At 46.0% G+C, this 143871-nt stretch overlaps 3 protein-coding genes across 6 annotated transcripts; 1 reads left to right on the top strand and 2 right to left on the bottom strand.

Moving 5' to 3' along the window:
* The first annotated feature begins 18249 nt into the window (after positions 1-18249).
* HAND1 (heart and neural crest derivatives expressed 1) lies at positions 18250-19442 on the top strand. The gene is made up of 2 exons (XM_062502343.1): positions 18250-18756; positions 19341-19442. Exons 1-2 carry the CDS (start codon positions 18250-18252, stop codon positions 19440-19442), a joined length of 609 nt encoding a protein of 202 aa, XP_062358327.1.
* A 13634-nt stretch (positions 19443-33076) lies between these two features.
* SAP30L (SAP30 like) lies at positions 33077-39483 on the bottom strand. Of its 3 annotated transcripts, XM_062502099.1 has the most exons (4): positions 39114-39479; positions 37138-37260; positions 35406-35504; positions 33077-33470 (listed from the first exon to the last, which is right to left on the bottom strand). In XM_062502099.1, the coding sequence occupies exons 1-4, from the start codon at positions 39297-39299 to the stop codon at positions 33342-33344; spliced, it is 537 nt and encodes a 178-aa protein (XP_062358083.1). In that variant the 5' UTR covers positions 39300-39479; the 3' UTR covers positions 33077-33341. The 3 variants fall into 3 exon arrangements, with proteins under 3 accessions (XP_062358083.1, XP_062358084.1, XP_062358085.1); XM_062502100.1 differs by lacking the exon at positions 37138-37260 and having other exon boundaries at positions 39114-39483; XM_062502101.1 differs by lacking the exon at positions 37138-37260 and having other exon boundaries at positions 35406-35489; positions 39114-39483.
* Positions 39484-48467: 8984 nt separating this feature from the next.
* On the bottom strand, positions 48468-124577 carry GALNT10 (polypeptide N-acetylgalactosaminyltransferase 10). Of its 2 annotated transcripts, XM_062502041.1 has the most exons (16): positions 124477-124577; positions 104635-104662; positions 99222-99238; positions 92729-92738; positions 90324-90336; positions 86635-86712; positions 85589-85727; positions 82312-82478; positions 65644-65829; positions 63927-64110; positions 62915-63032; positions 54563-54670; positions 52595-52816; positions 51200-51316; positions 49347-49496; positions 48468-48635 (listed from the first exon to the last, which is right to left on the bottom strand). In XM_062502041.1, the coding sequence occupies exons 1-16, from the start codon at positions 124575-124577 to the stop codon at positions 48468-48470; spliced, it is 1806 nt and encodes a 601-aa protein (XP_062358025.1). The 2 variants fall into 2 exon arrangements, with proteins under 2 accessions (XP_062358025.1, XP_062358024.1); XM_062502040.1 differs by lacking the exons at positions 90324-90336; positions 92729-92738; positions 99222-99238; positions 104635-104662 and having other exon boundaries at positions 86635-86737; positions 124407-124577.
* Positions 124578-143871: the final 19294 nt, after the last annotated feature.

Raw genomic sequence — 143871 nt, 5'->3', positions numbered from 1 at the left:
ACAGCTGGAGCTCAGCTCTGCCTCTTGGGACAAAAGAGGCAACAGCGAGCCCCAGCACCCCAAACCTGACAGCAGGCAAGAGCCAAGGCCCTCCTTTGGAGCTGGACTCTGCTCACCCGCTGAATCAGCAAATAATTAGCAGACCCGGAGCTGAGGGATTACCATCCCTCTCCTCTCCAGCCATCCAGTCCAGTTTAACCCTTTCATCCGAGTGTCTCCAAAGCCCTGAAGCTTCGGGGTGTCCCACGGGGTGATGCTGCCATGGGGATGGCGCCTCTGGGGGGGTACCCAGGGTGTCACAGGCGGTGTCTCCCTGCCTGATCGGTGTCCCTGTGGCAGCAGCAGCCGGGGAGCTGGCGCGGGGTTGTGGCGAGCCGTCAGTCCCGTGGCTGGCGGCTCGTTTGTTCAGCTCCGGGCAGCCCGATGACAGCGCTTCCCTTTACTACCAGCTGCAAAAACCTGGCAGCTGATTTAGGAGAGCTCCCGGGGCCCAAAATGTAAACCGTTTTTCACCAGGAATGTATAAGCAAGCCATAAAATAGGGGATTTGAGTCTGGTCACATGGGACAGGCCTCCCATAAAATTGAAGCATTGATCTGTATTTTAGTGAGCAGCTTCGAAACTGCCCGGATGATTGAAGACCTGAGCTTTAACAAACTCTGTAATCTCCCACCATACATCTGAAGTGGCATGTTTGAAGTCCGAGGAGGAGTTATTTATATTATTTGTATAATACACGGTGAAAGGACATTAGCCACAGCTCGAGCACCAGAGGTGGGTACTGCTGCTGGGCAGAGGGGAGCAGCTCCACAAGGCATTGCTCTTTGTTGGGCTGCTCCACGCGTGGGCACATGGGTGTGACAGCTGAGGTGGCCTGTCACAGCAGGATCTGGCCGTGCTGCTGCCCACCATTGCCATGCTGGCTGCCCTGTGCCCTCTGCAGCTGCTGGGTTGGGATCCATGGCCCTGTCCTGCTCTCCTGATGGGCATCATGTCTTTTCTGGCATGTGTCACTACCTTCTCAATTTCTGTCACTCCCTTCTTGATGTCCACCACCTCCTTCACAACAAGTGTCACCTGTTCTTGGCATGTGTCACACACTCCACCGCATCTGTGTCACCACCACCCTGGCTTGTGTCACCCCCTTCCCAGTGAATTACATCCCCATCCTGGTATGTGTCACCTCATTTGCAGTGTGTCACGTCTTCCTGGTATGTATCACACCTTTCCCATTTCTAGCCTGTCACCCCCTTTCCAGGATGGATCACCCTGCTCCCAGTGCGTGTCCCCACTGTGGGTTCTGTCCAGGCTTCACTGTTCATGGAGTCCCCTCTTCTTGGCAAAGCCATGCAGGAAAAAAAGACCCCTTGCCACCTTTCCTTTTCATAGCCCAAACTGTATTTGCCCATCAGCAGCAAAACAATTGTCAGAGAAGTATATATTCACTATAAAATGTGTAAATTTGGAGGTAAGCAAAATTATTTGTAAGTTCTATGCAAACTCTAATCAGCTCAGGCAAAGCTGGATGCATGGAGTATGGGCTGAGAAAATCCAAGTGCCATTTAAAACCATTACTTGGTTTCCAAGGTCTAGGAGATGTTTCCTCTGTGCCCTAAGTTCACATTCTGTGATTTGAAGGGACTCAACAAAAAATAGTTAAATCTGGAAAGTGTCTCCTCCAAAATCAAACCAGTACAATGTGGATCACATAAGCACATTACAACCTTTAAATGAAGCTTCTTGGTAGTTTTCCTGCACCAAAATCTCCTTATTTCCTCACTAGGTATTTCTGGGGAGAGCTGTGAAAGCTGGGAGAGCTCTCAGTTTTGACGGCAGTTCCCAAAATGCTGAGCTCAGTGCAGTGCTGTCTGCTTCCCCACTGTGCTGGAAGAACTCCCTGAGGGTGATGCAGAGATACCCAAAAATCCAATTTTTCTCTCTCCTGTTCCTCTCTGCTGGATTATCACTAACCACAACAATTAATGATGTTATCCTCCAAGTAACCAACAGCCCCTGGAAACCCTACAAGCCCCCCATCATGAGCCACAGATGGGGAAGGAGCAGAGCTTGAGCTCAGCCCCACTGTGGGCTTTTGGGGTAGGTGGAAAACAGTGCAATATTCAGCCTCTAGAGAGTATTTTGTGGCGGCCAGGGCTGTGCTCCTGTGCCCTTGGCAGGACGATGGGAGGCTGTGATTACTAAATCCCTTGCCCACTTAAGGCAGGCTTGGTGTTCCAGCCCACGGCGAGGCATATTTGAAATGCTTCGGGCCAGATTCGCACTCCTGTGCTGTTCAAGCTTTCAAATGGGTGTCCAGGACAAAATCCTCCCCAAAATAGCTTCTGACTGTAGCACTGAACCCACACTGCCAGGGGGTCCTTGGGGTGGGCACTGCTACACCCACAGGAGCTCTGGTGTGGGAAGGACAGTGGGGACAGGGGGGACAGGGGGGATGGGAGGACAGGGGGCCAGGGAATGCTTGGTCTCATGGAGGCAGCCCTGAGCAGAAAGACCCAGGTGAGACAGCCAGGGCTGGCTGCTCCCAGGGGTTTGGCACCCTCGCAGTGGGATCCAGGCACAGAGGGGCCCAGGGGTCCACCATGACCCTCGCGGGGAGCACTTCTTCTCCCCTGAGCAATGCCCCAGGAAAGGGAGCCAGTTAACTCAGCGCCACTTAAAAGAGGGATTAAGCACACAAGCCTGATAAGGGGCTAGGAGGGTTATTCCTCACTCCTTCCTCACTCACCAGGAGGGGCTGGGACTGCTGGTAGTGGGGCTGAGCACTGGGGTGAGCAGGGTGTGTAGCCCCCTGTGCTCTCTCTTTGGATAGGTGGTAAAGCCACAATAAATTCCCAGTGTTTCACCACGTGGGGAAATTACTAGGACAGAATTTTGGCAGGGTCAGAATGCCACCTTTACAACCATGACTTTAACAAGCATGTGTGCATTTGCAAGATGCCCGTTAAGTTCACTTATCCCAGGCAAAATGCTCCAGTTACCTGCTTGGCTTTCATGGACTGGGAAAAACTGGAAAGGACCAAGCCCATTGCTTCATCCATCCCAATGAACAAAATTCCTCACAATCACTTGCTGCTTGGCCAGAGTTAAGCCTCAAACTGCATCTTGCAGGGAAATAAGACAAATCATCTCCAGGTATGAACCCTTCTGCAGGAAGGCACAGCCCGATCTTGTCCAGCCAGCCTGTCCTGCCCTCCCTGCATCCCTGCAGCTGGCTGAGGGGCAGCTTTAACACCAAAACTTCCAGAGTCCTGAAGTTCTGTTTTCTGCAGGAAAAATCAGCTTTTCTTAAAAAAAAAAAAAAAAAAAAGAAAAAAAAATTGAAAATATTTAAGTGTGATCACTTAAAAAGGGGTGTGTGTGCATGTAAATAATTTTAAGTCAGTCTCAAGAGCTTTGCTTGCTTGACTCATGATCAGGGCTTTTTTAATATATCACATCAGAAAGTACTGTAAAACATACTTTCAAAGCCTCAGAGGACTTTGGCCTCCTTGGAGTATTCAAAAGCATCAATTACATGAGCATTATGGGCAGGATAGTTTGTACGAACCCTGTTAAAAAGTCAACCTGAGACCTGTGCCTCTAAATCCCTTCACTGCCCCCAGGGCTGGAACTGATTTTTGCCCGGGCTTCGGCACTAGGAAATGTTTCAGTTTAAAAAACATTGAAAAACATTAAAACCAGGCCGTATGCACTTATTACTGAGAAAATCCCACACAGATGGACTGCATTGAACCACGAGCAATTATTTTCTGCCGTTCTCGTGGTTAATGAGATGATCAGAAGTCCCCAGCGGCCTTCCTCTGCCTGCAGTCTTGTGCATCAGCCTCCTCTTCTGCAGCCTGGGGCTGCCCAGATCTGGCACCAGCCCCTGCCAGCCTGGGGCTCCCTGCCAGCAGGCTGAGAAGGCAGGGAAGGCAGATCCTTGGTTTTCAGCAGCTGTAAAACTCAGGTTTTTTGGTCATGAACGTGTTTGGGTGTGCCTGTGCATCAGTGACCCAGGTGCTGGTAGGAGTTGGTACCCTATGGCACACCCACAGCTGCAGGGGTTTGGCACAGCACGGGTGGCCAAGACAAGAAAAAAAAAAACACGTTTCCCCCCCCCTACACTAAATCAGGTTTGGTGTTATGCTGCCGGTGGGGATGTGCTTGCAGCGATTTCTGATCACATCCCGCTTCTGCTGAGCACGGGGTGCCGGTGCCGAGCCGTGGCAGCGATGGATGGAGAGCTCTGGCCGCGGCTGTTTCCATCCCCGGTGCCTCTGCCCCGCCGGAGCCCTGCACAGCCGGGCCGTGATGCACACTCACTGCTCTGGCATGAGCAGAGCCCACGGTGGCTGAGCTCTGCACCCTTATCAGCGCCAGAGCCCTAATTACTGTCCGAACCTCTAATACCTCGGGCTTGGCCGGTACCTCGCGGCCCCAGTTCCCTGAGACAGAAGCTGTTATTGTCCAGATGAGGGGTTTGAAGTCTTGCAAACAAAAACCTACCCTCAAAGGGAATTTCTTTTGCTGACACTTTCCAAGACAAAGAAACATTTCTGCCTGGGTTTTTGCAGATGGATCTGGCTTTCTTTTTTTCTTTCTTTCTTTCTTTCTTTTCCCCCCTACCCCGCCCCTCTGGATATTTGCTGGGCTGCCTGTGTCTGTTTTCAGTAAAGGGATATGGGCAGGGGTCAGGACCACCACCCCAGTGTGGGGCAGGAGGGCAAAGCCCGCTGCCAGAGGGGCTGCAGCCTGTTTTACTGGAGTGCTGGGCTCCATCTTACTGGGACTGTGGGATCCATCCCGCAGCTCTGGGGCAGTGAGCCCTGCCACTGTGGGGATGCCATGGGCTTGGAGTGGCAAGCATGGGAGCAGGGCTAGCTGCAGGCTGTTGCCAGTCAGGACAGCCAGGAGCTGCTCAGGCTGCTTTTCACAAGGTATGGGGCTGAAAGCGCTGCTTGCCCTGGTGCCATCACACAGGCACAGCCTGGATGTGGCCCAGAGAACCACTTGCCAGCCCTCTCCCAAAATTCAGTTTATAACTGGGATCCTTTCTTCGTACCATCCACCTGCTTCCAGCAGGACGGGGCACTGCCTGCTCTGGCTGGGGATGGCTGAGCAAAACAGTGAAGGGAAATCCCGTGGCCTTCCTTCGATGTGAGTTAATCAAATTGTGCCTCGTTAGCACAGGAGGTGAGAGCGCAGAGCAAAGCTCCTGCTGCCTGTGCTGGGCTAAGGGCAGGCTCTCATGTACCAGTGGAATCAGCGATTTAAAGGAGTAATGTGATCAGATGTAGCCAGTTATTATAACAGCCTTGGTGACTTTAATGAGGTCCTGCACAGACTGGATTACCATGGTCACTCATCCATAGTTCATTAGACCCTGCGAAAGGGGATCCACAAGAAGTCATGAAATACGATCTCCTAATCTCCCCTAAGTAGGAGAAGCCCAGCTATAAAAAAATGCCTTTTAAAAATACCCGTGAAGTGAATAAATCTCCCTTGTACTAAAAGGCAATGACAGCAGACCTGTGAGAAGAGGATCTGTTCATGGGATGTGTTTTCCATGCGTGCAGTTAGAGAGACTCCACACAAGGGTGGTGTGCCTGGGTGGAGGAACAGGAAACTTTCTAATGGTTTTCTTGGGATTCCTGGGGAAAACAAATAAATAAATAATGGCTGGGAGGAGGAATAAGACAGGCAGACCTGCTGTCCCCATGGGCAGCAGTGGGCAGAGAGCCTAGAGGAGGAAGGTCTGCCCATCTTGGAGGAATGCCCAACTTCTGGTGTCCCTCTCTGTTCCAAATGCCCCTGCCCAGTCTCGTGCTGGATACATCATTTACGGGCAGTGAATGGCAGCCAGCTGGCACCAGCTCCTCTCAGGCTCTTCCCAACCCCTTTCCCAGGAAAGGTGAGCTTGGCATTACCCCAGATATCCTGCCCACCAGGACAGCTTATTGGGGTGAGGATGCTTCTCTGAATATGACACATCACCTGGTGCCATCAGAGCATGTCTGCAAGCTCCTGAGTCTGAGGATGTCACTCACCTCAGCTGGCATGGCTGGATCCTGTGGAGTGAGGTGGCCCAGGGCCATTTTGGGGTTAGAAGAACAAGGTATCCCCTAAGACCTGGAGGAATTGGGATGGAGCAGCTGGGACAGAGCTGTTTTGACAGCTGGCAGTGATTTCCACAGCTGGTTCTGTTGAGATGATCTGCGTCTAGCCCCACTCCATGGGCAATGGGAAGTGGAACATCCCTATGAAAGGAAGAGAAAGCAGAGCTCCAGAGAATATGGGATGATACCCACAATCCCTGCATTATGGTGCAGGCAGCTCTCTTAACTGGGAAACCCACATCACTCCATGGACAAAGGAGTTGGCATGCCAACAGGGATGCCAGTGTGGAGGGATGCCCACACAGGACTGCCCAAGCAGGATAAGCGAAGAGAAACCCTGAGAAGATTCCCTGTCTACTGTAAACTACCCTGGTCCTTATCAGGGAGAGCATTCAGTAAGCGATTGAGTGAAGACTTTATTAATTCTGCTGCAGCTGGGACTGCTCAGGGGCTTAACCTGAATCATGTGCTCCTCTGGCTGAGGGTCTTAATGCACTTAGAGAACATCTGGATACAGCCCGCCCCTTCCAGACCTTTCTTCTCTCCACGGGCAGTCGGGTTATCTGGAGGGGAAGGAAGCCTGAAAGCCGACTCTGTCCTCCAGGGCTGCTTTCATTCCTCAGCAAGCCCGAGGGACAACTTGGCAGAAAGGAGTGTCGTGTAAAGGAATGTCCCCTGATGGACAGTGCTTAATGGGACACCTCCACGTGCACCCCTGGACACGGGGTGCAAATCCTGAACTGTTCCCAGCAGCATCCTGGTTTGGAGAGGTGGTGGCAAGGCTGAAGGATGCCCACACTCACCCTCACAGCGTGGTGGATGCTTTCCCTGCAGACACCTCTGCGCAGGCACTGGTACCTCTGGACGCGCAGGCTCTGCAGACTCCAAACGCTGAGAAATGTTTGACAGAGCAGCATACATATTCCAAACATTGTTTGATTCATGTTTTAAAGTCTCACTTGCAAGCATACTTCCCCAGCTTGGACATCAATCACTGCAAATATGTTCTTATAAACAAAGCAACACAGACTGACTGTCTCTTCCATCCTTACCATACGCAGGTCACTGGGCAGCACCCTGGGGAGAGGCACTTCCCAGAGCATCTGAGCCCCCCTTGGAGGACACCAGCACAGGTAGCTGAGGAACAGCAATGGGAAGCCTGCTACAGTGGCACTGTACCACCCAAGGATATGTATCCCAAAGGAAGGCAGCTGAGTCCATCGCTGTGCCGGGAATGACTCGCTCCTGCTGCACAGCTGCTGCACAAGGGTGCCTGTCCTCGAGGTTACAGCTGTTCCTTCTTCCCCACATCGCACTGCACGCCCCACCCAAACACACATCTCTGCCATCAGAGGGATGAGATTTCCCCAGGGACAAGGGATGAAGTTCCTGATGGTCAGGATTAAGTATTTCCCAGCATGTGGGGTTCCTGCATGCATCTGCATGCTTACATGGATAATGAGAGCAGAAGCATAATTCCATTTTATGTTTTAACTCTGAATGTTTGCTTATCACAGCTAATATCTCAAAAGACCTCCCCTCCTCAGCATTAGGGACCTGGTGTGGGCATCGGAGTGTCACAGCTGGCTGCTCCCCATGGTCACTGCACTGTCACCACCAGAGTTTGCCTGTCCCACTGTCTGCAGGGACATGGTGAGGTGCTGGGTCATGGTTGCATCTGCTTCCTCTGCTACTGTGGATGTCCCAGGCCCCACAAGCCCCTGCCCTTGCTACCACACGGCAGGGACTCCAAAGTACATGCAGCTCTGGGGCCACCCCTGCCACCAACCAGACACCCCCAGAATGTGGACAAAAGCAGTGAGACATGATAGAGACAGTGGAAAAAAAATGTCTTCTCCAGATTCATGGGGTTTGGAGAGTTTTTAAAGCAAACTCCTTTTCTTTACAACACTCCAGCAAAGTTTAGGGTCCTGTTGGTAGGTGACTCTCGCGCTTCTCATCCCTCTGTTTAGGAAAAATAAATAGGAAAGAATCCAGAGGCGGTGCTTTCCTCCTGCTCCGTGAGACGGATCAGCGCTTGCCGCTGCAGGAAAACTGTCCCACCGTGATCTAACCCAGTGCTTTGTCCTGAAATGCTCTACCACGGCTGAATACATGACTCCTCTGGAGCAGGGTGACACATTCCAGCCCCAGACAGTGACACTGACAGATGCAATCAGCCTGCAAGGTTTAATGGGAACATGGTGCTGGTGGAGCCAGCAGCGGGAAATTTATGGGGAATTCACAAGAGGAAGAGGAAAATGAACAGCGTTTGCTGATGCACGAGGGAGGAATATCCCAACAGGGCAGCAGCTGAGCCATGGCATATGGGCATTTACTGGGGGCAATTTGGTGGCAGGGTCCTGGCTGTGGGAAGAGAACAGCAGCATGGTGGGACCAGGGAGGGGTCCTGACCCTCAGCCATAAAAAGATTGATTGGGAGGAAGCTCTGTGGCCATCTCCTGCACGGGAAATGATGAGCCCTGTGTCCCACCAGAACTCCTAAATTAAGTATTCTTAATTCTGCTGCCAAGCATATCCAGAGATGCTTTTTCAGAGCAGCAATGCTCTTTCTGCCAGGTTTTGGGCAGGCTCCAACTCTCCCAGGTCACCGGGGCTCATCCAGCCCAGGGCTGAGCACCAAACTGCTGGTGGGAACCTGCTCACTGCTTAAGCTCCCTATTTCAGCTAAAGCACTAAGGCCAGGGAGATTTTGGACATGTACATCCCAGGTTTTCTTCCTCCACTCTTGCCCTACACCCCTGTAGGTCGTATCAGTCTCCATCTCTCCTGACTCAGCCCAGCACCATCTGCGATGGCCTGAGATAGCAGCAAGTGGCTCAGCCACAGGGCTCCAGAGGCAATTAGAGAGGAGACAGCTCCTGCCTGCACCCAGCTCCTTCCCACACCTCAGGGCAGGGCTCGAAGCCTCTGGAACCTGCTGGGATGCTCGGGGGGCTGCATGCTTTGGGACACTTCCCCACAGAGGGGTGAGGAGGTCCCACCACAGCTCCCACAGCCGGTGCAGTCTGACAAGGCTGCGAGGAGGGAAGGAGAGGGGAAAAAAATGTCTCACTGCCATAAGGAGATTTACTGGGCTTGTTATCAGCACAGGAAGAGCCAGAGCTTAGGGGCAAATGGGAGATGCTTTGCCTATTGCGGTATTTTTTCCTACTGTGCTGTGAGCCGGCTCATGCGGCACAAGCAGGCAGCACACTCAGCTCCACTGCTCCCTTTCCAGCAAGCTCCATGGGAGCCCTGTCACCTCCAGCTCTCTGCTTGCAAAGGCAGGGGCTGCTCAGAGCCCAGAGCACCCTTGTTCTTTAAAAGAGCTCTTTGTGTTTAGGTGCTGGTGTCTCTAAGTCCAGCAGAGCCCTTGGGGTGGCCGAATGCTGCAGCCCAGCTCACCTGGCTGGTGGCTGCTCTCCTCATCCACCACATTTGGGTCGCAGCAGCTGCTTTTAACCTGGAATGGGGTTTGTAACCACAGCCAGGACCAAGAGATGTGTGGTTATGGGGCTTTTGTGGGGTTTCCCTGTTCTGCTGCCTTCTTGCACTTCACACCATTGTCACCACACCACTCCTGGGTTGGATCCAGGGGCTTATTTCCATGAGATCTCAAGGCAGTGGAAGGTGGGGAATGAGTTTTTTTTTTTTTTTTTCCTGGTGAGAAGGAGAGTTATGCTTTTTGCTTATTTGAAGCCACTGTAAATACCTGGGGGAGCACATGTGTGCTGGGAAGCCAGTGCATTTTAGGGGGCACATTCAGGTATATGTGGGAGAGGGGGAAAAACAACTTCCTTATCCCATAGACAGCAGAATAGCATCCATGGAATTAAAACAAGGTCTGAGCAAGAGAAATGCACCCAGAAAGGTCTTTATCTGGCAGAATCAGAGCTCAGCAGCAGGCGGGAGGCTCACAGGAGACCCAGCCCATCTAGAGTTTCGGCTCTGGTTAATGACACAGCAAATCGAGCCTGTCATCTTTAGACATGATGTTTCTTGTCCTTTTGGCCCAAGAAAACAACCACCACCCTTGAAAACTGCAGTTTCACAGTGGTGTAGCCCTTTCTCCCCCCATCTCTTCCAGAGAAGAGGTGGGAGCAGCAACACTTGGGGTGGGAGGATGCAGAGCTGGGGGGGTGTCACCACCCCCCACCCCACAATTTCAGCATCACACCGAGCAGATGAGGCTGGGCCAGAGAGCCACAGTGAAGTGGAGTGCCCATCCAGAGGATTCCAGTCCCCCCTACAAACTGGCAGTTTCAGGCAAATTCGTGAGGAACATCTTCTCCCTAACTCCATGGGTGTTGGACTCCTGGCAGGTCTTCACCAGGCTGGGCTTACTGCACAGGAGGGGCAGCTGCATGGCAAAATTCACTGTAAAGACTCTGGGATAGAAATATTTGTGCCTAAATCACAGACTGATGCCACTAGCAGAAAAATCAGCACTGTATATATATATACACACACACACACAAAATATCTATTTATATATATTTACAACTACAATCATAATTATATTTGTATTTACATTTTTAATATATTAAAATATAGATTTATATATGCAAGCATATTCTTATATATATATTGAAATACTGCATCCGGATTGCTGTTGTCTTAGAAATTACTGTGAGGTTTTTTTGTGCTCCAGGTATAACGTGGAGTATGTTAAAAAAAACTTTAAGAAGGGCTTTAACGCCTTGTTGGGAAATGTTTTTTTTTTTTGTCCCAGGGTGAGTGTTCTCAGCTCCTGCATGTGATGGGCCCTTCAGAGAGGCCACAAGAGCTCTGGGACAAGAACAGAGCAGGGCTGAACCTGGTACAAAATCCCTCCCTGCCAGAACTCACCCCTGCAAGCCTTCACCCTGCTGGAAAATGCACTGTGCTGAAGTCAGGGATACTCCAGCAGCTGGGATAATCAGTGGTGAAGTGCTGGTGGTGGCCAGCACCCACCAGCTTTATTCATGTCCCACAAAACATCCCTGGAGCCGCTGCACTGCCAGCACGGCGGATTTCACAACATTTCCCCAGGAGTGTTTGGGTTTACGGTGTAAAACAAACCACTTTTGTCCAAACAAGATGCTTCTTGCAGAAATGGCTATTTTGGGTTGGGTGTTTTTTATTTTAATGGCCTTTCAAAGAGCAGAACTGGTTTGCACGAAGCCGCTCCAAATGTTTCCAAGCAAAGTTTAAGAGAAAACTGGAGTTTCGCTTAAGCGTGTTTTAATGGGGAAGGCTTGTTTTTCCTTCATGCTCCCTGCTCTTCTTGGAAAACCAGGAGCCAAGAGAAGAAAGGTCTTCAGCTCACAGCAAATGATTTTGTTTCAGCTTTTAGAACTAGGGAGGGGTCAGTATTTTTATGGGAGCAATTTATTTCCTTCCAATAAGCTCCATTTCAGACACTTTTTTCTCCAGAGCATGTTAGGAGGAGTCACATATTTACTGTGTATATTGATATACAATAAAAGCGTTATTCTTTGGAGATCTGGATTCCCTTTTTACAGCATGTCCTCATCCTGTGACTCCCTGGATGCAAGGAGGTACGATATCCATGGTGACAACATGGACCATACTGACAAAAGGACACTCAGTGTCTCTGTGCCTTTTTGCCCCAAAATCCCCCCACTTCTCCCCATGCCTGTGAAGGCAGCAGCACAGCCATGCTGGGTGCTGGATCCCAGTTTGGGATGGGGAATAATGAGCTCTGGGAAGGCTTCTGCCACCTCCCATTTATAAAATGGGTGGGGGGGGGGAAGGGTGGGAAAAAGTACTAGAATTATTTAAGACCCCCAAGTCCCAAATAATTTTCTGTTGCAAAAAAAGTATTAACAGATGCTTGTTAATTCTTAAAACCATCTCAATCTGCAAAAAAACCCAACCTTGGAAAATCCATCTTGAGAATCTTGCTGTAATGGCTGGCCCGGCAGCTGCACAGACATCCTGGGATGCAGTGGGGGAACCAAGGGAAAATCAGTCCCTCTGCTCCCATGGAAGTGAGCAGTAACTCCTGCACCTGAGCAGAGAGAAAACCTGGAATTCTGAGAGAGCTGGGTATAACCAGGATAATAAGACACCACTAATTGTCCTCATCCTCCTAACCTGGCACAGTTGGGAAGGCATAGCCAGACCTGCACAAGGCATTGTGTGATGAGAACTGGAATTGCCCTGAAAATCTTAGAGACAAAATGAATTAAAAACCCCATGTGGACCCGCACAGAGAGGAATGTGGGAAGTAGGGATATCAGGACATGGTCCCACCACAGGGAAAGATGAACAGGATGCTATTCCCTGGCTCTGGTTGCTCTGCAATGCCAGCACATCACACTGAGCCTGTGACAAAGCATAGGCCTGTGAAAAGCATCCCAAATTTTTGATGGTCAGAACCACTGTCAGCAGCCTTTTCCCACCACAAAGTTGTTTACCTGCAATGTCACATAGACATGGTGCAGAGCAGGAGCTCACCCAGCGAGCCAGGTCAGTCCATGTGCCAGCCACAGGAGCCATGGGGCAGGAGGGAAGCCCCCTTTGAAGGAATGTGGGATGGTGGTGTAAGCGAGGCCCGGGGAGATCCCTCATGCACACATGGCATCGTGGTACCTGGGGCTGGAAGGTCCCTGAGCTCCTGGAGCTGGAAGGAGTGGGAAGAGAAGTTCCCACAGTGGCACCACCAGGATTAACAGAGAGCAGGGAGAGAGGGAGAAGGAAACATCTCATGTCATGACCCACCTCCCTTTCCCCACCAGCACACAGGAGATGACCCAAACCTGCACTAACGTCTGACCAAAGGAAAGGTTGGAAGCAGCAAGTCCAGCTCTGCCCATCCAGACCCAGCAGTTTGTCTCCAGCTATGCCCCAATCCAGATGCTTTTGACGAAGACGCCAGGAGCTGCCTTAATAAGTGCTTATGCAATCCTTCTCAGCAGAGGAAATGTCTTTCCCAATCCCCAGCCATTAGCAGTTGGCTGATGCCCTGGAGCAGGACATTTTAGAGCCCTTGTAAATTTGCTTCAGGAGTGGAAAGTGGTTCGAGGAGGGAATGGCACTGTTTTTTGTCAGGGCCCTCTTGTTCCTGAGTGGGAGCTTTTCTCCACTACTCCCCACGAGAGGAGAGTTGCCACCACGAGCCAGCAGCCAAACCCTGCCCTGAGCCAGGTGATCAAGAATGGGAAAATGACAGTGGCAGCTTTTACCCCAGGGCCAGCAGCCAGATTCAAGCTTTTGGGGATTAGTGTTTGTCTCAGCAAGCAATCTGAGTGGGGAAAGAAGAGGTTTTAGGGTAGTAGCATCACTCCTGATTCAGTGCAAAACTTCTTTCAAGAAGAGACGTCAACCAGGGAGCAACTGGGCCCACTCTCCATGCATGTGGCTAACCTGGGTTTCCAGTCAGAGCTCACGGACTGGGATTTTTTTGTCATTTCCAATTACGTGTCTATGACAGGTAATGTAATATAAATAGAAATTCCCCTTTTGGCAGGTGGACCCTTCTTCCACTGATTTCTGTTTAAAACTGCTCTGTTTAAAGTGAGACTCAGGGCACCCATGCCAGCCTAGAGCAATGATTTTGGAGCTGGTTCCAGCAGCGAGGCTGCTGTTACCTTCCCTTTACGTATTGTTTGCATCCAAACCTAATTGCAAATTGACATGAGCTGTCTTTGGGGAGCTGCTGCTCCATCAGCACAATGGGCCATTGTTGAAATGGCCACAGCAATTTTCCAGGTTAATTTATGACTGCCACACCCCATTAGCAGCAATAAATGTGGAGCCCGGTTTTGCCGAAATTGTGAGTTACGATTTTTCAAATAAATACATTTTCCTATAAACCAGCTCTCTGTTTAGTTTGAATGTTCCTCACAGACACATCCATCTACATAAAATACACAGGAGAGGAAGCTGAGCTGTGACTTTGCTCTGATGACATAAAAACTTTTGTAAACACAATGTCACATACAGTACTAGCAAAGAGAGGGCCCAAAAAATAAACAGCGAGTGCCTGGCCCATCCCTTCAGGAGGACATGGAAAATTTAATACTTTTTCCGTAAAGCTTTGCTTTCATTTTGATTTATCCACACAAGACAGTGGCTGTTTGGCCATAAATAGATGGTATTTCTTGAGGGGCAATGGCTGCAGTCATCCTGTGTGTCGCCATAGGGTCGGCACGGGAGGGGTGTGGACAGAGAAGATGCTGTGAGTTGCTGCTGGGAACAGGAACATCCAGGCATAGCCCTGTGTTCACCCCCAATCCCTCCTGCTCCTTCCATGGGGCTTTGGCAGACTGAACCCCACTGGGAGTAGCTCCTGTGGTGCTGATGCAGGATCAATCAGCCCAGGGATGCAGTCTGGGGGACTCGGGCAGTGTGGGGGCACAGGAGAGCACGGGCACCAGCAGGCGTGAGCTCTGCTGCATCCCAGCACCCCTCATCCCTCTGAAACCCATCCTGGCACAGCAGGACACGTGTGGCAAACCCTGCTAGGGAGGAGGGATATCCTGAGTGGGCTTTTGCAGCCCAGTCTTGGCTGTGACCCCAGAGCTGAGTCCATTGCTGATCAAACTGACTTGATTCCATTCACTTCTGCAGGTTCTCTCTCTCCTCATATTGTCAGGAGGAAAATGATCCCCCAGAGCAGCTCTCTGCAGCTCTCCTTGAAGCAGGCTCTGCTCATGCCTCAGTTTCCCAAGGGTTTTTGCCACCGTCCCCCGAGGCCTCTGAGAGCAGAACTGTTAGGAAGGTGCTGAGTGATTATTATTGCATTATTTCAGGCAAGTGCTATAAATACCCAGGGGCACCTTTAGACACAACCCAGCTGCCCAGGGGAGCTGGCTCAGCCCTGCTCTGCGCCTGCAGTGGCTGAGGAAGGGATTGAAGGCTGTGGCTGAGTGAGGAGGTACCCTGGCCATAACGTGATGGGGGACACGGTGTGGGGCTGTGGGGTGACAGGGCTGGGACCCTCCTGGCTGCACCCTGGGGCTTCAGTGGAGCTAGGGGTGGGGGGGATGTGGGTGCAGCAGGGTGCCGGGATGCTGCAGGGAGATGCTAACAAGGAAGACAAGGGGAATATTTTACGGGGCTGCAATGTAAACAGAGCTGGAGCAGAGCCCCTTTTTATGGAGTCCCTGTCCTGCCAGGGCATCTGCCAAGGCCCTGATTTACGCTCCTATTTAGATAAGGGAGCCGAGGGGGGGAGCAGAGCTGGCGTCAAAGTCACAGGACACCCGGGGCTGCGGCTCGCTGGGCGCTGATAAGGAGGTGGCTGAGGGGCCAGGGCCAAAACCTCAACCCCCGTCCTAGAAGTGGGGATGGATACAGAGCTTGGTGGCTCCTGCAGGGTTTGGGGTGCTGGGGTTGCCAGGGACCTGAGATAACCTCACTCCCAACATCCAGCACTGGTCCCCTCACCATCACCTGGGCATGAGGGCAGGAAATCTTTCTCTGGGAAGGATTTGAAGGAAAACAGGTGGAGAGAAAGGTGGTTCCTCCTGCCATGCCAGCCATAAATTGCCTAATCCAACCTGTTCGGCATTTTCTCTCCCACGTGAGTGGGGAGATGTGAAATTAAAGAAACTCACCAAAAGTTTGAGAAGTGCTAAATTTGGACGCCATGACAAAGGCAGTCTGGTTTGATTTAGAAGGTGTCGGTATGAAAAGGGCTCTGGTTTTATTATTTTATTAAAACACAGAAGATTAGAATGATTTTCCAAAGGAAAATCAACCCTCTGGTCCCACTATTTGCTCAGCTGAGCACTTCCAAACTCTGCGGGGTCCAGGGACCTCCATCAGGGGTTGGATTAAGCAAGATAATGCCTGGACTTACCTGGCTTGGCAGCTGGAGGTGACTCTGGTGCACAGCTCAAGGTGACAGCTCCCAGCTGGATGTGGTTGTAAGTGGCCTGTGCAATGCAGGGCTATGTGGATGAAAGGGGCATTTTTGGGGTTGGGTGGCACAGACTCTAACCTGGCAGTTTCCAGGACTGGGGGGGAAGCTCAGCGAGGAGCCTGGATGGTTTGTGAGAGGAGCAGGGCTCCACAGGTGATGCTCTGCCAGCACGGGAGGGTGAGGCTTGAAGTGGGACCCCTGAAGTTCTCCCAGGTGGGCACTGGCTCCCATCAGCTCTGTACCGGGCTCGGGGATCCCACCCAGCCAAGGCTGTTTTGAAGGAAATCGGGGACACGACGCCCTACCCAACCCAAGGTCTGGCTCTAACAGGAGAGTAATCACTAGCAAATGTTTGCAGGGCGCTTGTTTAAAGGGGGTGGGGGAGCAGGGTCTTTGCAGCAGCTGAGAACAAAGCAGGGGGGAACAAAGCTGGGCAGATCCGGCACGGCCGCTCCCCCCCAGCCGCCGGAGCCCGGCAGAACCGGAGACCTGCCCCGGCCCCCCCAGCCTCCTGCCTTTGCAACTCGCCTTGTAACAACTAACGATGGAAAATCCGAGGCATTTAAGTGGCTCCCGAATCCGCCCGGGAACCGTGATTGAGAGAAGTCAAATAAAATTTGTCATCTTTAAAATGCAGGAGGACGTTAATGGTGTGTTAGCCCGGATGATTAATACAAGCGCCTGCAAACAACCCTCCAACGTTTCCACCCTCCGCTGCAAGATGAATCGCTGGAAAGCGCCGTTAATCGCTAACATACCTCGGGCCCAAAGCCCCTTCCTGCCCCGCCGTGCTGTGATCACCGTGCACTGCCGTGCCCAGCCTGTCCTCACTGGCAGTCACTGCAGCAAGAGCAGGGCTCAGTCCCGGTATCACCCAGCAAGGCTCTGGGAGACATCCTCCTGGGGATCTGTCTCCCACGGGTGCAGAGGCGAGCAGGATGTGCTTCAGGGCCCCACCCTGGGTTTGGGTTTGGGGCTGTGGTGCTGTACAAGATCCTAACCCCAGCGGGTTCCCCCAGCCCTTTCGTGGCCAGGCTGGGACGGGGAAACGTAGAAAACCTTCCTATTGTAAATATGTTTCTGTGCATGGACGGTATCATTTTTATGTATTTGTGTATCTATGCAGTGTCTGTGCGCAGGTGAGCAGTATACACGCATGTGCTTATAAGCCATGTGTGTGATAGGTGTGTGTGTGTGCCACACGTCTGTGTGTCATATAATGACATCGTGCACGTGGCACATCCGTGCTGCTGGTGTCGGTAACATATATGGGAGCACGCGTGTGACATGTTTGTGGAGTGTGTACAGCACGGACTTGTGTGGTGCATGCAGCACCTTCGTGGTGCATGTGGGCGACGTGTGCGGTGCATGGGTGAGAGCAGCAGTGCATGGTGTAGCCAACACAAGTGCAGCGTGGATTTGTGCAGCGTGCAGTGCACGTCCCTGTGCAGCCGTGCAACTCACGGAGCAGGCGTGGGCCAGGAGCCCCATGTGCGGAGAGGAACCCCACACGCCATCCCTGCCATCCCCAACCGCAGGGTGCCCAGCCCGCCTCACTCCTTCGGCCCCTTTTCGCCCCATCCCCCGGCTCCGAGCGCGGCCCCGAGCGTCCCGCACTGCCCGCCCGGCCCCGCCGCGCTCCGCTCCCTCGGACCCGAGCCTGTCCCGCGTGGAGATTCGGCGCTTGGGAAGCAGAGAGTCCCCGGGTCACACGGCCCGGCTGTCGGGGGTTCGGACAGCCGCGGCCCCCCCTCCCCGCAGCCGGTTCTCTTCCCCCGGCCGGGCGCGGCGGCTCTCGGGGGTCTCGGACACCCCCGCCCCGGCAGAGGGATTCGAAGCACTCCGGGACGGGGCTGGGGTGCCCCTCGGTCCTTCCTCACCCCCTCCTCCCTGAAAGCGAGGGCAAGCGGCGGAGGTGTGAGCCCAAACCCCCGAGCCTGGAGCGCGGCGCACGCCCCCTCTGCCGCTTCGCTCCCCCCGGGGCCTCCGCGCATCCTCCCCTGCCCATTGCCTCCACGGCGGGGGGGCCGCGGCCCTATATAAAGGCAGGGTCGGGAGGCTCCAGAAGGGGTTAAAAAAACCCCAAACAACAAACCCAAACCCCAAACTCCGACCGCCCCACCCCAAACTCCACAGCCGCCTCCGCCACCGGAGCCGCGCTCCCCGCAGCCCGCCGCGCCCGCCCGGCGGGGAGCGCCGCCCGGCCGGCCATGGAGCGCTGCTGAGCGGCCCCCGGGGCCAGCGGAGCGGATCATGAACCTGGTGGGGGGCTACCAGCATCACCACCACCACCACCATCACCACCACATGCTGCACGACCCTTTCCTCTTCGGGCCGGCGGCGCGGTGCCACCAGGAGCGCGCCTACTTCCCCGGCTGGGTGCTCAACCCGGCCGAGGCGACCCCCGAGCTCGCCGGGCAGAGCCCGAACTACGGCCCCGCCGAGTACGGCCCGGCCGGCCCGGGGCGGCTGGAGGCTTTCAGCGGCCGCCTGGGACGGAGAAAAGGTGTCGGGGGACCCAAGAAGGAACGGCGGAGGACGGAGAGCATCAACAGCGCCTTCGCCGAGCTCCGCGAGTGCATCCCCAACGTGCCCGCCGACACCAAGCTCTCCAAGATCAAGACCCTGCGCCTGGCTACCAGCTACATCGCCTACCTGATGGAGGTGCTGGCCAAGGACAGCCAGCCCGGGGACACCGAGGGCTTCAAAGCCGAACTCAAGAAGGCGGACGGCAGGGAGAACAAGAGGAAAAGGGAGACGGTAAGAGGCGGACCGAGACCCGCGTCCCTGCTCACCGTGGGCCGGGACCGGGCGGGAAAAACCCCGGGGCAGGGGGGGAATCCTCTAAACTCTGCCGGCCTCGCTGAAGCCTTTTTTCCCCCCAGCGTAATAATAATAATAACAGTAACAACAACAACAACAATAATAATAATAATAATAGTAACAACAAATCTGTGGAGGGAAACTCGTCGAAAAATAGCCCGCCCGACGGGTCGGGTGGGCTTCCGAGCACTTTCCGCCAGGGACAAGCCCTCGGGTCCGGGACTGGCCGCGGCGGAGCCTGCCCCGCTCTGTCCTTCCCCTCTCCCTGGAGCTCTCCCAGGGCGAGCGGGCGCAGGAGCGATTCGGAGCAAGGTCGGCCGCTTCTCCCCGTGCTGCAGGGGGCGGATGGCAGGGTGGGGACCCCTAAAGCCCCTCTTTGTCCTCGGGCTGGCAAAGCCGCTCGGAGCCGCGGGGCCCGGCTGCAGCCCTGCGGCAGCGCAAGGGGCGGACGGGCAGCCCGGGACTCCGCTCCGTTCCTGACCGCTCCTTTCTACCTCCTCTCCCCATCTCCTCTCCCGCAGCAACCCGAGGTCTATTCGCAGCCTCTGGGTCACGGCGAAAAGAAGCTGAAGGGCCGGACGGGTTGGCCCCAGCAGGTCTGGGCTCTGGAACTGAACCCCTGAGAGCTGCCCCGCCGCCCCGACGGCGCTCCCCGCCCGCCCCTCCATGTGCAATGTCGGAGAGAGCCCAGCCCGGCCCCGGAGCCCATCCAGGCGCAGGATAAGGGGAGCTGGCCCGGCTGCCCCCCGCCCGGACGGATGCTCCGCGGGAGAGAGGCGAGAGCGCTTTGCGGGCTCGGGTCCTGCCCGCCTCGTGGGCAGCGGGGACCGGCCGGGCCCTTTCCCCCCGTCCTCTTCCCGCATTTGCAATAATCGTTGCTCCTTCCCGCTGCCAGCAGCGATCGGCTGCCCCTGCCCCGCCGGGCCGGACTGGAACGGTTCGATTCGTTTGCTATTGTAAATACGAGCCCCCGATCCCTTCTCCCCGTCCGCTGCCTGACCGACGTGTGGCTGCGGTGAAACTACCTAGAGGTGCATTTGGGAACACTCCTGTGCCGGGTTTTCTACCTCAGATCTGCATGACCACTTCCCGAGGGACCGAGCGCGCCACACCACGTATTTAAAACTGAATAGCTAAAAAAAAAAAAAAATAAAATAAAATTTAAACTTTATGCAAACGGCCTCGGGTCCGAGCCCTCTGCTTTCTCCCGCTCAGGAATCGCGCTGCTCTGGCCGGGTGCCCCGCGCTGCCCCACAGGGATGCTGCGGGATTAAAGACACCCCTGAAGTCAGTACTCTGCTGAGGGGCCGATCCATGTGCGGGAACTCCTCCCTGGGGAGCTCGGGATCCTTTGAGACTTGTTTATGCCGTCCTTGCTCACCGTAGGAGCTGGTGGAGCTCTGCAAACGTGAACCCGCAACCTCCTCCAGGGCACGAACTCTGCCCCTGCCCTACAACCCCTTTCCTCCCTCCCCAGGAGACCTGCTAGAGGGACTGGACTCGTATTTGGCTTGGGGAAGGATGGCAGGATCAGGCCTTTACAGCGTCTGGATGACACCGTAGAGGTGTGGAGCCCCAGGTTTTATTGCTGCCACGCAGAGAGCCAGGGCTCGGCTCCCCTGTGCTGCCGGGGCAGCCCGCCCGGCTCTGGCACCGGTAGCACTTTCTCGCAGGGATCCCCCTTTAGGAGCTGCCTCGGCCGCATTTCGAAGGAGCAGCGTCCCAACACGATGGATGCCACCGGCCTCAGACACAGCAGCGCTCACGCAGCCCAAATTCTGTCACCACTCAGGCATAAATCCTTAATAATCCTTAATAATCAAAGCCAGATCCTCATTCCTGTACACTGTGCACGAACGTTGCTCTTACCAAAGAGTTCCAAGATGTGCGTGCATGGGCTCAGAGCCTGACCCTGCCTTCCCAGCCTGGGCACGCTGCCGCTCCCAGAGACACCGGGATAAACTCTGACACTCAGGCGGCTGCTTAGGGCAAAGAAAAACAGCACGGGGAAATGTGTACATTATTCTAGGGCTAATCTGAGGGCTCGCCTTAGGGACGCTTACATTTTTTGTTTTAAACCAAGCTTTTGATTGCGAGTACAGGTATAGAAATAATGATGCAACATCTGTAAAATACTGACACATTGATCAATCTGTGCTTGTGCAACCGCACACACCAAGAATACCCCAGCTCACCCGTGGGGAAGCAGCTTGGGTTTCATAACCACTTTGTGCATGTGTACAAATACAGGAAAAACACACAAACATTGGGGGTACAGCCAGAGTAATTAACTCTCGACGAAGAAGAATCTGACTGCGTGAATCAGCCTTCCCTCTCTCCGGAGCCGCTGCACGGCTTCCCTGCCCCTGATCTATTTTCTGATCCCTTTGAGCGAGGCTGAGATGAAAATTGACTGCCAGAGAAGAGCAATGCCCGCCCGCAGTGGTACTTTTTTTTTTGGTTTGAGCTGTAAGAGGTGTAGCGTGATGCTACTTCCATCAGTGGAGTAGGGCACTCCCAAACCCGAACAAACAGAAAAAAGGGGGAAAAAAAAGTACAGAAAGTCAGCCCCAAAAATCGTATTTTGTGTCTAAATCTCACAGTCTCCTAAAGGCTGGGTTTTTATGGGAAAGTTCCCAAGCTGTCACTAACACTACAATCCAGCACCCCACAAATGTGCCAGCCGGATCCGTGTATCCGTATAGCACCAACCGGGGCTGAAGGGGTTAAACGGGGACTCGGGGCTTGGTGTGCTGTGAGGAAAAGGTGGCTCTGCAGGGAGTCATGTCCTCGGTGCCGGCACACCAGGCTCTTCTGGTACATCGTTCGCAGCCTCCACACCTTCCACTCCATCAAAAATCTCCGCTGGTTTTTTGCATTAAGTGTTTCCAGTTTTGCTCCTGGGAAGGGGCACACTGCACAGCCAGGGCGGTGTTTTGCCTGCATCCGCAGGATCTTTTCCTTTTCTTACCACAGGTTTCTGGTGGTGGTACCTGCTGGCTGCAAACTTCTGGGGAAGGTGCCCCCGTGTCAGACTCCCCTGTTCCTCGGGATTTTGCAAGTGAAAGCGCTCTCCGTTTCCACGGCTGGAGAGGATTTCCCTGTCCAGCGAGGGTTTTTCTGCGAGGTGGTGGCTCAGCATTTGCAAGGAGAGAGGGTGAAAGAAAAAGCACTGAATATTTCCTGTAGCCTCGGGCTTCCCCGCTCCCCAAAACATTTTGGAAGGGCTACACTTGCGAACAGCGAGCTCCGTCCCCATCTCGGCACCGCTCAGGCGCTTTCGCCACTCCGGGGCCGGGAAGGGGACTCGAGCTTCCAGCTCCGCGCCTGTTCCAGCCTAGGATGGGGTCACCCCTTCACCCCCAAAGGGAGAGGAGCTTCAGGGGATGGGAGCACAGGGACAGCCTCCCTTCCTCCACGGCGTCCCGGCAGCCTCCGGCAGGCAGCGGCAGAGCTCCCGGTGCCGCCGGCACCAGAACTCACCGCAGAAACGGTTCGGCCACCAGCTTCGAGGTTTTGGCTATCGAAGCGCGTAGCTGATCAGTCAGGGGAGATGGCCCTGCACATACCTTCGGCTCGACCCTGCCGTGAACTTGATGCCGGTGGGAAGCAGCTGGCTCGGGGCACGCAGGCGGGGGCCGGCAGTTGCCCGGGCAGAGGAACACGCACGCAGGGAGCGCTTGGCCCCGGGGCAGCATCTTACATGCCAGGTTCCCTGCCGCTGGAATCCAGCCACGAGGGGACCCTGCTGCCAGCCCCGCTTGGCCCCTGGCTCCCTGTCTGGCCACGGGGGCAATGCTGTGGGCAAAGAGGCTGTCGGGCGCTTCCCACCCCTCGCTCTGCAGCCCTGGTTTGGCGTGCAAAGGAATAGCTCCTTTTTTGACTTTTTGACTTTTTCTTCCCCCTCCTTTCCTGCCAAGCCAGACCCTGCTTCTTGTTGTTGTAGGTATTTATGGGCCTGTTTATCTGATCTCGGGGGAGCCTATTCTTATCTCAGAAGCAGCAAGGGAAGGGTTACACTGGACAGCTCGGTAGACAGGATGGAGCCAAATAAAATACCAATCTGACAAAAAAGAAAAAAAAAAAGGGGGGGGTGGGAAGAAACACCCAGACCCAGCAGACCCAGCCACCCGATCACCCATGAGTACTGTCCAGGCTGCAGGCTGGATTTGCCAGCTCCCAAAACAGCTGCTGGGTTCAGGCAGACAGCACAACACTGGGCAAGAAATGCCCAGGGACAGAGCAGAGCAGAGGGCAGTGTAATGACACTTTAAGATGGGAAGAAAAATACATTTTAAAAGTTTCAGGTCGGTTGTTATGGCAGCTCAGCTGTGATGCTGCTGTCCCGTGTTCCTCGGGTGAACATGGAAATGTCCCGGCTTGGAATGAGAGGCACGGCTGGTCCCCAGCCCTGGCAGGGACTCACTCGAGGTCGTCCCGAAGGTCACGGCCAGGGCCAGGGCTGCTGCCTCTCGTCACGGGGCCCCTCTGGGCTGGCCCAGCCGGTGACACAGGGCTGGGGGAGGCAGGGCAGTCCCCAGCCCGGACACCACAGCGGCAGGGAGCCTCTCCTCTGCTTGGCCTCTGCGGAGCCCAACGGTGCAAGAAGGGATGGGATGGGAGGGGAGGGGAAGGGAAGGGGAAGGGAAGGGAAGGGAAGGGAAGGGAAGGGGAAGGGGAAGCCCCTCCCGCCTTGGCAAACGGAGGACCAAGGGCAGCCTTATGCCAGGGGTACCCCCAGTCCTTGCCCCCTCCCCACCCCACGCCCCCCTAATTACCGCTCTTAAGGAAGCGCCTGGTAGTTGTGGCCATTTAAGGTAGCCCCAGCCCCTCTGAGTAAGGGTAATTGGGCCATAATTTGTTTTCGGTGTCAAGATGGCGTCAAAGATAAGACAAAAATCTCCAGGTTTAGGGGCTAAAGAGACAGGAGAAATCCTGACCCGGGGCCGACCTCGGAGGAATGGCCACAAGCCCCAGTGAGTCACATGGCAGGTGAAAGATTTACTGCCAGGAGAACTTTTTGATCCTCTCCCAACACTTGGAGCCTCTCAGGCCAGTTGCTGGCTCCGAAGTCAGACTGTCTCCTGGGAGCACTGCTCAGGTGGGAAGGTTTTCTGCCCAACCGAAGCCCCGCCCAGCTGCAAAGTTCATGACATTCAATAGTTCTTCCCCAAATCTCCATGCTCCTGGAGTCACGTGATTCCAGATCCATCTAAAGAGATGATTCATTTCTAATCCACAGCTGTAGAATTGATGTCCAAGCATGGCAAGACTCTGCAGCCGCAAGGTAGAGGAACACCGACTTCTTTACTTTCTCACTTTTATTTTATTTTCTAAACCAAATCCAGACTCTCTGGGTTTTCATCCATCTGTCAGTTCCTGCTTGGGTCTGCTTGCACTGAGCTCTGCCCAGGGTAAATTTTTCCATGCAGCTGCCTTTGTTGGGAAAATACCAAGAGCCCTGCACCTTGGGCCAACCTTCCCAAGACCATCCTTTAAACAATGGACAAACTCATCAGCCATCCCCTGTCCCTACCTCTCTAAAGCCAACCTGGATTGCTCCTTTACTCCATGAAGGCCCTTTCTCCAGTGCACAGGATTGGGAGACCTACAGCTTTCTGCAGAATTACCTGTTCTTGTCCTGCTCAGTGGTGGAACAATCCCCACAGCAAGCACCTTCTCTGGCAGTGCTGACACTTTGCTGCCAATTTCCCAGAGATCTCCCAGAACACCTCAGCACCTCAGGTGAGGGCGGGTGGTGTGGGGTGGCACAGCAGCCCACTTGTGTCTCACGCAGCAGCTAGATTTAAGGCCAAGGATTGGAAGGACTGGCAGAGGACCAGTGCTGTACTGCTCAGGGCAGGGGGTGGAATCATCCAGACACTTTGTTCAGCAGCACTTGGGGCCACAGCCCTGTGATGCTGGACGAGCTCTGTCCCTCCTGGTTACTCCAAAGCTGAAGTGCAATAACAAATCTGGAGATGCTGCAGCTCCAGGAGCCTGCTGATCAGAGGGGCCAAGGAGCCAGATGGAGATGCTGGAACACGAGTGGGAGGCACAGGCTGGGAGGAGGGTGTGCACTGGTGAGAGGGGAGTGAGGCAGTTACCTAAGAGCAGAGGGATTGCAAAGCTATAGCACTCACTTGGAGCCTCGCTGAGCCCTTGTGACAGATGCCCAAGGCAGGGAAGGCCCTTCTTGCTTTTTCCTTTTCCCCTGCTTCTTCTTTGGTGTGAGGAATTCAGGTCCTGACCACTCTGAAAGACTTTACAGTAATCAGAGAAGTAGGGGAATTTATGGCATCAGCAGCAGCTGAAAGCTGAGGGATTGAGAGGAAAAGCATTTTGTTCCCCCCTCAAACTGCAGCTACCTTGACAAAATTCTCATGGCCTGTGACTGACCTGCAGGAGCAGCTGAGATGAAAGCAGGGGCCAGAGCAGGCTGGTTTAGCTGCCATGGCTAGGAGCTCCTTCTCAAACTGAGATGTGGAAAGGAGTTACGAGTTTGAGTTAGTGCACAAAGCTTGCAAGAACCCTGAAACTCCCTCCTCTGCTCACCTGGGCTTCCTCCCAGGCTATGGCTGCTGGGCTGGGTGCAGGAGCTGCTAAGAACCCAGACATCAAATGAGGTGCAGAGAAGCTGGATGCAACAGGCTTTGCCCACACAGGTGTCAAGGCCAGGAAGAGACACAGGGCTTATGGGGTGCCCATCACTGTGCTCTCTGGCAGCCTGTACCTGTGGTAGGAGAAGCAGCAGAGCCACCTCACTTACCTGACAGTTCCCTCTTCCCCACAGCACAAAACTCCTGCTGAAGGTGCTGGGTTGATCATGGAGTACTTCCTGACACACATAGAGGGAGCAGAGCTTGGAGAAAGTTCAAAAGGCAATTAAATAAAAGCACACTGGGGGGTTTTCAGGTGCCTAGGGAAGAAGCCAGCTCTGCCTGCAAGGATAAGAGATGTGAAATGGACTCCGGCTCCTGGCAAAGTGAGACTGAGTGCTGGTGGAGTGTGTGGTTATTCCTTATTGGATAGAGGAGAAATTAAAAAAAAAAAACCCAACAAAAAAAGCGGGGGGGGGGGGGGGGGGGGGGAGGGGGGAGAAGGAAGGCAAGCAAGCCTTGAGCCTCTCTCTCTCCTCCACACCACATCTCTTAAGACACAAAACCATTAAATCCACATTCACATTTTTCCCTGGTCCTCTGTGCTGCCCTTTCTGCTGGGGTGCAGGAAGCAATGCCTGGTTTCCATCAAGGCTGCAAGGAGGCCACAGGACGGCTCACACAGAGGATCGGACGTGTTCAATTTCAATGTCCGACCAGGAAAAAAAACCCTCAAAACCCAAACAAACCGTTTTTATGATCTCCACGTCCCAGCAGAGCATAATCCTGCTTCCGGTCTCTGACAGGCACAGCCAGCCCCTGCCAAGGAAGCATCTCCGGGATAGGGACTCGGCCCCGGTGCCCCCGGGCAGCTCGGAGGGGCAGCGATCCCCCCCCTCTGGGTTCCTGAGCTAACACTGCCCTCGCACGGCAGCCGGAGTGCAGAGAGGGACACGCAGTTCTCGGCCCATAAAATCCATCTGCCGCTTCCTTTGTCAGTGTGAACATGTTAAAAAGACTGAGCAGATTCTGCCTTGGTTTTGAGCTTGAAATCTTCTGTGGGTTTCCTGGCAGAGAGCAAACAGGAGGTTAAGTAGCATTGTTAATTACTCTATACAAATAACAGATTAAGCGTCAGTTTATTTCTATCCCAAATTTCCATTATACCCTCTTGCATTAAAGTCAGCACCCGCACAACAGGTTGCTGCTTACAGCTCCTCCTTTAGCCCTGCTGCCTCTCCTCACTGCGCTGGCAGAAGAGCCCTCACTCATCGATTTGAGAGTGCAAATCAGTTTTCCCCTTCCACTGGAGTATGCTGCCCTTGCCCTCACCTAAAGACTCTCCCCCGAGTCCTCCCAAAAACCCTTGACAGCACACAGGTTTTGTGACATGATCCACCCTTGCTCCTTTTTCCATGGTGCCCACCTATGTCACCTCTGGTCTTGCCTTCTCCAACTGCGGGCTCCCTGAGGCAAGGACAACCTCCTGTAGCTCAGCAGCATATTCCACATTTTTCCTGGTTCATTAAGGCCTCCAGACACATCCACAAAGGCAGGCACTAGGAACTCTGGGATCTGTTTTGGGTGTAAAGCTTTTGACATTTGATCATCCTCCTCTGTGAGAACCCAAGTGTGTGAAAAGCTACACTGCAACCTCTTTCCTGGCTAAAAATCAAGGCTAAAAGCACAACTCAAACAGTGCCAGCAGAGCTTTTAAAAACACCATGACAGAGTTCAGATGAACAAGTACTCAAGTCACAGTTTTCTTTACTTGCTTCCTCAGTGCAGCCAAAAAGTGAGGCACCTTTGCCTGTAAGGTCAGGAGTATCAAAAAAAAAATGAAACAAAGCATTTAATGGGAAAGGATCCTGAATGTTGGGATGGTCCGTATCATTACTGCTCTGGAGCAGTGCCCATCGTGTCAGCTGGGCATGCAGGTTTGATTCTGGACAACAGAAGCTATAAATCATGCATGAAATGAAGCCAAGGATGTGCCTGAGAAAGGAGTAGAAACACAGGGTTGAACTAGACATAAAGAAGATTCATTAGGAAACATGAATCAAATGAGAAGCTGCACTTGACAGACTCTTCATGATACAGGAGGGGAGGAATTCCCATCATAGAAAAGCCCAACATTCCCCAAAATATAAGGGCATGTGGCTCTTCAACAATCTCCACCTTTCTTGCAAGTTGTCTTTTTGTTGCATTCAAAAGACTCCATGAATCGCACCAGTGTAGCCCACATGGGTTTGTCAGAAAATATCCCATCACCTGAGATGTCTACTGCAAGCTTGGCATTCCCACTGAGCAGTGCCATTCTCTGCTCCATGTCTGCAGTGTCTTCAGCCCTGGGGAGGTGGGTGGGAAAAGGCAGTGAATCTGAGAAGCCTGGCACAAAACATCCACACAAAGCAGAACACCCTTGGCACTGGAACCATCACTGTTGAGGGCAGAAAGGCAAACAAGGGAATTTGGGCCTGGTTGCTAGATAGATCATTTATTAAAGTGAAATTCAGAATTTTATCTTTGTCAGACAGTACAGAGTTAAAGTCTCATACACAGTGGAAGCAGGACATTTCCTACACCTCAGAGAAATGAGTTCTACAGTTTTTGCTATAAGTTACTAAGTTGCTTTAACAATACACAGCTATATTACACAGTTAAAAATACAAGGTGTCCAAAACATTTGGCATAAGATCAGCACAACACATGGAGGCCAGAAACAGAAGAGGGAACACAGTTTTCTCTCCCAGTAAGCCTGCCAAAAGACTCCAAACCATTCTGCAAGTTACCTGCTGCCCACCTCCCCTGCAGTAGCTGTGGAGCAGAGGTGTGGGTCGGACAGGAGTAAACTCAGCCCTGGTAAGGCTCAGGTGAGCCAGAGGCTCCTGGAGCCTGCTGATGTACAGGATGGCCCACAGAGCTGCTTGCAAGGGAAGTTCAGGCTTAAGGCAGGAGCCTCCCCCTCTCCCCACACTTTGTTCAAGCATTTAGTTCATCCCAAACAGATGTGTTCACAAGCAAGTCAAAAACATGAGACCAGGGTTAGCTGTGAAAAGTGCAAGGAGTATCTTACATCCCAACAGTTCATTTGCACTTTGAAAGTGGAAAATGAGAACTCCCTAACTTGATAAGCTAGAGATTGTTAAATGGCATCAGTGACACAAGGAGTGAGGCATCAATAACATTCCTTCACCTTTGGGACTCTTCAGTCCTTACCCTGGGCAGCACAAGGACTCCTTTGGCAAGGGAGGCCACCTTGTACTACCCACGTTTCTAAGCTGTAGAGACAAAGTGACTCTAGTGCTCCAGGGAAGTCCAGCGATCTGCCAACTCAAACAAACAGTCCCTCAGCAGACCCCTCCTCTCCCCTCCAACTGCATTTCTGCTGAAAATCTCCCATTGGTATTTACATTTGGCTCAACCAAAAGATGTAAAGTGCACAGCTCACCCTCCTCCCCCTCTCATAAAACATCCATCACAAGAGCTGACGCAGAACAAATCTCCCTCCACACTGCTGCTGCTGTGGAAGAGTGTTTTGTTCAGTCTCCCTGTGGACCATGTCCTGCTTCATCCTCCCTGTGCCATCATGACCTGCATGAAAACTCCCATTTACTGTAGATCATTCTGGCTCTTGTGTTCAAAGCCTCTCTGAACCCACCTTGCACTTTAGACTCACTGGAAACGCCAGGCTTGACATGTTCTGGTCAATCCTTGCACCCTGGGGTATCTAGTGGTTCACAGCCACATTTCTAAGGAAAACTGGGACACCAGAATACCAGAGAGAAGAGGTACAGAGCTCTGCTTTTCTCAGGCTGAGCCTCTGAAGCGCCTGGCAAAAGAAACACTACTTTTTAATGCAATCATTCACTTCAGGTTGATATACAGTAATTTTTCAGATTAGGAAATGTTGAAAACTGCATTCTAACAGAGCCTCCTTGGATGTGTTTGCACTTTTCAGCCATCAGGTTGCTACTGACTCTAGTCTTTGCATGCTTCCAACTCCCCTGAGTTGAGCTCAAGCCAATAACTACCAGCAATGATTTCTTCTTCCCTTGAAATGAGCAGAGGGTCAGCATACAGGATGAAATTAACCCCAGAAGAGATGTTTCTGCATTATTTGGATTGCATACTAATGGCTTTGGATCTATTCAGAACTCTAATTAAGTTAATGGAACTCTGCAATGAGAATTGAGCTAGGCTATGGAATTGCATTAGGCTATATAATGGCTGGAGACCTTCAGAGACAAGTCCTCTGCCCCAGGGTGAATGTCACCTATGCAGACTTGTAAGAAATAAGCTTCCACTATTATAAACAGAAGATGACATCTGGTCATCCTCCATGCCCCCAAGGCTTGTGCTCCATGGTTCAAAGCTAGACAGAATTTAAGGCCCATCTGTGAAAAGCAAAATGCAAAAAAAATACCTTATCATACCAGCCAAAGCGATTTGGGTCTTACACCTTTCCAACAAGTCCCATCTAAAAGTGCTGAGAAAATGTCCCACCTCATGGCTTCACAAGTGTGAGGTTCAAACACATTTAATTTGACGTTTAAAATAAAAAGTTGGAAAGTCTTTTTTTCTTCTTTTACTTGGCATGCAGCATAAGGAATCGAACACACAGCACGGTATCGTACACAAGGACAATTGCATTGTTGCGTTTTCTGGTTATTAGACACTAAATGCTTTTCAAGAATCACAGGCACCCTGAACATGGATATTGCTACTGAATTGACGTGTGGTTTCAGTTCATAGCATGGGAGCCAGCAAGTGGCTGACCCTTCCATCAAGACCATCAGCTTTCTGTTGCTCAAGGTGTTTTGCTCTAGCTAAGTTGAGAACAAGGTAATAAGGCATTTGCAAGGGGTTTATAAGGCCATGGGGTCTGACAGCCAAAGATTCTTCTGTTTCTTTGGTGTCTTGCCTCCAAGCTTTCCACCTTATAAACAACTGCTAATGGCTGGTAAACATTTCTTCATCATCACACTTCACTAAGAATTTGTTTTCAAAAAAGTAAAATTGCTTTAGAAGTGAAACCAACAAGGATCACATTTAACATCAATTGACTATTTCAGGAAAAAAAAAAAAAGTTTCCTGGATACCACCTCGGCGCAAAAGCATTCCAGTGAATACACCTGAACAGATGGAACCTGCCACCGTATTTCCTTGAAAAGAATCATTTTGATGCTGGCTACTAAAACACCCCAACAGATTTATTTACTCTTCAAAATAAAACAAAATAAAATACAACCACAAAAAAAAGTAAATCCCAAGCAAACTACATTTTTACAGTTTTGGTCTAGAATCACAGAATCATAGAATCAATTAGGTTGGAAAAGACCTCTAAGATCATCGAGTCCAACCTACGACCAAACACCACCGTGTCCATTAGACCATGGCACCAAGTGCCAGTCTTTCCTTGAACACCTCCAGGGACAGTGACTCCACCACCTCCCTGGGCACCCCATTCCCATATTTAATCACCCTTTCTGTGAAGAAATTCCTCCAAATGTCCAACCTAAACCTTCCTGGTGCAGCTTGAGGCAGTTTCCCCTTGTCCTCTCACTGGTTACCTGGGAGAAGAGGCCAACTCCCACCTGACTCCACCCTCCTGTCAGGGAGTTGCAGAGAATGAGAAGGTGCCCCCTGAACCTCCTCCAGGCTGAGCAACCCCAGCTCCCTCAGCCATTCCTCAGAGGACCTTTGCTCCAGATCCTTCACCAGCTTTGTTTCCCTTCTCTGGACCTGCTCCAGCACCTCAATGTCCTTCCTGAATTGAGGGGACCAGAATTGAACACAGCACTCGAGGCATGGCCTCACCAGTGTCCAGTACAGGGGAAGAATCACTATGAGGATAACCCTCTCAACTCAGAAACTCATTTTCCCTTGGTAACATCCTCTGAATACAGGAGCACTTTGAAGGTTAACATGCAGTCAGAGAATGTACCCTTCCAACCATCTGTCCTGAATGAGAGAAGCCAGATCACGTTGACTGATGTGGGAACTACTCCACCCTTTCAATTAGGAAAGGACCAGCACAAATAGGAAATTTTTAAACATTCATGAAATACTGACACAAGACATTCTCTCCTCATTCCTTGAACCTTTCTCTTGTATGATGTTCTAAAAATCCATACGGAATTGAACAAGGAAATGCTGAAACAATCACACTCCCCAGATGTCACAAATGGGGCACGTACCATAACAGAGTATTTCTGCCTATGACACAGGACTTAAGACATGTTGAAATCTGTTGAACATGTTTTTGGAGTATTAGCAAACAATTCAGAGTGATGTGTACAACTTGCTTTAAATTGTGACTTGAATTTTAAAGAGACCCTGGGAGAGCTTCAACAAGAGCTTCACTAAGTGAACCCATCATGCCTTACAAAATGCAATGCTGTACTAAGCTGGGACCATGACCAGTGTGTTTAGCTCTTAAACAAAGCTTCATCCAGTTTTGAAATAATAAAACCTGCCACTTACAAAATGCTAGCCAAGGTTTTCTACTGTTCATTTCGTTGCTTAAGGCTTGTTAAGAATATCCTCTCTACGTGGAGTCTTGGCATCTTGTACCAGAATGGAGAGACTGGTCAGGACAGCAAAGAAACAGAGCGGTGCTTTAAATCATGAGATCCCCTGAAGAGAATTTGAGGTCACTGGAGAACAGTCAGTCATGACCAAGACTTTTTAAAAGCTCCTTTTGCCAAAATAATCACTGTATTATCTGTAAGGACACCTCGGCTTTAAATAAAATCAGGGTGATCTCCTCCTACACTGCCCTGTTAGGGAGCACCAGTGTGCCACCCTCACTCACACAGCTCTCATGAAAGCACATGTAATGTTCATGGAAAGGCAAATGCTTTGATGCTTCCTGCCCATTGCAAAGGAGATGAAATGTATCATGAAATGCTCCAGTCAGATCACTGCCCTGGTTATGGTGCCTCACCCATAAATCTGCTTTATACTAAACAGAGCCCCTGAATGCACACAGCAGTTTTGTGACACCTGCTAAAGCTTCAGCATAAAATGCACATCACTTGTGACCGATACTGACCTGACACAGAAATAAAGAGACTGATGTCTCAAGCCATCATTTCACCTATCATCACTGAAATATGCATAAATCAATTAAATAAGCACTTCTACCAACATGATCAGACACAGCAAATAGGTTGTTTTTGCCTTAATACCACATTCAGAGAAATGCAGAACTTTTAAAAGCTTACAGAAAATTTAATTAGTGAGTTCTCAAAAGAAATTAGAAAAGAGACTGCAGAGAGCTGGCTGGCATCTGTGTCGGATGGGGTTGGGAGGAAAAAAATGGAAAAAAAACCCATCAATTTCAGACTGGTCAGGTAGCGTTCACTGCAGTAGATCTGGTGAGCTGGAGCATTTGTAGAAGTTTGGGACTTGAAGCACTGACTCAAGGCAAGACAGAGCATGTGTAGGTGAGCAGCAAGCTTCAGACAAACTTCTGACCCATGCACCTCGATAATGAATTTTATCTCTGCTGCTCTTCCAGTCCTGTACTAAGACAAACTGCATGGTGGTTTGTGATGCAGCCTGAATTCAATGAAAAAAAAACCATCTGGCATTTGAATTGCACTGAGATGTAGATTTCCAGAAATGGTTTAAAACACCAAGTTGACAAACTCCACAGTTCTACAGATTTATTTGGTTTCCCCATTATCCTCATTTCTTTATTCCAATATGACTTTGAAATGAGGGGAAGAAGTCTTCGGAAACATGCTGGGAACATGTTTTCAAATACTCCTCATAAGAATGTCTATATTTTTTTCTGTCATCCAGACACTGCATTTAAAAAAAATTTACAATATACTTTAGCGGTTTTTATAAACCTAAAACGCACAATACCACACATTCCTTCAAGGTCTCTCTTATTCCAAGCCTCATTAATCTTCAGTCGAGTTGCTTGCTGCCTTCTGATTTCTGGTCCAGCCTGCTCTTGTTGTTCTTCACCATGTAGATGAAATATGCAAGTGTCTCCTTCTCATTCACTGGAATATTCCTGAAATGACGACTGACAGTCTAGAAGGACAACAGGTAAAGAGACAGAAGTACTAGAATTAAAAACTAGAAATAATCAGAACAGAGTTTCTCTTCACTTTCCAAAAACGATTTAATGACCGCTGAGCACATTAGCCTTTGAGTGAAACATGCACCAATTCCAACTGTCAGTCCTCATTTACCTCCCTCTCTCTTTACAGCTGGAATGTGTGTATGAACATAGCAGAGCCTTGCTATGTCAGCAGGATTTGCAGCCAACCTACAAGAGGAATTTGGAAGCCAGAATGTCCTCCTGCCAAAGCAGCACAGCTTCTCCTCAGCGACATTTTGTGCTGAGATTATTTGGTGAGCAAGTTTTCCCTGAACCTCCGTGTTTTAAAGGAAAGTGTCAGAAACACTGCAGCACTTTCTTGTGTGCAAACCAGGTGCAGCAAAGTTTTATCCAGAGTGATTTCCTCTGAATTCTTAAGTTTTCACTGAAAGGAACATCAGGGAATTTGCAATGGGAGGATTAAGGTCTGGTTAGGGCTACCCCTCTCTGACAGCAGTACAAGCTCTGAAACATTGGCTGCTTTTTCCTCAAAGGGAATGTAGAAAGCATGTTGGAGCTGGACAAGATCTGCTTCTCATAGAAGAAACTCTTCTTTTAGTACCCAACACAGATCTAGAACTGTATTCTGATGCAGGCTGAGCAATAAGTCACTCCAAGGAGATTTATGAAACTTGAGTTTCCCTCATGGTGGGATAGCATGAGGAGTGTAAGAGCCTCAGGCAGCAGTGATTCAAGCATGGGAGCTGGATGAGGATCCAGTGGAGACTCAAAGCTGCTCAGGCTTCATAGGAAATCTGGGAAGTATGTGACAGCTTTAAGTTAAGCTCCCTTTATTTTCCACCTGCACAGTAACTGATCTTTTCTTTCCTCTTGGGTACATTCATGGTAAATTCCTTAAGCAGGCAGTCCTTCATGGCAGGAGGCAGCTGACAGACATGAACTGGTTAGTTAAAATTTGACAAATCAGGACTACTAATGAAGTACAACCCCATCCTACTACATTCAACTTACTCCTACGTGCCCTACATTGCACATTCTCTATATTCTATATATTCACTCCCTGGTTGACTTTGAAAGAGAGACAGTGTCTTGCTGACTTTTTTGGTCTGTCAGGTTTTTGTTCTTTAAAGCAAAAGCAAACCAGACAGTTTTAGGCAGACAGTTATGAAAGCTACAACTTAGAAAATCAACCTCAGTACTAATCAGTAACTAGTACAGTTTTTTCAAGTTTAGAGAAGATTTTTCCCACAGCATGGCTTCAGATCAAGTCAGGAAAGACAGCAGAGCAGAAGCACAGCAAGCACAACTCGCCCAAATACCAGAGAGATACAGAGAGTTCTTTCTGAACAAGTAGCCCATATGGTGAGAAAGCAGCAGAGGCCCTTAAGAAAAAAAGCCTTTTATAATACAGAATCATCAGGACAAGGGAGGGGAATAAAGAATCTGAATCCATGCATAGTGATGGTGCCTTTAATAATAAGCAATTCCAACAAGTTCAAGTGCCTGTGAGGAAAGGAAAACTAAACGGAGCACTTAGGGAGATGACTTGTGGGTTAAGTCTGAGTTTCAGCTGAGCAGCCATCCCCAGGTAACACCCAAAACACCCAGGTTTCTGCTCCTGCAAGGGCTCCAACAGGTACTATGAAAAGGGTGGGAAAGGAAGCAGAGACAAGCAAGTTACTAAAACAGGCTTTCTACAGCCAGTGTCCATGCCTTCCAAGCCTGTCCCAGGTGGAAGCAAGCAGGCAGCTTTCTGCTGGCATCATTCCCTGAAACCTTTCAGAGGGCACTTGGTCTGTACCAGTGAGTCACACAGGTGTGAGTGCCCACAAAACGTGCCCTTAAACAGAGGAGATAAAAAGTTTTCTTGTAACAGAGGTAACACCACTGCTGTCATCACTTACTTCTGCAAGTTGAGCCTTGTTGAGTCCAGGCCTAGTCTGCAACTTATAATGTCTCTTGTAACGTCGCAGGGTGTTCACTTGGAGCTGGAACAAGTCAACCTGGAAGTGATGAAGACAGCATGAGCACTACCTTTAGCTTCTATGAGTAGTTATTTTATCTAAAAAGATCTAAAAATAGCAACTTCTTCTTCAACAGGACTTCTCTTTGCTTGCATTCAGAATCACACTGGCTTGTCTTACTGACAAATCTAAGTGTATTCTGTATTTGTTAACACTAAAGAACCAAAATAGCCTCAGGGAAATAGAAATTTTCATTCTGGTTCACATGCTGTCAACAGAATTGCTGGCCAATTTCTGCTCTCAATTACACCTCTGCAACCTCCAAGCAAAGGGGAACCTTTTGTTCCCATAAGGTTTAAAAAGCTCACACATGAAATAACAATTTAGCAGGCACTGAACAAACGGCTTGTGACATAAAACAGATGAAATGAAATTCAAATACTTCAATAGGAAGCACACAGTTTAAAAGCAAAAGGGGTGGTGGCAAGGTTACAGCAGGGAAGATGAAGATTGTGTGGGAAATGTAAAGTTTCAAAGACAAAAGGAATCTCTGCTGAAAACAGAGAGGGAAATGACATTAAAACTGACACAGTGCAGAGATCCCTGTTCAGCTGGGTGATGTGCATCCCTCAGGTTTCAGTCACCAAATACTCTGTGTGCTCTACAGCACCAACATTTTTAGATGCTAACTGGGTCTTCAGCAATCACCCTGGCAACTACTGCAAAGCTTGAACAGGAAAGTTTTGATAGAGAACCTTGTAGAATGGAAACATGAACAGTGATAGCAAAAGGTCAGGTTATCTTAAAAAAAAAACAAACAAAACAAACATATCAGAAAACTTGCTACTCTTCCAACACCTCCACACAGGAGCTGTGTGCACCAGCTTTGCACCAAGACTTTGTACCACAGTTTTGCTGGCAAAATGACTCTTGGTGGCTATTTTTATTTTTTTTTCTTTCAGAAATAAACGGCTTTTTGTCAATAGGGTTGGCATTTCCAGCAGAGGGCTCTGCTGACGTGGCCATGCTCTGCTTCTCTGAACATCACCTCTGCACAACTTTTGCCATGTCAACAGTACCAGAAACATCACTGAAGCAAGTGCAGCACGCAGTGGCACAGAGAAAGGATTATTCTAGAGTCCTCTATCACAGAAAACTTCCCCCAGGCCTATCTCCTGAAAATAAAAATGTGTCACCAACTATTTAAAGGTACTTTTAAACAGTGCTAAAAAATACCATATATGCAAATATCTGGAGCAGCTCAATATTCCTGGGTATCAAATACCTAACCAAAGAGAGTGAGCTCTTGGATTCTGTAGTGTATTTGCAAAATGATGCACACTATGTAACAAAGAAATATGTTGGGGCATCAGACACCAACAAAAATAACTTATTTTTAGCCTTAAAAAAATTAGTATCAAATACTCAAATTTTAACTATATGTACATTAATCTGTGCATTTACCTTATCACGCCTCTTTTAATAGAAAACTTTACATTGGCAAATGTAACATTAGGACACCACATGTTAGAAAAAACTCTTCCTGGAAAGTCAAAGTAACTCCACAGCAACTTCAATGGCCTTACAATTTAAAATATAAATATTTTCTGATATATGATCGCATTCAAGTGAAATTTCAACATGCTAAGAACTGGTAAAGCAGCTCACAAACCTCTGGAACATCTGTGTCGTGCTCAGGAGAATCACCTCCATCATCGCTCGTCTTCCTCTTCCTTTTGTTCCGAACGCTTTGAATGAAGTTCTTGTGAAAATCACAAATATACAGATGTCTCACCTGAGAACCAGAAGTGGTGAAAAAGCAATCAAAAAAGATACTGTGAAACAGCATCCAACAGCAGCTGCTCAGACACCAGTGTCAGGTGCATCCCTCAAGACTGCCGTGACCTACTGACATCAAGGAATTTCTAATCTTAAATCCCAGCCCGGATATCACGCTCTTTATTCAGAGATAACTTACCTTACAAAGACTAAAGTCAAAGAAAACAACTCAAGCTCCAGCTGAACTTGAACCTCTGCAGATAATATATTTCTTTTTTTATGGCTGCAATCATATATAAGGAAAAAAATAGGTGTTTGTCTGGAGGAAGTACATTTATTTCAGTACTTACTAGCAGTTAACTACCAAAAATTTTATTATTCTATTCCACTCTTGCAAACTTTCTGTCTTGAATAATATAGAGGATTATTAAGGTAAGTGTTTCATAACCTCGACCAAATAAAACTTGAGCTGATCACCTCAACTAAAACAAGCAAACCAAATGCAGAATAGCCTCTTTCCTATTGCTTGTTCAGCCATAGAACCTCCCTTTGAACAAATATCTCACTAGAGTTAGCAACATAAAGCACTTCAAATGATCAAACCAACGATATCTGATAAGTGATCAACCAAATGATATCTGATAAATGATCAACCAAATAATATTTGGTATCTATAAGGCAAAAGATCTTCAGATAACACAGGCACCCTACATCCGAAATCACGCCACGCAGCCTGCTTTACACTTTCCCTTTGTTCTGACTGCATTAGTCTGATTTCCCCTTTTTGTTTCTAAAGCCTGGCATCTGTCAACAAAGACTCATTTCTAAAATGCAAGAAATTACTACGCCACTAGACAAACCTGCTGAGAACTACAACTGGAAGAAATACTCTATTTTTTAAGAATATGTTTCAAACTGAGTCACTTTTCCCGTGACACGATGCATTTTGGCTGTGCAGAAGAGACCCAACCAACTGGGGGAGCTGCCAAACAGACTGACTCAAAACTTCACCTTTTTTTTTTTTTCCCGGCTTTGCTTTGTTTTTAGTGGTTTCGATCTTTGCAGATCAGGCGAGAAAAGCCTGCATAGCTGAATTCGTTAACGAAGTCACTTCTGAGAAATTCCTTCTCTGCTCTGCTCTGCTCTGCCTATTTCTCTGCTGGACAAATACCCCGCTCCTATCTCGAGCTGACAGCTGTCACTTAATGTCATTAGGCAGCAAACCGGGCTTTTCTGCGTGCGAATAAGCCCTGCTGAAGGGGCAGCACATCTCACTGCCAGCTCGGCTTTTAACCTGCTTCACTACAACACCAATTCAAGAAGTAACGTCAGTGCCGCCTGACTGAAGCAGCAACCACAGCGCTGTTTTCACCTGACAGCAGCAGCCTTTCCAACCCGAAACCGCAATGGGAACAGCACTCCTGCCTCCGAAGCACTGACACCTCGCTCCTTTGCTTCCCTACACACCACCTGCCTCCCGAACACGGCGGTTTAGTGCTTTAGCTACCCTGCGCTTCAGCAGGCGGGCAGTGCCACAGGGAAAAGCCGGCTCTGACCCGGGGAATAGCCGGGTCCACCCAGGCACGTCCTTCCCTTCCCTTCCCGAGCGCTGAAGCGCCGAGCACGGACAGCCGCGGTCGGTCCGGAGGCACCGCGGGTACCGCACACAGCCGAGCCCCGCAGCCCAGCCCAGCCCAGCCCAGCCCGCAGCGCCGGCGCGATCCCCGCCGGCCGCCCGGGAGCTCAACTCGCCGGGCGGATCCGCAGCTCCCCGGAGGCACCGCAGTGCGGTGGCGGGCTGGGGCCGGCCCGGCCGCCCCTCCGGGGGGCTCGGCGGCTCCCGGCAGCCCCGGCCGAGGCCTCACTCACACTTTTGTCGATGTCCAGCTTCAGCTTCTTCTGCGAGATGCTCTTCTGGATCCTCTTGCTGAAGGACGCGTTGCCGGCGGGGCGCACGCAGCGGTCCCCGTCGTCGATGAGGCAGCAGCTCTGGCCGTAAAAGGGGGCGGCGGGCGGCCCATCCCGGCTGTCCTCCTCGGTGCTGAACCCATTCATCGCCCACCTGCCCGCCCCTCACCCCGCGCGGGGAGCCGACAACCGGGGGACCAACCGGGGGACGAGCCGCCGTCACTACCGCGCCCTCGGGGGGACCCCGCCGCTCCCGCGGGGGCCCCCCACTACGGCAGAGGAGGGGACCCCCCCCTCCGCCGCCGCCGCTCAGCGCTGCCCGCGGGGTCGGGCCGGGCCGGGCCCCCCAAGCGCCGCCGCCCGCGGGGAGCCGGGACCGCGCAGCGCTCGCACACACAAAACCGCCTCCCCGGCCGCGGAAGTCCCGCCCCCCGGGCCGCAGGCGCGGCTTTGATTGGGTCGCGCGACTGGAGGGGCGGGGCGCCCCCCGCCGCTCCGAGCGCCGATTGGCCGGGGGAGCTGTCGGTCCGCCGCCGCCGCCCGGCCCCCGCAGCCGGAAGGTCGCCGTGAGGGGCGCGCGGAGGGAGCGGCGGCTCGGCCCCCCCCCGGCCGCCGGACCCTGAGGGGACCCGGGCGCTCCCCGCGCTGCTCGGCAGGTGCGGGGCTGGTACCGCCCGCAGGAGGCGGGAGACGTTCCGGCCCCGCCGGCCTGCGGGCTTCCCATGCTGCCGAGACGCGCACGGGACAACCGCAGGCAGCCGCGGGACCGCGGGTTCTCCAGCCGCCCGCAGCTGCACCGGCACCGCTCCTGTGACAGACCTGAACCCGCGGCTCTCACCCGGCCCTCGTACAAAACTCGGTTCGGCACAGCCACAACTCCCTGCTCTTGGGTCGTCACCGAGGTTGGAGTTCCTGACTGAAGTGTAATTTTTTATGTTATAAGAAATACAAGATTTTTTTTAAAAGATCCTAATCACAAGGCAGCGATAGTGAAAAGATGGGACGTGGAGAAATGTTTCTCAAAGCAATATGACTTTAAGCTTCGCATTTTTCATCTTCAGGAAAACCAAAACGCAAAAAGAACCCCGAAAACAACAAAAACCCCCACCCCAACAGTTCCCCCTCCTCCAAAAAAAAAGGGGAGAAAAAAAGGAGGCGGTAAAAGGGGGGGGGGGGGTGGGGGCAAGGGAAGGATAGGGAAAGAATGAAATTCCTGCTGATCTGTGAAGAAAAGATGTAACTTCTGGAAATGCTGTGACTTTTGTAATACCAGACAGCAAATGCTGTTGTCAGAGGTTCCTGAGCAGCTCTAAAAGGAAAAGGATTTAATCTTCTTGAAGAAAGGGCTTTCTGCTCAGACAGAAGAAAGAGTCTATAGACTAAAATGACTTCAAAGGCTGAAATCCTGTACGTGGAACAATGTGCGCGGGCACCGGGTGGACTGTGCTGTATCACACGAAATACCTTCGCAAGAAAGAGACTCCTTAAAGCCCTTTTTTAAAAGGTCATCAGCTCAGGCTGCTCCACACAGTAACACTGGCAACCAGTTCTGCATGCTCTGCACTAGACAACTAAGAAAAAACCAAAATTTGTATTTTTCAAGCACCTCTTACAATACCAAAAAAGCCTCAGAATAAATCTGGAGAGCAGAGACTTAATACTCCTCAACAGTTCCGCCTCTTGTCTTGGCTTTTACTGCGGGTGCCCTCGGGCAATTAGTATCTGTTTGTGCATGTGACCAGCACAGAACCACAGTGCACTCTCCTGGGGACGCGCTCCCTGGAACCGGCAGTTCTCACGGGAAGCTGCTGGAAACAAATTACTTTACCCACAGACCAAACAAGCAGTTAGCAAAGAGATTTTAAATAGTAAAACAGTACGGCTTATAAAAGCCCCAGGCCAAACTGATTGGAATCTGCCTGCCTGAAGTAACCCTCCTGGCAAAGCCATGCAGATATTCCCTTGTTTTGGGGAAAGGGAAAACACCAAGAGGCTGACGGAGATCTCACAGCTGCTGATAACAAGCTTTCTGGCTTTATCTTAACATTACCAATAAAAATCAAATGGCTGGCTGAGGAAATCTTGCAGAATGATTATCTTGACACTCAGGAAGCCAAACCCACAGACTTTAGGGACAGATGATAACAGCAAGCAAGGAGATAAAAGGGAACATGGCCCTAACTAGCAGAATTTCTTCCTGTCCCCTTGAGGAGATTGTGCAGGTGGCTCCCTGACTATATTTTGGAAAGAAAACAGGCACCGTAAGTGGGTACTGACCATCAGACTGTATTTCATCTTGGGCTGCAACCTCTCATTCTTGCAGATAAAAAGGTTTTAAGTCCTTTTGCAACGGCTCACTAGAAGGAAAAAGCTTTTGTCACTGTTTGCTAATTCAGTGCTAATTACCTCCTGCTCAGGCTAACACGATGACACCTCTTTTTCAGTCATTCAAAATAATAATAAAAAAAAATGCATGGAGGTGTTTTTATAATTGCAGTTTATTTCAGCTTATTTATCCTCATGGGAACCTCCAGATTTCACAGTCTGCTAGTCTGGAACAAACTTGCTGCAAAATAAACTGCCTCATAGAGACATTCTTTATTAGGTATCTATCACTAACCTGATCCAATAATTCTTTGTGGGAAGTGCAATGAAGTGAGAAACAATGTTTCATAAACCCATCAGTACCCAGGCAGCTTTAGTGCCTCTGAAGCAGTAATAGCCTGGCCATCCCAGGCAGCCTCTAATCAAATTAGGGGAACCTGTGCAGGCCTGTAAATCTCACCTGGAGTAGCACTACCCTCTAAACCTAAGTTCGTGGTGTAACTGTCATCTAGAACGTACTATTTTAATGGAGCCATTCAGGGGACTCAGGACAGAAATACTTCTCCCAACGGTCTGTGCTGCTTGAGATGTCCTGGGAAGAAGGTTTTTTTTAAACTTTTCATCATCAGAAATCAGACCATTTCCTTTTGCAGTACCTTGGGGAGACCAATGAAAACACTGCTCTGGCACCTTCCTCCAGACTCCCACTCTGCTCAGCACTTTCTAGAGTGGCACATATTGAACCTGCTAAAATGCTTAAACTGTCAGAGCTTTTGGCACGTACTTACCCTGGGCAATGTTCCCGTGGCCAAGAATCACAGCACAGTCTTCCCTGGGGATGAGGCCTTGCTGGTCCCCCCAGAAAGGCTCCTTTTCCCACATTTCATTGTTTGTCTCACATCCATTTCCCCCCTCACTGTTTTTCACCCAATGGAGCTGAGTAAAAAGGAGTAATTTGAGAAGGCCACTGGAGAAATGAAGTGGTGACAGTAGGAAGCACTAAGGGTCCTAGTGGGAACATGAGCAATGCTGATTTATTGTCTTGGGCTGAGCCTGCTCTCCCCTCATGGAGATCAGAACACAAACAAGGCCATGAGCTGTTAAAGCCCACCCCTGCAAACCAAGGTGTGGGGTGGATCTCCCAGCAGTCACTCCCAAGGCAAAAAGGCAGAGAAAGAGGAGTCATAGCTGAGTTTTCTCCCTTCCTCTGGTCTTCCCAGTGTGCCCTACCAAGGAAATACATCCCAGGGGTGGCCTACCTGGGCACAAGTTGTCCACTACAGCCATGGTTCCTTCAGCATTGCACCACTGGGCATGGAGTGACAGGAAACCTGTGCTGGGGAAACACCACACCAGGGCAGCTGAGCTAATTCTCACAAGAAAAATCAATCACTGGAGCAAAACACGTGAGGACAGTCATGTCTGTATACACAGTTTTCAGAAAACACATTAAAAATTTATTTTAAATATATTAAAAAAGGAAGTCCATTCAACTTTAAAAACACTAGGCATTCTATCAATGATTCCCGATTTATGAAAGCTACTACAATAAAGTGCTACAAGTCCTTTACCACCCCCAGATATTAGGCTGTTGGTCCTAATACGCACAAAATAAATACACACAGATTCAAGAGGCACCATCCAGTTTTACAGAGAAAATGCATGCAGTACAAAGTACAGACAAAATTAGACCTAATCACCAAGATCCTAGAGGATGCATTTTGAAACCAATTCCCTTCTCCACCCTAGAGGCTAAAGCTATTTGTTGCTGTTATCAGAAGGGCTAAGGTTTCAGGCTGTTAGCTTGATCAGTTTTTATCTTGTTTTGTGGTTGAAGTTCACATTTGTTTGCTCACTACCTAGGATTAAGACTTTTCTCCTTGAGTTGAACTAGTATATTTAAAACAACATAGATCCAGTGGCTTTATATTAAACTCCTGAATCACTCACAACTGCTGGAATCATTGAAGCCTTTTGGGTCATACAGAAGCATCAAGAAAGCTTAAATGCAGTCAGCTAAGGAGTGTACTCAGCTACTAGAGGCAGAGTCAAAAACAGACACAGGCTTTTTATTAGGGTTTCCATGATCTATCATTGCCTAGTTCCATACAGATTCTCAAAGCTAAAGCATGGCACGACAAAGTAGAAATCAGAGAAGGAGGTGAGCTTATTTTGGTTACACTTCAAATTTATAATGTGAATAAATCAATCTGACTGGTTAATGAGGAATATGAAATGAATTGATGAGTCTGTGTTGAATGCTGATGGCAATTTCAGATCTCATTTCCCATTCTCCACCCACTGCATCTCCACTTTAAACAGGTGAGGATTTGCAGCTTGTTTTAAAATCTGGACTCAACACTCATTAGGTCAGAAAATAAAGCACTTAGAGGTGAATTCTACACAAGCCAGGAAATTGCAGGACACAGATTTTCCTTGTCTAAGATCAAGTAACAGGCCATGGTAATGGGGGAGCAGGACCCAGTGCTCCTGACTCACAAGCCAGCTCCCCTTTGCTGTGTGTCCTGTGAAACCACCCAGTGAATCCATGAACCCCAGCAGCTGGATGTGGATATAGGATGCAAGGTGCACGTGCATCACTTGTGCTGTTTCACACATGGCTTTACCAGGGCCCTTCTTACTGCAAGCCTGACAGGCTGACTGCCAGAGGCTGGCTGTTCTCTCCAATCAATTCAAGTCCCTGTCTGTATCCTGAAAGACAATTTAGAGTAAAATCTTCTCTCTTTTCACCTGGCAGTTCCATGATTGCCCAATCTGACTATTAGGAGATGTCTTCCCTGGGTGATGTGAGCCAGCAGAGCTGCTGTCACAACCCTGCAGCAGCTGCAGAGCACTGTGCTCCTGCAATGCTGGTGGTACCTGTTTGACTCTCAGATCAGTGATCTCAGTGCAGCAAGAAGAAAAGTTGGCTGACTGGAACACTCCAGTAGTAAAGGAAAGCAAAGCCCTGTGCACAGATTGCTGTAAAAACAACCACAAGGAAAGTCAGGCTGAGAAATTGCTTTCTTGCTACTTCTGTATTAGAGATTTTAATATATTTTTGAAAAAGTTTCTCAGTGATGGAAGGCATCAACTTCTTCTGAAAGACACTTCTACAGATTTTATATGTTTTTGGGGCTATTTGTGATTTGCATACTCAAAATAAAATGCAGGATCCCTCATGCCAGTGAAATCATGAGGTAAAACATCCAGCAGCTAACCAAGACATCTTCCAGTACAGCTTCAGCTCTTACAGCATACCCAGAGGAAGCTGCCAACCTTTCCAAGTCTTCCTATTAGGAGTGACAAACCTCCCCAGAGTCACTAATGAGATCGATTTAACAGAGGGAACCCAAGAGCTTCTGAATTACTGTTGCTCACGCAAATTTTGCACTGAAAATCAGACATTTAAAAAAAACCAAAACCCACGCACAAACACTGCAGGAGTCAAGCTTTCTCTTATATCCTCATCCCCCAACCCCCTTCCCCTCTCCTCTCTTGTCCAGCAAGGCACTAGAAAATGGTTCAAGTTTAAGCATTTGCTGTACATTTAAAAAGGCACATCTTTATTTTAATGATGCTGTATTCCCCTTTCAGGAAGGCTCACATGTTCTTCTGTTGTGGTTTGAAAATTAATTTCGTAGGTATGAGAAAAGACACCTTGCACACATGAGAGCCCCAAACTTATTTACTGTCTGTAGGCCTCAGAGATTAGCACCAGTATAGATCAATAACAGCTTCAAGAGCAAATCAAAGTATTTTTATGCAACATAACACACACCCTGTTGTCTGGGATTCTGATACTTAAAAGCAGCAAAACTTACGCAGCCACAAAGAGAGGGGTGTTTCAATACTTTTGGGGGAAAGATATGAAAACGTGTATTTGGCATTAGATAATCACCAGTATTTAAATCCCCAGTCTTGACTTTCATGCAGATGTGAAGATCTGATTACGTATTCATGCTTTAGCAATTTTGCTTACAAATAACCAAAAGTAATTGGAATAATTAACCAGATTGCCTGGGCAAGGCTCAGTTAAAGATGCAGATGATGAAATACAGCTTATATTTCTTGATCAGTTGGCTACATTAAGTCTTTGCATTAGTCAACAAAGCCTCTAGGGTACTGAAAAGTATAACTGATGCAAATAATTAATAGCTCAAAACCCAGTGAGCTAGTCAGGAGTGTACAGAATTTGTGAGGCTCTTACCACTCTCAGATCCCAAACATTCAGAAAAGAGATCAGCCACACTGAGATGGACCTGCTACAACCACTGACACTAAATTTCAGGTTTCTGTGTACTGGTGGTGGGTTGTCAAACAGGAATTGCCTCAACTATTGCCTAATAGGTTGGTGCAAGCTGCTAAGAGCTGACCTTTTTTTCCAAATTAAGATCACCAGGTGGTAAAAGACCTGTTCATTGCTGCAGCTCTCTCTGAAGCAAGAATCCAGTGAGCCAAGCGAGGGCTCCCTTCACAAGGTGAGCCCAAGTACAAAGCAAGCCATGCAGTTTAGAAACAGAAGCTAATCCTCTCATTAGAAAACTAAGACACACAAAGCTGCAACCTGCAAGCAGAACAATCTACAGTCCATTTATAGAATATGCTGATTGTGTCCCAGTTATAAAAAACTAGCTCTGTTCATGGACAAACAGCTTCTTGTTCCACAGGCATTAAAACATTCATAAAGACATCTAGTCAGGCCATCTAGTGGCTCCACAGTCAGCACTACTTGGCTAATGAGAGCATTAATAACTTCAGGAAAGCAGCAGTCAGACACAAAGCGCTGGAAGGTGACTCTGTCTCCCACAGAAATGCAAAGGGATCCTAATGACAGACATACTGTAGTAACTGAGAACATAAGATGCCAACTCTGCTTGATGATGGTCTCACTTCCATCCAGTACTGCTGCAGAGCTGTCACAAGGCAAGTCTAGGGCTATTTTTGATTTCTTCACTCCCAAAATTTTAGACACCAACATTTGGGAAGCCTGGTCCCAGCAGCAATGCAGTGCCCACATTTCCTGTTCTCCAAGACTGCATGGACCAGCTAAGTTGGCAGAAAAGATCAGACATGGCCTCAGCTGTGTGGGTGAGGGAGGTGGAAATGATTCTGGGCCTCCTACTCAATACAACAGACTGGAGAGTTTGGGAGGTAGACAGCTGTGTCCTTGTTTGCTTCCAGCTGCCAGGCACAGCACTAGATGGCCTCCAACACATCTGAAACATGGGACACAACCCTGTAATTGGCAACAAAAGGGCTTCTTGCTTCTGGAGCTCTGCAGAGGGAGGCATCCTGCTTGATTTGGGACACCAGGGAAGCATCTCCTTGCCTTCACAGGAAAGACATCCCAGAGCAGAGCTTCCCTGCCCCTCTGAGGAAAGGCAATGTACTAACCACACTCATCAAGCATCCCACAGGGGTCCCATCCCCATCACTGCAGAGCTGGCTGCATGCTCCCTACTCCTGCAACACCCCTGCACGGGCAGCTAGACAAACCAAGGAGCTGGGCAATTCCTGACAAAGGAATCCTGTTTACTAATGCACACAGCATCTGTTCACCATTCACAGCGTTTACCAGAAAATGCCACCGCTCCCTTCAGTACAAGACTAAGTCAGGGGAAACAGTACATGTGTTTTTGCAACAATTTCATTTTTAAACCAGATTTAAAAAAAAAACTTGCTTCAGATAGACTTGAACCAGTGGTTCTCCACTCATTCTTTAATGTCAGTACCTTCCAGCTCCTGGGATGAGACAATCCTGGTTCACTGTCTGGCAGATCCTACAGCCAAACCAGAAGGTAACACCTTGCACTGCTCACTCACTGCACGAGGGAGAGAGTACCAGGAAAATGGGTACATCAGTCCCACATCTCTGCTAAAGCAAACGTATTTCCAGTCACAGTGAACTGTACAGAGCTGTGGGTGCTGGGAAATGAGAGATTAATAGCACGTTTCCACAAGGCTAGAACACCAGTGACCACAGGACTCAAGAAATTACAGACTGATGAACAAATGGATAAAGACCAATGGCTAATCTCAGCCCTGACTTTATTATCCTGAATTAATCTGCTCACACCAACTGTAAATTAACTTGGCCTTCAAACCTCTAAAGGAAGAATGGAAATTATCTTCATGCAGTAGATTTAACTCTGAGAAATCCTGGAGATGTCTGTGCTAAAAAGGTTGTAAGAGGCAAATTTGGAAACTGATATCCAAAGACTCCTAGCATAAAGTCTTCACCTGTAAGAACTGTGATTATTTAAAAACCGTCTGCTAATCTTTCACCTTGAAGATTCAACAGTGAGTGACAAACTGACTACAAAGTGAATGGACCAGAAACCCAGATTCCTCATGGCTAATAACAACAGCCATATTCCCAACACTTGGCTGCACTTCCACTAGAGCTCATGCCTTCATCAGAGCTATGATTTGGAAAGTAATAATATTCAACCTGTTTGAAATATATTTGGTTCAAGGCAAAAAGAAGTACTCATTCCATTTTACAATAATGGGCTTTTTTTTTTTTTTTGATTGGAGGCTTAAATCTTGTCTTCAGTATTTTACTTATATGGAGTTTGGAAGATAAAGCACCTATGTGGGAACGCTTCAGTGGGTGGTATAGCAGCTACAAAAAGTCCTGCAGGGTCTGGATAACAAAATAATTTAACACCAGATCGCAGTGGGAAATAAAACAAAAAAGGGGAAAAAAAAGCCATTTGAAACACATTCAGACTCCTCTAAAAACAGAGTTTCTGTTCAGTCTCAGCACAGAAGTGGCTCTGGCAAAGCCTTTAAAATTCCACCATCCCCAGAAGAGAAGGATGCAGCATCTTCGCAATAAAGACTGGCCTGCTAGTTAACCTTCTCCTGAGATTCTCCCTTTTACCTTCATTAAGTGTTTAAAAAAAAGTATTAAAAATTTTTTTGTAACCCTCCCCAGTAAAAACTATAATTGTAAAATATATATATATATTTTCTCTCAGTCTTTTAAAGGTCAAGGTTTCTGTTAAATTTTTCCAAGATGGTCGAGTTTGTGTGTTCAAATATCCACTGCTGTGTTGGAGATGAAGGATTGCAGCTATTCATAAAGATCTTTCGATCACTCTCACTGCAGTCCATACAGCTGCTGCTGACTGGGTGGTAGAGGGTCTTGTCCTGGAGGAGAGAGAATTGATGTGAGGTTGCTTAAGTGGAGAAGAAGAATTGTTTTAACACCAACAGAAAGAAGTCTTAAAAACCAAGGCAAGCTATTATGTCACTTGGGTATATCTGAAATTGTTCCACACTTAACTGGTTGACAAATGTCTGGGTTCATTCCCAGCCCTTCCAAAAGAACACAGCCCAATCCTCACACCTGCACTGGAACTCTCTAAAGCTTCCCAGGAGCTCTCCAGGCTGGAATTCTGCTGCATCCTTCCCAGGCATCATGCCAGCAGATTGCAAGGACTAGGACATAGCACTTAGACAAGAATTTACTTACCTGTGGCCCACAATAGCATTGCTTAGTAGGAGGATGAATAAATCCCTTATATACTTTTGGCAGGACATTCCAGTGCTCAGAACAAACTAACTCTCAGAACACCTCTGCAAACAAAACTGTGTTGCATCACCTCACCGTCAGCTGTGGCAACACTGCACAGAGTGTCCTCTGCTCAGGAGCCCTGGGGTCCTCACCTTTCTAACCAGTGGAACAGGGGAGTCACCTCTTTTTAATCAGTGGTACAATGACAACAGGCTGTCTGCACATTCTCCTGTTACAGCTACATGAAGAGAAGGAATAAAACACGAGTGGTGACATTTTCAGGAAGTAAGTGCCTCAGGCAATTTGACACCTTAGATGGAATACGCCCACACACACAGACTCACTTGTCGGTATCTCCAGAGCTGGTTCCCCTTCATTCCATGACAGTCATAGAGGGTCACAGGGCTGCTGTGGGAAATGGCATCAAAGCAAAACTTCTTGGTATGCTGAGGATCTCCTGGACGGATGTCCTCTCTCCAGCTGAAGGTGAATACCTGTCAGGACAAACAGGACCCTCATGATGGCTGGTACTGGCATGATACTTTCACTGGCAGAATGCTGTTCCCTGTGCCCACAGGGTGGGCATGGCTTCAAGGAAAGGACAGTATGTTCCGGAGGAAAATCTCCTGCCTGTGGGGAGAGGGGCTGCTGACCAGGGGACTCTGTACCAGCTGTCATCACAGAGCAGGTGAAACGAGACAGTGCTTACTGCAGCCAGCCATGCTGGTCAGCCTGGGTACTAGAGCTGTCCTGGATGTCTCTGCAATGCAGACATACATCAAGGATTAAGTGAGCAGCTGACCAATTACAGCCTTCCCAGCCAGCAGAAAAGCCAGAGAGCTCCAGCAGCTCGGAGTTAACGCTGGCAATGAACATCGGAGTCTGCACAGGCAGCCTGCAGTCACCTTGACAAATTGTCCCATGCTCCTGGAACAAGAGACCAGGAGCCACAGCTTCCCACCCTGCCCACAGAAGTGCAGGAAGGGCAAACACTTGGGCGTTGCTTCCTGATGCTCCCTTCTACTGACCCTGCAACAAACTCTCAGGTGGGACTCTACGGAGCAAAGGAAAAGTTTTAATTCCAGTAACTGAGCACAGCCTATGCCTGGCAATGCAGTGCCCTGATGTGAGGGCAGCACTAGCCCATGTGGTTCTGCAGGGCTGCCAGCCAGCACACCTCCCTTTCAGTCCCTAAGGAAAAGGCTGTTTTGGAGGCTCCTTTGGAGTCAGCTAGAGGAATAGGTCTCCTCAGAGATCTCTCATGGGGCAGTCAGAAAGGCAAGTAATAATCAGGGTGCTGCTATTTGAAGCAACGTGGCCAAAAACTTTTGCACAAAGAAACTTTTTTGTTCTTGGCTGTCTTTTAAATCCCTCTTGAGAGAGAAATTACCACAATCATTTAGGCTCAACGCTACTCAGAAGTTCAAACCGCATTCTCTTCCTAAACATAAGCCAAAACTAATTTTCAAGATCCTCCTGACACAACAGAGGCTTAGTTTGGACTGTGCCTGAGTAAATTGGTTTTGTTTCTATTTTTCACGCATCAAATTGATATGCAACAACCCTCTGTCTCCTACTACTGAAGCCATTCCCTGAAGAGTTATGCATGGCTCTGTAATAGAGGCATTGTTTTCTTGATCCTTTCTCAGCTCAGCTGCTACAGTTTAGACAAACTAATATTTTCCTCCCTTCTGTTACAATAAAGCTGTCGTTTCTGGCACCTCATATGTTGAGAGGGTGAATCTATAACCTGGCTGGCTTCCTCTCTCCAGCAATAGTTGGGTGTTTATAATGCATTTGCCTCCTGTCAGGAGGATGATAGTGAACAGTTATTGAATGCTCCTACAGGTTCATTAATATGCATGATGCTTCTCTATCACTTCTTTCAGCACAACCTTTTGAAGTTAATATTCACTTTGTTACATATTACAGCTGCCTTGTTACTGGTTTATTGTTTTGGCACACTGTTTTCTTGTCATTTCTTTTGTTCACTCAGAACTTCAAAGCAGAGGTAAAAGCTCTGCACAGCCTGCCAGGCTCCAGACCCCCCTGTGCCACAAGCACAAGCCACATCCTGTACCAAAGTACAATCAGCATATGAGCCTTGGGGACAGCTTTAAATGGCCTTCCTTCAACATTGGTCCTTGGAACCTCTGCCTCCCCAGATTCAGAGGCTGATGATCGATCAGATTGTTACCTGCACGTTGTTCCATGCTGCCTCTCCTCTGTCCTTCACACAGTTTTCCAGTCTCAGTGGGGATCCCAGGGCTCCATGCTTCGTATCCACACACAGTCCAGTTCCCACATTGCGTATCTGAAATAGTTAATTAGTCACTGAATCTCCTACTCCTACCAGGAAAGAAGGCTCAAATTGTCTCAAACTGCAATAGTGTTTGTATGAAGTTAGGTTTTAAGATTCCTCTCTTAACTGTGAGTCTGAGCTGGCCAGTAACAGCTGGAAATAAACACAGAACTCGAAATGGGACCCAGCTGTATATCCAGCACCCAGCAAAACCTACCAGTGTCTGGATTGCAGAGCCCACTGTGGGCTGGGCTGTCTGGTGGTGCCATTTGTTACAGGTCTATACCTTGTACATCCTCCCTTCAGTCTGTGACAGTGTGAATATGCTATAGCAAGTATACAATGAATGTTGCTCTTCTGGATTCCTAAGTACTTTTGATTTGTGAGTTATTCTTGTGCTATAGTAAATTCTAAAGGAATCTTTTGTTGAATTAACTTAAAACTACAGATTAAATTCTATTAAGTTTAAGTGCTGCTAAACAGTTAGGCCTAAACTGTTGGTTCAGTTCAGAGCCAAGTTTAGTGAGGGGGGTCCACTCTGAACCTTGTGACTCCATGGGAGGATCTCCCTTACTTTTTATCCTTACTCTTTTCCATCCCCAGTCATCACACAGGTATTTTTTGGTTGATTTCAACTCTAGATTGATTTATTTTAGATTTTAGTTTGCTTTTTCTCTCTTTGCTTTAACTCTCTAGAAAGTAGCACAGTGAACCTTACCAATAAACTTTGTCATGCTTTCACTCTTATATTACACCTGCTTTTGCCAACACCCTTGCCAGTGATTCTTTAACTGACCCAAAACACTCAGCCATGAGAACTGTGTGTAACAATTCACAGCCTCACTCCTGGGGTGATTCTATTCCCAGAACACAGATGACTTTCAAAAATAAAGATGGTTTTCCTGCCTTTCACATGGAAAAGCTAAGGACAAGAGTAGCTCAGCACAGTTTTAAAGCCCTTTGGAAATACAGGATTTCACTATTGCTCAGCTGCCGCCTCTCCCTAGTCCTCCCTCTGGCATATTCTGCTTTCTGCTAAAAACACAACATGCAGAACAAGCCAACTCTCTATTCTCACTGGAGCTGTGCACTAAGAGAAGCAGCTGCTTGCTCAACTGCCTGCTTTGATCAGGCCAGTGCAATGGTAGAGGAGTTTTGGGTTTTGAAACATCAAGCAGATTTTTAAACACTCGCTCACACCTTACCCACAGCAACTGAGGCACATGGGCAACCTTAAAAAACCACACCACAGCCTGTCTGCCCACTGCAGATGTCAGAGCACAAACTTGCCTCTCCCCAGGCAGCTGCTGGAGGCTCCACTGGTGGGTAGAACTTTGGCAAATCCCAGGCGACCTCGTTCATGAACCACTTGAAGCTTTTGCAGTTGAGGTTGTTGCGGAGCTCCTTCTGAGCGGCGACGTCGCCCGCAGAGAGGTGCCGGTACTCGGGCCTGCGCTGGTAAATGTATTCTGCATATTCATCCATCCACACCTCAGCCACCCTCTTCAGGTTCTGTGGGGGAGAACGAGGGGAAACCACCTGAGAGTGCTGCACAAACCATCATTAGCATTCAGAGCAGCTTGCATGTTTTTGCTCAGAAAGGATTTTCATTCACATCCACTCTTTCGCTCCAGCTTCAGGACAAAGATTATTTTTATTACTCTGTAGTTCCAAGGGACTTTTAGAAAGATATTTTCAGTTGAGGTCAAAACAGAATCCTGGCACTTGGCCATTATATCTAGCTCCTTGTGGCTAAGAAAAACAACATTAATCAAAAGTTGTTTTTTTTCCCTTTTTTTTCTGTAAGGAAACTAGTCAGAACATGATGCTGGTAAATACCACTGGACATTCAAAGGTCTCTGACAAAAAGCTGCTTTCTTAAATCCTTCTTATTGCATCTTTTATATCCATCTAGGAGTGGGATTTGCAGTACTCCCTTCTGAAAAGCTCCAGTTCACAATACTCTTTCTTAGCACTATTTTTCCATTTTCTTGGGTAAAACTCTGAGATACCTCAGGAATACAGAGTTTTCAGGCAATGACCCTTCAGAACAGAAGCAAAGGGATTTACCTCGTGGCAGCAGAACATTTCATGTATTACTGTAAAGCTTAATCCCCTGTGCACCTCCAAGACAGCAACAAACACCACCCACTCAAGACCTGCTTGTCACAGTGCCCTCGAGAGTGTTGGACCTTGGGCTGTTCTCTGGCAACATCAGGGCACGTTCTTGGTGCCTCTCCGTAATGTGCCACATGCAGTTGTAACTCCTTGCAAGAAGCTGCTCAGTCCAGCAGTGATCATTTACTACCAAAAAAGTTAGGGAGCTAAGAGTGAGCAGTGTGCTGATCCTGCCCCAAATGCAGGAACAGGTGTTTACCTCAAGGTGTCTGCTAAGATGCCAAGAAACAGCCTTTCCTACCTCTCTGCTGTCTCCTTCCAGCACTGTGGGAGTACACAAGATCCTAATAATGAATCAAAAGAAATACAGCTCCCTCCTGAAGAGAGGGCACAGACAGGAGAGTGTGCTGTCATTCTGATGTCACTGCTGGCTGAGGAATAAATCCAAGTCTGTAACTGGGGTGATGCCATTAAAGCATTGTAACACTGTGCAAGCCTTAAGATTTCAGTACAGCAGGGCACCTCTCTGAGGTTTTTAGTTTTGCAGCTTTCCTGCTCCTAGGATGTTTTTCTCCCACCAGAGGGCAATGCAATCCCTCCTCAATTTGAAAATTAGCGAGAGAAACCCGGTGCAGAATAGACGAAAGCTCTTTCTTCTTTGGGCTACACTAGATTAAGAAATAAGATGGCACGGAACATTCCATTGTGGAAAATTACAGCCTGCCCATTCAGTAGTCTGTGATGCTTGAAGTTGAGAGGTCTTTCAATCACCAAAACCAATCACCACGCTGAAGCTTGCTGCTCTCGGAGAGCACAGCCATAAAATGACTGAAGTATTATACAAATAAAGCCATATCTTGTTTTTATAGCCAGTGGCTGATCACAAAATCCCTGCCCAGCACCCAGCAGTGGCTGATGTCTGGAGCATGGCAGCTGTTCACACACACATCTGCAGCTCCTCGGGCTCTCCTCCCTTTGTGCTCCACATCCACCACTGCAAAACTGCTCAACTTGCACTGTACAAGTGCAAATTACAGATAAAAATCTCTACATTTGCCTCCCACTGTGGGGTGAGAGTAGACAACAGCATGGTCACGTTGCAGTTAAACTCCTATTGTGGGCAATGCCACTGCCACTTACTCTTGCCAGGCTGACTCCTGTGGGAACCTTGTATGGAACATATTTTCTGTAGATATGACCAACTCTAGAACAAGGGATGTCCTCCATGCGACCTCCACACATCCATACCTGTGGAACAGCAGAGAAACACATTTAATCTTGGCTTTATGGAAGAAAAAGAAAAGACTTCCAAGTAATAAAAAACTTAACCCAGATTTTTACATTAAAGCACACACTTCCCAAATCCCCTCCCCTCCCTGCCTTAGTCCCAAATCCTATAACAACCCGCTAAGAGCCATGCAGCAAGCCTTGATTTAGTACAAGTGCTCTCAAGCTTTCTATAAAGAAAAGAACAGGGAAAAAAATTCCAAGCACTGAGAAAATAGCACACACCTCGCTTTAAACTGATATATGTTATTACAGCAATAGTAACCACAATAGTTAAACTGGGCTGCCATAAAAAAACCCTGGGTGCAGGTTGTGTAACGAGGCTGTAAAAGGGAGGTCATCTCCTGAGTACAGGTGGTCATGTGTTATGCAAAAGGATCCAGGGAATTCACAAGCCTGTTCAAGTGCCAGAAATCTGAAGAAACTACTACTTTCTCCCGTGGTTATCACTGCTCTTTTATGGTTTCATTGCTGACATTCATTCATTGCTTTTGCAGCTTTACAATTAAGTGGAAATCTCCGCTGGTGAACACATAAATAGCTTTTAAAGAGCCCTCAGGAAGGCACTAGAACACACTGCTAGTTGGAGATGACTACCTTGATGCTTGGTTTATGTCTAGAGTGGGCTCAAAAACTTCCTTCCCCCTCTGGGAAGATTTCACTTTGTGCCAGCACTGCAACAACTTTCTTTTATTCTTTATTTATAGCATGGATATAGTAATTTTGTCCAAGTGGAACAAAAGGAGATGTTTTCTAAACCAGCCAATCTACCTCATTAGGTTTAAGAAATATTTCTGTGCTTCACAGAAATATCCAATCCATACTTAAAGAAAAAGTACCCTTTAGAATGCCAAACAAATGGCTTTCTGAATTCCTGAAGCGAGGCACTGCCTTTGCCCTTCCATTTGCTCCCGTATCCCATGGGAGCGCCCCAAGGGCTGTGGATTTTGGGCAGGCTGGTGCAGTGCTCTTGATCTCCCTGTTCACTGGGGCTAATTTGAGCCACCACAGTTCACTGTACAATGAGCTTAGTCAACAGCTTCACACATAGCAGGCAATTCCATTAATATTCTACAGTGACAATATTAAATACTTAGCTCGGAAGAGAAATATTTGGCCAAGGCTGCTGCATAATTATTAGCTCTGACACTAAAGTCCTCTGGAGTTTCAGCTCTGTCTGCTGGCCCTAATAATTACAGTCATTTGCTGACTGCGTATAACTTAATGGAGGTTGGTTGCTCTCAGTCAGAGAAATATTTTTCACAGGCAACTTCTAAAGTTCAAGGTACTTAATTACATGTCGTTATGGGAGAGAGACAAAAAGAAAGTTGACAAACACTCCTACAGGACTTCATTCCTTTTGTCCCTGCTGTGTCCTGAGAGGCTGGTGGAGAAGAGATGAAAAAGAAACTAGCACTCAGCTTCTATGAAGTTTCTTATGGAATTAGAAATGCTTTTTATTCTGCAGTGACTGTGCTTTTGGCTGCAGAGGGCCAGAGCGTGGTTTTGTTGCTGGGAAATTAACAGGCTGATAAAACAAGAATTTGGGCATGGTTTGTGTTTCTAGGACAGAAATGGTTTGTGCAAAGCTGTAAGAGCCCCAACAGACCTGGGAACCAGCAGCAGAAGCCCTGAGCTCAGTTGCACAGAGACACACACTCCTCAACAACCTGCACTACCTTGCACTGCACCCTGCAGCAAGAAGCCTGAGGGGTTCACAGCCAGCTCTCTTTTAGTGTGACACAAGCCTGGCTGCAAACACCAGCCTGTTTTCCTTGCTGTCCGCCCACAGGATGCCTCACCTGCCCCGTCTCTAAGGAAAGGCTTTCAGCCAGGCCACCAGGAATACACTTCTCTGGAATATGATGTCCCTGTGTAAGCTGAGCAGCAGAGCCCTGCAGTTGGTACAGGTGGAGAGGAGAGAGCTGTCCTTGTGCTGCAGAGATAGAGAGGCAGCAGGAGTGGGAAACTGGACAGAACTGATGGGCCAGGAGCTCCAAGCTGGAGAGCTTAGAGACTCCAGGCATAGAAGACATTACACGAACACATGCAATGTGATCAGAAAAGCTACTTAACTGAGTTGCTTAATAAGTAAACTTAACATCAGTTCAACTTGCTCTTCTCCTGATCATGCTTTGAAATATCTACTTCCAAACAATGCTGCAGTGGAGGCAATGGAAAGCTTCCTAATCCCTACCAGCAGAGCTCAGTGACCCTTTCAAGGTACTTTGCCACCTCTGTGCCTTTTTAACGTTGCCTCATGCTGCAAGTGACAGTGTAGCACTAGCAGTACAAATCTAATTTTAAAGGCATGCTTTCCATTCATTCGTTGCTGCTTTGATTTATTTTATTAGTGAGCTGCTTTGTGTGGTGACAGAACTCATTACAACCTCCATAAAGACAATTACCAGTCCTTATCTATACAACTGGAAGAGGGGGGAGAAGGGAAGAGCGTGATATGCATTGGTAAAACCCAGCTAACAAAAGCATTAGAAAGCCAGAACTAAAGGTCATAGAATTGCATCCAGGGGTCTGTCAAAGAGTAAATGCATGGGAAGCAAACCCAAAACAGCTGTGTGCTAGCTGAGGGAATGCTTCCACACAGTTACTGATATGTGGTTGTTTTTAAACAAGAGTACAGGCATGACACACTGGAGCATACACTGGTAAAAATACCGTGCTGGCAGACAGCTGAAACAGTGCTGCACTGTGGGGCAGCACCTCATGGCTTCCCCACAACACTGACTGTCACTTACTGCCTTCTCCTTTGGCCACAGGAGCCAGTTTCTTCTAGGTGTTTTACAGATCATGCCTCACTTGTCAGCTGACATGACAGAAAACGTCAGAGACTGAACTTGCACCTGATTTCAAACAGCCATTTATGCCGTAAGAACAAGAATTAAAGCTGGTCAGGCAGACAGTGTTTCTTACAATAATCTAATCAGATCTCATCAAGAGAGAACAGGAAATTTCTCTTCCTCCTCAGGCACAATTTTGCCAATCTTCATTTTGGGCTCGGAATCCAGCAGCTGACAGACCTGCTAGAATTAAGAGAAAACCTGGCTACACTGAGGTCAACGGGCACACTGAGCGGATTTAGCTAAGGCCACAGTCTCACCCTAATAATAAAAACTACACAAGGGAAATAAAAATAACACTGGTGATATTGCTTCCATCTTCCCAGCGGCCTGGAGAGCTGTAACTCCATATTCATAAAGCGACTCCAGAGCCTTTGATTCAGTCAGTATGCTGTGAAAGCAGCAGATAATACACCACCTATTCTCTATATGGGAATGTTATACTGATCCAAATCCCTTTCTGCAATTTCAGAAAACAATGTCAGGTAAGACAGCTGAACCTCTCCTCTCAAACACACAATACAATGCTGCAGTTGGTGTGTGAACACAAATTATCTGGATATACAAGGTTTATGGTTTCCAAAGACTGCACCATGATGAGCCAATGCTTCCCAAGAGAGGGTAAAAACACAAAGGAGGTTTAAGCCTTGAAAATAAAGCTGCTTCTGCAAGACACAACAGAAATGAAGACCATGGGATGGACCAACAGAGAGCAGCTGGTCGGCTGTGTGAGCACACACTGAAAGGTGGGAAGGACACAGAGGATAAGTCAAGGGGGTTCTCTGCATAGCAAAGTAGGTGAGAGATGAAAGCAAGGGCAGTAACTCAGGGAAATAGTAATCCTCTATATGGGGAGCATCAGCTGCTCCTACTGCTGGGACTTGATGCTCTCTGAGAGATTAAGTTAGCCTGTGAGGCACTGGGATCTGTGTGTTTGCACAGCACCTTCTCACACACCACACACCTACAGCCCCTCCTCAGAGTCTGGAGCATTTGAGAGTAATGACAGCACTTTCTAATAATCACATTTCAGGGAGTGGAGGGGAGCACTCCCCTGCTGCTGCTTGGTGGGAGGCTGCTCAGGAACCTGAACCAAGAAAAGGGTTAACAGAGGTAAAAACTTCAAATCAGTGGTGTGAAACTGATTTGTGCATCACCAGATAGGAAGGGAGGAAAGAAGCCACCCTGTATCGCAGCTGAGATCCTTAGAACTAAGCAGCATGTGCTGGCTAAAAAAACAAAAAAACCAAAACAAAACAAAACAAAAAACAACAAAAACCAACCAAACAAAAACAAACAAACAAAAAACAAACAAACAAACAAAAAAAAAACCAAAAAAAAACACAAAAAAACCCACCAAAAAAAAAAAAAAAAGGAGCAGAATGCCCAGCTTGTTCCAGTGCGGGCAAACGTGAGCTGCTGGAAAGTGGAGTGAGTATGTGCCTGGAATAAGCAGTGCAGGCTCACAATCAGCACTAACTTCAGCAACACAAGTAGAAATGCTGTCAGAAGGGATCCCTTGGCAGCTGCACCTGAACTACACACCTGCCAGGGCCCAGTGGCAAAATGGGAATCAGAAACGTGCTGCTGGCATGGGGCAAAGGAGAGACAGGCTTTAGACATGTGAACAGAAGCTTTGCAGCACTTGGATTTGTTGGAAAACATGCAACTTGTTTTATGCTGTGGAAATCAGAAGCAATCCATGTTGATGGTTTGAGATAAGGATCTGGAAAAATGCAATGACCTACAATCACCAAAACAAGTGCAATGGCTCTTTTCCTACTGCTGAAGCAAAAATTGAAGACCACAGGTACTGACCAGCTCATCTGTCTTCCTTTTAATTGTTCTTTTCAGGGACACTGTTAATTTGGCTTGTTTGCATTGAGCCCTTTGCATTTTATGAAGGCTTTACAATTACCAAATTACAAGGCAAACGTTTCTAAAAATGAAATGATTTATCACCTAGAGAGGGACATTCTGGATTCTCATTCTTTGCTCTTCAAGTACAGTGTGCAATTAAAGAACTGAGAACCACACCACTTGGATCTGAGATGCAAAGTACATCTATATTTATGCCTACACAAGGCAGAGACATCCCTTTTTACTCTTCTGTTTCCCCATAACCAAAAAAATCAGAGACTACATGTTTATGGAAGAGAGACATGAAGCAGTTTAGTGAAGATTTATGTAAGCAAAACAGAATAGAATCCACAAAAATACTGGGTAAGAGGCAACATCATCTCAAATAAAACTGAGAGTAGATAAGTGCTACACAAAGTAGCACTTGCAGAAGGGAACAGTTTAAATGCTTCACACATACTGCTCCAAATTAAATGCATTTATGTAAAAAAAAAAAAAGAAGTGGTTACGTAGGCAGCTATTAAATTGTGTTTAGAAGAGCCCATTATAACTTTGGGTAAAGAACTGAGATTTGTTCACACAATCAGGAAGATAAAAAAGACCAAGAAAAACTGTAAAAGAGGAGAGGTAAAGAAGAGACCCCAGAAAAAGCAAAGAACCCCACCTCAATGAAGCCAACTTCAGGCTTCAGAGGAACAGAGGAACCATGAGGCAGCAGAAAAGGAAAGGTGAGAAACACCACACAGAGACAGCTGTGAATGCTTATTTACCCTTTTCCCAAACTACAAGAACACACTTCAAGGTCAGCACCTGGGAACTGACCTGTAACCACCACTGTAGCTTGTGATCTGCCTGCTGTCTCTGGGGTGACCTGAGCAGGAGCACCCTGACCTGCAGCAGTGCTGGCTCAGAGAACTGAGCTGCTCTGGATACAGATAGGCCAAGAGAAGGAAGCAGTGCCTGTGTTCTGCTTGCATATGGAATGGATAAGACCAACGCCTTCATTTTTAAACTAGTAACTTCTGTTTTACGGGATTGCTAAAACCCAGAAAATGACAAACCAGCAGTCAAGGTTAGAAAGTTCACCTCAATTTTTTGTCCCTCCTACATGCAGTGTTTCCAAATGATATTTGACGTACATGTTTCATACAAAGTGCAAGGCTTCTAGAGTTTCATCCACCCTCCAGCTAAATGTTTTCTGAGGCGTTAAACATTGATGCTTTCTCTGTTGTCTTGCTTGAAAATTTCTGCTCAGAAGGAAGCAGAGCCAGCTGATAACAGAAATAGGTATGATTTCCAAAAAGAAAGGCAAGAGGCTCCTAAATAAACTTGTTTATTTCCAGTCTCTTGGCAACAGACCCCTACATTTTGAAATAAAGGCAAAACCAGCAAAGCACGGTCTACGAATGGCCAAAAAAAGAATATGCTTAAGGAAAAAAAAAAAAAAAAAAACAATCACAAAATAACTGTCCAAGAAACCCTGTACTGGGGTGAGGTTCAAGAAGGCCAGATCCAATGCAATGGATCACAGGCCAGCAGCACAGAAGAGTACTGCACCCACAACACCCATGGATAGGAACACATTCTTTGTTAAAGCTGGGCTGTAAATCTGGCATGCTTAGATTCTGAATTCCCATGAGATAATAAATAATGTGAAAGTGGGTACCCCAAGCCTAAAGCCAGAGCTTTAAATTATTTCACAGTGCACCTTTAACTACAAATTCTCAGTCTGCTTCTAAAGGTAAAAACGTAGCTCTAAGCTCACCAGGAAATGTCATAGCTTCATAAATTCTATGAACAAACCTTCTATTCTTGCAATTCCAGCAGAATTATTAAATCTATCAGCCACAGATGAATGTATCAATTTATCTTAATTTCTGAAAATACACTGAGTCTCTTTCAGTGAAAAAAATCATTTTTCTGTTGCACAATGAAAGAAGAAAGGGGGTCTTTGCAGAGATTAATTAAAGCAAATGTATCCCTCCATAAATTACCATCTCTGGACTGAAATAAAACACAGCATGTTTCAGAGGGGATAAGCAAACAGATGAATGAAGCAGTCTTATTTCCTGCAGATCAAGCAGTGTGACTGTCTGCTGTGCCACTGGAGACAAAGGGCTTGCCCAGCCACTGTCATCACTCTTGGAAACCAGCATTTTCAGAGAGGAAGAGGCTGAATGCTGCCCCTCCTGAAGAGAATGAGTGCCTTACACAATTTCATTACATGCAATACAAAGATGAAATGGCTCTAACCACAATGGCACCCCCAAAGAGGGTGCCCTCACCCCTCCCTTCCTGCCACTGTTACAGAGGACAAGGGACATCCCAAGTGACTTACGAGTTCTGGTGAGGAAATGAGGGAAGAAAAGACTGTCTCGAAATCAATGTCTTTTCTCCCACTGTTTGCTGCCCAGTAGCACACAGGGTGTGTGCATGGCAATGTGGCTTGCTGAGGATTGATATCCTCTGAACTGCACAGAGGCATGGAGATTCAGGAACCTGTTTTGTAAGAGATCAGCCATGACTTGTAAGGGGAGACAGGCAGAATTTTAGCTGCTGAAGCCAAACTGTGCACTACATCCCTGCTATCCTCTGGCCTCGTGCTAAGGTCAACTAGCTTAGATCAGTGGCATCCAGTCACCTGTAAAATTAAATATTCATCCTCTGAAAGAAACCTCAAACAGAGTTTAATGTAGACATCTTTACTCAGTTTGGCCCAGGCGATGGGAAGGATTCCCCCCACTGAAGAGAAAACTGGCCACCTGCCTTCAGGGGTTTGGGACATTCTGGTGGGTCTCCCAGACTGGATTTCAGAGTGCCATATTCCAACCTAAAACAGGTACCAGCAGTCTTGGTGGGTTACAGTGACCTGTTACTCTTTGTATGCATTTTTGGTCAGCTGGCTAAAAGCCCTCCTCTGGCCAGCTCGGTCAGTCAGTCGCAGAACTGTCCCCAGGCCAGGCAGATAATGATCCAAAGCCATTGCCAGCAACAGTGCTGACTCCAGTTGTTGAAGATTTCTTCCTGGGTAAGTAATAGCCTGAGTTCCTCACAGCCAGGGCTCAGCTGGATTGACTACAGACAAAGATCTTCTCTCTGAGAACTCCAGCTGAGGACTGAGGTCCTCCTGGAACTGGAATCCTCCTTCCCTCCAGGAGGAGAGCATTTCACCATCTTGCTGGGGTGAGCACAAAGCAGCCTCAGAGGCAGACAGCTCCACACCAGCTGACTTACCCTGGCTGGGGAGAGCACGTGCACTGGAGCTGTGACCACAGAACAGGGACACACCAGCTAATCCTGCTCCAAAACTGACCCTCACTAGTCACTGCTCACATCAGTGCTGATTCTTCTGTGCACTCACTACTCCCAGCTCCTTCACCTTTAGTCACAAGCAAAAGTAAGGACAAGACAGATCATTCACATTCTGTGCCTCAGAACAAATTCTTACTTTTCAAAACAAAAGTAATTTCCAGAGAACATGGCTCACCTTAAAGGATATTTCATACTGCTCTCCTCCCCATATCTCCAGACCTGCATCATACCCTCCCAGCTCCCAGAACCACTTTCTATCGACTGCAAACAGTCCTCCAGCCATTACAGGAGACCTTAAGGAAAAACCAGACTCCATATTACAAACACATTCAAAGACACAGATCTCTAGCTAAACATTTAAAAAAACAAAGCAAGATTTGACAAATATTCTTTGTACCACCCAGTGTTCCCAGTGCCTTGTCAGCACATCAAACAGTTCTTTTGGTGTTATCTACTGATTTCCCACTTGCAAACAAGGAGGACCAGACCAGGCTCCCTCCAGAACCTGCCAGTGCCTCTCCTCCAAGCAGGCAGGAGCTGACCATGAAATGACAGGACACGACCTTGGCCAAAGGGACCTGTATGCTCCACACACGGTGCTCTGCTTTTGTTGTAGGATTGACTCTCTGAGTTTGACCTCAGGAAGTGTTTTGTTGGTTTTTCTTTTAATTTTTTTTTTAAACGCTGCAGAGTATGAAGGACAGCAGAAGTGTCTCAATGTTGGCAAGTGCAGCAACAGCAGAGCACAACTTGATCACAGATTTACTTCTGCAGTGCACTGTAATAATAAAAATTGCTGTAATTATTCTGCTAGGTTTTCTTCTTCCCCCACCTGGGAATGACACATAACCCACCATTGATTTGTTTTTGGCAGAGCATTAGGGATACTAAGTTATCTTTGAAAGATCTCAGTAATAAATGACCCCATTAATTGTTACACATTAGAGTTTTCAATGAAAAGTTAACTTCTGCAGGAATTAATACGGCAAAAAAAACAGCAGTGAAAAGGAGAGTGTTCACAGCTACTATACAATGCATTTCTTTTAAACCAGCAAAGCAAAGAGCTGCCAGAAAAGCAAGTAGCTTAACACCAGCTTCTGGCTTTTGCTATGCTGAGGTGTAAACCAACCCTGCAGCCGGGTGTTATTTCATTAGCTGGCTCTTAGCACTGTGTTTCAGTAACTTACTCAAAGGGATCACTGGGATCAGGTTTCTGTAACTCAGGAGGAATGGGGATCCTCTTGTAATACATCTCCCAGTCAAATGCCCCTCGCATTGCGTCTCCAGCCTGAGTCTCATATCCAAAGTGGTCGTGATCAATAACATCAATCATTGGGCAAACGATAGTCTTGCGGTTTCGGGCAATGCGATCTGAAGATTGGAGAAACGCGTTAGAAAACCTGCATCAGCTGATTCCTTTGACTATGAAATTACCAAAAAAAGAGCATCAAAATAAGAAGTTGTCCACGAACAACTCAGCTTTCTTCCTGTTCCTTCTCTTGTGAGCAGATGCTCCAATTTCTATCAATTTACCTGCTACTTCTGTAATCCCTGAGAGAAAACCACCAGGCACCCATCACCCAGAAGCAGAATGGGAAGACACAACCACACTACCACAGAGGACTGACTGCCAGGCTAAAACCAGACCTCTTGTACTCCGTAAGCACTTCTCATTTCCACAAGTGACCCGGATGTGAACCCCTTCTGTGCAGATCCAAGTCTAGGAAATAACCCACTGCACCACCCAGCTCTAATTGCCACGCCAGAACCTGGCAGGAAGTGTTTCAGACTAATGGCATAAGTACTCTCAGCAGGCTCAAGAAATGCAAGTGTTACCTCCTCCCCGCCAACCTTTTCTTCCAACCAAATAATACAACACAGGAAAAATTCCTGCATAAACGTCTGGAATTTCTTAAATATTTTATTACTGAGACTGTCTCTTGTTGGAAGTTAGCTCTCAGAGCAGAGGCGACAGAATGATGTTTCAGCTTCTAGAACACATCTCACAGAAATCCTTTCTGTGCTTTAAAAGTCAAAGCATCCTTTTTGTGTTCTCATTTAAATGGCATTGGAGCTAATTCTGTCCTCCCTCCCCGGGGCTCATAAAGCTGCAAGTGTTTCAAACTACTGCCAGTTATAAACCGTAGTGAAAGCAACAGGATAACCAACCATCAATCCTGCAGGAAAATCAGACTCTTTCTTAAACCTCTGCTTGACTATTGTTGCCACAGCCTATTTGAGAAAGTCACACCTCGGAGAGCTCTGACAGGTCACTGGCAGCAGGGCTGTGAAGGAGTTTGGTACTGGCTGGAGGCAGACAGGTACCAGAAACAGACGGCACTGTCCCTTCAATTAGACATCCTTGAAAAGAACTGACACCTCCTCAAAGATGGAGCGCTGCCTTGGAAAAGGGTGCCCATGTTCTACAAATACACACCACCAGCTCTCATTCACAAGAAGTATTTTTCACAGCCTTGCAGACTATGAAGTTAAATATAGTTGTATAGGAGGTAAAACCCTTAAAAGCTACTCAAAAACTGTATGTAAAGATCTTTTCTGTATCATAAAGCCATTCCTCTCTGCAAGCTGTTAAATGACCATGTGATAGTTTACTCTTCTAGCAAGCTGTAAATTATTCAAGATTTCATTTAATGAGGGAACAGAGGAATATGATTTCTGCTCTTTAACTAAAAAAAAAAAAAAAGGCATGTGACAGGGTTACTGCACAGTGCAGGACTCCAGAATAGAAAAAATCTCGTACTAAACACTACAAGTTGCCAACAATTCACCTGAGTCTTGTGGTTGGCTTGTTCTCTTTTTCATGGTATTTCATCTCTCATTTACCCACTTAGAGCACGAGAGGAAAGCAGCAGGAGGGAATAATTTCACCAAGCCCCCACTCACCCAACAGAGGTGGCAGCCAGTTGACGTTGGCCTCACAGTGGGAATCCAGGAAGGTGATGACGTCCCCGATGGCCACGGAGGCCCCCAGCATGCGAGTCCTGATCAGCCCTTCCCTCTTCTTTGTCCGCAGGATCCGCACGTTTGGGAATTGGGCCATGTAGTCCTCCAGGCGTTTCTTCAAGTGCTCTGTATGAAAAGGAGACATTGGCACACTTGGAACAACCGGTTTTTTAAAAGTGCTGTTCTGTCTTTGCCAGAAGGAGATGTCTTTGGAAGTATGGCCTCAGAAGGTAACAAATGCAGTCATTGGAAAAAGAAGAAAGTAAAAATTACTTCTTTTAAAAGATCTAAAAATAACTGCCTAAGCAAGACTTTTGAAGATGTTCCAAAGCTTCAGAAACAATTAAAAACAGAGGATAAAAAGAAAGGAACAAAGAGCATAGGATGAGAAAGAAAGCAGCAGAGAAAGAGGAAAAGGAATGAAAAGACAGGTGGCAGACCCTCAGCCAGGATTCTTGGACACTTGTTGAAAACCACTGTAACTTAGAAAAGACACAGGGGAATTAATTTTCAGAAGTAAACCACGCTCAGGGCCATTTAAGTTGTGTGTGGTTTCTTCAAAACACACAACATAACAATCCACTCATGCATAAATAAAAACCAGGAAAAAGCCTAGTCAGATACCCCTCCAAGCTGTGAGGCAGGCACAGCCACAGTGTACAGGATGGCTTCCTTAAATGCTTATCAGAGGAGATTTGCAGTTAAACAGGGAAATATTTACACTACTGAACATGGACTGGAGCCACATGTGAATTAACACAGAAAGTGGCAGTCACTATGATTTAACAAGAATTCAAACAGCAGAGCTGCAGAGAAAGATCACTGAGTGATCAAAACAATGGACAGCTTGTTCCAAAGTGGAGATAAAAAGTTTGGTCTGCATAACAAGAGAGGGGAACACAGCTGTCTTTACATCAAAGAGTGAAGCAGCAAAGAAAAACCTAAAAAATAGGCTGAGCTGATGCTGGCCTCATCACTAATGGGTTGATCTTTTAGGCATCTGAAGTTTTGACAGCAAAGCCCATTCAGAGGGTGCCAGAGATTGTTCATTAATACCCCACACCACCCACTGCAGTCAGCAATGATGCAGGAAAGAAGCCTCACCAGATAAAACTTCGCATGCTACATCTAAGCAAGTAACTCTTACAATCTCACACAACAAAACTTGACTAGAGGCAATCACTGAAATGCAAATACCCTCACAGGGTTATTTGCCTTCTCTAGGGAACACATCCTCTCCACTCTGTACAGTACATCTTCCTCACCTTCCAAAGGAGGCATGAAAGGCAGGGGCTGCAAAGGCCAACAGCAGGAAAGCGTCCCTGAACAGGGCACCAAGGAGGCTGGGAATTGGAACAGCTCAGGGAAAAGAGCAAAGGAGCAAATAAACTTAACCTAGTTATGAGCTCTCCTCCTTGTGCTGACCTGGCAACTGTGAGAATGGTCACAAGCCCTGTGGTAACACACATTCTGTGCCTGCTCTTTGAAGCAGCCAGCCATCACGCCTTCCTTCAAACATCACCCAAATACACCTCCTGGCTTTTGAGGTATTCCCAGCAAGCTTTTTGCTCAGTTCAAAGCTTTGTTTAACATTCCTCAGGATTTTTTTTTCACAGATCCATTTCAGTGTTTTGCCTGACAAGTGTAATTGTCCCACAATATCTACACAGGTTTCCCTCTCAATAGAGCCCTTAGGACTTCTTGACGTCTAGTGTGCTTTTCCCTCATCCTTTTCAGGTCTCTTCTGAATAGATCCTCTCAAGCAACCAGAAATTTTGTCCACTCAATTACAGATTTTTCAAATAAGGGCCTTCCACAGAGACTAGACATATTATTAGTGCAGCTGCCTTTCTCCAGAGGCAGTGGGTAGACTTAAAACGAGAAGACCAAAAAAAAAAAAAAAAAAAAAAAAAGGAAAGAAAAGAAAAGCTACCACTGTTTAACATCAGAGCTCATCCCTTGCCATTGTTAGTTTGTCACAAAAGACTGTTTCATCGCAGAGAACAAACAATCCTCACTTCAAGCATAAATCAGCTAAGCCCAAACCAGGATGCAGACTTTGCTTAATGTACCCAAGACAAGATAAACATGAGAGTGGCTGCTGGTGCTCGTTATAATAAAGGAGGGAACCATCACACAGACAGTCTCAGTCTGATTTCCCTAACAACAGCCAGAGATTGATAATAGCAGAAGACACTTGGAAAATCAGACTACACAATACTTACATTATCCAAGCCAAACCTATAAAGCACTGGAAAATCATTAAAAAATCCAAAGCTCCAAACCACTGGAAAATATAAAGAGACTTTCCTCTTTATTTTGATTAAAATGACAAAATGAGACTGTGAAAGACCCCAGAGGTTTGTCTACCACACGTGTCCACCATTTCCATGTTAGCATCACCTGCCCTTCTGAACTGTTCTGGTTTGTGGTGCAATTTCATCTGTGGTGACACCTGGGGCAGCTGAAGTGACTCCTCCAGGGGCACAAGCACAGCATGCTCAGGCTGCTGCCAAACATGAGAATGTCCTGGGATATGGTCTCACACACACCTCAGAAGGAGAACACAGTCACTGGACTTGGCTCTATCAGTTGTGATGATGATGATGATGATGATGATGGCTGCTCTGTTACACTGACTGAGGACAGGGTGATTTGCATCTATTGATGAACAAGCAGCTAAAAATGGAGATTTCCCATTTTTATAGTGTAATGGGGAAAGGAAGGCATAGGAGCTATGGAGTTTTCTCAGACAAGGACCCTGCAAAGACACAGCAGAGAGTCTAATCCACTGACTTCTCACTGCATTCCCAAAAGCTGGGTTTGGTTCTTCAGCATATCTTTACTACATTTCCATAGCAAGAAAATACCAAAGCATTCCATGCTTGCAGTGAGAAGCCTGCTGTTTGCTGCCCTGGTGAAGTGCCTCACACATCAGGAATCATGTCCCCAAGGGCTGGAAGAACAAGGAAAAGCTGCAGGTGCTGCAGCAGCACCTGTGTGCTCACACTGCTGCATGGGACACACCTGCTGAGGGCTGTCCTGCAGCCAGAGGGATGATGCTCAGGTAAGCTGCTACTCCCCACTGCTGAAGAAAAATCCATGCTTGGTCACTGCATTTTGTAAGATTAAGGCTTGTCTATCATGAACTGCAAGTGGGCAGAGTTTATTGCATCTGCTTTGACTCACTGAAGAGTCACAGACTCCTGAGCAATATCACAGTGGACAAAACTCAGTAAAATGCAGTTTTCAAAGAGATTTCTTAGTTCCTTATCCTTGTGCTATTCCTGCCACACAGCTCGACTTCTTTGCACACAGATAGAAAACAGTTATTTCATTCTATTTCAAATATTGTCCCAATTAAGCCAAATTTTGCTTTTAAAAGAAAATTTTAAAAACCCAAACAAGTGCTGCTAACTGCTACAAAATTTAATGAAGCTTTAAAAAAATATATTATGGAATCTTGTCACACTGAGTAATTTTTATTACAAAGGCAATTTTCTTTAATGAAAGTTGTTAGGGGAACTGGATGGATTCCAATGGCTGTGCCTATGCTGGGCAAAGTAACACAGTCCAAAAATGTAAGTGAGAGTAAGATTACCTGCAGATTAAAAACTATTCTGGTAGTTTGCTAATACACTTAGCAATAAAGCCGATGTACAGTGTATACATTAACAGTACCAGTCAAGAACTGCCACTTTCTTTGAGCTGTAAATAAAACTGTGAAGATAGCAGAAAAACTTTTAGCAGGCAGCCTGCTTTACATAAGCAGCCCTAAACTTTACAAAATAAGGTATTTTTTTCCCCTAGGTAAAATTTCTGTGGTGGTCTTACTGTACTTCTTCCTACTGGCCTCATTCAAGCAGAGCTGTCCTCAGATCCCTCTAGCCTGGTGACCACTTGTAGCATGGCAAGGACTTTACAAGATTGAAATTCCTTATATCCAGTTGACTTTTCACTCCAACACTGCACTTTGCCACCTGAAGAGGCACAAAAGAAATTAAAAAACAAGCATATGCAGAAGCTGGAGGGAGACAGAAAAGTCCAAGGAGTTTTTTTTTTTTTTTAATAGCTTAGAGTCCCTGTAACTGCTCTGCAGTATTTGGCAGGGAAGGGAGTATCAGTATTTGCCATAGAAAAAAAAAAATACCCGCCATGACTTGAAACTATTAAAATGATTTATGTCCTGAGAAAGAACTATGAGTGAAACACTTCTCCTGTCTAACCAGTGCAACATTTCATGGTTCATATGATACCATCAGCTTTGGTTTCTGAATTTTACAGTGTACAGCACATCTGCAGCTCCAGTGCCTTTGCCATATGTGTACCATCAACCCAATCCAGAAAGAACAGCACTGCAGAAATTGGAAACATTCCCAAAAACCTTCCCACGTTACTCAGATGCCACTGGTAACACCGAAGGTCCCTCTGCCCTACAGGATCCTGGCACCTGCTGAGGTGCTTTGCTTTAGTTTACACTCAGAAGCTTGAAGATGTGAAGATAGGACAGCCACTGCACTCTGAAAATCCAGGGAACCTCCCTCTCCCACCAAAGGGCACAGGAGGACAAGACTGGAGGACCTGCACAATTCCATTTTAGGCAGAAAAGGACTGCTTCCCTTCTCTGCAGGTTTTTCTGGCTGCTTTCCAACAGCAGAGCCTGAAGTGCCAACATGCATCTGGCATTTGTTTACAGGTTACCCCAGCCTGCCATCCCTACCCTCCCACACGCAGACACGCTTGTTGAAGATTACAAATGAATCCATTCATTTTTACTCAGATACTTGGCCCTAATGCGCTGTTTAACAATTTAAGAACAAATTCTACTTCTTCCTGAATCCATCATAATGTGCAAGCCAGGCCTCCCTGAAATAGAAGATTCTAAATCATTGAAATTAACTTCTCTCCCTGTTTTGGTACAGATGAGTAATCCTTTGAAACAGCAAAATATGCTGTTATCCAAACAGACAGCACTTCCACTAGTTTTAATTTTCCTTCAATGTTTTCACGCTCTGATCACTGAAGTTGGTTGGGAGGATAATAAATTGATTTAACAAATTGTACTATGAGCACCAGTCTCAGTAATAGAAAACTGATTAGGCTGATCACAGCTTTCCAAGCTGAATCTTCTTACAAAGAGGAACAGGCCTGAGAAGGGAGAGAATTAATATTTGTTGCTTCACTGATTGCAGTTCTGTGGTGGACTCCAAAAGAGGAGGGGGCCCAGTTTCCACCACCCATTCTGCATCAGTGCTGGGTGTCAGCACAACTTTAAAAAGTAAAATTGAAGGGGGAAAGGTTTTCTGTGCACGGGACAATAGCTGAATGTGCACCACTCCACATGACAAGACAGCATGGTTTGGACCTCAACAAAGATTAAAAGGGTTTGCTGAAAACCTTACTGGCTTTGCTCTCTTTCTAAATGGTTTCAAGCCAAGCTTCTACTTCAGGTTCAATAAAGTCCACAGAAGTGCAAGAATGGAGCACAAGAAATAAGCCAGATTGTGAGTTAGTGGGGAAAAGACCACTGGTGTGAGCCTGTGCTGTGACAAACTCAGGTGCATAAACGTCTGCTCTCCTGCCTGTGCCATCAATTCCTCCTTCAGTTTGCAAAGGAACTTTCTCAGTGCTTCCTCCACCCTACAGCAGATATCCTGACCCTGCTCAGGTATCCTTCAGGAGATATTAGCACTGAATGCAGAGACAAAGATGTAATTTTAAAATGGGAAAATTCACGCTTACTGGCATTAATATATAAATACACCCAGACCCCAAGGAAAGTTTAGGTAGGCTGCATTCTCAAGCAGAGAAATACACACGGAGTAATCATCTTAGTGACAGCACAACCTCTCAATCTCTCAGGAAAGTTTAATTTGTAAAGGAGTCTATTCCAACTGTTGCTTTCTGAGGGAATCCAGAAAAATCCATTTACTTATCTTTCCTTCATGCCATAAGGGTTTAAACACCTTCTGTTCCTCAGGAGCCCTGCAGCCAACCTGTGGTGTATGCATCACTTCTTAATTCCTGCACACTGACCTCGTGACCAATCCACAAGATCAGTTTTTCCCCCTCCTCCAGAACTCATCTCTCCCAGGGGAAACAGTCAAGTCATTCTCATCAGCTTACTCTTCTCCCTTCCCATTTCATTAAATATGTATCAAGATTAAAGCACCCACTTAGATTTTTCCCTCCTCTGTTGACTACATCTCCTCTAAAGAGGGTATTTTGTGACTCTCAGTCATTTCCTGTTGATTGCTTTTAACCTCAGAGCTGCTGTGCTGGCACCCACACTGCAGAGCTGCAGGTTTTGGCCTAGACAGCCTTTGTAGCTGCAAAACAGGGGTGAATTCCTTGCAGTACACTTAATATTCAGCTCAAGTTTGATGTAGCCATGGTGACTGGCAAGGAAGGGCATTACTGTCCCAAATACTGCCTTCAACCCAAGGAATCTCTGCACTCATCTTAAGGCCACATCAGCAGCTTTGACTATCCAGTTGTTTAACCAAAGGAATGCCTGCGCTCTAAAAATCTTTAATTGCCTTGAACTTACACAATCAACTGCTTTCTGGGCACTGGAGAGACAAGCAGGGGTGCAAAAACATCTCAGAAGTTTGTTCCAAAGCCTCCTCTGTGCCCAGGGAGTGTGTCAGGATGCAGCCACTGCTGCCAGGGATGTTCTGCACAGCAGGTCACTATATGAACATAAAGCCTATGACCAACAGCAAGGCAAAACTTGCCATCGTTTGAAGAGATGCAGGCAGATGGAAGTGTTAAGACAGTTCTTACTGAAACATTTTGGAACATATCAAAGCTGCAAGACTAAAGCCTTAAAAGTCACTGAGTTTTGCTGGGTTAAAAAAAAAAAAAAAAAGAAGATGCCAAAACAAACCAGTCCTCAGAGAGCTGGCTTTGTACATGAATAGTGCTGATGGAGGCAAAGAACTTCTTGGCCTGAAAGTATTTGCCCTGTGCAAATCATCAGAAGAGGAAATATTCCAGAAAGAGCACAAGGATTGACAGAGAAATCTGCTCCAGACTTTTGTCTTGTTAGAGAACAGTCCTTTAGGCCCAAGATGTAACTCACTTGAAAGAGGCTTTGATTTGATAGGAATGCACCCCTTTGGATCCCACAGGCTCAAGTGAGGAAGAACAACTATGAAGCCTAAAATTAACAGCAGAGAACTACAGAGTTTTTGCTCTGGGGCTGCAGCAAAATTATAATATTGGAAAACTAACTGATAATCCTTCAGGCCTACAGTAATGCTTAAACATTAATAGCCATGAATGACAAAGCAGGAGGAGGTTTGTCCCGTAGTCTGTGTGTCAGAGAAAACAATGTACTTGGCAAATGAAAAAATTAGCAATACAGCTGCAGGGAGAACACACTCAATAGACTTGTGGTAACAAACTCTGCAATGCCAGAACTATAATTTACAAACACTTTACTCTTCTTCTAGACCTCTTCACCATCAGTTCCCAACACTCTGGTTTAATTTACTCACAAGAAATGCAGCTACCACAGGAAGTCAGTGACATCTGCTAGAAAGGTCAATAAATCTATTAAATCCTGAAGCACAAATCCAGGCCTGTTCACAGCTGTACTGATACCAAAACTAAGACATCTTGTGGGCAATAGCATTCTCAAGTGGCATGTTCATTTTATCTGGATGACAGAGGACAGGGCAGGGCTGATAGCTGAAGGTACCTGCTTCTAAATCTGGAGCTTTGGCTTCCTCCTGCTCAGCACAGTTAAACTACTGTGTTCCATCAGTGCATCCCTGTTGTGGGCAACGGGCAACAGTGGTCCTCAGGAACTGATGCTACACTGAGAATTGTGTGGCATTTCTTTACTAAGAAAATATAATTGCAATTAAAACCAGAAAGGAATGTGGTTTGGTTTATCCACTTCTATCTTTCAGTTGAAGCAGCATTTAGCTTCCAATTTTCTCGAAGTGAGGAAGTTTCCACCTTTATCAAAGTCTCTGTGTGGAACAGTTGCTTTGTTAACACCACTCCAAATGCAGGTTTAAATAGCAGAAACTATGATTACCAGTAATAGATATCATATATGGGCAGAGGGTGTTTGAATCACATTTCTAATTAACTTCTATAGAGAAGCAGCTGTAAAGCATTAAAATGCTGATTTGCACTGCAGCTGGCAGATATCTAGATTTTTGACTCCTAGCAGATGAGGACATGTACTTCAAGGTGAGGAGAATAAAATTAAAGCTGTTTTGCTGTGAAGTTCCTCTAACAGAAGCTACATGTGTAGGGTTTCTTAGTAGCAAGCAAAGCGCTGAGATTTTCTTAATAAGCTGTAATGGAAACCTGCTCCTCAATTATTTATTTTTCTTAAACTTTAGACTCTCAGACATCCTTCACTACACAATAATTAGCTGAGAAAGAGGTCACAAACTCGACCTTGTAAAGCCACCTCACCTCCTTTCTAGAAGAATCTTTCACACAGCAACTGATCTTAGAGAAGTAAATACAAGATGATGAAAAGTAAACTGGTTAGTTAATTTAAGCTGTCACAAACAAAGCTGTAGTCAACAACTACAATAGGCCCACATGCCTCTTAAAACACCAGAGGATAAACTTTTAATGCTCCCCAGCCATTGCCTAATGAACAGTGCAGGTTTTAGACATCCCTTTATGAAGGGAATCCATAAGTACAGACATAAAAGTGAAATTAAAAATGAATACTTAAGAAAGGGAAAACATAACATTGAATCTCATCCAATCTCACTCTGATCCACAGCACACTCTGTCACTGTTACCTAAAGTATCCCACACCCACAAGACACTGCCAGAAATGGAGAATAACAAATTACTCTCATAAACAAAAATGGGACATCTGCACCAGCTTTTACTTTATTCCTCCCTTTGGTGCTCACTACGGAAAAAAGAGTGTTGGTGAGTTCACAAATTCACTCCTGTGCTCGTGTCCCTGCTCTGCTGTGCCACCTGGGAGTCACGCTGCAGCTTGGGGCAGAAATTTCACATCTCTCCATCCAGAAGAACCAACCTTCTCCCACTCACCCAAAGGGAGATTTGCCTTACTGACTGTTACTTCGAAGACATTTTTTATGAGTCTAAACAGACCTGAGATGGTCTGCAAGGAATTCTAACATGGAAAAAGTCCTCTTTATTCTGTGACTTAATTTACAAAACTAATCTTTTTATCAGTTGTTTGGGACAACAGTTACCACAATTTCTACGACAGACCTTGAAAGCAACATTTACAAGGTTGTGGAAAAGCCCAGTTGGCCCAAAAGAGTTTGGCTTTTTCTTTTCTCCATACTTTATGGTAAAAAGCTTGAAGATATTGACAATTCAGCAAGAAAGGCTGTCATCACTTTGTCCTAAGCACAGTCACTCCATATTCTGAGATGTACTAACCAGATGCACTTTAATGCATTTAAGAGAAAAAAAATTACTTTTACAGTGCATGTGCCTAAAGATGAAAAGATAATCTCTCTAGCTGCATAAATCCGTTACTGTTCCATTTAAAGATCAGAAAGAATTCAAGTATTAAGCCTTTTTTTATTTCAGCTATTGAGAACATTATTTCTTTCAATTAAGGCCTGACAGATGTGGTTAATGGAACAGCTGTATTTGCTATATACCTGCTGCTGTACCAAGTGACACATTAATCACCCCTTGCCTTCTCCCTCACTACACCACTTAGTGACTTTTGCCCTCCAGACCAAATTATGCTGCTCATGGTTCAGCCAAGTTACTTCACATTTGGTTTTCCATTCAAATTATCCTGTACCTCCAGAATTACCTGTACTGCAATATAAAGAAAGGTTTAAAATGTCACAGGGATTTATCTGTCAAGGGAAAAAGCAGGATTTGGTTGTGTCTCCCCTCTGATTTGGGAAAGGATGGGCTCCAAGAGTGTGTAAAGTCCAGGGCAACTCCAGGGTGGTGTGATGGCACAATGGTGCATGAGGGGAGAGGGCAAATAATGCTGGTCAAAATCCAGGGCTGAGAAAACACTGCTTGCAGAAAATACTCCTTGGGCTCCTCTATTAAAAGGCCCTTGCTACCTTTCCAAGATGAGCAGTGGCCACACACCACACTCCAGGCTCACTGTGCCTCCCAGACGCCAAAGAGCAGCTCTGACTCCACAAAGTCCTGCTGAACACACACAGCTAAGGAAACACAGAGTGAAAGTGGGGAAGGAATAAGAAAAGTTTAAATGCCTGAACATATAAATAGAATAGACTCCTAACAAAGTTTTCACAAATTAAGATGAGGTTCAAGGTAACAGGGTAGTCTTGGAAGATGAAGCTGAAATCCAAAATCTCCACAATGACCACCCAAGGGAAAATGAGTTCCCATACACATTACTCAGAACAAAATTGCTCTCCCTGAAATCCATCACAGCCAAGGATGTATTCACACTGCTCCTGGATAGCCACTCCCTAAGCCAGACCACGTTTAGTGTAAAAGCCAAAAGGCTCACTTTGCAAATGTCACTGTCATATTGTATCAAATATATTCAAATACTTGGGCTGAAACCTGTTTTTGCCTCCCAGTGAGAGGTGCAGATTTTGCATGGTTACTCTGAAAAGGATGCTCAGTTTTCACATCTTGCCACTGTATAGACACACAACACCATAAGGCAGAGGGCCCAGCTGGGTTAACACTTCCAGAACAATCCTGATGTTTGGAGACTGCAGTATTTTCAGTGCTGCCACATCCAGCTTTATTATTGTACCAACACAGTGCTTTGCATGTAACTCATGCTTTGGAGATGAGTGATGCTGCAGTTCTCTTCTTCAACAAGGGACAACATTTGTTCTAAAACACTGTCATTTATACCAAAGTAATCTTAAAAACAAGTAAGAACAAGCTGTCACTCAGTATGCAAATAATTGAATGCTGAAACGTGAGTTTTATGTGAAATTCAAGAGCTTAGCCACAATCACTGATTTCCGTCATACTCAGCCATAAAATAAGATAAACCCTGTGTGGAATGTACCTTTTCCTCTGTGCACACAGCCAGCCTCAAGTACACTACAAGATGTTTCTTTTAAATGACATCTAGCAATTAAGTCACAGCCTCCTGCACACAGTGAGCTTCAAACGTCTTGAATAATTTTTAAATTTCCATTCCTGCAAAGGGTGAAAAGGTAAAAATCCTACCATGTCTGACATTAAGGAAAAGGCTGAAAAATCCATGGTATCAGTTTGTTCCAGAAGCACATAAATGCAAAAACAATTAGTTTGTTTTAGAGGTCTTCGTTTACAGGTGTTTCCTAGATAAGTTATAGGAGCTCTGCAGAAAAGGACCTGGGAGTCCTTGGGCACAAACTGAAGCACGGGAAATGCTGTTTAATCATAAGGCATTTTTTTTTGTTTGTTTTTTTTAACTAGGTCACTAACAGAGTGACTGAACAGCAGAACAGGTTCCCCAGGGACATTATAGAATCTCCATCCTTAGAGATTTTTAAAATTTGAGGGAATAATAAGATCTGGAGAAACCTGCTGTAGCTGAGCAGAGGTGTTGGGGGTTAGATGATCTCCAGATGTCCTTTCCAAACTCAACTATTTGTGATTCTGTACCTGTTCCAGTCCCACCTGCACCTGTAAGAGACCTCTCCTCCAAAACAAAGGAGGTTTGCCTTCTGCCTTTCACCTGGAGTATTTGATGTTCCACTGCTGTGCTGGGCTACTGAATTTGTACCAGGTGAAAAGCAAAGAATGTTCTGACGAGCATCCTGCAAAGGAATGTGCTCTGCTCCTCCAGCTCAGGGCTGATCATTTATTACTGAGACACAGAGGACAGCTTTACCTCTGTTCATGCAGACACAGACAGCTTTTACAGCAGAGGTGTGTCCACAAGCTACAGGAATTAGGCTACCAACAACTCATTTCATACAAGACAGACACTAGAGCTGAACAGCTCCATTTCTCACCACAGCAGTTCAGGCTGTGGGCCCAGGGACTGAAGCAGACCCTGAAGAACCATGAACTGCCTGCCTGTTACTTGTTGCCAGCTATCAATAACAAAATGCCATCAGAGCTGATAGAAAAACCTGCAGTGTTACCAATTGACCTGCAATTCCACTTCAGTTCTCCTCCCATTTCTATGATAGAACAGAACCACATTCCCACTCAGTGGCATGGTAATTAGATATTCAAAAAGCAAACAAATTTCAGATGACAGTCCCCAGGAGAAAACTGATATACATGGAAAAAAACATTTTAGTTTACTTAGGGCCATTCTCTTAACAACAGGCTTGTAGGGATGCAATTAGTAGCCTGCAAGCCAGCATATGAAAAGGTTTAATTTAACCTATCAGGCCTAAAGAATAGCTATAGAAATTAAAAAGTGAAGCCACAAATCCACACAGGACTGCCACAGCTAGGAGTTTTTATGATCAGGAATTCTAGAGTGGTAATTCACAAGCATTGCATTCTGATTTCTGCTCACCCAGAAGGGCAGGCATTATTTTGGACCACCCTGCATTACCTGAGGTTCATCAAACCCATAGAGGTCAGTCTGTGGCTCTCTAGCAGTTCTCTGTACCATGCAGAAGGAAGAAGCAGCCCAATGCTGGGCAGGTTAATCCTTATTCTCCAACAACAGTTTGCTGAATTGGTGTCTTCAATAGAACTTATTTTCTTCTGCACAGAAAATCCCTACAAATGTTTTGAAACTGGGGATAAAGTTCTTGCATTACTCTCAATCAAGTTTGTGGGGAAAAAAAAGCATTATAGCAGTCCCCATGCAATGCTACACTGACAGCAGAAAGTACCAATACAGAAAGTAAAAAATAGCCCTGCAATGTTCACTCTGCTGTGACCAATGGTACATGATGGGAAGCAGCTCCTTTTAAATCAACCCAGCCTACCAAGGGAATCCCCACAAAGGAAGATTTAAGTGTCAGGAAGGAGCTGCTGGAGGTGACAACGTGGTCTGCAGCTCAAGGCAAAGGGGATGGAACCACCACACTGACTGACCCCACTGACAGGCAGCCTTTCCCACAGCACTCTGGCTGACGCAGAACCCCACACAAAATTTGGGGGAAGTAAGGCTCTACCTTTTTTTAGATTTGGACCATTTGTATTACACTGCAGACATACAAAAAACCCCCAAACCATTCCAGACAGCAAGCTGTTCCAGCACATTTTGACTTTCCAAGTACAAAGCAAAGGAAACATTCAAAAAACATGACTCGTAAAGCTTTTGCTGCTCCCTGTTAAGATTTGCTGTCATCAGGACAGCATTTTTTGGATGAAAAATATTTATTGCTAAAGGTCATAGAGTTGTCTCTTCTAAAAAAAATAAGAAATAAATGCTGCTGACACTTCCAGATGATGATTCATCTGCCCGGGAGCTCCAATAACACACGGCCACAGCTGCCCCTCAGGTTTGCTCAGACCACAGCAGCCACCAACTAACCCAGAAATCTGTCTTCACTCTCCTGTCACTCTGTTAGCCAACTTCTCAGCCCTTTTCATAGACACACCAAAAATTCCTTACACTCAAGCTTAAAACCAGATGAAAAACATAAGAAAATCTGTCAGGAAAAACACTGTTTGCAGTAGCCAGGTTTCCACACTTACCATTTCTATTATTACCAAAGTCCTGTTTTCTTCACATGCAGCAAAGATGCTCCATGTTTGAGATACAGGGATGAAAGAGGCTGAGGGATCGACACCATCACCACCATTGCCAGGAACCAGTGAAACAGCAGAACAAGAGAGAAACATTCCAGCACCTCAAGGGCAGCTGGCAAATCCCAGCACATTTAACCCCAGCACACATCAGCATGCAAGAAATGCTGGCAGGAGGGAGAGAGAGAGTCTCCTTGCCAGGGAAGGCCAAGATACTTAAGGCTACTCTTTAAAGAGTTATTGAAGTTCTAGAGGTCTGTTTAGACAACCCTTGAGTGAAAGGTCAGCATGAGATACAGCAGAGCTATCCAATGTTTTATCCTGTCAGAGTAACATCTTGATAAAAAAATTAATAGTAGATTTTTATTGAGTGATTATCCTTTCCATCTTTGGCTTTTCACTGGAATTTATGGCAACTATTTACTGATCTCTTCAGAGAAGGAGATGACATTTACTGTTTGTACTATGCCCCTCTGATCTCAGACATGGCCCCTACTGACACTACATCCAAGAGTGATTCTGTAACTTTAAAAAAAAGATGCTGCTACAAATGTAGGGAACTCTTATTTCAAACAGAAGCACAGAATTTGTGAATACAGAATACTTTGCAGACAAAGCAGAGGGCCAACCACTTATTCGTGAAGAAAAATCCAGAAATTTCTTCTCATTCTTTTTGCTGCTCTCCACTTCTGTGGCACAGCTGTGATGATCATCAGCTTGGACACGGAGTTCTTATTATCTGCCCAATTTAATCATAAGAAACAGATAACCAGAGCAGTTGCCTAGCAGTCCAAATCCAAGAGTGCTCTTTCCAAACATATAAGTAGAATTTTTGCTGGAACTTCTGCTCCTTTATGTGTTTCAGTTTGATGCATTAAACTATCAATTCTCAGTTTCAGGACTGAAGTGTTTGTTGTTTAGGTTTTGGTTTTTTTTGTTTTTTTTTTTTAAAACAATGGATAAATTTCAACCAGAAATTTATAACCATCAGCCTTTCAAGATACTATGATTAGGATTTAAGAGCCCCCTAAGACTGAGGATCTATTTGAGCCCATTGAGGGATGTGGAAGCCAACCCCAATGTGGTTAAGAAAGAAAAGTGCAGATACAGAACTGACAGCACTGAAGGAAAGGTGTTTCATCCTAACCAGAAACTGTCCTAGTGTGCAGAAATCAACTGTGCTAGCAGAAAAATAGCAGTTTAAAATAAAAACCCAACCAAGAAAAATTCCCCCTCAAACAAAGAGAACCCCCACACCAGTTTTTATTAACACACTCTTTTTGTATGAGTGTTATTCTCTTCCCTTGACAATTCAGCTCACTGTCCAGCACCTGGAGTCTTATATTTATTTATAAATAGATGCTGCACACAAATGAATCCCAGCTACCTCTTGCAACCTTTGTATGCAAGATGGATGATCAAGGGAGAAGAGTTTTTGTTTTATCAGGGGCAGGTGGAACAGAGAAGAGTGAGCTAGACAAGCAGCACAGGTGCAGACTGAAGAGCAGGGGTGGAACAAGGAGGGTTCTCTTTCAGCTGGTCAGGGCACATCTAAAGAACAAGGAAAACAGATCCACAGGAAACCAGATTTCATTACTCCCACTTCTCTGAAAAGAAACACATTTGTACAATTCACTTGTTACAGCATGAGCTTGTGTAATTTGCCTGTAGACTGAGTAGCAATAAAAAGACCTTGTCAGGAGGGTGGGTTTTCCTTCTCCTCACCTTAGCCTGAAAATCCTCTAAAGAAATACTTATTTCATGTAACATTGATTTGTTCAATGCAGCAGCCTTGCTTACAAACTCATGTGAGAGGAACTTCAGATCAAGTACTACAGCTGTTGGGTAGTGCCCATTTGGAAGCCAATATGGGTCAGAACACTAAATATTGACCAACTTGTTCCCAGACTCATTTAGGAGCTTCCTATATGGAGGGTTTCTGGAGATGTATCCTTTAGGACCTGTAGAGAAAGCTCATTTGCCTCATTTGAGTAATATCAGTGGCTTGAACTCTGCAGCTCATAAAACTAGAGTGTTAGTAACTTTAAAGGAGAAAATAGTTATTAGATCTGACCATAACCCCTCAAAGTCACTGTGCTTTCTTCAACACCAGTCAGAGGACTTTCCATGGAATTTCTCCACCTATGCAAAGTCTGCATCACAGGGGCATTAATTCCTCCTTCACTTGCCTTTTCCAGCACAGCAAGGGTGCAAAACACACGGCAAAGTGTGGCTTTATCTGCATCAGGCACCATTTAAATGGCTCAGAGAAAAAGATCTCAGCGACTACGTGCACACATTGCTGCTGCAATGACAAGTGCCTGTTCCATTTGTGGTGATGTGTGGTGCCAGTGACTCCACACCTCTGCAGACAGCACTTCAACCCAATTCCAAGTGACTACTCCAGGCACTGCAGAGCAGAATATCGAGGGAAGTTCCCAGTAAGAGGGAGAAAAGTTTTGGATGCTGCACACTGACTTCTCCGGAACACAAAATTCATGAGAAAGGCAAGCCAAATCATAGGCAGTCCCAGGTGGAAACCTTTTATCAAGGATTCTTTTACATGTTCTGCATCAAGAAAGAAAGAAAAAAAAACAAAAAAAAAAAAACCAACAAAGCAGAATGTAAGGAGAGAGCTATTCCCATCTCTTGGCTTTTTTTTTTTGTTATTTCAAGAGTCAACATTTAATGTTATGGGCTACACAGGCCCTTAACACAGCTGAATATTAAAACCAGCTTCCCTGGTTTCTCACATTGCCCAGAGCACAGGACAGTCCATGTCAGCAGCAGCTAAACCAGCACACCCTGAATATGGAACATGAATTTTTCGCTTTCAAGTGTACCGGAGCAAGATCCCCCTGAGCTCTGCAGCTGGCAAGTAAAAAACCTCAGGTTATTACACACATATTTGCAAGTGCATTGATCCCTTGGGTAGGAAAGCCTGGTGGGGATGTCACATACAAACCACCCTACCTCTGTCACTGAAGTCATCCACCAGCACGATCTCTGCCACCAGCTCGGGAGGGGAGCGGTTCAGGACACTGTGCACTGTCCGCAGCAGGGAGGACCATCCTTCATTGTGGAATGGGATTATCACACTGGTGTTTGGGAGCTTCTCCAGGTACAGCTTGTTCTTGCAGCTGGACAGACAGAGCAAGTCAAAGGGTGCTGCCAGAACACACCAGACACACCAAAAACACCCAAAACACACCAGTACTTACATATTAATTACCAGCAAGCAACTTAGTTCTTTTTTTACTCCTCAAAGTGATGGAGTGTTCTTAATTTTGAAATAGAGGTAATGAACTCTTGCCTTGTAGGGCTGGTATATTTCCATAAATAAAATTCTGCAGTATGAAGTGCAGTGTTTACTTTCCTGCAGGTGTGGCCATAATTGGACTTTACACCTTGTTAAACAGGTAAACCTTAAGGCCACATAGTGACCCAATGTAGTTAAAAACTACAGTAGCTCTTCAGTAGGGGTCAAAAATCTATTCCATCCCTGGAGCCCCGTGTCCAGAACAGACCAGTGGTAGTTGTGTGAATGGAGGTGTGTGCAGGCACAATGACAGTGCCAGCAGGACAAGCTGCCCTGTGCCCAGGATCAGGGCAGGGAGGTCCCACACAGCTCCTGTCCCTTGCACAGCCCCCAGGCTGCTGTGCCCTGCCAGGCCCTCAGGAGCTGTCACTCTGTGCACAATTCCATGCACACAGGCAGTAATTCCTCCCCCTGGCCTCCGGAAGGACAGACAGGAATGAAAGCAGCTCTGGCAGTGGCAGCTTTTTCCTGGTACCTTTCCCAGGGCACAGAGAAGGATGCACCTATGTTATACAAGCTCAGTACATCTGTGCCTACAGGAAGTTACTCTGGTGCCTGTGTGAGAGGACAGTAACTTATTCTGGGTGTAATGAATTGTCCTGGGGTGCTGCCAAGAGCCTGCAGGCTGTGGCTGCAATGCACAGATGCAAGATGCAAACTGAAGCTGCAGGGACTGCTTTCATCCAGCCCTTGGCATTGCCATCCTAACCTTCTTCCAACTGCTACTAGCTACAGTTCTGTTCTAATATGAACCAAGAGCCCTTGAATTGTTCCTAACTCTTCTTAAACTGGAATTCTCATTTTCTCACTAACTTTAACAAGTGGGAAACTTTAGCTATTAAGTTTAACCATTAAGCGTGGAGAGAAATTGTTTCCCTCCAGCTACTGTATCTACAATTGCTTTACAAGACCTGCAAAATTAGTATTTAATATTAAAAACCCTAGAGGTGCTCCAAGGAAATGTTATCAGGGGAAGACATGACTGCTGAAACAAACAATGGAATATGTGCACCAGGCAGATCCAGTACATGCTGTGCCCCAGCTCCCTGAGTCCCACAATTAACAGAAAGCAGAGGTCACACACTACTTCATATATTAAAGTCCACACAAAAACCATCTCCACACATCAGTTGCTTCCTTGCCCTTCCCCACCCAGGGCAGCTGTTGGGGAGAAGCCCAGCTGTGGCCAAAGCTTAGGGCAAGGTAGATGAAGCCTTTTTCCCCAGCACACCTTCTCCTCACACTCCCTGCTGTCTGCAGGCACATCTCCAAACTCTCTATTACCTCACTGCATGTAAGAGGCACTAAAACGTAGCTCCCTTCTTCATGGAATACTCTTTATGGACTTGGGACTTTACGACTAGGTCTCAGCCTAACTTTGTTATAAACTGCCCTCATCGACCTCTCCAGTAACACAAAGCGTACAATTTCACGTGTATCTTTTTTAATGGGCACAGAGAATGCACAGCAGATCTTTCCAGTCATGAATTCCTTCACAGCACATCCCCACTATGGGTAACCCTGCTCCCTGCCCAGCTAATCCCAGCACCCATTAGGCACATGCTGTTTATCCACTCCTCGAGGCCCCCACAACTACAGTTTGCTGTGCTGGGGGAAAGAATGAGTCAAACAACAAGCAAACCACTGCAGCAGCATCATTAATCACAGCTTAAATCATTGGTGTCCCAGGCACTTCACTTATTAATTTTATCTGGAGCTGGAGTTAGAAGTTTCACATTTAAAAAAAAAAAAAAGTTTAAATAGCAGAATTAGCAATACCGAGTCAGCAATTTCAGGAAACACTGGAGTGTGTGAGGTAACACATTAAACCCTCAGATAATGAAATATTGGCACTGTCTGACGTTTAAGTTCTCAGAGCCCAAGGCAGACCCTGGAAATGGGGGCCAGGTAGAATTTAGATTAGTAAACTCACTTCATTTCCTAGAACTTGAGCATGGGCTGATCCACAAACATCTTCAGTTACCTGATTTATCTTTATGTTTAAACATTTCAGCTGCATGCCTAAAATATTTATGGAGCTACACTCACTACTTTATTTTATATGTTCATATTGAAAAAGGGTGTCAAACCAGTGTATTTGATTAGTTTGCTGTGACAGCTGAAGAGGTAATATCTCAATTGTGCAGTTAACAAATTACAAAACCTGACTTCTAGAACTTGTATGTCATGAATAAAGTAGATGTTGAATTCAGATTTAACTGTGATAAACACAGCTTTACACACACACAAAAAAATATCTTAGATTCAAACGTCTAACAATGCTTTCAGATTAAGAACCTCACAAACAGTATTTAAAAACCACTCAGCTTTGTATAAACAAGGGCTAAGTCCTAACTGATGCATTTTTGCTAGAGAACAACTTCTGGCTTGACCAAAATCCAGTTCAACACCATCCTACAGCAAAATATCCAAAACCCAATAGACTCTAAAGTAAGCATTCAAGTGGAACATGTTTCTACTTGTAAAACTTGATAAGGCAGTTTTTATGAGGAAGATAGCCACAAAAATAATCCATAAACCTGGTGAAACTCTTCATACATAGTTGAGTGAAGCTACTCTGTCTTTTTCTGCTCCTGAGCATTCCACAGCCATTCCAGCTAGTGGCCAACATAAGAACGGGAACCTCTGGGTTACATTAAAGATTTCTTCTGAGCACGGTTGCAAGTTTGTGGTAATTTTAAGCCTTTTGAAATAAAAAATGATTTTTTCCCCAGATTTGATCTCTTCTATTTCCCACTGAAATGACTACACACTATCCTTTATTAAGGAAATACGAGGACCCACCTGTGCAAGGACTGTATTTTATAAACAAAGATACAAGAGTTCATAATAAAACGAACACATTCCTGTAGAGGTGGTAATTTAGGGCTTGCAAACCTTCACTCACAGAAATGCAAACTGTATACTCACTTTGGATGCCTGATGTCTGGAAGGGAACGATTCAGAGAAATTTTATCACTCACAAAGATATTAAAGCCATTTTCCCTGTACGCCTGGTCCACTCGCTCTGTGTCAGTCATTGGGTAAGGCTTTCCCTGTTCTCCATTTCCTGTGGGTAGTCAGAAAGTAAATACAGATCATTGCTGCTAATTAGGGCTTAACAGGCCAGAAACAAATCCATATAGCAAAAAAAAAAAGAAAAAAAAAAGCATCTTATAGTCCTTTGAACATTACTTTATTAGTTTTGTGTACTGGTCAACCACATCAATTTAACAGTTTTATCTGATAAGCAGTTTTGCTACAAACCACTCAGCTGTGCAAATCAAAGGTAAAAGCCTTTCTTCTAACACCAGAAGCAGGAGAAGGGGTTTTGGCAATGCTGTGGAGGATCTACAGAATGCCTTTTGTTTCAAAATTGGAAGAATCCATGTGGTTTGAATATCTCAACACTGCTGGAATTCTCAGCACAGATGGATCTGTGCTCTTGCACTGAGGGGCAGAGCCCTTGCAAACACATCAGTGTAAAGCTGTAACATCCAAAATGGGCCTTATTTGCAATGCAAGACAAACCCCAGAATTACAGAATTGCATGAATGCATGAGCTTGCATTCATGGGCTTGCATGAATGTTAAGAGTCCAGAATGTTTTTCTCATTCTTCCTTTCTGGGTCTCCCATTTTTAGGAGAGGTACACGTGCACTTTTTTCTTTTTTTTTGGGGGGGGGGGGGGGGGGGGGTGGGAAGTTTTTAAACCATCAGTTTTCCACATGTCATAAAAACACCAAGATTTAAGTGATACATTTGAACCTCAAAATAATTACTGTGGAGTTGAGGAAAAAGGAATTTAATTTGGATTAACATAGTCAAAAGATTAACAGATGAATTGGCTTTAACGCTTCATCATGTCAAGAACATTACCTTGAACCTAAAGTTGAACATGTTGTTCTACACTCAGCCTACCAAATAAAACCAAAGTTACAATGTGTATTAAAACATTTTTATAGCAATCTTACATACCTACACGCTCAGAATCCCTCCTTATGGCTTCTTTGTTATGCCAGTCCTTTTTCCTTTGTCCATCAGCAAAGTAAGGGTCTTTCTTTTGCCTCATGTAGGATGCCTTTGAAACAAAAAATTGGATATATAATAAATACACAACAAATGAAACCTTCCCTCAGCAGCCTCCCCTTCCTGTAAGAGGAAATTAAACATCTCCCTTAAGGCAAGATCATCACAAGCAAATGGCTTTTAGCCTGAAAGGGGTAAGGGAGGAAGTGAGTTTTGCTTGTCTCAGAACTTTATCTGAGTCTGTTAAGTGATATTTTTCCAGGGAACCATCATGTATGCAGAACAGTATTTCTTCATCAGAGAATCTATTAAAAACTCCCATTTTCATTTTGAAAACATCCAATACATCTTAAAGCCTTTTTGTTAATTAAGTAGGATGTAATGGGAGACCTATAGCAGGATCATTATTAATGAGACACTACCACACATGAATAAAATCAAAGCAAGATTTAAAAGGTCATTTATTAAGACTCTTGCTGCTGAACGCATTTAGAGATTCTATTTCATTATGTTGTTCCTGAAATTCAAAAGGCACAGGTGCTCTGAACACAAGTCAGCAAATGAAGATACCCAGGAATCCAATGTCTCCAGCTCACCTCTGACTGCACAGGATGGAGACTCACATTTGCTGAAGGAAAGGGGAGTCATGAGAGGCACTGCAAAAGCTTTATTGATTCACATCGTGCAGGAGAAGGCAAGTGCAGCCCCAGAGCAGCTGAGCTGGTGAAAAACCACACATTCCTGTCATGGAGGGAATCACCTGATCTCACCAAACATAAACACCAAACTAATTTGCTTGACCTGTCTTGTGGTTTTTCAGCTGTCCCATTAAACACCGCTGTTCTGCAAATTCCTACCTGGTCATAATACCACCCCTTCTAATCATTCCCACTAAATAAACCACACCAGAGCACACTACCATCCCGTGAAATTTTTGCCTCTATTTTTGCAAGAGTAATTCTTTGCCAGGCCAGCTCACTGATCAGTCTCCTCTCCAGGATACTCCTCTGCCAGGAAAAGTCCTGGAAAGCTCTCTCAGACCAGAGCACCTCCTTGCCAGGAGAGTTTTGCCAACTTTCTGAGCACTACTAGCCTTCTGCACAACTATCATAATGGGCACAGGAACAACTGGCAAGTCTGCAATCTCTGTATTTTAGGTCTCTTTTGTCTCCTGTTTATAATGTTCTGGACTGAATGCACACAGCAGGAGAATCGCCGACAATGCCACTGTCCCTCCTGCCATTTGCTGGGATTAAACATGTGAAAATCCCTTAAAAGCAGTTGCTCTGGAAACCCCACCCACCACTGCAGAGGAGAGCATGGCCACATTGTCCAGAGACTAGATCCAGGAGGAAGAATACACAGGGCAACTCTGAACCTCACAACACCCACTGCATTTGCACCCCAAGTCAAACCTATACAAAGTGAGCAGGGAATTCAGGAAACTTGAAGAAAAAGATGAAAACTGAGACCCAGCAGCAAAACAAACATCCAATCTGTCTAACAGAGCATTGTTAAGAGTACTTAAATCCCATCTCTTTCTGGGAATTGGGCAACTTAAATTAGAAATGCAGAGGCACCTTCCTTCCCTCTGAACTCTGAAAACATCCCTTGGAAAACACCTGTGCACTGCTGCAGGTGCCCAAGGGGACTGCTCTCTGTGCTAGGCTTGGCTGGGGTGGAGTTAATTTTCTTCACAGGAGCTGCTAGGGGGCTGTGACTGGGCTTTGTGCTGGAAAGTGTGGATGAAACAGGGATGTTTTTGTTGCTGCTGGACAGGGCTTACCCAAAGAGCCCTCAGAGAGGAAGGTGGCAGGGAGCACAGCCAGGCCAGCTGAGCCCAGGGACATCCCAGACCATGTGGTGTCATGCTCAGTACATAAAGCTGGGGGAAATAGGAAGCAGGGGTTTTTTGAGTGGTGGCATTAATCTTCCCTGCTTTCTTCGGGAAGGCCTAAACACCTGTCTGCTCATGGGAAGCAGGGAATGGATTCCCTGGTTTGTTTTGCTTTGTGGGGTTTTTGCTTTACTTTTTAAACTCTTTATCTCAACCCAGGAGTTTTCTCACTTCTACTCTGCCAGTTCTCACCCCCACTGTGGGTGGCTGCGTGGGGCTGAGCTGCCAGCTGGGATGCAACCACGACTCTTTCCTTCTGAAATCCACACACGGGATGGATCTGCAGCTGTCCTCCACAACAGCTCCCAGGAGATGGGAGACATTTCAATACACCCCAAAGGATTCACCAACATCTCCAGAAGGGAGGCCACACCACTGGGCTGCTTCAGGAGGGGCATCTCCATTACACAGCTGTCCCACCACAGCAGCAGCCTAAAAGCCATTAAAGAGCACTTGCAGCCATCCCTGCTCAGCATGTGCACCCCAGGCTCTGGCCTGGAGTGATCCTTGTGTTTGTGTGCTCAGTGTAGGATAATGTGTACAGGGAAGTAAATTTTCTGCACAGCTTCAAGCCATTCTTCAGAGGGGTCAGCAATGCACATGTAAACATCCTCAGAGCAAGCAACAACCTAATGCAAGCAATTTAAGCCCTGATATAGAGGGAAAGCAGGCAGCAGCACATCATCCTCTAGGGCTGTTAAAAGAAAGGAAACAAAAACAGAAGGAAAACAAAACAGACACTGCCACTGCATTACACACAGCACCGATCAGGGAGATGGACAGTAGAAAGTCAAGCACAGAGATGTATTTCTCCAAGTCCCAGATAAATTTACACACAAAAGCATCTGTGAGCGGGGTTAAGCTAACCTTGTCAGGGCCACACATGTCAGTTACTTGTAAACTTTAAATTAAGCAGGAAGGAAAACTATGAAGCACACACATCAGTTATTCAGACCTCTCTGAACTCCAGTGATGGACTTCAGAGGTACACAGGGTAGGAGCTATCGATCCTGAAGTCCTGGGAACAGGCTCTGTACAGCTCTGAGTCTAGGAGACTTACAAGGATCAACACCTCTTCATGTTGCCACTGACAAAATAAAATGAGGACTGTGCAGGGCGAGTCACTATCAGCCCCACTGCCTGCAGTGCTCATGGTGTTTCTGCCCTGTACAACTGAACACCAAAAGAGACGCACACAGGACAAGCACAACATGAACCTCTGTTGGATCAACATAAACCTCCAAGTGGCTTTTAGAATCCTGAAGGGCAGTTCCAGATCACGGCAGACACGCTGCATTCTGGTGCTGTTTTTGGTCTTGGGCAGAGAAGTTACCTTAGTTCATCCAACAGTGGAATCCTTCACTACATTTAATTCAGCCTGGGTAAATGTTAAGAGGTCAGAATATTTCTTACTGTATCCATTGCAAGCAGACATACAGTGCTTACGCTGGTTCTGCAGGTCCCTGTTAAAACACCCTAACTGAAAAGTCTGATGTGAGTCACTGACAAGTTCTGTCAACAGTGTGTAAACATTAATTTTGAAGTGACTTTCAGCGCTAGAAAAGGAGTATCAGTGTCTTTGCCTCTGTGACCTTGCCAGCCCTCACCATCAACACAGCCCTGGAGGGAAGGTGGAGCAACAGCAGCCCGATCAGCATCGTATTTCTGGTTAAGAACCACACTTTCAACACCAACCTAATTTCAGCAGACCACCAAAAAAAGCCAGTGTGAACCATGAAACATTTGCCTTCCCCCTCCTCGACTACAGCTCTTATCTCATGCCATCACTATCAGCAGAGCTGTGTGTAAGGTTGCAGGCATGATGCCACCACATGTCCTCCACGTCCCTCTCACTGGGAAAATGGGCAGGTTGCTGACACTGATGCGATTTTGGAAGCTCTTTTACTTCTTTCTTGCTTCCCCCCCAACCCTCTCTTTGTAAAAGATGTCTGAGCTCTAGAAATCCAGACACAGCATACAGGGACCAGAATGTTGCTTTTTTTAGTGGTTTCCTTCAGGGATGCTGCATGGGATTTGACTCAATTATGCAAATTACATAACTTGATGATACTCCTTCAACAAATGCTCTAGACTGTGATATCAGAGCAATCTGCAAAACACAGCAAGTTTCCTAGGACTGACTTTTGCTTTAACTCTTAAACAAGCATCTCATTTATGGGGAGCTGCATTTCATCTCAATTTCCACTCTCATCCTAATTTCTCATTAATTCCAACTGCACAGCAGGAGAGAGGACATTTTTGTCCCAACCTTCCACCATATCCCCCCCCTTATGTGCATTTTATCTGTGGAATACAGTGACCATTGTTTGAACATTAGAGCTTTCAATTCTGCATGGTTAGGGTAAATTCACATTATGGACGTGGATTTCTATCCCTATAAAAGAGGTCAGCAATTTTCACTTCAGCTCTTTAGCTTCCCATTTTGCAAAAATATCACTGTTTTTTTAAATGGTCAATTGTAAACAACATGTAAAAAGCACATTTTAAAGCATGAAGGCTTCATTATGATCATCTAGTCAGGCTATGTAAGTGCACAGCCATTGAATTCCATCCATTAACTCCTCCAAAAAGCCCTTAAGTTCGATTTCAGCTTGAGCATATTTTCTTTTCCTTAAGAACTGGAAGTTGTTTACCACTAAGGAATGATTACTTCTCCAGCAATATCTTAAACTGTTCGCCTGCCTGTTTCCAGCCTTCATTTTTTAAAAACTGAAAATGAACTAAAGTAGAAAGGCATATTAAGCAATACATTGAAAATGGATTTAGACAGATTGCTGTAAATAAGCCCCTTCTGTTGTCTACCACACTGTTACTTAACACGCCGCCAAAGCAACTGATCAGTGTTCAAACGCCAAATGCACAAAAATGGAATTTTAATTTTTTGTTAAATCACTATTTAGCATGCCTGGCTACAGCCAAAAAAAAAAAAAGTGCGGATGGAGACATAAGCCAGGACTTTTCTACACATGTGGTAAAAAAGATTTGCTGAAGCATATATGTTAACAATAATGCTGTACAGATCTCAAACATTCTTCAAACATTTGTTTTGCTGATTTATTATTTTCTTTCAAACCAAGGAGCTATAATCAGACACAAGATTTTTGGAGGCAGTGTCAAGCAGGGCATCTGCTTCACTCCAGACCTCTTCATTTATCCCAGCACCTCAACAAAATCTTATCTTGCACTTATATCCTATAACAAGATATCGAAGATGCCAAAACAATTCAAGAAAAACAACAGGAAAAGGGAAAGCAGCAAACAGGAACCGTTCCTCTGTTTATTAAAGGAACTTGCAGCCTGAGGTGAACTCGGTGGAACACTCCAGAGCACACACTTGGGAGCAACCCAGTTGTCACATTCTGTGACATGGCAGAGCAGAAAGAGAAAACATCTATTGGCAGGTTTTTTTCCAGTCTTCCAAAACCTACAGTACCTGAGGTGTTTCAGGAAGCAAAATGTGAGGGAAGCCAGGTCTAGCAGAAAACAGCAAGAATCCTCCCTCTCACTGCAGCAAACTCAGGTTTTACTGATCACTGGGCCATCCATGCTAAATGTAAGGAACCCTTTCATAAATAAATAGATAGCAAGTGTTACTGTATATGCACTGTGAAGAAATACAATTTTTTTGTTTGTTTGTTTGTCAGAGCTCTATTAGCAAGTGTTGAACAACAAGCTGGTACACTGTTCACACAGCACAGACAGACTCCATCCTTTTTACTGGCAGGAAAACAGCTGAGACTTTCAGATGAGCTAATGAAAAATAAAAATATCACCAACATCAGCTGGAAGCTGCTCCTGGGTCAGGAAGCTGAGCATAACCTCAGTCAATCAAAGCTCCTCATTTACTGGAACAAGAGACAGCATACTACTGGAAAAAAGGCTGCTAAAAGCCTGTTGTGTGATCTACCCAAGTGTTTTCAAAAGGTTAATTTTTGAAGATATTTCAGCCCATAAAAAATGTAAAAGGTACATTAACATAATCCATAACTTCAACATTTCAGGAAAAGGCAAAGCAGGACTAAATGGCACCACATCATGCAGAATTTTTAAGTGCTTTCAAAGACAAAAAAGCCAAGTTCATCTTCACAGCTTGTTGGGACTCACACCCAAGCAACAGGTTTGAACCACACCTAAACTTTTCTTACAGATTCCCCTGGTCATCATTTTCTTTCCCACCTATAACACCAGTAATACTGAAATTCAGGTTTTTGCTTGGTTTTTGAGGAGGCCAGGCTTTGAAGTATGGGAATGTCCTGTTTGATTAATTCAGCAGTAGAGCCCCAGACAACTGTGGGCACTCCCAGGTCAGTCCTTGTTAGATCCCATAAACCTGTGAGTTCTGAGCTTTCTGTACTTTCAGACACTGACCCCCAGCAGAACACTGCTTTTGACTTGAGGCCTTGGAAAATATTCCAAATTTGGGTGATGGAGTTAGAGTCACAGGTGTGTGAATTCACATGGTGAAGGGTTTTGAATTTGAAAAGTTTTAGAATATAGTAATAGGTATGGGAGAAGATAGAGGATTTTGGGTGTTGTCTTTTTTTCTATCCTCTTCATTATTTCAGGTAGTAGTTTCTGGTTGGACAGCTAGTGCTGCACTGCAGGTCACAAGAATTTGGTTACTGGGCCAAAAGTATAAATAATATAAATTCTCTATTGGATTGTTTAGCTTTAAAAGACCTTGTAACCAGCCAGATTTAGACCTCCATTTTGCTTGCTTTAAGCTCATAGCTAGAAGTGCTGCAGAACTCTGTACTTTAGATAAGATTTAATAAACAACCAAGCCCAAACACGAGAAAATGTGTCTCCTTCACGTTTTTAATCCTAACTCTGAGTAAAGACAGAAGAAAATTAAAACAAGCTACTAATTAAGTGGTGCAGTTACCACCTTTACAAGTCCTTACCCTGTCAGAGAATGAAACCACAGCTGCACCAGAACCAGCTGAAGGGATCAGTGCAGAAAGGCACAAAGCAGAGCCTTTTGTGCAGAATGCCCAGGGACATCTGGGAGCTGCAGAGCTATTAAAGAATATGTTCCTTGCAGAATGCCAGCTCCTTGGTGGATGGGACAGCCTGCTGCTTTTAGCTGTTTTTTAATGCAGTAAGTTTTTTGTACCTAGTGCTAGAATAGTACTTGTTTGAACTGAAACTCCCCCTCTCCCTTTAAATTCCTTCAGTTAACAAATTTTATTCAACATCAATTGCTGAAAACCTCTTAGCACAAAAAAAAATATAAAATAAAATCATCTCGCAGAAAGTCCTGGATCATCGGTGGATTAAAGTCTGCAGACATCAGCTGAGCACAGTGATATGACATCCAGCTTAGTCATCTATCTCTGCCAAACACCTCACACTTTGTTCTTTGCTTACCTTTAGAGATAATACTATAGTTTTGTGATGTCTGCTGTTCTGAACTTACTGTTTGACTAATTCAGCCCAGGTCTACAGAGGCACAGCATCTTCCAAGGTCAGCAGAGAGCACCAAGCAGTGAGTTCCTCCCTGAATTTAAGCACATCTTGTGATAGCAAAGCAGTTTCACTCTCAGACTTTCCTTTCAGCTTAAAACCCCAGCTGGCCTACTTTTAGAATTCATTTGCCCACAATAGCTTTCTCATCTTTTCTGTTCACTAAAACATTTACAGCCCTTTCCATCTACAGAACTGCTCCACCTCCCACACTGAGCCTGTCTCAGGAATCTGCTGAACACTGTGGAATAAGCTCCTGCAGGCATTTAGCTGGGGTAAACCACCTTGTTTTCCCCTCAAGCAATAAGAACATTTCTTTAACCTTGCTCTAACATACAGCAACAGCCTATAAAATTCCCAAAGAATATATCACGCCCTGTGCTAGCCTCTGTCTGAGATGGAGACAACCCACTCCTCACCTTGCCTGAGGTACAAGAGCCAGGAGGGGCTTGGACAACAAACACACAAAATGAAGATGTAGACAAAAGTAACCTCTGAACTTCCATTTCAAATAAGATTAGACTTCCCACACTTCCCACCTTCCCTTTCTGTTTTACAGCTTGCTGGAAACATAAAACTAGATGAGCTCTCCCAAGGAACCAGGGTACATTTAGTGTTTTATCACATGTCCAAGAGCTGCTTTTGGACTGCAACTCCTGGCAGCAGCAACAGGCAGGAAATCCAGAGAGATGCACTTTGTTTTCCACAGAATCTAGTGCTAGCTGAGGCTGTCTTAAATACAGCCTTATGTTCACAGAAGGAGGGAGCAAGCTGGTTTGGAGATCAGTTTGAGAAGTGACCATTTGAAGCAGAACCTGGCACATGTCTGCAGATACCCACACTCCATTTAACTCAACTGAACAGCCCACAAGGTGAAGTGGCTTCCATCAAGGGCAAACTCTGGAGCACTGTTTCTGAAATCTGACTTTCCAGTAAGACTTACAGATTATGTTGCATATGCAAAAATAGCTGGATAATCTGCATTAAGATTTAATAAAAAGGCAGAACAAAAAACCTATTAATTCCATCATCTTGGTGAATTCCCTGTACTCGAGCTATAAACTCCAGATCAGATTACAGGAATGTTAAACCAATCAAGGACTGCTTAGATTAACAAAACTTCCAAATATTTTACACACAAGCATAGAATATTAGCAGAAATCCCATTAAAAATACATCACAATGAGCATCCTCAATATCCTAAACACAGAAATACTACACAGAGGTGAAATTCCCAGCACTCAACCAATACAAGATGACAACTCAGATGGTGCTGCACGTAGGTGGACCTGGCAAATGTGCGACTGCAAATTCAGGTTACAGGAAAAAAATGTACAGCATTTATAACTGTCTGAATGAGAAAGCATGGTAATGTGTGCCTTTCATTCAGCAGAATTCACCTGATTGGGTACTAGGTCCTTGGGAAATCCTGGTATAACTCCTGGTATAAACTGGCATAACTGGTACGGAAATGGAAATCAAGTAAATAAAGGATAAGGCTGCTAATGCTCCAATAATCTTTGGAGCAAGAACAGGACAAAATCTACCTGCTGGACATGCAAAAGAAGAATTCTAAGTACTTTCCACAGAGACAGACATTCCAAGAGAAAAACACTTAATTTTGGGGCTTACCAATGTGAAAAGTATACTACCAGGACACCCTGCACTTTGTGATAAAGGCACAAGTGAGACTGCACTAGAACATGTTTTCTGAGGTAAGATGAGTGAGGCAGTTTGAAAGCTTGCCAACAGCTATAGTTCATAATAGTAAACAGAAATGCTCAGGATTTTGCCCAAAAAAAGCAGGCAGAACACCATAAGGCATCCATAAGCCTGACAGAGCTGCTGCAGTCTGCAACAGCTGACAGTGTAGATCAGATATTTACCTTTCCTCATGGAAACTGGGCTGCTGCCAAACTTACACAAACAAAATTCAAGGGCACATTATGGAAGGTTTGATGCCTGGTGAGGGGCAAAGATTTGTCAGCAAGCACAGTACACTGGCTTCAGAAAGGTTAATACTGCTCTTCTGAAATCTCCAAAAGGGTAAAAAAAAAAAAATCCAACATTCAGCGCTATGGAAAAATATACTCAATCCATACAAAACCTACGTGACAGCTATGACTCAAAAACTGAAATAAGAACTGTAGCTGCCACTTTGTTGTGTGCCAGGTACTGAGAATGTGTTTTATGTCAGCACAGTGCTTCCCACAGCAAGTTGCATATCATGCTTAGAAACTGTTTCTTCCCTGAATTTTGAAAGCTACTAGGAAAAAAGAAAATAAAATCTGTATTTTAGGTTTTTTTCTTGAGCCTTCATCCATCACTAGGAGTAACACAAAATTATTGAAGTATCTGTAGCTAGATATTTGAGAGGAGGCACAATCTGACTGTCACCTGTGTAAAAGTCAGACCCAAAACCAGAGGATGTCAGAACATCTATGAACAGCATCCACCAACACAGGGAGTGATCCCCAGACATGCTCTGCCAGCTCACCTTGCTCAGCAGACCCAGAGCAGATGATTGCACCTTAACCCTAGACTGTCCCTGGAAATGCAGACAGGTGACACAATAAATACTCAGTTAAAAGCATTTTAGGGAGAACTTAAGCCATCAAGAGGCCTATAGATATTTTCAGAGTGCACTCTTCCCCCATTTATCTCCTGCTACCAGAACAATTAGCCTGCCTACATCATACTTGCACACATCTTGAACCAAACAGTTGCTGCTAAATCCAACAAAGCAAAAAGAGCCACAAGCATTTTTCTGTTTTATTTTCCACAGTCTTCAGACAGTACCTTCAGTGCTGACACTGCTCACTTGCCTTGTAGACACTGGGAAACCAGCAACCACTCTGACAGCTTTAGTTTGGGGAAAAAAAAAAAATAATTGTTTCCAATAAACTTTCACTATTACTTCAGGTGGTGCTCCAAAACAGGTTTGCTGCCTGATTTCCACCAACAGCATCAGTCTCAGCACAGCTTTTTCTTAGCAGCAAAACCACAATTTCCTAGCTTTCATCAACAGAATATCCTTATTTTCCTTTTAGCTGTTTAAAGATTTTCAAGTGAATTCCTTACCACATTCCTGGCAAACTTGATGCTTCTTGACAGTGTTAAGCTGAAAACATCAGCACTAAAAAGCATTATTTAACAGAGCTCTTCTTCCCAAAGAGTTATTTAACTGTTTCTCACACAATTAGTATGTTGCACTCAGCAAATGCACACAAAACCCCAAACTCTCAAAAATCAGAGTTACTGCATAAAAATCCCAAATTCAGTTGTCAACCTCTTCTAGGAGACCAGGTCACCACCGATGGGTGGCCAAAGTGACTCAGAACACACATCACACAATTATGGACTAGAAAACCCACCAGGATCCACTGAGGGAAGGTCATCCCACGGACAAGTTCTGGGCACCTTAAAAATAACTTGCATTTTCAGCAATGTTTAAAGGTTTCTCAGCAGTTAAAAGCTGAGAGCCAAGCACATGTACCCAGCAAGAGAGAGCATCTGGCATCCTTCCCCCACTCCTCCCTCCACAGGTAAAGCACTGGCAGAGCTCTCTGCAGCACTCCTGTTCCTGGGCACAGTCTGTGCATCATCTCATCACACTTCCCAAGTTTAATACTCCTCTCCCAAGCAAGCTGCTCACAAGGCTTCACTCCATCCCTTTCAAACATGAAATTGTGAATATCACACATCTTTATGCCACCCCAAGAGTCACCTGTCCACTCCTGCGCCCTGGGGTGAGGTGAGGCTGACCCAAGGCCAGACACTGTGTGGTTACCACTGGTCCCTTCTAGAGATGCCCTCTAGTAGTGACCACTGAGCCTGGTTTGGGTGCAATAGGGGAAATAGAGGCTGAAAAAACAAATTAATTGAGTCTGGGAAGAAGCTGGTTGACAGTATTAGACTGCCTGTGGAAGGCAGACAATATTTCCAATAACTGAAAGATGTTGAACACTTCTGCAGAATTGAGGAAGAGCAGGGCTGGGGATGCAGACACCAAAACATTGTGTATGTCCAAAAGGTGACAAATCACTTTTGGATGTAGTCCTAAAAGTGACAAACTGCTGCTAATGATGACAGTGTCAGGATTAAAAAGGAAGAAACAAGCAGCTTCTTTGGTAACAACCAGGCAAACAGGAGAGAAAAGAGAGGTGCCACTCAGTGAGGTAAAACAGAGCATTCTGAGTCTTGTTGTTATTAATATCCAAATTAGAATTCACTCTAATCAAAAATTACACACTCTGATGCAAACATTCAGATCATGTGTCAAAGTAATCTTTACCAGAATCTTTCTAGACCCTGTAAAATTATCTATCGATTTCAATACTGGAATGGAAAACAGGCTTGTTAAATCTGCTGATGCCGCTAACTGGAGAATGGGATTAAAATTCAAAAGCAGTCCTGACCACAGAAAAAAGCATCAAAAATTCAGGATACAATTCAAAGGGTAAAGAAGACATTAGCTGTACAAATGTGATTTCAATACTTTTTTATGCAGCTGTTCAGCAGCTGTTCTATCATCATGACTGCATGGAACTCTGTCCTGCTGTTTGAAAAAAGCTAATTTCATCCTGAGATATTTACAAAAACATCACATGCAGAAAAATGCAAAATAATGGACGCTGATGAGGGCAGAGATGACTGGGAAGAAAAGGAAGGGCATGCATTACAAATAGCCCTCACACTTTTCCATATTGCTGCAAAGAAGAAAAGCCCAAGACATGAAATTAGAAGTACCACACATGAAATTATGGAATAGGTTTTTCAACTATGTCAGAAATTAATACAGTTCATCCTGGGCCAAGAGGCAATTAGACTCTGAGGGGTTTCATTTCACCACAAAGATCTTAAGGGAGGTCTTTCCCTTGCGAATACACTGAAAACACTGAATTCCTGAAATTTACAGCATCCACTTCCTGGATAGGGTTACAGCAGCCAAACATCCTCATGAGCATCCTTTAGGCATCACATTAAAATATATCACAATATTTGCTATTTTCCTAGATCTAGTCTAGCTCCTATAGCACAGCAGAACTAAATTCCAAAGAAGCTGAATTATTTAGAGCATTTACTGTCCTTCAGGGTCATTACAAGAGCATAGAAGTTAGCCCTATGATAAAATATAAATTCTCTTCTCTACGGCATAGTCTGACCTTGCTATAATGAAGCTCCATGGGACTGAGAAAAATTGCTGTACAGCAGGACATTCTCTAAAATACAGTTTTTGTAGCTTCTCATACCAGAATAAAAAAGTTCCCAATTTGACTCGAATGCATTATATCTCGTATTTTTATGAGTCTTGCTTCATATTGAAAGAATGCTGCTTAAGCATCAACAAAAAGGGGAAAAAAAAAATCAATAAAGAAATAAAACGCATGGTTATACATGAAATTCAGCAGAGAATGGCAGCTACAAACTCCTCAGATTTGCTTAGGTGTTTGTTCTCAACCAAGTCTCATTAAACAGGAAAAAAGAATTAAGATCCCACTGCTGGGATTGTTTCAGAGAGGGCAGGCTATTAGCAGGTCGTGTTAGAGAGCGCCTGACTAATTCATTGTGTGTTCATCTCTCTCGAGTCCCCTGAAAATTTATGGTGTAACACCTCATGGCAAAAACAGCACTGGCAAAATAGTGCTGCTCAGCTCACACAGACAGCTCCACTTCACCTCTTTGGAGGAATTCTGAAGGTGAATCTCTGTTCAGCCTTGTACAGAGTAGCATAAACTATTTTAAAGCCTCCTTTTAATGGGAACAGGGAGTGAGACACAACTTGTATCCTAGATTTTGTGTGTTCCCTGGACTCAAGGACAGTTGTTCTGGGAGTATTCAGGCAATGCTCAGACAGTCCTTTTAAGAGCCATGTTCATTGGCTTTCAGCAGAGAAAAGGATAACTCTGCTGAAAGGGGTTATGGTTAATGCTGTTCTGCACAATGTGAATGAAGGAAGAAGGGCCACTGCCCTCTGCAGAATGATGCCCTACAGAAAAGCAATGGGAAGATCATGGGTGCAGCACACAGCGTTTTAGAGAGGTTTTCAGAACAGCCTTTGCAGCACTGGCAATTTTATCCCTCCCTGAAGCAGCACAGGTGTTTTGAAAATGGAGCACTCCAAGCCTTAAGCATTTCCAACTGTGGTGTGCAGAAAGAAAAGGTTCCCTCTGCTCTGCTGTTTGCACTCACAGTTAGCATCAGTCAGATTTCCTGAATTCTGTGACGTGGTGAACTGCAATCAAATAGAACTGCTTTAACAAAAACTTCATCTCCTTCAAGCTCTGTGGTTTTTAAATGCTCTATCAGACTTGCACATCTGTTGAGTGACGAAGTGACCTTGGAGGAGAGTAAGGAGGCTGAAGAAACTGCTGGGAACAAAGAGATGCAATTAGTGATGATGAACTGGTCTTATTACCATACAAGACTGAAGTTCAAGTCTTGATCTGTGTCATAAGCGACGAATCAATCTGGTTAATTTTGCCAATAGCCATTCTTCGGAAACAATTTTTCATTACTGCCAAAAAAAGAGCTCTGACCTGAGGAGTGAGAGCATTAACCAGAGCATTTTGGGGAAGCCAACATTGCCTGAGAGCTGTTGCCCTTCAGACTCATCTCCTGACCACAGAAAGCTTTCACAGAGATTCCCATTTGCTTGTGACAATAGCCTGTTTCACACACACTTCATACAGAGAATCTTAAAAACCCTGCCAATGCTGGAATACTGTTAAATAATAATTCAAGACTGAGATAATGGGCATGGGGGTTCCCTCCTCTCTTCTTTGCAAGTCAAAACATAGTTTTCTGTTCAAGAATCATTTTGAAGAAACTATACTGCATATACAGATGTAGCAACACAGCCTATCACAAGTTTTTATCAAAAGTGACAAGCTCATGGCATGAATATTACAACATTTTAAAATCTTTCAGCACAAAAGAACAGCTAAAAAGTCCTGAATGACTTTGCTCAGGAGATGGACACCATGTGTGCTCCAGCTGACCTGACTAACGATCATTCAAGCTTCAAATCTGCTGCTAAAGTCTCCATTGTAAGCAATTATTTGCCTCTGTGCAAAAATGTTCATTTCATGCTCTGTAAACACATCTCCCTGTGAAAGACCAGCCTGCCCATAAAGATTTCTTCTGACAGCCTGCTGACCATCTCCTGCAGCAAGTGCCTGGAGCATCTTTTGGAGGCAGAAACATCTGTTCTCCCCTCCCAGAGAAGAGAACATGTTTACAGGTGAGCCATGCACAATGGCAGCTGCAGAGTGCTGGCACTTAACTAAGACAGAGTAACTTGACACTGTAAAATTAAAGACAGCAGCAACTGCTTTCAAGTAGCTGTAATAATTTGTCATAGCATTTAATCAACTAACCTCTTGTGGAAAACATCCCCTCTGCAGTGCTGCTCTCAGGGTAAGGATTCATGGATGACATAGGCTGTGGTAAGAAAGATTGCTTTTTAAGTAAAGGTGGAACTGCAACAGGGTGGTTTGTCAAGCTTCAGGGGAAAAAAGCACCACACTGGTTATACACCAGTAATAAGCAGGCAGATTATTTAGCCCAAACCACAGGCAGCCACACCTAATCCTGTGAGCAGTCTCTCCCCATGAGATCATGAAACATGATGCTACATGGCAAGTGTTTTTTGCCCAAGAACATTAGTCTGAATCCCAAAACCATTACATACAGTGCCAGTTTTGGGTGTCAGCACATGCAAGACAAGCTGCATATTTTAAGATAATACAAAAAAAAAAAAAAAAAAGGAAAAGCAACTGCTTTCCCAAAACACAAGCTAAATGTTAGATGTGGAAGTCACCACCTTTGCTAGAAAGGCAAGGGAATCATAAGTATGCCAGACACTTAACGCATGGAAACAAGTCAACTTTGAATAATTTTATGCTATTAAGAGATGCATATTGAATATGGACCCAGATCACTTCATAATTCATATCTACCACATACTAAAAGTCAGCCTTGGTATTTCACAGCAAGTCACCAACCAGAGTGGTCTTTCAGATGCATCTAAATTCACTTCACCAAGGAAACCCTTTCACCCCTCCTCAGTATCTGCCTCAGAGAGAAGTGGCTTCTCCCTCAGTACTTCACAGATGACTTCAACCAAACCTATTTTCTTATGCCTCGTGTTACAAAACACTCCAGAGGCGACACAGAAAGTGAACTAGTCTTTTTTTATTTCTAAGAACAGCTTTTGAAACTTGAAGTAAGCAAAGAGACTTCGAGATTTAAGTGTCTATATGATGTTCCCAGATTAGGAAATATTTATGCATTTCCATAAATTTACTATTGTGCAAAGAGGCAAGACAAGTTCACAGTCCCAAAAAGCCTAAGACAGAGAAGTTGGCTATTATGAATTATAAAAGCAAAAAGCTCAGATAAATGTCTATGTTTCAGTAATCCCATTTAGGACAGCTGCTCAGAAGAGCCTACGTAGGAATGGATTTTCACAAATTACATTAACAGGAGGGAGGACCATAAAACTTAATGCAATGACAAGATGTCAATCTTGCCAAAAAGTAAAAAGTAACATTCTTAGTACAGGCAATTTAGTGGAATTAGTTTCCAATTTGCATAACAAAACAAAAATCAAGGCTGCTCTGTACTTTCAAGTAAAACTAATCTTAGATTGATAAATCCTGACACTTTAGTCCATGGTCTGAAGTAAATCCCAGCAAATTCTTTGAAGAGGTGAGATAAACAGTCTTTTTGCTCTACAGAGCTGGGCAAAAACATTTTGCTGAATTACACTGCTGTTCTACACTCATCAATTGCCACCTCCCCCTAACTTTCAGGCTTACTAAACCAAGGAGGATAAAAACCTTTTAAAGCAGAAAGTTGCTTCTGTCAGAAGAGAAGGGAAACCTCAGGAATCAATAAATAATGATTAGTAGGTGAGAAATTCCACACATATTTGTCTGCTTAGTACACCCATTTCAACATCTCCAAACAGTTGAATCTAATTCGTTGCTGCAATTTAAGCCACCTTCCCTATATAAAACTTTCAACAGGCATTTGCTTTAGTTTCTGGAACTGCATCAAGCCTCTGTTAACATTTTTATCTCAGTGACAGCCAAACAAGAACCCGATTAAACAGTAACTCCACAGTAACATCATTCTATTTAATCTTCTTTGCAAGCTTCAGAAAGACCATTGCATAAAAAAACCCCAAACAAATAAACCCAAAAACCCCCAAACCAACCCAGTGCTCATGTAGTTATAAAAACCTTCATGACTTAATCCTCTATCCTCTGTAAGAGCTCTCCTGACTGTCTGGAAGAATTCCTGCAGCAGCTCTCATTGCAGTAAGCTGAGCATTTCCTCCAAGAGGAGGAAAGTCTGAAGAAACTACAGTACATGATGAGTGACATGGAAAAATCAAATACTTTAACCTCCAAAATTCCTTTAAGTGCATTTTAAAAAAGCAGCAGTTGTTTCGAACAAGCCAAGATGTTCCACTTAGACCACAGAGGAACCACCCCAAATTCCTTCAAGTTAAATGGAAGCCAACTTTCTCCTAGATTCCATCAAAGGTAGGATCAATTTTCTTTTCCTTAAGAAGATGCAAACCAAAGTTCATAGCTTCTATGGACTTCAGAGTGTTCAGATCAGTCTTCTGTGAGCTGCATAAAAATACTGTGTGCTTTTGACTGATGTTTCAGAAAATAAACTGTGGCTTGTCTTTTAACCAGAAATGTGAGGGATTCAGGCTCTATACACGGTAGAGAAAAAGGACCTCTGAGCATCAGTACGTTCAGACAGCTGCAACTGAGGGGCATGTACTATCTTTGACATTTTTTTTGTCTGATGAGCTAATGGCAAGAAACCAGAGCAAGCTAAAGAGACAGTGCAAATATCCTGGGTGACTGGAGGAAGAAACTTCTCCGTGGCTCAGGTCAGCAACCACTAAGAAAAGATTCACAGTATGAAAAACAACCTTCAATGCATAAATTTTCTTAGTAATATTTTGTATGCCAAGAAAAAATGCCCAACTCAATACATGCAACCAGTAGCTCTGAACTCTGAACTCAGTAGAAGTTCTCATCCTTGCCAAGGATTTTATACATGCATTCGATGATTTTCCAGAGCCACCACACAACTGGCAAGTATCAAACCAAACCTCTGCCTGAATGTTTCATTTGTTATAGCATGTCCATACAAAGACCCATTTTCTACTCCTGTACAAACAGAACCAGACATGAAAACTTCTCCTCTTTGCCAGGCACCAGAGAGAGCCTTTGTTTAGCTGCACAAAAATTCAGTGTAACCAGTTCATACTTAAAAATCAGCGTGCAGCAGTGAATGTTCACTATCCCAGAGCATGGAGAGATTTGCTGGGGGGATTATATCTAAGCAGTTTTAAACACTAATGTGAAATAGCAAAATCCAAATCATTAGACCTGTATTTCCTGGGCTCGGCTCCCACCCAGGGCACTGTGCCACATCCCTCCCAGCAAAGCATGCAGGTCCCTGCTCCAGGACTTACCCATTGATGCTTCCAGCCCTAATCTGCTCTTGGAATTGCTCCCCAGTGCCAGGCAGACCCCAGGGATTCCAGTGAGCACTAGATGGCTTATATTTAAACCAGACCAAGCTGGAGCAAGGCTCTTTAGGGGTAACACAGACAGGCAAGGAGATTCCCTTTGGCCACTCTGTGTGGTACAAACTAGATCCATCATTAACCTTCTGCATATATAATAAGTATATGCCATGTTCTGAAATACATTTTTACCAAAATGGCGCTCTCACACACACAAAAGAAAAAGCTATTGCTAACACTTCAGCAACCCCCATTTTCCTTCAAAACTCTATAAAGATTTTTGACAAGACTCCCAACAAAATTTCAAGTGATCAGGACCACCATTACTTGGTGAACTGCTAACATATGAGCAAGCCCTATCAGATGTAGTGCTTGTCTGGCACATCCCTGCCTGAAGAGGTATTTCTGCTACCCAGGTTTCAGCCTGCAGCCTTTAGTCACTCAGCCTGTCCCCCCAGGACACCACCTTTCTCTCCTGTGTTGACCTGAGAACTGAGAGCTGCACATGGAATCATGTTAATGAGGTGTCCACAGCAAAGCACAGATATTTTCCCACTCTCTCTTAGTATATGGAAAAATGAGTGTGAATGGTTTAAGCAGTGATGAATCAAGCTGTCTGAATTTTGGAAGTCAAGGATATCAAATACAATTCCCATGTCAATATTCATACAGTCCCTCTCCCCCACAAAGCCACACATCTGATATGCAAGCAACATTTTGTATCCCATATGTATGTGAAAATGTCCTTCTGGGTGATTCAAAGGATTCAAAGCTATACAGAAAAGACGAGAAGCACAAAAAAAAAAAAAATTATTAAGTTATAACTATTTACTTTCATCTTGAATAGAGTAAGTGAAATATAACAAAAGCTTCTGCAGTGGAGGGCCATGCCCTGCTCACTGATGCACAAAACATGTTTCCATCTGTTTTAATAAATATGTCCATTTCATTTTTTTGCCTTTATGCTGAATAGCTGTACACCTGTTACCAATTCCAGGTCAGCATTTAGTTACATGCCAAGGTACCCTTCCAAGCACCCACCTTCCAGTATTAGCAGTACAGGGCCAGTAAATAACACCATGCAAGGCCATCTGTGGCAATATTCGTTCCAGCCTCCACATGTGTCTTGACTAACATCTGTGCCTGTCTCACAAAAGAATGTTTTCAGCTAGCAAATCCCCCTGAGAAAGGCAGAAAGTAAATTCTCTCGATACAGACACTGAACATTTAATTCCTAAAACTTTATTTTCAACATTTCCTCAGAATACAGTGTATGTAATATTTAGAGCTGCTGGCTTCTAGGAGATATTTGTCAGAGCCCATTTAGAAGCGATAACATCTAAAACATCTGCAGCTGGTTATAATGCATCAGGAAAATAAAGTTGTCTGGCCTTAGCACCATGCCAGTGTTTAAACAAAAAAAAAAAAATTGAAACCATATGTCTGCTCTTAGTTTAGTCTCAAGTGATCCATATTTCATAAGGTAAGTTGCCATTAATTTTTAAACTCCTATGAGTTGAATTCTACTAATTGGACTTCTTGGGTTTTTATAAAAATGCTTTAAAAAACAACCCCTTAAAATTCCCTGAACTCAGCTGGTTTTGATTGTACCAGTCAAACATCCATAATATTTCTGGTAAGAGGAGAAAGCTCCAGAAGTTACCATAAAAGTGCCATGGCTGAAATACCTCCCTTGGCTTCTCCCCCAGAAATAAGTTTCCTACAACTGTTTTATTCAGCTTATCACCATTATGGGTGCACAAAATGACATCCCTTCCCAAGTAATTTACATTGTGGGTTTTAAATTTAAACTTCATCTCAAATAAATAGTGGCTTACTGCTTCAAAAGAGGTACAAGCGAGCAGGGATTTTAAATCAGTCAGGAACTCAGTTTTGACCCAGGTCTTCCACCCCCTCTGAATGAAAGCCATTCAAACAAGGATTTTCCTGCTGCAAAAGTTCTTGAGCTGCTGTTCCTATGGCCCAACCAGGCACTCCCGAATGTAAAGGCTAAAGCCAGCTCAAACAACTTGCGCTACAGGTAGGCAAAAATGTTCAATTTAAACAGCAAATGTTCAGCACAATTCTGTGGCCTGTGAGCACAGCTCAACATCACTAAGGACATTCCACAGCCAGGTCCAGACCAAGAGAACTGAGAGTGATGGGCTGCAAATGGAAATCCTCTAAACAAAAACACAAATCATGCTCCAGATTGCAGTGAAGTGGTCTAAAAACTATGTAAACCCTCCCCAAAAACCCCATCTTCTCAGTAATTGTTTTGTAGGTCTGAAAGCAGCAACTGTTCACACAGCTGTGACACTGTCTTGTCTTTTAAATGCTCATTTTACCTCTGCTGCCCTGAAGAAAGCACCTCTCACAAACCAGGCACATCTGCAAACACTCTCAAAAACAGAGCAGGAGCAGAAGAGGCAAGACTTGGACTAAAAACCTGACCTCTCTGGGTAAGATGTTTTACAAAGGAATTATCTAGCACAGTGATAGAAGAGGCTGAGCACCATGTATTTCGTGTTCATACCTCCTGGGAAACTTAAGGGAGATAAACAGCCCTGTCAAACTTTGTTATCTTAGGAAAATAAACATTTTTCTCGGCGCTATGGATTAAAGCACTCACTGCCTTCACTGCTTAGACTCTGATTTCAGCGCAAAGTTTGTAAGAGCTGCCTCCCATCCTTCTTTCAGAATACAAAAGACACTTAAAGATTTGTCTTCTGCCTCCACGTGCTCCACAGATGGAGTTTCCCTGTAATGCCTTTGCTGACTGACCCCTCAGCAGGCTTTCACATTACTTTACAGTAATTGCACAGCAAGCACAGACACAGTCATCCATGCCCACTGCTGAACTTTTAATAAGGAAAGATAATTACACAGCTTTTGATACACCAGAATATTGCAGAGCAAACAGAAAACAATTAACATTTCACTTTCTGTAAAAGATTTTGGGATGATGTACATGACAACAGTGCTCTCTATAACTACACATTTGTTTTCAGGCCAAGTTCTAACCTGAAATGCTCTTCCAAATTCCAGTGGGAATTGGAACATCAACTTTATCAGCTCTTTCACACCTGCTGCTCATGGGTCCCAGCAGAAGCAACATAAACTGACAAGGTTCTGATTTGTTACTTTTTTAAACCTTTTGCAACTTCATAGAGCTGAGCAGCAAAATGCCAAAGCCAACTGCAAGCTCAGGAAAACAAGGCACACACCTGTGCACTGACTTTATGTTGGAACCAACAGTCAAGGTTTACTAACACTGGCTGGGTCAAGGGGACACTGATTATCATCTTCCTGCAGAAGTTAACTACACTAGCCATGCCAGGAAAAGGTGACAACTCCACTGAAGCTCCTCCAAACTACCTTCAAAATGCAAGAACATCATCTATGCAGAACTTGAATGTGCAAAGGAGGCAGAACCAGAACTCTCTTACAAACAAGTATTTTAAGCTAAGAACTCCACTGCTACAGAAATCCACTTCCCTTCAATACACAGCCTTTTCAGTTTGATACACACAATATTTCTTGTTGCAGTGTGCCTTTAAAACAGTGAAAGGCTAATTAAAAGCCAGAATAACAGCACTCAATCCATGTCAGTACATATATCTGAAGTCAGGACATGGTTTGGCTTTGAGGCTCTAACCACTATTTTGGTGGCAGAGAACCATCTCATCTCACTGAGCTTGGCAGGGACAGAGCCAGGACAGCACAGCTTCTCCTCCTTTGGCACCTGTCACCTTCAGATCACCTCGGCAACACGCTGAATACTTGCAGCACCACAGCTGGGGGAGCAAACTTGCCATACAGTAATCTATAATCACCCAGTCTTCTAGAAGCAGACTGGGTTCTGCAAAACAAAACAAAAGCATTTAAGATGGCTGTTAGTCTACTGTCTTACACAGCACTACCCGCTCTGACATACCCAGGGATTTTGGAAGTGCCCTCCCAGGCACATGAAACATTTGCTTCCATTACTGCTAAAGAACCACAACCACACAGTTGCAAAATCCTGAAGAGTGACTCAACAGCAGTGTCAGTTCACAAAAGGCAAACTACTGCAAAAACCCCTAATCATTTGTTTATTTGAACTTATCTGTAACCCACAAGCAGCATAATAAATCATAACATCAACTTGGAAAGGAATGTACAGCCAGCTTTCAAAAGACTTCTAGAAAATGCCTGGAACATTTTAATAACTTAATTCTGACTTAGAAAAATCTTCAATTAACAGAGCATTTAGAAAGCATTTTCAGAACAATCTGGAATCCTGTGGAATGTGTCAAGGCCTTCAAGGAAGCCTGCTCTGGCTGAACTGAGATCAGTCATGACTTAAAAAGGGAAAGCAGCAGTCAGAAGCAGGCAGCATCATCCAAACCTGAACACACAACTTATCTGCTGTGTCAGTATCTGCCTCCAGGACTGCCCCTGCCATTCTTTTATCACTGCATTTGAGGAATTTGCCCTGCTTTTCCCACAAAGATGGCATTACCCAAATCACAGTCATGCAGGACTTGACTTACAAGAATTAACTGCTGCTTACTTTTGCACCAGCAAGCCACTGCTAATCTATGCTCCAGCAAAAAAGCAAGTGAATTAGGTCAAGGGAGCTTAGGTGTTGCATAGCACCTTATATCCACAGCTCAGACAGCACTTCCTCACCCATTAGCAAGAGCAGACAAGAGTAAGTCAAGTCCAGATGGCCAAAGGGTCTTTGTCTGGATACCAATGAACTTTCCTTTACTCTTTAAAGAAGGCTTATGTCTTGAAATGCCTTATCAAGTACTTATTTGGAGGAGATTATAACCTGCTGGGTGCTGTTTTGTAACTTCTTTCAACTATAACCTTTCCCCTTCTGGCAATAGAAATGATGACAGGAATAGATGGAGCAGCAAAAGCTAGAGCAGACACCTTCCTGTTTCTGAAAGCTGCCCATCCAACCAGTGCCACTGTTTCTGGATGGTGCCTTACCCTGCAAGATACCAAAACACCTGAGCGCTTACAGTTTGTTATTTTTACACGACAGACATTTCCTTTCAAGGTGCAGACCAGGAGAGAAACCAGAGCTCTTCTGACACATGAAAGCAAGAGAGAGGACACACAGTCAGCACCTCAGAGTGCTGCTTTAGGGCAACCACCTTCTGCACCAGCTGCACATTGACCTGCTGAGCCAGAATGCAGCTCCCACCTTGGAGCTGGGTGGGAGCCTTGGGAGCAAACATTCAACCCCATAGACTTGAAAGATCCCCCCTTGCTGACAGCACAATGAAGAAACTAAGGCCACTCAGGCAATTCCATTAACACAGATTAAGAATTATGTCAAGCACTGTATCAGATCCACTGGATGCCAGCTTCTAGTATACAGCCCATCAGCTTTCCTAGAGTTAGTGCCAAGTGTTTGCCCATTGCAGCCCACTCTGTGTGCTGGGTTTGGGATTAGGATGCTGCCTGAGGAGCAGATGAAGAAATGGATGTTTCTAAATCCCTCTGGAAAGCAGTTCTGCAGTATGTTTGCTAAAGAGCCTGCTTGATGCTTCCACTGTTCTGGCTGCAGATCACAGAAATCTCTTACACACTCACAATGGATCACCCAAGCAATTCCCTAGACCAGTAAGGAGGAAATTTTCATAACAAACCGAAGCCAAAATTACTTTAAACCACAAAGGACACTTAAAACTCAAGGAGATTCAAGAAACTAGGTGATATCTTCGCAAGTGCTGTCTTTCCCTCCCTGCTTTTTCAAATATTTCTTAATCTTTAGATCTTTTGGAGGAGGTTCACTGTTACACAAAGAATTCAGCCTCATTAGGTACTAAGTAGAATTGCTGAAGTCAACATTAAATTCATAAACCCAGACATGCAATTAAAACCTTGGATTACATTTCATTAAATTTTAAGAGTACACTATAACCGATCAGTTTTCAGGGTCCTGTCTGCCAACCAGTCTCTTTTGAGGAGCTACTGAGAGATTTTAGAGGCTTTTGAAGCTTTTCACCCTGATTCCAAACAAGATCCAGGTGCATGACCTGATCTCATTGTTTAAATCCCGACCCTTCTTGCTGACTGCACACAGCACAGAACCAGAGCAGGCTACACACACATTGAATGGTGATGTGTTACCTGCTGCTGTTGTTTAGGAAGCCAGAACAGAATCCTAACTGCATAATCCAGCAGCACTGAGCACAAGCCCAAACTCATTCATGGTAAGGTGACAAAGTCCCTAAGCAGGATGGAAGGAAATTTCCTTTGATATTGTCTTCCACCTCCTGAGCAGAGATCACTGCAGATGATGATCAAGTCCACAGTAACATCATTACACCAAGAGCCACAGCTTTCAACACGCTCCAGCAGAAGAGAAAAAAATCCCAGATTGTACCTGCAGACACAGACAGACACAATGTGAATCCATTATAAATGGATCCAACTTCCACGAGCTTGAAAACATTTTACTGAAGACACCCTGTCACTGTGAAGCTGTGACTCCCAAATGAGGTAAGCTGGTGCTTCTCTTTAAAGTTTAGACCTTTAACAGTTGTAAGGAAACAAAAAGACTAGTTATAATCAAGGTTTCCAAGTCCATTCCTTTCACAGCTCTGACAAACTAAAGAAGAGGAATCTGGATCCATAAATCTCACGCCTGCGCCAGCAGATTCAAGTATGAAGCAATTACAGAACTGAGAGACACCACACATCAAACTGAAAACACCAAGATCTTTAAACACTGGATTCAGTCACCAGTGAAAACCCAGATGTCCCTTTCAGAAATCCATGCAATCCTGGTGACCCAGAACAAAAATCGAATTATTGCCCTGCTGAGAAGATCCTTTTTTTGGTAGAAGTACCAGCAAACAACCCAAATTTTAAGATATTTTCTACAGAGCAACTTTAGGGGAAGAAAAATAAATATATACTTTCAGTGTGGGTTACTTTATGGGAAGCAGTCTTCCTTTGGGTGTTTTACTTTCTCCTTGAAGACTTCTGACTAGGCCTCCTGTGTGCTATAGAAATACAAATCAAATCTCATGAAGCCTTCACTTTTCCCTAAAGGGCCCAAATAATTTAATTCTGTTTTTCTAATTATCTCAAGAGTTATTCAAAAGCAAGAACTTTATAGGGTAGCAAAAATCAGACCTAAAATAGCTTTTAAAAACACTTAAATGAGAGAGGAAACTCTGCAAAAAAAAAAGTCTAAGGTAAATCAAATGTAGTCAGCTCAAGACAATTATTTTATAACTTGCATTTAATTGAATATTGCTTGGCTTCTTGCATTATTTCTTTAAATATTAATAGCCAAATATCTACTTTGCAGCAGCAGCCTAGTTTTGATACCAGCTGCGTAATTCTCTGTAGCAGTCTAAACTATCCTTTTTCTAGTTTTCAGGTATTCTCTAACCTCTTCTGACTTCCCCTAATACACACTGTATTGAGCTGCTCTGACAAAAACACTGCAGGGGGGGAAACAGGCAGTTTTCATAAACAAACACTGCCAAAGTTCAAGTACAGGCATCATTTGTGATAAAGGGAACAGGGCATTTTCATTCTGTTTCCATTTATGTTGAATAGCAAAAATTTTGGAGCACTTCAACATAAGTGACAAGATATGAAAAACAGGGTGAGGCAGCAGAACGTTTTTACAGCACTTGACTGATGACTAACCTGTGATGTCAAGGGCTAAATATACAAGAAACTTGAAAATCACAAGGCTGTGAATCTTGCAGCTCAACTTCCAGCTTTGTGTTTCCCACAGAGGGGTCTGTGTCCTTGAGTGAGGTCTACGGGCACTTTCAGGATCACATTAAAACAACTGGGTATGACAGGCTTTTTCACCTGATTTCTCCAGGTCTTGGTACACAGCTTATGTACAGTGGTGCCTCTTTATTGCACATGAAACACTTGTACCTGTTTGCACGCTCTGGTGCCTGCAAAGAGCACAGATATTTGTTATTTTGCATGCTCAAAGCAGGAAGGCAAGGCCGACTGAGGGCTGTAGCTACTTCACTGCAGCTCTTGAGTAAAAGCTGGCAGTGATCCTATGGAGGGTAGCAGGGCTCCATCCCCTCCTCTTCCCTCCACCCCAGCACTATGGACACAAGCATCCAGAGCCCCACATGGCTCGTGCAGAACTTGGGGGCTGAGAGCTGGGCTGTGACCTCAGCATCCTTCACAAGGTGGTCAGTGCCAAGGATGGCTCTGGGGGGAAGGAGGTGACAAATGCCATCCAAACCCAGACATGAGCACACATCTCACAGGCTTGACTGGCAAGAATCCTGGACCTAGGATGTCAGGTTGGGAGAGACTCAGCTGGTTTCTGAGGATCATTCTCTGCCTCAGCCCTTAAATCCACAAAAAGGGTTGGGTACCAAAGTCTCTCACTTCCTAAGGTTTTCAGTTCACCCTGAGCATACAAATACCTGCATTATATAATATCATAATACAGTGATCAATTCAAAGGGAAAACAGTTTTCTACATGAAGAAGCAATTAAGAGGAACACACAGAGAAAGACAGCAGTCATCCTCTCAGTTAAACCTCAATGATTTGGCAGACAGCATATCAGCTACATATAGATATCCCTAAAAATAACTATTTTCCATTCCTTCCCTCAACCCGACCCATAAACCACTACATTTCTCATATTCTGTCCATTCAGCTTTTTCTTCACACAACCATATTTCTTCCATTTCATCCTGCAGCACTGGTCCCACTAATCACTGACATATGCTCCAGCAGAGTATTTCCTCTGGCATGCTCTAAAAAAAAAAAAAGCACTGTCACCAGAGCAATATAAGTGCTGGCAAATATGGTCTGTCAGGTTTTGTTTTCAAGGACTATAAAAATAGACTTCACTGCATTAGGCTTGAAAACTCATACCCTCTAGAAATAATTTCTAAAACAAGTTTTCACATGACTTGTTATTGTTTTCAAGTATCCAGAGAGAAAATCTGTTCTTTTCTATTTAATTTCACATTTTCAGGTTAAGCCAATATTTGATTTCTTCTACACAACTGACAATTCCCAGCTAATTTATCAGCAACACCAGTGCTCTCTGCTCACATATTCATGACAATTCACAGCTTCTCAGATGCATTTCTACCAGGAGCAGCCTCTTATTATAAAAATATCAGCACTTGAAAAGCTACAAACCATCAGTTGTTTCCACAGCTTGGGCCTTTCACCCAGGGTGACCAGTATTAGTTTATGCTGATAACAGCTTTGGCCAAGATGCACAGAAAAGATGTTGGCACAGGCTGAGGTTCAAGACACTTTTCTTGTGAGTTTCCAATTGCTTTGCCAAGGACTTCTTGTAATCAGCAGACCAAAGTTCCTATTTGCAGAAAACGACAGTACAATGAATGAAAACTTACTATCTTTTATACAGATTTTACACAGATTCTCTGCAGCAGTCAAAATCAAGGACAACACAAGTAGGACTTTCACACATTGCAGATAAGCCTTTTCCTATCTTCCACATCCCCATTAGCAGAGCACACAATTCACAGCTGAAGATCAGAAACAGCGGATCAAGAATCACATTTCCAAAAATCAGCTACAACAGCAACAATGATAACCTGGATAGTTCTCTGGTCTCCATACACATAACCAGATACAATTCTGCCAATTTCTAGATCACAATCCCCCGTCTTCCAATACTTTGCAGATATTTTTGCAGTTTACTTCCATGCCCTTGGTACCAAGCAATCAAAATAATCTTGAGAAACCTCACTCCAAACACTTGAACTGCACCAATAAAACTTATTCACTGCTGTGAATGAGACCTGTGAGCAGATGCTGGTTTTCTGAAGGGAGACTTTTTTCCCCTAGGCTAAATTACTACTTTGAATCAGTTTCCAAAACAGCCACACACATAAAAAAATTAGGCAGCATGCAGCAGCAAGATGTCCATAGGAGTTTTAAATATTTCTGACACAGTAAGCCTGAGAATCAAAGGGAAGTGGAAGCCCAGAGTGTATTTGGTGGATCAGCAAAACCAACATGTGCAGGAGTGGAAAAAAAGTTATTCCTTCTTACTTGGCTATCACACATAAAACACTGGCAACAGGCCACCTGGAAGATAAACAAGAAGACAGAAGATAATCACGGGGTTCATTTCTTTTTGAGATCCTGAATAAGCCTGTAACACAATGGCTAGCATGGACTGACAGGCTAAATTTAAGTGACCTTCTGTAATGGTATAGAAAATTACTTTCTTGCCCAATGAAAGCCTTTTACAACATCATTATGTCTGTATTTATCTTGTTTTTGGGGTTCTGATTTTTTTCAGTGATGGAATATATTTTGCTTGTATTTATCTGAGCTGAAATTACAGTCTCTAAAGAGAGCCACTTCCAAGGAAGCAGAGTTAAGATTAAAGTCAGTCTGAGCAGAAGTGAAGGAGCTGCTTACTCTTTAAAATATCATAAAAACCCCCAGTAAACAAACAAAAAAAGTCTTAGAAGATGCCAGTCCTGGCTGTGGTTATTTTTATACCATACCCTAGATCAAAGTCAGTAAGACTCTTATTTTTCAAAGGAACGTCATACTCTAAGACATCTTTGAAAACTTTAGTCTACGTGTTAAGAACACTCAAACTCTGTTTCACCTGTTTTATTTAACAAGAAACTGCTAGACCCTGTGAACATTTCTTCCTTGGTCTTCATCTGAAGGCTGGGAAACGTTAGGGAAACTCAAGAAAGAAAATAAATTAGTTCTTTGCCATTAGGGAGAAAAATTGTTTCCTTGCTAGAGCGATCAGCTAGGTAAAAGTAACCTCCCAAATGAATCTGAACACAAGTAAAGGCAACTTACAGAAAAATAAGCCTATGTGATCTTCTACTGAGAAAAGACCAAGACTGGATACTGGGGAGTTTTAAATATCAGATCTTCTGAATTATCATAAACAGACAGGGAACAAATTACTTTCCTTTGAAAAGTCACCTTAGCTTGCACTCATAGCTGCAAGCAAAGGATTTCAGGCTTTAGGGATCAAGCAGAGCAGAACTCCTCATAGCAACTTAAGCTTGTAAAGAAAACCCAGACGTTCAGGAGGGCTGAAGCAAGGCAGCTCTGTGAGGAGGAGGGACAGCTGACAGTGTTTACAGGTAAGATCTGGTAAAGTCCCAACATCACAAGACCTTGACTAACAAAGACAAAACTCCAATCTAATCAGATTTTTTGAAAGGGAGCATATTCAAACAAGAAGATTTCATGCATCCAGAAAATTAAAATTCTTGCAGGAGACAGACTGATTTACTCTTATTCTGTGAATCTTTTATGACCAAACAGCTCTACAGCAGGAAGACAGGCCTCATTTACAGGCATCCAAGTTTAAGACACGAGTTCTTTTTGTTTGAAATTTAACCCCTTTGCTGGTCATTATTTCAGTAAACGCCTATTTAAAAAATATTCTGATGTGCCTTTTGGAAGTTTCACTTCAGCAGTCGCCTTGTGATCTGCAACCACAAAGAACAGGACAAGTTGTCTCTTTGAAAGCTACATCAGGGAAAGGTGTCAGGTCACCACTAGATCAGCTACACAAGGCATACACATGAGAAATACACATTAGTGGTGAAGGGAGATGCTTTGATCAGAAATTAGTTACCTCTGGGCAGAAGCAATTCTCAGCCTAACAGGGAAGGAGGTCAGCATTCACCATTTGGAAAGACAGTTTTAAGAAGCTGCTTTCTCTACTTGCATTAATTGAGAAGGAAAGAAGTATTACAGCTGAAAAATTTATAAGAAGTTGAGACTGGAAGACACAGTCATCTTATTTGGTGACATTAAGAGTGAGCTTCTGCACTAAGCTGGGCAGCACAAACACAGTCAAGCCTTGGTAGACTCCATCCTCCTTTCCTTCCTTTGCTTTCTATTTCTGATCAAGGAAAGAATCGAAATGTCCAAATGAGTTATAGGAGTTTGCTTAAAACAGGGTTTCCATTTTAAACCCTCAAGTTCTCTGAATGTACTCGTGAGGGACATGATTTGCAGTAGCTGGCAGCCTGTGTTTCCAGAAAATGACAGGCTGACTAAATAAAACGTTTTTATTCTTGTAAGCTACAGAAGATGTGCCATTAATGGTCATCAGCTTTGGAATGATAGCTTAGCAAAGTGGGAAGGCATGAAGCAGGGTCAGAGGAAACTCCATGAGTGGGATAGAAGAGACTTTGTTTGTAATAAAATCAACAACTTCTCTACTGAAGCAAGTTTCTCCCTTGGATATTGGTTGCACCAGAGCACCACTGATGCTCTCCACTGTAACTGTGGTTTAAAAGCCTTAATTATAGATATAAGCTCTAGGGAGCTCTCTTACAACCTAGAGCTAAGATCACAGAAAATGGAGGAACTGCAAAGGGCAGAGAAGAGAGGTAATTATTTAGAAAGAAAAGCAAATTTAAGAACCAAAATTTGGTAGACCTCCCTTCTTTGAAGCTGCAAGTTAAAGCTTTATCAAGTTTATACAATGAACAATAAGGAGACATATCAAACAACCCATTTCTTGTATTTTAGGGGGTGCAGAGCTGCCAGCAGATCTCAGACAGAGTAGAAGTTACTCTTCTACCCAGGCATTTGAAAAGGAGGGCTGCCTGGCAACTCTTTGTGCTCATATTGATTTACTCATCTGTAGCTTTCTCCAATCGTTTGCCAGACCCTGTAAATCTAACAAAAGAGGCAGAGTCTGACAAGTCAGCCATAATTTGATATCCACTACTACTTATATTCTTAACAAAGCTGTGTAGATAAACACTCCATTCCTTGTTGCCTATCCATCACCTATGCAGGACAACACAAATACAGGAAATACCACCACGGGTGTTGGTTACACTGATAGAAAAGATACCACTGCCACTGAGAGGCCAGGCTTCATGTAGAATAAAGCAGGACCAGTGGCACTTACTGGCTCCCTGAGCTGTAAGAAGTCATGATCTGAAGGGAAAACCACAAGCAGACTTCAAGAGATAACAAAGAATATGAAAGTTTTTCTACCACCACCAAGACAAAAGGCAGTCTGAAAAGCAGAACATGAATTTTTAAACTTAGAAAGTAGGAGCTATTATCCCTGGATTTGGAAGTTAAGCATCACACAGTTACACTCTTGAAAGTGACTCAGGCACCAGAATTTTTTCAGGAGTCTGTGAAACACGACAAACAGATTCACACTATCCCTGAACTGCTAAAAATCCCCACTAACAGCTTTTGGTTCTGCAAACAATCTGAGGCCTGAAGGCAAGATAGAATGTCATTTATACAACTTTCTAGAGGCACAGGAATCCCAGGCCAAGTCATATCTAGAAGGAACATACAAGTGGCCAAACTGCACTAGAACTGACCAAAATCTTTATGTCCAGGGACAGGAGATCAGGTTAAGACAAAGTGCAAATGTCAGGCAGAAAGGCTATTCCTGATCTGATTTCAGAATAGGAACAGAGAGCAAATTAAATTAACAGAAAATAACTATTCCCAATCTAGCTCAGTCTGACTGAAGCAACGTTTAAACAATATTTAAATTAATGACTGTTAAAATAATCATTAATGTCTGCTTGCCATCACAGCAGTTTTTAATCCATTCAGCCTTTCCGGTTTTCTAGACAAGGTGATCCAGAAAAAAAATCTACATTCAGGTCACTTGACCTGAGGGGACCTATTACTAATAAAAAATTTTATATGCACAAAGTCACTTCAGCCACCTCTCTCCCGAGTATACAAAGAACTGTGCATTATTCATACTACTGAACAGAAGCTCTGTTGACTCAGGTTACTCCAGAGTTAACAGGATGGAAGCACGAAGCAGGATGGACACTAGAGAGTGTCCTCTGATGGCAGATATCACAGCAGCTTTGTTTACACGAGCACTTACACCATGCTGAAGTGCTAGGGAGCTTGGCACACTGCAATCCAGTTGAGGTGCACTCCATAAAAACGAACCACTGACAGCTCCACCGAAACCCACTGGATAACAAGCTCGCAAGTTGAAATGGCTGCTTTCAAGGGGAATCAAAAAAAAATTCCTGCAGCACAATTCTTCTTCTACTGATATTTCCAGCATGCAGTGGAATCCCTCCTACAAACTCCAAATGCACCCCACCAGCTCTGCACTTCCCAGAAGGAAGCTGAAGACTGCCTGCCTTTACCTGGCACAGGAAAAGGCTCAAACAAACAGGAGCAGCGTGTGGATTTGTTTTAACACCTGGATACAATTTCCTCAACGTTAGACAGGGTCTGCCCCTGCACAATGTAAGCAAGGTTACAGCTGGCTCTGCGGAAGCAAATATGGAGTGACAGGAAGGTAAACTGCAGTTCTTTATCTTTTTCTAGTGATGCTTGTATTCAAACAGGGAGTGGAAGGTGGCACTATATAACGAAGTCTGGTTCATAACATTTTTCTGCCCGATTTTGCCAACCCTCCTCACTGGTAATAAGTAACTTCCTGATAGTTTTTCAGTCCTCTTAAATCAAATACCTGGCAGTTATCTGCCAGGAAATTTATAACTGTGGTTGCTCTTAAATCAGTTGTCTCTTGCAATTTGATTCATATTCTTTCAGGAAAAACACACAGCTCTGTAGATCACCACATGATTATGGTCTTCACCAGTGACCTAAAGCATAGTCCAGACACCAGGAGCCAAAAAGTTCTGCAGTAGAAATCTTCCTTCCATGAATAAAGGTCAACATAGCAGCAATTAAGTGCATATGGAGCATGTTTGAACAGTGAAACAGAACCACTTTTCCAATAACAGAAAGTGTAATAAACCTTTTATTTTCACATAGCACAGGAGACCTACAATACAGTCCATTTGTTCATTCAGCTCTGTGTTGCCATTACAATGAAGATCACCACAATGAGACCTTGAGTGAAGGCCACTGAAAGCTTCAGTTTCTTTATAAACATGTTTTCAAATTTTACTTTGCACTTTTCAGCTGTGAGATGGTTTAGACACTTCAGCTCACTGTGCCAACCAAAAGTGCAGGGGACACTTACGTAGCTCAGGAAACCCTGCTCGTTTCACAAGCACACTCACTGAAATGATAAACTTTAGAGTAGCCCACATTCAATCAGCCACTCTTAAATTAAAACAGGCTTGTTCAGCTGTAGCACTTGCACTCCAGTCCTTAGATGCCAATTGTTTTACACTATACTTACAGAAATAAGCTTTTCAAAGTTTCACTTTACATCAGCTGATGAGTGCCTGGCAAACACAGCCGCCAACACAGCAGTGCACAAGAGGTCTGCAAGGAGCCAGGCCCCAGACAGCAGCAGCAGCAAGGTCTAGGACACGACCAGTCTATCTGCAGAGGAATCTGCCTGTGAAGTACAGCAAGCTGGTTGTCCAACTTCCTTCTTGCTGGCAGAGAGAAGGAAACGTTTTCCTTGAATTTTTTCAGAGCCCTTCTCCTCCCTCTCTAGCCCTGAGCCTGCTGTTTAACAAACACCCTCTTCCTTATCAGCTTTTGCCAACCACACCACGACTGCTGACAGAGCTTGACAACCTCCCAGCTGCCCCCAGGTCAGAACAGCAAAGCCTGTCCCCTTCCTCAGCTGAGGACATGAGCAGCAGCAGCCTGGAAGGCAGAGCAGCATCGCTCCCCATTCAGATCATCACCAGGGCTGCATCTGCAGCCACGCTGGCTGGAAACTTCAGGCACTAAAGCCAAAGTTTGTGGCCCCAAACTTTGCAATAGCAGCATCCTCCCAAGGCATTCTTCAATCCCGAGTTTGCAGTTGGTTTCTCATGGCCGAGGAAGCAGCAGGAGGGTGTACCCCACATCGCTCCAGCCGGCCGGCAGCAGAGGGCACCACACAATCAGCGATGTGATTTATACACTTCCATCATGCTCCCGAGTTAATTTATAGAGCACAAATTACTGCTACAACGAGCTACAGGGCGACTCCATAAAGCATTCATCATATCAGATAAAAACGCACTGCCACGAAAGGCAGCTAATTTGCTACAGTGCTTTTAGCCAGCAATTCAAAGAAAAACCTTCAAGCTTAGTATCTCTCCGAGCTCAAATGCCACATTCCCAGAACAGCAGGTTTCACACAGAGTGCAGATCTCCAGCCCGACCACAGAAGTGCAGAGCAGTAGCTCTGCAGAGCTTTGGAAGCCACATAAATACTTGCATTAGCCCAAGCATAAACCATCAGCCCACAGCCTAACTCATCCCGGGTTTACACACTGCAAAGCTACATCCACATCAATTAAACATTTCGGCTGAGGATGCTCAGCAGCCTCTGAGGCAGACAGCAGAGATCCAGGAGACAAAAGGAATAGCTGCATTCCTTTTGCTTCTTCCTACCCCCACACCCACAGATCGTATGTTTTTACTTATTGAATAGTTGTTAAAAAAAGAAAAAGATGAATCTACAGAAAAGTCAATCTGCATTCTGTGAGCACACCGAGACACACGTAGTGATGAGCAAACAGTACAGTCACGAAGTCAAAGCAGCTTCTGAGCTGTCAGCAGAAACACTTCAGTACCACGATGCCACCATCCATCCCCATTTACAGCCAGACCTGTTACACACCCCAGGAAAAAAGGACTTCCCAGATCATCTCCTCTGCCGAGCCACTGTACAGTGACAGAGGCCACTTCTGAGCACACAGCAGTTAAGCGAGGACTAACTCAAAGCTTCAGCTTTTCTAAGGAGATCTGCAGCACGACCTTGAGGCCAAGACCTTGATGACTTCCCTCCATCTCTCCTCTGTGGAGTGAGAAACACCCACAGAGCTGCAAACAAACCCAAAGGCAGAAGGAAAGAACAGAAACCTCACCCTCCTTTTATTAAAGCAAGACACTATTTTCAGCCACCATAATGTTTCCCCTGAACATGTAAATACAGAAGCAATTAGCTGCCTAGGCACTTCCACAGAAACAGTTTAGAATAATCTTTCCTAGAATATATTTACATCGCTTCTGATTGCTTAATTTTCTGACACATTTGTTTCAGGCACTTGAAAGATTAAATAAAACCAAATCACCTATAGTGATGTATATCGCCATATTACTGGAGGTAACATGCAGCACAGACAAGAACTCCTGGGTGGTTTTGAACTTCATAATTTTAGCATCATAACAAGGTTCTAGGAATTGTTTTATAACTTTAATTCAGCTGTTTCTTAAAACCTTTCCCCCCACCTTCTGCTATTACTCTGAGGGATAAAATTACTGACTGAAACAGCAGACACCATTTAAAGACAAAGAATGAGCCTGGACAGAGATTTCATTGAAAAGCTCAATTCTGAAGTACATAGGAAATGTCCTAATTCAAAGATTAGCCTGCACAAAAAGGCAAATTAAAGCCAGAAACAGAAGAAAATATTTTCTGACTGCTCTGAATATATTTTTTCATTATATTCTCTCCTATCATCTGGAGATTTTGTATTAAGAAGTCAGCTCTTCTGAACAGCTTCAGGAACAAGCACACAAACAGCATATCCATTTACAAACTGGAAGTTTATTAAGTACAAAACCCATGAAAGCTTATTGGGACCAAGGAAAAGAGGCTGGAACCATTGATTGTGAGGATGCCGAAAAAAACTCTCTGCAGTCAGCCAGCAGATACCTCTATGACAACAGTAAAACAAACCCACACAACTAAACTGAAAAACAAAATTACATTTGAGTTGTTTTTATTCTGCTTCATCTGAAATTATTTTTACCAAGACAGCCTGTTGTCCTTTAGGCTATGTTTTCCCTTGCTCAGTGTAACTGGAGCTATCATTGCAGGGCCAAATCATTCAAAAAATAAGCACATGACACAAATATATCTTCGCTCATAGACCCCCTGCAGCCCATAACTCCACATTAATTAGACTGGAAGATGGAGCCTTCAGCCTAAAACCCAGCAACTCTTATTTACACAAGTGCAGAGAGGTTTTACTGTGAATTTTCCTGCAAGCTGCACAGGCGTTTCCTGCCTAGCTCCACACACCATAAAAACAAAAGCAGATCTCAAATCACTGACAGCTGCCATACTTTACAGAGACATAAAGAAAAATGGAGCAGGCATTGTGTAGCTCAGGATACCTCATTGTGTAGCTCATGGGCAGCTCAGGATACCTCAACACCGAGAACATTGCAAGGACACAGAAATCAGCAGAGATACTGCCTGGCTTACACCTACCCAAAGCCTACAGTACAAGGACAGTTTTGGAAGACCAAAAGCATGAAAGCCAACTTGTCACTTTGAAGCCTCCTAAGACTAGTTATCAACTTTCTCCTCGTTACCTCTGGAGGACACCCGATTTTAGAAGGTCTTCAATTCACCCTAACACCACACCAAATGAAGCTATGGAGCAGGGCTTGATTTTCACCAGTCATGCAAAATAGATTCCCTGCATCCCACAGAAATACAAGCATAAGGCAGTAACATCAGGAACTCCAGGCATGTAATGATCACTGTGTGATCACATCAAAAAGACTTCTGTGCAGATTTAAGGATCTGCTGCAAATTTATGTTTTATGACAGACAACAGCTGATCCCTTTCCCCAACAGCATGGGACACAAGCATGGTTATGACCAGACCTACACTAAAAAGCTTGTATTCAAAAAGCATTTATTGGAGGAAAGAAGAGCTCAGTCCCAGTTTGAGTACAGCTCTTTGAGAGCCTTCTCTCCCTCAGAGCAGAAATTGTCACAGCAGGTTTCTCCACCTTTACGGTGCAGTTACAGCAGGAAGTCTCCAAGGAGGGAGAGATTTAGACAACTAAGAGTTTTAAGTGGTTTTGAACAAGCAGAGCCTTTTAGAGTGGCAGCTGAACTGATAGTTACACAATGACATTTCAAGCTTTCAAGTCCCAATCATTCTTAATGGCACAAAGCTAAACCCAGAAGGGGACACAGCAATTACACAGCCCAAAGTAAGTGCAGCTAAACTGTGCTTCCAAACGTCTGATTTGGATGATCCAGCCTTCCTGACTCACACACTACACTGACAGGTTTGGCTGTTAAATTTACTACTACACCAATGGGATAAGAAAGGAACGCAGCCATGTATTGCAACATCCTCAGGCCACATATCCGGCGGGCATCCTCTGCCTCTCAGGATGAGTTATCCGCTTCTCTTTTCCCAAAGGAGCATCACTGCACTGACATAATCCTCCAGCTCCAGCTGGTACTCTCTGCTAGCCCTCGCCCTAAGCTCTGCGGGGACGCAGAGTAACAGGTGATGTTTGCTTCTCACACCTTGCAAGGCAGGTAAAGAGAAATAGCACGGAGGCACACCCTTGGGAAACGGAACTGCCGCTCTTTGCTGTGCACGGATGGGACGAGCTCCCCTTCCTCGCTCCTCGGCGCAAGAAGCAAAGACCTTGCTGGATTCCCTTACCACACTCAGCCAAATAAAAAAGGCAAGGAGACCCTCCCGTCCCCGCACCAGTGAATTGCCGAGAAAGTACTCGCGCTGCCTTCCAACGCAGGCACAGGATACATAAAACAGCTCCTTCCCCGGGGACACAGGAGCCCACCCCGGCTTCCCTCCCTCGCCCTACTCCTATAGGGGCGGCTGCCGCTTCTCCCCCCCCTCCCGCACCGAGTGCCCCTCGGTGATGGGGAGGGGTCGCGCCCAGCCCCGCACGACAGCGGGGAGCCCCCCTACCCAGCGGCTGCCACAGGACCCCCCCGACCCTCACCCAGCGGCTGCCACAGGACCCCCCCCCGACCCTCACCCAGCGGCTCCCACAGGACTCCCCGCCCAACCTTCACCAAGCGCCCCCCTCGGCACACCCGGGGCTGCTCAGCCTCCCCAGCCCCGGCACTCACCGGCGCCTCGCCCGCAGCTGCCCCCGCGGCGGCGGCCGCCCCGTCCCCGCCGGCCGCGCCGCCGCCCTCCAGCTGCCGCTCGCGGTAAAGGGACCAGAGCCCCACGTTGGGCAAGAAGACGAGGGCGGCCAGCGCCAGCCCCACCGCCTGCAGCAGCCGCTTCTGCTTCCGCCGCATCGGAGCGGCTGCCGGGAGCGGGCTGAGCAGCGGGATGGGGACGAGAAGCCGGGGGCTGAAGAGGGAGCGCGGTCCGGCCGCCCCCGCCGCGCTCCCGGAGCGCAACTTTCGCCCGCGCTCGGCGGCGGCGCCGGGCGGCAACTCCGGCACTTCCGCTCCGCTCGCGCGGGGGGCTTGGCCTCGGAGACCCCGCCCACCGCCCGGGGAGGCCCCGCCCCCGCTCCCCGCTAATTACCCCCCGCTAATGACTCCCCGCTAATGACTCCCCGCTAATGACTCCCCGCTAATGACTCCCCGCTAATGACTCCCCGCTAATGACTCTCTAGGAACCGCGCTCCAAGGATGCCGCGGCACGGCGGGGTGTCTGGGCGGGCGCCGCCGGAGCGGGATTCGAACCGGCCGTGGTTGGGGTGGGGAGTCAAGGTGGCTAATTGGTTTAGAACCCCTTAATTGGGGAGGGACCCCTTAAATGGGAGCGGGGTCGGGAGGAGTAGAACAGTCTGGAGCTTAAGGGCTGTAGATGGTTCCCCGAAGGAGTAAAGGACTACAAGGGTGGTCTCCAAAGGGATGGAGTGCGCTCCACGGGCACACAATAACCGGGGACACGCCAGTCTCTGCCATGGTTGGAGATGCCATCGCCAGCCTCACCAACAGGCAGGACCGCTCCAAATCCGTCCCCATCCGAGGTTCGCATTAAAAAAAAACAGTGCTGTTTAATCGGATAGCAATTAAGCGGCTTCAACTATAACTCATACGTATAATTGAGAGACCCAGGACAGTGTTTGAAGGGTGGTTTTTTTTTTTTGTTTGGTTTTTTTTTTGTTTTTTTTTTTTTTCCCTAAAAACCCACGAAAACAATGGCGACACAGCTTTCCCAAAAATGGGGAGCGGATCCGTTTCCTCAATGAAGAGCGCGCAGGAAGATGCTCTGCCAGCACAGCAGCCGTGAGTGAGGCTCGGCTGTGTCAATAGCAAAGCTGTGACAATTCGGTGTCCTGCTGGGCGCTGGTAAAATAAATATTAGTTCTCTTCCAAGGCAACCCCCCGCAGGGAAATACCTAATTTCCTGGAGCAACGACGAAAAGTGTACGGAAAACACTATGCACCCCAGCATTTGCAGCTCTTGCCACCCTCGCCCCACACCAGCAAGTGGATTTAAACTTAAATAAACTTCCACAACCCACTAGATGGCATCTTCCAGCAGATTTCAGCGCCTGCCGCGAGAGCCAAATTATCGAGGAAAGCATTTAATTTAGAGAGCAGGTTAGAGCTCCTAAGTCTAAGTACATGTTAAGGTAGCTTGTACTTTCATTTTAATTATCGATGAGAATTTGTCGCCAGCTGATTTCTTTACCAGAAGTGTTAACGCTTCCATTGTTTCTCCGTGGGTGGAGAAGATACCGACCCGTGAAATCTCTTCACTCCTGCCTTTAGAGCAAAGCATATTCCCTTTATCATCTCTGAATCACCTCCGGCAGTGCAGAGACTTGGGCTGCTCCTGAATAATGCATAGCCACTAAAACTGTACAACAATAAAGCTACATATACGTTACCTGGTACTGTGAGAATCCAGGCTGGAAAGCTACAATACCTCTGATTTAATGCTGCAGTGCTAGTGTGCTGCCATATGGACCTTTATAATAACATCCACATCCCCTTGCCTCTGCAAGAGCTCTTTGAAAAGTGGCTGTGAAATAGCAGGAGGTTTCGTGGGGATGCACACAGGCTCACAGGCTGCCCTTGGCAGAACATCCTCATTTATATAAAGAAATGACAGCCACAAAGTTTGAGAGTTAATTAAAACAAAGCCACTAGCTGGCTTGACATATGTTTAAATTTAGGATTGTGAGCCTGCTCGCTAAATTAAATGTTTGCTTCATAAATTGGCTTCAGCAGAGTTGCACAAGTCTTAACTGGCAACAGATTATGGCTGGTGCTGTAGGTAGATTAGTATTTTGTATATGTGAGAGCATCCTGAATGATCAAACCCTCTGAAGAGCCTCATAGGAATTGAAGTCTGGCTGCTCCTCAGTGATCACTCTGGAAATGGATGTTCCAGGTCTTCCGTTTCGGCTTTAAGAGGGAGTGAGTCCTGTTGGGCTTACCAATTAAAATAATTTATACTCCATGCAGCTTCCTCGGTCCCAAATAAATAGATATTTCTTCAGTAAAGATAGAGCATGTCTCCCTCTCCTCTTTCTCCTGAAGTGTTTTGGTGGAGACAGAGCTCTGATTTTGGCCTGTTGGATGCAATGCCTTGGGGATTGATCAGGTACATGCAAAATAAACATGGATTTACATTTCTGAGAAAGGAGAAAGCCTGTGGCTGTTAAGCCTCTAACTGGAAAGGGAAATGGTGTACCTTCCCCAGGCATCTTTTCAAAACAAATATAGGATAAATTAATAGCAGCTCAATCCCCATCTGGAAGCTCTCTTTGCTAGCAAGCTGGGTTGCCTGGTTTGCAGCTCGTGTGCTGAGCTGCTTCAGGGCAGAGTGCAGCAAAAGTGGGTAACAGCATCATGAAAATTAAAAGCCTTGATGAAGGATAAGGAGCAGGGTTGACCAGAGGGACTTGGTCAGCAGATGCTGGGAAAGGGCAGGAGAGCATTGAAAAATGCTAATGGGAGTGGATGTGACAGGAGTTCCTGGGATAAAGCCCACAGATGGCATGACAGCATGGAGACGAGATGGCACAGACTTGGGGAATCAGTGCTCTCCTGCCTTCTGGTGTCCTCTGACTGCAGCTCCTCAGGGCAAGGACTGACTCATGTGAAGGGCTGCATTTCGACCTTGGAACTCCTGCAGGGGTGGCTAATGGAAAGCAGGGAGTCCTTTGGATCCCTGTGGATGAGGCGAATGGTTATGGGATCGCCCCTCTCCTGCTACATGGTCATAAGTGAGACAAGAGCTGGCTTTCCGTTCTCCCACTGCTGTGCCAGCCTCACAGCATGGGTTAGGGGGAGAAAACACTGCCAGAGGTATGGCATATCTGCAAGGGGGAAATGTGGAAAAATATCACCCAAGAGCCTGATGGTTTTTTTTTCCTTGGGTTCCCAGATGGTGCAGATAGATGTTATCACTATGGGGGATGGAGTTAGGGAGCTCCTATCCAGATCTCTGTGTCCACACTCTGTCCTGTGTCAGACAGCTGCACCCATAGGGAAAATCAGCTCCTTTTTTGATATGTGTTTGTATGCTGGTGATGCTTTCTCTTTTCTGAAAATCTCATTTTTAGCCAGGAGGAAAAAAAGGAAAAACAATCTCTAAAAAATGAATGAACCTCAGCCATGGCTGTGTCACAACAGGACTTTTGTTTTTTGTGGCATTTCTTTATCCTTCGGTGTTTATTAGTTGAAGTTCAGCTCAAATTTCATGTGAACAGAATGGATCTGTTGGGGTTTTTTTCCCCCTTTTTTGTTTCCTGATAAAAGACAATGCCAAGGAACCTGCTCACCTGTGGGAAGGAGCACAGCCCTCCTCTGCTCAGTGTGGGGGTGCCTGTCAGCACAGCCCCCCACAGCGATCCTGCTGCACTCCCCCAAACCCTGGAGCTGCTTCCAGCCAGCACTCAGGATGCTGAAAAACAATGTAAATGCCTGAATAGCTCACAGAAGTGAGATGATTACAGGCTTTTAAAAAGAAATTGCAAACCTTGTCACTGCGGGAGAGAATCCAACCCTCTCCCCATCCCTCCCAAGAAATGAAGAGACAGCACCAACATCCATGAATCCTTGTGCCCTGGTTGGGAGCTACCTGTGGCGTGACTGACCTGGGGTTTTATCTGCACAGAACAGAATTTTAGCAGAAACATAAATAAAATAAAAAGGGTGATCCACCTGAGCAAGCAAAATCCCCATGGTCAACAGGGAAATCTGCCTGAATTTACCTTGGACAAACAGAGCCCAGCAGTGCAGGGCAGGAGAGGGTGGCTGAAGCTGGATGCTGTTGGAGGATGCTCAGGCTCCTGCTTGGAAAGTGGTGCCATCACCAGCGGTCACTCCTCCAGCCTGGTGCAAAATGAAGGAAGTGACTGGGTCTGTCTGCAGAATCATGCAAAAGCAACAAAGCTGTGGAGTTTTCCAAAGTGTGACATTTTTGACTCCTCTGGCCTTAAATCACGTAATTTCACTGATTGCCTGTGGCAGGGGAAATTGCTGATGTCTAAGTTGAAGCACAGTCCTGGAAGATGAGGCAGTGATGGCTTGCTGGGAGAATAAATACTGGAGCAGAGTATGAAGCAAGGAGGGAGCCTCACACATTCCACATTGCAAACAGATGCAGAGATTTTCTTTGCACAGGAATATATTTTTCCTCTGGAGTAACATGAATCCATGCCTCTCCTGGCCAGGCAGCCCAACCTTCAGGAATATTAGTGACTGAGAGAAAAAGTTCTTGCTGCCCTGTGCAGGGTCTGAATGGTCCCAGCTCTCCCTGCTGGACTTTGGTGGCCATCGAGGACACCACTTCTCCAGGCAAAGCTTTGAACAAAGCCGTGTCAGGCTGCTTTAGTTCTAGAACTGCTTTCCCAAAGGAGCCCTGACAGTTTGTGCATAATTATCAGTGGGGCTCAGTCTAGGAATGAGGAGACAGAGTGTCTATTCCTGGCTGTCTACTCAAGTAACCTTATTTTAAAGAAAAAACGAAAACCACAAATGTTGTTGCAGTCTCTCTGGCTGAAATAGGCAATGAGCCTTGTCTGCTCCCTCTGCTCTGAATTCAGAGCTGCTGCAATGAATCGGACTCATTCCAAGTCCAGTGGAGCCAGGCAGACAGACTGCAGTCAAGATGTCCCCAAAACTCCCTGGCTCCCTGGCTTCTCTGAGCACACCGTGAATTTTGAGGCCAACGCTCTCTGTGCTTCTCAAGGGATTTGGAAGCTCACGCTCTAATAATTAAGGCAGCTTTGAACGTCGTAGCCTTCAGCCTTGCTTTTCTGTTCCCTGTAGCAGCCATTAGTGCTTGGAACAGGTACCAGCTCTTAAAACGGGCTCGCCAAGGGCTTGTGTGGTTTTGACAAGGAGGAATTTAAAGAGACTCTCCAACACATATGTGAGAACAACAAAGAGCTGATTTCAGTGGAGGTTTGCAGCTTTCCTGTGGACAGAATTCATTTCTACATCACTGAACTGAACCTGGATGATAGGTCTGGTCTCCTTCCAGCTTGCTGGATGCATTTCTGGGGTGAGAGGAACATCACTGGGGTCCAAAGTCTTCTTTAGCGTGGATCTGCAGTGGATCAGAATGCCTATATGCTCAAGCTCTCTTTTAACAGGTTACTTGCTAAATGTGATGAACTTTGTTTACACCACTAAAAAATAACCATGTGGAAAGGGGAAATCAGGATAAAGATGCTTAACCCACCACTTAAAAATACGGAAAGGGAAAAATAAAGCAAATTATGAGAAAATTTAAGTGAAGTGATTAAAAACTTAAGTGATACAGATAATATCATCTGAATTATCACAGGGAGAGGAAAAAGGGCTATAAAACCTAGAGGAGAATCAAATTCAGAACAGGCATCAAGAAGGGCCTTTCCAAGTGAGAATCAAAAAATCAGGGAATGACCTACCAGGCAAGGCTGGACTGGACACACTGGAGCTTTCCAAGATAAGCTGTGACCCTGGAGCATGAACCTGGGTCTGCTTTAGTGGTGGATTTGACAGTGCTGGGTCAACAGTTGGACTCCATCAGCACCTTAAAGGTCTCCTCCAACCTAAATGATTCTACGATTCTAAGCACTGAATAAAATGTGCCAAGTGGACTCTGTGGGATCTTGCCCTGCCTTCTGCATCTGTCATAAAACCAGCTTCAGGATTTTTCATACTGAGGAATAATCAGTATGAATTTGCCCTCAGCAAGGGGAGCCTGGGCAACTCTTCCCATGGGCACCTCCTACTTCTTCAGCCCTCTGGATTGAAAGCATGACATGTTCAGCCTTGGAGGAGCCTGAACCACCCAGCAGGTGTTTTTACCCACTCCAGGGAAAAGGTGGCATTGCTGCCACCCATGCCATGAGCCAGTGCAGAAGGTGTGCAGCGCGGGCTTCACCCTCCCCCTTCTTCCCCATGGATTCTGCCAGAGCTTGTTGTGGAGACTCTGATTTCTGCCACTGCTGGAGGAGCATTTGGCAACTGGAGTGGCTGTTAGCAGGTGTCTCAAGTGCCTGACTGGAGGGCACGGCACTGAGCCTGCCCTTGCTGGGCCAGCAGTGAGAAGGCTCTCCTCTCTTAAAATAGATCCCCTCCAAGGGCTCTTGTGTTCAAGAGCTAGAAGGAAACCAGGACCTCTGTCCTTTATATTCTGTCTCTGAAAAGAAAGGCAGAAAAAGCTGTGTTTGAGAAGCAGGGAAGGAAGGCAGGCGTGGTGTGGGATGGGATGAGAGATGAGGCTGGGAGGGCAGGTGCTCCCTGGGGTTGTGGTGCTGACCCATGGCAATGAACAGGGAGACTCAGGAGCTCTGTGACACCAGGAGCTTGCTGCTCAAACCTATGGGATGAGTCCTACTGGGTCAGCTCAGACCTTCAGCTGTGTGTCTAAGTCATTGCCCTCCACATCTTCAGGGAGTCACTCCTCCAGGCTGCCCTGTGGCTGTGGGGCCATCAGCCAGGGATGGAGCTGCTCAGTGTATTTTGCCACTTTTTTATCTTTTAGAGATGAATTCATACCTTAACATCAGAGGTTTGGATATCTCATGTTTTCTTATTCACTTCCCCAGGGTTGCTCTTGTTCCTTCTATTTCCTCAGAGCCCGATAAAGCTTCTGGCCTCTGAGACACACAAAGACCTTGTGGAAGGGACTGTACAGCTCCCATCAGATGAATCTTGTAATTCAACCGAAATTCTGTTATATTTTAACTGTGATACATGGAAGTACACAGAGATTATCAGGGGGTCAATAAAGAGGCAGTTTTCTCCCTAGAAAGCCCTGTCCCAACAGGCATTTCTAGCAGGCAGCCTCTCCTTTGGAGGAATTTTCCCCTTCTTTGGCTGGGAAGATGCTAAAGTGACTTACTCGGAGCAGACATTTGCACTCGGAGAGGTGAAGTTCAGTGACGCCTTCATCCTGCAGATCCCAAATGTCCTTTCCTCTCCACGCCCTTTAGTCTGCAGTTCATCCCTCCCATCCTCCTTCCTCTCCTCCTGCCCTGTGAGGCAGGCAGTAATGAGTCTCCTGGGGCAGCAAACAACAACCTTAAGTGCCTGTGTGCGTGAGAGGCAGCGATTAACCTGGGACCATCAGGAACACTCACTGTGACAGGCTCTCAGTGCTCCCTGGGCTCCTTCTGCAGGGAGGACAACACGGGAGGACCAGCGTTGGGCTGGGGTGGGAGCAGGAATGGAGGAGGGATGATGCTGCCTTTGGAGGAAGCCTGAGAAACAAAATCCTGCATGTCCCACATCCGTGTTGCTTAGCAGGTGAGTCTGCAGGGCCGACACCAGGCAGCAGAGATCCCGGGCTGTGGCTGTCACATCCCATCGTTGTTACTGTTGCTGAGGATTGTTAATTCAGCAGCCCCATGTTAAAGACTCGAGTCTCCCCGGCAAAGCCCTGTGCAGAGCTTTCTGCCCTATTCCCGGGGGATACAGCAGGATGAAAGATAACTGACAGCTGCTTTGAGCGTGCTAATAACCATCATCTTGCAGTACACAGCGCCGTAAGACAAAGCGCTTCCCATGGGATTCCGCCAGACTTTCCCTCCTGGGAAACACATCAGAAAGTTTCCGAGGAGACAGGAAAATTCATCCACCCAAGGAAGACCTCAGGCTGAACCCTGTCCATATCACAGAGGGGAAATGGCAGGCAGAAAAGTCCCTTGGCCTGAGCTGTGTGGCCAGAGGGTCAGAGGGGTGGTGTTGAGGGTCCCCCTATTACCAGGGCAGAGACAAAGGGAAGGGGTTCATGTTCTTCTGTGTCCCAGAACATTCCTGTACAGTTCTAGTATTTACTTGATTAATTTTTTGGAAACTGAACAAGAAAGTCAGTCCTGGGACTCTTGGGCTTCAGCCTGAAGCTGACGCATAGATTTGCCCAGGAAAGCAAGCAAGGGAGGAACTGGGTGAACCAGAGCAATGTCTTGCTTTGCTGCTGGGCTGTCTGAGAAGGGAGAAGGGAATGAAAACACAGTAAATGTGTCCAGCACTCGAGAAGAGATGCCGTCATCTGGAAAATCACATTTCCCTGCTCCTTGCCCAGGGATTGCAAAAGTGTGGACTCTCCTATGGGAATAGTTCCACATGGACTGTTTCTCCAGCCACCATCATGCCTAGCTCCCCCTTTTTTCCCTGAAATAAATACAGACAGACCAAGGAAGAGCAATGTGACTGCAAATCTTCTAGAGAGCTGTGTCAGAGCCACAGAGAGTCTCATAACTGTGTAATGGGGTATGCAATAAGCCTAATGAATCTCCATCACCAACCCACGGGCGTGTCCTGGCCGTGTGTGTTGTCCTCTGAAGGCAGCCAACAAATAATCAAATTAGGACAATCTCAGATTGGCTGCTGGTGGCTCTGCCAGCTCCTGGCACAGTGGCTGTCAGGGCAAGCAAGACCTCCCCACACCATCCTGCTTCCCACAGGATCCTGTCCCTCCCTGGACTTGGACAGGACCAGTCCCTGCCATGGGCATCAGTGACCACATGGGAAAGGTTGAGCACTTGCACATTCCTGGAAATGCTGAGTGGCAGAGTAACTAGCAGTGGTGATGGACAGCAGTGGGGAATTGTGCTGGAAATGAGCTGGAGAGGCCCGAGATGCAAGGCTGGGAGAGGCCAACCTGGGGATCTGTGTGTGGGTTGGGCATTTCTGCCAACGCATCACTTCTCAAAAGAAAAATACAGTGGCCACAGAGCTGCTTGGAAATACTTCAAGAAAACAGGGTTGTTCCCCCACCCCCCAGAGATTGCCAATTTGTTAAAGTCCAGCTGTTTTGCACTAGCAGACTTCAAGGATACTGTGACAAACCTCAGGCAGGTCATGAGCCTCAGCTCTCCAGCTGACACACCTGAGAGCTCACATAAGGGCTCAGTCCTGGTGCTGTTCCTATGGGAAGCTGAGGACAGCACAGAAAACGTGACACACTGAAGCCACAAACCTCACCACTGTTGTTGAGAGCTGAGCACAGAGGCAGGGAGACATTCCTGGTGTCTGTCACCATGCTGACCTGCTCAAGATGTGCTGGCACTCTGGTGCACCCCCAGACCCACAACCACCTCTGCCTTCCAAGCTGTTCTGCTGGAAGCACACAGTTACTTCACTGTTGCCATTCCCTGGTGACTTTCCAGAATTGTCTGTGTGCTCTGCTGAGTTGCAGAGTGGGCAGAGTGCATGGGACATTGGCTGTCTGGTTACAGCAGACTGTGCCTGACATCTAGCTGGGGACCACAGGGACTCTCAGCACAGAAAGCTGCTTCTGGCTGGCATTTTCCCTGGCTAGCACATGTTTTAGGTTGGGCCAACGTGGTGAAGATGGATTTTGAGCTTGCTAAAAACAAGAGCCTTCCTATCCCTCCTGTCTGCTGGAGAAATTACCCACCCTGACATGAGGCTCCATGCTGGGGAGAACAGAACACTCCAGTCTGTAGGCAGACAGCACGGAGAGCAGCTCTTCTGCTGATGTACAGCCTCTGAGAACATTTCTAGAAGCATTTCTGCCATTCCAGGCACAGGGATGCAAATGATGGCTGGAGGGTTTCTCCGCTCTGCCTGACATGTGACAGAGCCAGGGGAGTCAGGGAACTTCTTGCCCAGCTGAGGCAGCCTGGCTGTGGGCTGGGAGTTGTTTCCCCAAATCAAATTTCCTGCAGCAGTTTGGCTTTGCTACAAGTGACATTTTCCACTTAGCATAGGACTTATACTTCCTAAATTTGTGCCTCCTAGAGCCTGGCTTTAGGCAAGCACAGACACACGTGGCTGCTGAGCTTTGTGTGCTGGCCCTTGAGATGGACCCATTTCCTCAGAGGGAAAAGCAGCCAGAGGAGAAGAGAACCCAGGGGAGAATCTGAAGAGAAACCCAAAGGGATCTGATGGGCTTGGAGAATGTGGGTGGTACCACATATGGGTGAGATGTGAGATGGAGACCATCTGAGTTTTTACAATCTAAAGAGAGCTCAGGCTTCCTCTTCTAAAGAATAAATTAATACATTTACAGTACCCAAATGAGAGCTCCACTGGGAAGACACATCTTGTGGGACTGGCAGACTTTCTCAGGAATGAGCAAGGAACCCTGGACTTGGCCAGTTATAAACAGTCCCAACCATTCAAAGCAAATAGTCCTGAGAGAAACTAAGATTTAAGAGGCAGGTGGAATGGTCTAAAGTGTGGGAAAATGTTCAAAAGAACAGATTCCTCTTTTAGGCTCCAGACTACACTTCCACTCAGCTCACTCTACTTAGGTAGAATCTCACTGGTGTGGGGTCAGTCAAAGGAAGTCTGTGTGCTGGTGGGTGGGTGGTGTGGCCCTTGAGCCACTTACAGTCAGGCTTCAGGGACATCTGGTGCCTTATGTTTAACACATGCATCATAAAAGGGTTTTTTTTCCCCCACAGACCTGAGATGTGTGCTAACAGCTTTCTCCTGTCCTGTGGAGACTCTCAAGGTATTTTATGGAAGGGAAATTCTAGTGTTTCCTTCTCAGTGTGGTGCCAGGGGTCTGGCTGATCCCTGTGGAGCTGTTCAGTGGCAGGTGGGCTGATGGGGAGCCTCAGTGTCCATTCCCTGGGCTCCTGCACCCAGAACCCGAGGGAGAGTGGCCCCAGCTGTATCCTCTGGCAGGTACTGTGCTCTGGCTCAGGGCTACCAGGCTGCCACTGCCTCCCTGTGAGCTCTGGGGACTCCCAAAGTCCCTGAAATATAGGGCAGTTACTTAAGGGAGGGGGGCAGGGGTGTGCTGAGAGGAGGCAAATAATGATGGACAAGAGGAAAGAAATTAAAACAATGAAAAATGAGCTGACATAATTCCTCTGGGTTTCCACAGACATAAACCTTCTGCTCTACAGGCACCTGGGTATATCTCATCAGCTTGGATTGGATTTGTTCCTCTGCATATTTTAGTTGTGTGGATGAAGAGAAAAGAAATGTTGTGGCAGAGAAGAAATACTGAAGAAGACTACAAAAAGATGTGAGCTGCCAGTGTGTTTTGAGTTGCTTTATTCCGAATCAATATTGAACTGAAGAGGAATTATAAATCTAACAGATTACAGCTGGAGCAATGCCAGGGCATCTGTTTCCAGATATTATTTTTTTCTTTTTTTTAAATTTTTCTTTTACTGGCTGGAGCAGCTGTTTTTACAAGAATCCACAGTAAAAACGTTATTAAAACAAAGGGGGAAAAGAAATAACAATAAACAGAAGATATATAGAACACAAGGAGTAGCAGAGATGAGGGGCTGGGAAATAAATGGAAGAGGAAGATTTTGACAACCAACAGTTTGTAACCAGCATCAGGTGCTACAAAATCTGGAAGATGTTTGTTTTACGAGACAGTGATCCCCAGCTCCAAGACTGTGCTTGGTGATTTATGGTTCCTGGCAGCTGTTGCAGAGGTTGAACTAAGAGCAACAGAGACAGAATTGTGTAAACCACCCTTGGTGCTTGCCTGTTGTTTCTTAATGGAAGGGGATTTATTAGTAGGAAGCCTGTGGGGGTGGCTGAGGGCACCTGTGGGCAGGTTCCCAGCTCCATTTCTCCCCGTGCTTAGGATCAAACTGACTTCTGATGAAATTCAGGTTGTAATTAAGGCAGGGGGCACAGGACTGAGGGCATTCGTGTGGCTTAAAGCCTTACTGTGCTTCAGCCAAGAGGATGCAGTCAGCAAAAGCATGCTGGTAGCCTGGCTGAGAATGGAATACGGTGTCAGAACGAACTCTGTGAGCTCATGGGGCTTGTCACAGTCCTGGCTGGCCACCACAGCTCGCTGGGGACCTGTGAACCCACTCAGCCTGGGGTGCCTTGCCTGTGCACTGGCCTCCAGTGAGTTACACAGACTTACTTACTCAAACCTTTATGTAATGTAACAGATTTCTCCAGAAGCTGCTCTAAAACATGCAAAATGAACCAAAATCTGGTGTCTCTCCCATAGTCTGACCTTTCCTTACACACCACCTTTTTGCAGTCTCCAGATCTCCAAAGGGTGGCTCACAACCCTTGAAAAGCCTTTTACAGTGGCATTTTGCAGGATTTACTGTGCTACACCCTTCTAGTTACATGGTCCCTGATTTTTGGGAACTCTGCCATATTTAGGTGCTGTGCCCTTGATATGTGTGTGCTTGAAATCTTGAAATCAAGCAAGGACCCCTTTTCCAAGCACAGCTTTTCTCCACAAGCAATGGTTCACATTCCTCTCATTGCTTTACCAGCACTGATCACTGTGGCTGCCAAAAGTAAAAGGAGGATTTCAAGTTGTATCTGAAGTTGCTCAAATGCCAGAAAAGAAAATCATCTGTCAATAAGCCATGTGCTTAACTTTCTGTCCCAGGAATGACCCCTGTGCTTGCAAACAGCACTCACCTGAGAGACTCTGGGGGTGTGGGAGGCAGCCCCTGCTGCAGCTGACACAAAACCATTCAGGATGTCAAGGATTTGGCCTTGTGCTTGCTTCAGGTTTATTGATTCATTTTGCAACAATGTACCGTAAATAGATTTATTCTTACGGTTATAATTGAGCCGATGAGAGCTTGGGAAGTGGGGACTGAAGGCAAGCAGAGCAGAAATCAAACCTGAAAGAAGACACTGGTAGAATGAACACATCTCCCAGATGGTGGGAAAGAGGAATTAATGTTTCTCTCTCTGGACACTGCACTGGAATGGCCCTGTATGCCCAGTGCTGGCACTGTTCTCCTTTGGGGCCACCTCCACTTGCCCATGGGGGACACTTGTGCCCACAGCCTGTGCTGTGCTGCCACCAAGAACCCACACCCAGTGCTCTGCTGTGTCCTTGGAGGGTTCCATAAGCCCCATCCCTCCCTCTGCTAGTGTCCTGTCTGCAAACCTAAATTTTAGAGCTTTTCCAGCCTCAGCCCTCTCTATTAAATGAGGAGAAGCAGAATTCTCTTATTTCCCTTTCCTTTTCTAGCTTGTGTGTTTAATTGCTGAATCTCTCATCTCTTCTAAAGCATCCAAGGAGTGCAGAGAGCAGTGGCCCTCCAGCCACTGCTGCAGCTCCAGGATGTGACCCGAAGAGAAATTATTCAAGTAAATGTGCAGTCACCTCACAAACAGCTGCTGAGCAGGAAGGCAGGAATCTTCCCCTAGTCCACAATTTGATGCAGATTATTCACATGGTGCTGCTGAGGAGTTAATATACTTGGCTGGGACAGGACAGAAATGATGCCTGCTTAATATGACAGAAAATAAATAGAATCTGCTTTCGAAGGATGCATTGACCGAGCTGTCATGCCTGATGCTGGGGAGACAAGTGTCTACAAGCTTCAGCTTAATGTGGCATGGAAATGTATTGGGTTGTATTTATGGCCACATACAATACTTAACTGGCTATTGTGCTGATTAAATATTTAATTGACTGTCTGTGAGGAGAAATGCACCATTAGTCTATTGGGAATTACACTGTTCCTTGTGCCTGCTCTTAAATGAAATGTGTAATTCGTTGTCACTTAAGCATAATGTTAACTGCCCGTTAAGGACATATTTTCAAGGGAAATAAATACAAAACTTGCCAGCTGGCATTGCCCCAGGTGAACCCTCACATGCCTCAGTGAGGGCAGAGCCCTCAGGGGTATCCCAGGGCTTAGGGGACAGTGGGGAGGGACAGCCAGGGAAGGGGCTTTGGGGCTCCTGCACTGTCAAGGGGTTTTTGGAGGTGCTGGTTGAGGCTGGTTTCAACCACTTTTCCATTGGTCTTTAGTGCTATGGCTGTCCGGGTCCTGTAAGGGGAGAGAGAAAGGCCAGCAGGGATGCTCCTAAAATATCTCTTCTTGCTGCAGAAAGCTCACTCAGACATCACTAGGAGAGTTTCTTTGCCTAGTTTTGTTTGGGAGTTTGAATTCAATGGGGAAAATAGAAGGAGGAAAGAGGCAGGGAGGAAGGCTTGTGAAACTGGTGGTTTCTTTCCTTCCTCAGGGCTACCCTGGGGTGCAGCAAAAGCAAAGTACACAGAGCAGAGCTCCCTTGCCCTGAAAACTGCGCTGTGCTGAGCACCTGCAAGACAAAAAAATTGGAACATGCTGAGTTTTATGCCTTATCATTATCATCATAATTTAATGTAAACCCTGCAGCTTGTGATGCAAACACTGATGGTATTTTGTTGGAAACCCACCCTGCTCTTGGTGCCCAGCATCATGCTGAGAGCTTCCAGCAGCACGGACCCCGATGGCTGCACAGGCTCTGTGGGGCAGAGTTCCCCCACCATGGCTGCCATGGCTCTGTGATTCATCCCAGCAATGAAACTGCCATCTCTGTTGAATAACTGGTCCTTCAGCAGTGTAACTCTTTTTCCATTGACAGTTTGGCAGGCTTCGACAACTGGCTCCCTCTCTTCAACAGATTTTCATGTCCCTGCCCGCGTGCCGGCTGCAGGAGCAGCTCCAGGGCAGCATCCTGACCTGCAGCAAGATGTCTGCTGTGTTTGATGCTTAAAAGCACTGGCCAGCTATTGACATTCAATAGCTAAACCTCACATTCTGAATACTGCAGCTTTATCAGTGTCCTTAGAGCCAACATTGATTGGGCTGAACTGTCTGATAAGTGCAGATCGGTGCCTCTCTCCCACGCACCCTGAGCTAAGGGGGTTTTTAACTTCATGCTGAATGGTCCTGAGCACCAAAGCTTCTCTTAAGAGGATTGACCTGAAGACAAAACTACCCTAGGGCACATAAGAAGGAAAGCCCTGCCAGGACCAGAGCAGTGAAAGTACAGTGTTAATTTTAGCCAGGATCCAGATCCTCATTAGGTGCAGGCAAAGCATGACATTCCCCTGGCTGGCATGGACAGCTCGGCTTGCCTGGCACCAAGTCTTCATGCCCATGATATGATGCAATGTCCCCAGGCAGCATCATCTCCTACAAGAACTCCAGTTCAGGTCTACCACTGTGGCTGCTCATCTGTCTCCCCTCAGCTTGTGCTGGAGCTGGGAACTCTTCAGGGCACCCAGCCTTGAAAGTAGTTGGCTTGGAACTGGGGAATTCCTTGGGGATGACAAGGTGGTGGCACCAGTCATGCAGGAACAAGAGCACAGCTGTATGCAGCAACATCCATCCTCCCAATGATGGCTGGGAAAGCTGCTTTACCGCAAGGGAATTGGAATATTTGAGTGTCAGCAGCCAGGGCTACCTCTTCTTTCCTCTCCTCTGCTCTGATGGTAGGGAACAAACACACATGTGGCTGGGACAAGCTCTGCCTGTGCTGCCCCAGACACATTGTGGTGATTGTCTGTAGGGAACTTCATTCAACAATTTCATTCAACCAGAAAATCCAGCCTGGGTTTGCTGCAAACAGCTCCATGACAAAGGGACTCTGCTGGGAATGAAGGATGCACCTCGTAGTTTTTCTGAATATCTGAGTCCCTGATAGATGTGCTGGGAAGTGAAGAGCAGATGGAGGGTACTGTCTTCCAACTCCAGTGGTGTCACCTGCTGCCACCCCACTCCTGTCCCTCCATCCCTTGGATCCTGTGCTGTGAGATATGACAAGTCAGAGCTGCCACCATCTCCACGGGGACCAGTGCTGCCACATCTGGGAGCACCAGGGAGATGTCACCATGGCTCCTGGAGGTATCTCAACTCTAAAATACCCCAGGTGCCAGGACCCCATCTCCCAGCTCCAGGACCTTTGGGGAGGCGAATGCAGATTGTCTTAGGTTTGTTGGCTTTTCTTTATTTTTCTCCTGTTTTCCTTTTTTCCCCCATGGCTTTCACACCTCCCCTCACTCTCTATTTTTAATCAACTGACTCAACCCTGGTTTCAGTGCCTGAGGAGTGGAAAGGTGATCCCACTCCATCAGCAGGGCACAGCCCACACATCTCCCCTCTGTGCTGCTCCCCAGCCCACGCAGTTCTGTGCTGTCACGTGTGTATCCCTGCCAAGATACCACTGTAACATATTTTTGCCTCTATGGAGGTGGGGTTAAGGGGCTGAGGAGCTGAAAGTAGTGGTTTGGAGCAGAAGAGCATCTTGCCAGCTCTGCAGACCACAGCCTTAAACTGGGACCCCAGAGGGACATCAGTGGTCCTGAGTGGGGGACAAGGGCTAATGAAAGTGAGAGACTGGTGGAGAACTGGAAGGAAGCTGGTATAGGGTTGAAAGCCCCTTCCCAATCCAGGGATACATCTGTGTGAGCAGCTCCTGGAAGTCCTGTGTCAGCTCTTCCCAGTGCCAGAAGCACATCTAACTTGCCTGTCCTTGCTCCAAGCCTGGTGGTTTGAGCCATGCAGGATGTGTGTAGGTCCAGTTCTGGACTTCACTTGGCCATCAGTGGTGATTTTAGTAGGACCCCATCATCCCTGTCATGGGCTGAGCCCATCCCCTGCAGCCTGGGGAGAGGGGGCAAGAAGAGGCATGGGGTTTTAGCTTTTCTTTAGAACATTAATCACACTTTAATTATATTGAAACCTGGAGACATGGCAAAGGATTAAGTGGATTATCTTCAAAGTAATTTGTTATCAAATATTTATTCTTCTGGGAAGGGAGATGCAGCCTGAGAAATTCTGCATTATCTCTGCTGCCAGCCAAGGACGTGTCATGTCCTTCATGACTCCCCCTGCCCTCACCCCACCCTGACCCCTTGGTGCAGGATTGACGTGCAGAGCACAATGCCTTGTGCCCTGGGGTCCCTTGTCCCACGAGGCTGGTGGCTTTGAAGCCAGCTCTGTGTCAGGGATTTCCCACTGCAGGAGGGGGATACCAGTGCCTTACTGGTGGTCTCTGCCCTGTGAGGTGACGCAGAGGGAGCAGCCAGCAGCACTCCTCAGCTCTGGCATTGGGATGGATGGATGGATGGATGGATGGATGGATGGATGGATGGATGGGATGGAGGATGGATGGATGATGGAGGATGGATGGATGGATGGATGGATGGATGGATGATGGATGGATGGGATGGAGGATGGATGGATGATGGAGGATGGATGGATGGATGGATGGATGGATGGATGGATGGATGGATGGAGGATGGATGGATGATGGAGGATGGATGGATGGATGGATGGATGGATGGATGGATGGATGATGGATGGATGGGATGGAGGATGGATGGATGATGGAGGATGGATGGATGGATGGATGGATGGATGGATGATGGATGGATGGGATGGATGATGGATGGATGGATGGATGGATGGATGGATGGATGGATGGGATGGAGGATGGATGGATGGATGGATGGATGGATGGATGGATGGATGATGGATGATGGATGGATGATGGAGGATGGATGGATGATGGAGGATGGATGGATGGATGGATGGATGATGGATGGATGGATGGAATGGATGGATGGATGGATGGGATGGAGGATGGATGGATGATGGAGGATGGATGGATGATGGATGGATGATGGATGGATGGGATGCAATGGATGTTCCCAGCCCTGCTCCCTGCCAGCTCCTGACTGCTGCCTAAATCCAGGGTGGGAAGGGGCTGGGGGCTGTAGCAGGCAGCAAGGCAGCAGCTCCATCAGTGCCGGAGGAGCCAGTGAGAAGCGTGGTAAATCGGATTCAGCCTGAGCTCTTTATCCTTCGGCAGACTGTGGGCTTAGTGCTTGGATGCTTCATTAACTAATAATAATGAGTCATTGTATTTGCCTCCTGGGCATTGTAAATGATCCAGTGTCAGGAGACTCCGCGAGGACACGGAATCGCAATGAGGCTGAAACGGGCTGAGCCTCGGAGCGAGATAAAACTGATGAGATAAAACTCAGCACTCCTCACCTGGGGACACAAGGTAGGGGACAGCTGCACACGGATGTGGCCTTGCTGCTGCTCATGGCCAGCCAGGCTCTGCCACCAGAGTGCACCAGGTGCTGGGATGTCCACGATGTTTCCCTCTTCCCTCTGCTCACCTGCCTGGAAGGAACAGAAGCTGTTCTCTCCATTTCCATCCCATTGTTAAAAAAACTTTTCAAGCCCTCCCTGCAAGCAGCTCTAGCAGTCCCCTTCTGGTGCTGCACCTCAAGGTGGCATGACAGGTACTTGGGGACCTGCCTTTGTAGAACATCCTTGCATTTCTTCTAAAGATAATTCCTCCTCAGGAGTGAAAGCAGAGTGATGTGCAGCATGGGAGAAATATGAATGATAAACCCCTGCCCCTGGCATGTGGGGGATGCTTGCCCAGTGCCTGTCAGAGCTCCACTGTCCTGGGGGTGAAGGCCAATTACCAGATGTGCAGGGCACTGCTGGACCTGACACAGATGCCTGTCCCCTTCCTTTGTTTGTGGGTCTATTTTGCCTCCAAAATCTTATTCCTGTTTAAAACAAAGAGGAAGAAAGAAATCAGCACAAAAGTAACAAGGGAATCATGGAAAAAAAAAAAGAAAAAGAAAAAGGGGGAAACCAGCTGGTGGGCTGAGTGAGCAAAGAGCAGGAGTGGAGGTGAGGTGAGGTAGTTTCACCTCACAGTCATCAAGGGGGACAGCCCGAGTACCTTCTGCAGGAGGGACAGCCAAGGGTCTTCCTCTGCCTCAGTGAACACGGGAAGCTCCAGCCATCAGGAGCTGAGGTTGGACAGCAGGGTCCCTGTGCGTGTCACCACAGCCCCAGGCTGCCAGCAGGGCAGGAGCTGGCCTGAGCCTGCACAGGGGGGAGTCCCTGCAATGCTGCGAGCCGCCTGTACCCCACGTTTCACCCCAACTGCACACCCTTTGCTGACAGTCTGCCAGCCTCAGTTTTGGGGCACCAGGCACCCTCCAGTCCACAGGCAGACCTCAGGAGCTGTGGGTTGGTGCAGTGTTGCAGTCACCTCTGTTCACCCAACATCACCCCACCACGGAACCAGCCAGCTTTGTTTGACAAGACATTGTTTGCCATAAACCATTTGGACTGGCATTAATTAGATTTCTATCCTTTAATTCTTTATTAATTGAATCTTACATCAGCTTGTATTTTACTTTGTGTAGGATTAAAGCCAGACTGAACAGGCAGCACTGATCTGGGTCACCCCCTGTTTTCTCTCCAGGAGCCAACTCACCTTTAGCTCCTGCAGCATCCCTGGCTCTGGGCTTCACTCCAGGATCTGGCTTAGGCAGGGCATGGAGCTGAGGCACCCTGGCCTACCACTTCTGCAGTGTTTATTCCTGGCAGATGATATTTAATAAGGCCACATAATTAATGAACTAGAAAGTGCTTCAGCA

Source organism: Cinclus cinclus, chromosome 14, assembly GCF_963662255.1.
Source record: "Cinclus cinclus chromosome 14, bCinCin1.1, whole genome shotgun sequence".
Classification (NCBI taxonomy): Eukaryota; Metazoa; Chordata; class Aves; order Passeriformes; family Cinclidae; genus Cinclus; species Cinclus cinclus.
This window is presented reverse-complemented; position numbering and strand designations above follow the sequence as displayed.

Coding starts and splice junctions, on each gene's coding strand:
- HAND1 (XM_062502343.1), top strand. CDS start 18,250: ATGAACCTGGTGGGGGGCTACCAGCATCACCACCACCACCACCATCAC. Junction 18,757..19,340: donor ACAAGAGGAAAAGGGAGACG/GTAAGAGGCGGA, acceptor CCTCTCCCGCAG/CAACCCGAGGTCTATTCGCA.
- SAP30L (XM_062502099.1), bottom strand. CDS start 39,299: ATGAATGGGTTCAGCACCGAGGAGGACAGCCGGGATGGGCCGCCCGCC. Junction 37,261..39,113: donor AGCTGGACATCGACAAAAGT/GTGAGTGAGGCC, acceptor TCTGGTTCTCAG/GTGAGACATCTGTATATTTG. Junction 33,471..35,405: donor ACAAGGCTCAACTTGCAGAA/GTAAGTGATGAC, acceptor TTGTCCTTCTAG/ACTGTCAGTCGTCATTTCAG.
- GALNT10 (XM_062502040.1), bottom strand. CDS start 124,577: ATGCGGCGGAAGCAGAAGCGGCTGCTGCAGGCGGTGGGGCTGGCGCTG. Junction 85,728..86,634: donor GAGGGATTCTGAGCGTGTAG/GTATGTAAGATT, acceptor GACTACCCACAG/GAAATGGAGAACAGGGAAAG. Junction 49,497..51,199: donor CAGCATGGAACAACGTGCAG/GTAACAATCTGA, acceptor TTGTCCTGACAG/GTATTCACCTTCAGCTGGAG.